The 144,179-nt window shown below is 46.5% G+C and overlaps 3 protein-coding genes and 1 long non-coding RNA gene across 7 annotated transcripts; 2 read left to right on the top strand and 2 right to left on the bottom strand.

Annotated features, from left to right (window-relative positions):
• Positions 1–23,674: 23,674 nt before the first annotated feature.
• PSMC1 (proteasome 26S subunit, ATPase 1) lies at positions 23,675–49,389 on the top strand. Of its 2 annotated transcripts, none has more exons than XM_073578185.1 (11): positions 23,675–23,786; positions 25,772–25,825; positions 26,528–26,624; positions 30,724–30,848; positions 30,940–31,125; positions 45,131–45,259; positions 45,957–46,053; positions 46,134–46,323; positions 46,631–46,782; positions 48,137–48,291; positions 48,999–49,389. In XM_073578185.1, exons 1-11 carry the CDS (start codon positions 23,784–23,786, stop codon positions 49,131–49,133), a joined length of 1,323 nt encoding a protein of 440 aa, XP_073434286.1. In that variant the 5' UTR covers positions 23,675–23,783; the 3' UTR covers positions 49,134–49,389. The 2 variants fall into 2 exon arrangements, with proteins under 2 accessions (XP_073434286.1, XP_073434287.1); XM_073578186.1 differs by lacking the exon at positions 23,675–23,786 and adding an exon at positions 23,897–23,918.
• On the bottom strand, positions 49,223–90,975 carry LOC141092186 (epithelial cell adhesion molecule-like). The gene is made up of 9 exons (XM_073578187.1): positions 89,899–90,975; positions 89,459–89,629; positions 82,016–82,262; positions 81,453–81,524; positions 65,302–65,362; positions 51,567–51,668; positions 50,815–50,997; positions 50,513–50,566; positions 49,223–49,835 (listed from the first exon to the last, which is right to left on the bottom strand). Exons 1-9 carry the CDS (start codon positions 89,975–89,977, stop codon positions 49,773–49,775), a joined length of 1,032 nt encoding a protein of 343 aa, XP_073434288.1. The 5' UTR covers positions 89,978–90,975; the 3' UTR covers positions 49,223–49,772.
• Positions 90,976–91,007: 32 nt separating this feature from the next.
• On the bottom strand, positions 91,008–106,608 carry NRDE2 (NRDE-2, necessary for RNA interference, domain containing). 2 transcript variants are annotated; one of them, XM_073578184.1, is made up of 14 exons: positions 106,473–106,608; positions 102,713–102,821; positions 100,901–101,089; positions 100,403–100,546; positions 99,752–100,184; positions 99,223–99,628; positions 98,082–98,215; positions 96,638–96,761; positions 94,685–94,854; positions 94,126–94,512; positions 92,953–93,815; positions 92,232–92,370; positions 91,420–91,491; positions 91,008–91,234 (listed from the first exon to the last, which is right to left on the bottom strand). In XM_073578184.1, exons 1-14 carry the CDS (start codon positions 106,501–106,503, stop codon positions 91,109–91,111), a joined length of 3,327 nt encoding a protein of 1,108 aa, XP_073434285.1. In that variant the 5' UTR covers positions 106,504–106,608; the 3' UTR covers positions 91,008–91,108. The 2 variants fall into 2 exon arrangements, with proteins under 2 accessions (XP_073434285.1, XP_073434284.1); XM_073578183.1 differs by lacking the exon at positions 106,473–106,608 and adding an exon at positions 106,046–106,192.
• Positions 106,609–123,928: 17,320 nt separating this feature from the next.
• Positions 123,929–140,892, top strand: LOC141092236 (uncharacterized). Of its 2 annotated transcripts, none has more exons than XR_012232723.1 (3): positions 123,929–124,146; positions 137,351–137,503; positions 139,673–140,892. It is a non-coding gene; the product is annotated as an uncharacterized lncRNA (long non-coding RNA). The 2 variants fall into 2 exon arrangements; XR_012232724.1 differs by lacking the exon at positions 123,929–124,146 and adding an exon at positions 124,255–124,394.
• The last annotated feature ends 3,287 nt before the right edge of the window (positions 140,893–144,179 follow it).

Below are 144,179 nucleotides of genomic sequence, written 5' to 3'. Positions count from 1 at the left end.
AGTATTTGGTCATGTAGTCTGTTTTTTATAAAAAAATGTTTTTGATACCCAATAAAATTGTATTTTATATATTTTGTTGGTTTGCTTCATTTGGGGTTAATTGGTGATTTCCTTTTACCCCAGAGTGTGTAAAACAGAGAGCAGCAAGGTCCTCAGTAACTTAGATTGTAGAGGAGCCATATTCATAAATGGTTGTAAAGAATAGGCGGTGAGCACAAACGCTGGGTACAGGGAGACGAGATGGTGTTCACGGGATCCATAACCAGCAACCACAAATTACATGACGGCTATGATGACCACTCCAACCTGACAGCAAATGTCATAGATGATATTCAGCAACATCTAGGTCTTGCTTTACTCTTCTAATATATAAAGCTCAATGTGTGTGTGTGTGTGTGTGTGTATGTCTGGGATTGGCATCTGCACCGTCGCAGCTACAGCCACAAAATTTTGCACAGTCACACGTTTGGACCCCGAGAGCGTCACAGGCTATGTTGTGAGGTGAAATTTTAACCCTGCGCTTTCCAATTCACCAAACAATTTTGCCCCTAGGTACATAATGGGGAAAAAGTGAAAGGAAAAGTGTTGGAGGCAAATTAACAGCTGCCAGGTGTGAACAAGGGGGACTTAAAGAATGAGAGCGATGGCGCCAAAGAGTATATACTGTACAGTTGCTAAGGTGGGGCCCTGACATGGGATACTCACCACACACGAGGATATGAACACACACACAAAATGCGCCACACACTACCACGTGCTTCAACACATATACCACCCTCAGCATACATTTCACCACACATACAGCAACCTCGCCACATAAAAGTCGAAACACAGAAGTCGCCACTCAAAACTCGCCACGCTGTCCCAGAGCTGTTTAAAAGATGAAAAATGAGCTGTGATTGGTTGCTGTCAGCAACAGTTTTCTCTGTAGACAGTTGTGGTAACTGAGGCCTATTATTCTTATCATTTCTATGGTGTTATCATCCTTCTGTAAAGCTGGAAATAACACAATTTATTACAGTGCCAACACAGACTACCCTCTGACACAGACTGCAGGGGGAGCCCAGTATCACACAGGATAGGATTAGATACACAGCTCAGCAGTCAGTATCACACAGGATAGGATTAGATACATGGCTCAGCAGTCAGTATCACACAGGATAGGATTAGATACACAGCTCAGCAGTCAGTATCACACAGGATAGGATTAGATACACGGCTCAGCAGTCAGTATCACACAGGATAGGATTAGATACACAGCTCAGCAGTCAGTATCACATAGGACAGGATTAGATACACAGCTCAGCAGTCAGTATCACACACGATAGGATTAGATACACGGCTCAGCAGCCAGTATCACACAGGATAGGGTTAGATACATGGCTCAGCAGACGGTATCAGACAGGATGGGATTAGATACACTGCTCAGCAGTCAGTATCACACAGGATAGGATTAGATACACGGCTGAGCAGTCAGTATCACACAGGATAGGATTAGATACACGGCTCAGCAGAAAGTATCACACAGGATAGGATAAGATACACGGCTCAGCAGACAGTATCACACAGAATAGTATTAGATACACGGCTCAGCAGACAGTATCACAGAATAGTATTAGATACACGGCTCAGCAGACAGTATCACACAGGATAGGGTTAGATACACGGCTCAGCAGATGCTATCAGACAGGATGGGATTAGATACACTGCTCAGCAGTCAGTATCACACAGGATAGGGTTAGATACACGGCTCAGCAGTCAGTAACACACGATAGGATTAGATACACAGCTCAGCAGAAAGTATCACACAGGATAAGATACATGGCTCAGCAGACAGTATCACACAGGATAGGATTAGATACACGGCTCAGCAGACAGTATCACACAGAATAGTATTAGATACACGGCTCAGCAGACAGTATCACACAGGATAGGGTTAGATACATGGCTCAGCAGACGGTATCAGACAGGATGGGATTAGATACACTGCTCAGCAGTCAGTATCACACAGGATAGGATTAGATACACGGCTGAGCAGTCAGTAACACACGATACAATTAGATACACGGCTCAGCAGAAAGTATCACACAGGATAGGATAAGATACATGGCTCAGCAGACAGTATCACACAGAATAGTATTAGATACACAGCTCAGCAGACAGTATCACACAGGATAGGGTTAGATACACTGCTCAGCAGACGGTATCAGACAGGATGGGATTAGATACACTGCTCAGCAGTCAGTATCACACAGGATAGGATTAGATACACGGCTGAGCAGTCAGTAACACATGATAGGATTAGATACACAGCTCAGCAGAAAGTATCACACAGGAGAGGATACTTGGGTAATCGTTTAGTTAATTTGTGTTGCCAATCTGTAGTGTTGAATATATGATGTGAAATGTTTTTATGTGCAATATAATCATTATAATTTGTTATAACTAACCACAGTTGGTTACTAGGCCCAGGCAATGCCGGGCTCTTCAGCTAGTCATGTAATAATTCTAAGTTACCGCTTGCAGCGTCAGACTGGAGCACCTTGGGCCCACCAGAGAAAATCATTCTTGGGGCCCTCTATGTAGCTACATAGAAATAAATACAAGACCACCAATTGTGCGGTAAAACGTGCTAATATCGGAGTATAATATAAGGTAGTACAAATCTTAATTATGTAACAGGAGTTGGGGTAGTCTCCCTCATAGAATATAAAGCAGCCCCCTCATAGAATATAATGTAGCCCCATCATAGAATATAATGCAGCCATCTCATAGAATATAGCCCCCTCATAGAATATAATGTAGCCCTCCATAGAATATAATGCTGCCCCCTTCATAGGGTATAATGCACCCCCTCATAGGGTATAATGCTGTCCCCCTCATAGGGTATAATGCAGCCTCCTCATAGGGTATAATGCACCCCCTCATAGGGTATAATGCTGCCCCCCTCATAGGGTATAATGGTGCCTCCTCATAGGGTATAATGCTGCCCCCTCATAGGGTATAATGCTGCCCCTCTCATAGGGTATAATGCTGCCTCCTCATAGGGTATAATGCTGCCCCCATCATAGGGTATAATGCTGCCCCCCTCATAGGGTATAATGCTGCCCCCCTCATAGGATATAATGGACACCATCATAGGGTTTAATGCTGCCCCCTCATAGGGTATAATGCTGCCCCCTCATAGGGTATAATGCTGCCCCCCCTCATAAGGTATAATTATAATGTTGCCCCCCCTTATAGGGTATAATGCTGCCTCCTCATAGGGTATAATGCTGCCCCCTCATAGGGTATAATGCTGCCCCTCTCATAGGGTATAATGCTGCCTCCTCATAGGGTATAATGCTGCCCCCATCATAGGGTATAATGCTGCCCCCCTCATAGGGTATAATGCTGCCCCCTCATAGGGTATAATGCTGCCCCCCCTCATAAGGTATAATTATAATGTTGCCCCCCCTTATAGGGTATAATGCTGCCTCCTCATAGGGTATAATGCTGCCCCCTCATAGGGTATAATGCTGCCCCTCTCATAGGGTATAATGCTGCCTCCTCATAGGGTATAATGCTGCCCCCATCATAGGGTATAATGCTGCCCCCATCATAGGGTATAATGCTGCCCCCCTCATAGGGTATAATGGACACCATCATAGGGTTTAATGCTGCCCCCTCATAGGGTATAATGCTGCCCCCTCATAGGGTATAATGCTGCCCCCCCTCATAAGGTATAATTATAATGTTGCCCCCCCTTATAGGGTATAATGCTGCCTCCTCATAGGGTATAATGCTGCCACCTCATAGGGTATAATGTACCCCCTTATAGAGTATAATGCTTTCCCCCCTCATAGGGTATAATGCTATATATATATATATATATATATATATATAGATAGATAGATAGATACTGTATAGAGATAGATATAGATAGATAATAGATAGAGATAGATAGCTATAGATAGATAGATAGATAGATATACAAAATAAGGTTGCACTCTATCATGCTAAAGCATGTCAATGTGGAATATATGTAATTTGAATAGTTTTTTGTCTTTTGTATGTTAGCTTACTGACCGAGCACTCCGCCCTCTACCAGGTGGTGATTTTAATTATAGCAGGTCCCTACTTACCCATAAATGCAGGTATTGCTGACAGAGGTGTCCACATTCACCCAGGAATTCAGACATCAGCCTTAGAGAGGTATTCACACAGTGTAGGTACCCATCAGATTTGAGACCGCCTTGATGTTGGCTGGTGGGCAGATAATATTTGGCCAAATTTTATGCTAAGCGTCTCATACATTTTTTCCTAATATTCCATAGCTGTATTGCTGTTCAAACTACATATATTCCACCAAAATAGCAAAAGGAAGCCAAATCCAAATAATGAATAAAATGTAAATTTTATTGAGATATGATTAAAATAATCACATAAAGATCAATAAAAATATTAAAATGAGGGTACTGCACAGAAAACACCACGACGAGAGGTAAGTATATAAAAAGTACTACTGGTGCAATCAACATGATACAATTAAATGCAAAAGAGAGTAAAGTACGAACTCATTGGAACCATTATTGTTGTATACTTAAATGGAGGTGATAGTAACCAAGTAAAGGAGCGTGAACAAAGGACATCAGTAAGCCGGTATAGGCCTGTGCAAAAAATGGCATATGACGTCTTTGAAAACGAAAATGTGGAAGGAGGAAATGAGCCGACTAGTATTACCTCAAGTGGCGGGCAGGAGGTCCCAATGAGTTCGTACTTTACTCTCTTTTGCATTTAACTGTATCATGTTGATTGCACCAGTAGTACTTTTTATATACTTACCTCTCGTCGTGGTGTTTTCTGTGCAGTACCCTCATTTTAATATTTTTATTGATCTTTATGTGATTATTTTAATCATATCTCAATAAAATTTACATTTTATTCATTATTTGGATTTGGCTTCCTTTTGCTATTTTGATGTATCACTTTTTGAAGCTTTCCTATATTTAGGCGTTCCTAATTTTGATTTACATATATTCCACATTGACATGCTTTAGCATGATAGAGTGCAACCTTATTTTGCATATTGTATATGGAGGTAGCTCCTCCTGGAGTGCACCTATTCACACTAGTCTGGATGTGCCAGTCGATAGATAGAAGATAGATGATGGATAAATAGATAGATAGATAATGGATAAATAGAGAGATACCGTAGATATAGAGACAGATAGATATACAGTAGATAGATAATCTATCTATATCTATCTATTATCTATCTGTCTATCTCTATCTCTCGCTATATCTATCTATATATCTATCTAAGATATAGATAGATATAGAGATAGATAGATAAAGAGATAGATAGATATAGAGATAGATAGATAATGGATAGATAGATAGATAATGGATAAATAGATAGATATAGAGATAGATAGCTATAGATAGATAGATAATAGATAGATACTGCAGATATAGAGATAGATATAGCTAGATATAGATAGCTATAGATAGACTATCTATATCTATCTATCTCTATATCTCTCTTTATATCTATCTACTGTATCTATTATCTATCTATATCTATCTATCTATCTATCTCTATATCTATCTATCTCTATATCTATCTCTAAGATATAGATAGATAGTAGATATAGGTAGATATAGAGATAGATAAAATATAGATAATGGATAAATAGATATAGAGATAGATTAGATAGAGAGATAGAAAGATACTGTAGATAGATATAGAGATAGATAGCGATATAGAGATAGATATAGATAGATAATAGATAGATAATAGAGAGATACAGAAGATATAGAGATAGATAGTCTATCTATCTCTATCTATCCTATATCTAGCTTGCACATGTTCACATTAGGAGGTGCTGGTCATTTTTGTTTTTTTTCTCTATTTAGTTGCTGAACACTAACTGCCTCCAGTCTGATCTTGCACCCCTACCATTGGCCTTGCAGGTGGCCGCAATCAGCTCTACCTGCCCATAAATTGTAGGCTTAGCCCGGTAGTGACATGTTTGTCCAAAATTGTAGGCTGGTGGCCCAGAAGTGGCTTATGTACGGTAGAGCAGGGACCCATCAGGGGGAGGTCACCTTGCCGTGGTTGATGGGCTTACATGAACTGGCCAATTTGTGCACTAAGAACCTTCATATTCATTTTACTGTAAGTTTAAAAAAAAAAAAAAAAACAATATTTTTGAGCATTATTATCCAAATTGAATGGTTTTAATGTGTTTCTGTGTTTTCACATGGCCTAGATTCATGCACATGTCTGCTATATTCTTTTTGTCTATATCTATCTATATCAATCTATCTCCCTATCTATCTCTATCTAAGATATAGATTGATAGATATAGAGATAGATAGAGAGAGATATAGAGATAGATAGGTATAGATCGATAGATATAGATAGAGGAGATATAGATATAGAGATATAAAAAAACAAACCACAATACTCACCTCTTCTCCTCGCTCCCACGCTGATTCAGGCGGCGGCTCTGTGTCAGGAGCTGTGCTGCCATCTGCCAGACACACAGCGGGTGCGCGTTGAAGTGACGTCATCGCGCACCGGCTGTGTGTGAGAAGCAGATGGGACTGATGGGAGAGATAGTGTCATCTGACGCTCTCTCTTCCATTACAATTGAGGGCGGCATCGGCCCTGACTTACTGCCACATAGCGGCTCCTTGGGCTGGGGGAGCTGGGGGCCCTGGTCCCCCGGCCCTAATAGTGGGCAATGTTAGCCGGCTGCTGCAGCTAACACTTTGTCACAGGCTGGAGATGCTGAAGTGAAATGACAGGGGCTCCTGCCTCCTGTCACCCGCTGCTGCTCCGCTGGCACGAGGCCCCCATAGCAGCTGCGTGGTGTGCCGTTATTAGAGACACGCCACTGGCTGGGGGCCCGTGGAGCAGCCGGGGCCCTAGGCAACTGTTGGCCCTGTTTGCCAGCATGTGCCGGGGCCCACCGGATGCCAGGGCCCACCGGAGAATCACCAAGGACACCAAATAGCCAAAATCAGGAATCAGGAAACATATGCCAATGTGTGGGCGTGAAGAGGTGTATGGGAATACACCTCCCAAAAAGACACTAGATTGGAGGTTATGTTTCGCTGTGATCATTTGGTGTTGTTGAGAAGTCTGGCCCAATCCATCCCTTGTTCATTTTTATAAGAGTCAGCCTGTCTTTATTTTGTGTTGACAGGCTAATGCGTTTATCTGTGATAATTCCACCAGCGGCACTAAACCCCGCACTGACAAAACGCTAGCGGCAGGGCAGGCCAGGCCAGGACCTCCAAGGCATAGAGAGCCAATAATTAAAAGGCACAGAGGAATCACGGAGGACGTTGGTGCGGTCAGCAAGGTACTCCCTCAGCATCTTAGAAAACATTCCAGTCCTTGTGACATTACCCCGCACCTCAGGGCCATGGCGAAGGGAGAGTCTGAGAAAACTGTCTCAGAACTTTGCCAGTGTTCCCCTGCCTCTGCTGGATTGGAGTTCTGTCTCTCTCGCCTGTAGTCTTTGGTTGTCCAACGAACTGTTATGTCTGCTGCCAGCGTTTTGAGATGTGAATTTTTTTTAATAATTCTGTAACAATGGCTCTCTGGTACTGCAGCATTTTAGTACACCTGTCTGCCATCCACGCTGAACTGACGTATGACAGTTGTGCTTGTAGTACCATTTATAGCGCATGAAAGTAGCTCATGTTCTTCCTCTTCCTCCTCTTCCTCATTGTCAACCAATCCACGTTGGGATGACATGAGGCTGGGCTGTGTTTAAGCACCCTGTTTGGTTCCTTGCTCCATGTCCTCGTGCTCCGCCTGTAATGCATCCTCTTTAATTGTGAGCAGAGAACTTTTCAGAATGCAGAGAAGCGGGATGGTGACTAATTATGACGTCATCCCTGCTCATCATCTTGGTGGACTCTTCAAAGTTTTTGAGGATGTTACATGTGTCTGACATCCATGTCCACTCCTGAGGTCTTATGTGTGGAGTCAAACCTGAATAACGACGGCCTTGTTGAATACCAGCATCAACAACTGCCCTCTTCTGCTCTTTATCCTTTCCAACATATGCAGTGTAGAGTTCCAATGCGTGGGGACATCACACACCAGTCGGTGAGCCGGAATCTGCAATCGCTGCTGAAGCACGGCAAGGGCGGCTGAAGCTGTAGTTGATTTTCTAAAATGAGCACACGCACACAGGCGGCGTACTTTCACCAGCAGATCCAGCAGCTTTTTAGAAAATGTTGAACAACGAGGTTAAGCACTTGGGCCAGACATGGTACGTGTGTCAGTTCGCCTCTCCTCAGAGCCGCCACCAGGTTCCTGCCATTGTCACACAACCATGCCTGGCTGGAGGTTCAGTGGTGTCAGCCACACATGTTAACTTAGTGTGCCGTCAGCGAGATGTACCGTCCCTGGCCACAAGCACTTGTCTACGTGTCCGTGGTTAGGTGTACTTTCCCAGTAACTGCATTGTTGAGGGCACGGGTAATGTTGTGGGACATGTGCTTGTGTAATGCCAGGACGGCACAGCAGTAGAAATAGTGGCGGCTGGGTACTGAGTACCTTGGGATGGCCGCCGCCATTAGGTTGTGGAAAGCTTCCATCTCCACGAGCCTAAAAGGCAACATTTCAAGCTCAAGCAGACGAGAAATGTGTGAATTTAGTACTGTGGCCTGTGGGGCTTTGGCTGCGTATTTCTGCTTACGTTCCAATGACTGGGGTATGGACAACTGAAGGCTGCGCTGGGACAAGGTAGTGGGCGTGATTGATGATGGTGCTATTTGACTGTGGGCAACGGCAGGTGCAGGCAGGAGGCATCTTTGCATGCACAGTGGACAGGGGATTGGCTTGCATGCACAACAGTGGAAGAAGCAGTGGTCTCACCCATAGACACTGTTCCTGGAACATGGGGTTGGGCCCACAAAAAGTCGTTGCAAATGGCCTGTTTGGGGTTAACGGCATAGTCTTTAACCCCTTTCTGCCATGAGACGTACTATCCCGTCCATGTGCCCTGGGACTTAATTCCCAGGGACGGGATAGTACGTCATAGCGATCAGCGGCACCCACGTGGTGAGCGCCGCTGTTCGCGACCGAGTGTCAGCTGATTATCACAGACCGCCCCCGACACGTTAACCCCTTGCACACCGCGATCAAACACGATCGCGGTGTACCGGGGGTTAAAAGGAAGCATTGGCAGGGAGGGGGCTCCCTCCGTGCTTCCCTGAGCCCCCCATGGCAGCGCAATGTGCAGCGCTGCTGCGGGGGGCTCCTTCCCTGCAGGCCCCTGAATCCAAAATGGCTACGGGGACCTTCGGGAGCCTGCAGGGAGCCGGCTTCCTCAGTGCCTGCAAAGCGCAGGCACGAGGAAGCCTGCTGCACTGCCTGTGACAGATCGCTGATCTGTCACAGTGATCTGTGATGTGACAGATCAGCGATCTGTCACAGGACAGTGATGTCCCACCTGGCACAATGTAATAAAGTTAAAAAAAAAAAAGTGTTAAAATAATTTTAAAAAAATTGCCAAATAAATTAGAAAAAAAAAATATTCCCCCAATAAATTCATTTTTTGGAAATAAAAAAAAAACAATAAAAGTACACATATTTGGTATCGCCGCGTCCGTAACAACCTGCCCTATAAAACTGTCCCATTAGTTAACCCCTTTAGCGAACCTCTTAAAAAATAAAAATAAAAAACGAAGCAAAAAATAATGATTTATTATCATACTGCTGAACAAAAAGTGTAATAGCGCACGATCAAAAAGACGGATATAAATATCCATGATACCGCTGAAAACGTAATCTTGTCCCGCAAAAAACGAGCCACCGTACAGCATCATAAGCAAAAAAATTAAAAAGTTAGAGCTCGCAGAATAAAGCGATGCAAAAATAATTATTTTTTATATAAAATAGTTTTCATTGCATAAAACCGACAAAACATAAAAAAAGACCTAAATGAGGTATCACTGTAACCGTACTGACCCAAAGAATAAAACCGCTTATCAATTTTATCGCACGCGGAACGGTGTAAACGCACCCCCCCAAAAGAAATTCATGAAACGCTGGTTTTTGTTCATTCTGCGTCCCAAAAATCGGAATAAAAAGCGATCAAAAAAGTCACGTTCCCGAAAATGGTACCAATAAAAACGTCAACTCGTCCCGCAAAGAATAAGACCTCACATGACTCGGTGGGTCAAAATACGGAAAAATTATAGCTTTCAATATGTGGTGATGCAAAAACTATTTGTACAATAAAAAGCGTCTTTTAGCGTGCGACAGCTGCCAAACATAAAAACCGCCATAAATAGTAAATCAAACCCCCCGTTATCACCCCCTGAGTTAGGGAAAAATAATAAAATTAAAAGAAAATGCATTTATTTCCATTTTCCCATTAGAGTTAGGGCTAGGGTTAGGGCTGAGATTAGGGTTAGTGGTGTGTTGGGGTTAGGGTTGGAGTTAGAATTGGGGGTTTCCACTGTTTGGGCACATCAGGTGCTCTCCAAATGCAACATGGCGTCTGATCTCAATTCCAGCCAATTCTGAGTTGAAAAAGTCAAATGGTGCTCCTTCCCTTCCAAGCTCTGCCATGCGCCCAAACAGTGTTTTACCCCCACATATGGGGTATCAGCCTACTCAGGATAAATTGCAAATCAACTTTTGGGGTCAAATTTCTCCTGTTACCCTTAGGAAAATAAAAAATTGGGGGCAAAAATATCAATTTTGTGGAAAAAAATGATCTTTTTATTTTCATGCCCGAGCGTTATAAACTTCTGTGAAGCACTTGGGGGTTCAAAGTGCTCACCACATATCTACATACATTCCGTGGGGGGTCTAGTTTCCAAAATGGGGTCACTTGTGGGGAGTTTCAATAGTTTAGGTACATCAGGGGCTCTCCAAACGCACATGACACCCGCAGACCATTCCATCAAAGTCTACATTCAAAACGTCACTACTTCCCTTCCGAGACCCGACGTGTGCCCATACAGCAGTTTTCTCCCACATATGGGGTAACAGCGTACTCAGGACAAATTGGACAACAACTTTTGGGGTCCAATTTCTCCTGTTACCCTTGGGAAAATAAAAAAATTGGACTAATTGATCATGTTTGTGGAAAAAATACGATTTTTTTATTTTCACGCCCGGGCGTTATAAACTTCTGTGAAGCACTGGAGGGGTCAAAGTGCTCACCACACATCTAGATAAGTTCCTTGGGGGGTCTAGTTTCCAAAATGGTGTCATTTGTGGGGGTTTTCCACTGTTTTGGTACATCAGGGGCTCTCCAAACGCGACATCGTGTCCGATCTCAATTCCAGTCAAAAACGTAAAATGGCGTTGCTTCCCTTCCGACCTCTGCCATGCGCCCAAATAGTGATTTACCCCCACATGTGGGGTATCAGCGTACTCAGGACAAATTGCACAATAACTTTTAGGGTCTGTTACCCTTGGGAAAATAAAAATTGGGGGTGAAAAGATCATTTTTGTGGAAAAAATATGATTTTTTAATTGTACCGCTGTACGTTATAAACTTCTGTGAAGCCCTTGTGGGTTCAAAGTTCTCACCACATATCTAGATAAGTTCCTTGGGGGGTCTAGTTTCCAAAATGGGGTCACTTGTGGGGGGTTTCCACTGTTTACATACATCAGGGGCTCTCCAAACGTGACATGGCGTCTGATCAGAATTCCAGCCAATTTTGCATTGAAAAAGTCAAACGGCGCTCCTTCCCTTCTGAGCTCAGCCATGCGCCGAAACAGTGGTTCCCCCCACATATCAGGTATCAGCGTACTCAGGACAAATTGCACAATAAATTTTGCAGTCCAATTTCTCCTGTTACCCTTAGTAAAATAAAAAAAATTGAACCTGAAGTATTTTTTTTGTGAAAAAAAGTAAAATGTTCATTTTTTTTTAAATATTCAAAAAATTCCTGGGACGCACCTAAAGGGTTAATAAACTTTTTGAATGTGGTTTTGAGCACCTTTAGGGGTGCAGTTTTTAGAATGGTGTCACTTTTGTGTATTTTCTATCATATAGACCCCTCAAAGTGGCTTCAAATGTGATGTGGTCCGTAAAAATAAAATGGTGTTGCAAAAATGAGAAATCGCTGGTCAATTTTTAACCCTTATAACTTCCTAACAAAAAAAAATGTTGGTTCCAAAATTGTGCTGATGTAAAGTAAACATGTGGGAAATGTTATTTATTAAGTTTTTTTGTGTGCCGTATCTCTGTGATTTAAGGGCATAAAAATTCAAAGTTGGAAAATTGCGAAATTTTCAAAATTTTCACCAAATTTCCGTTTTTCTCACAAATAAACACAAGTTATTTGAATGAAATTTTTCCACTAACATGAAGTACAATATGTCACGAGAAAACAATGTCAGAATCACCGGGATCCATGGAAGCGTTTCAGAGTTATTACCTCATATAGGGACAGTGGTCAGAATTGTAAAAAATGGCCCGGTCATGAACGTGCAAACCACCCTTGGGGCTTAAGGGGGTTAAAAAATAACCAGACTTGGGAAGAACTAACAGTGGGAAAGGCTACGCCTCCCTTCCCCTGTGTGCTGCTGTCCTCACTGTGCATGTCCTCCTGCCAGGTTGGGTCAGTTACTATATCATCCACCACCTCATATGACTTCCACTTCCGCACCTTGGTCCTTCTCCTGACTTTCTGGCAATTGTGTTTCATTATCGTCCACCTCTTGTAACCGTGGCTGCTCAAATATTTGTGCATCGCTACATGGAATCTCATCTCGCCCCGCTTCAAGTGGACCAGGCGAGAGGCACGAATCTATAAATGGAAAACTTAACAGCTCTTCAGAGTGTCCGAGTGTGGGATCAGTTGTCTCCGAGCACTCAGCATGCTGGGAGGAAGGAGGATTAGGGTGAGGAATATGTGGTCCAGATTCACGGCTACACAATCTTGACCGTGTGGAAGACAGGGGGCTTGTGGTGGTGGATAAGTAACTGGAAGTATTATCCGCTATCCAACCAACAACCTTTTCACACTGTTCTGTCTTCAATAGTGCTGTCTTGCTGAGGTCCCCTAGGACTTCGGACACTAAGGTCCAGCGAGAAGTTGTGGGTGTTTTTGGTGGTCCAATTTCAGCTTGCCCACGGCCTCAGCATGCACCATCAACATCACATCCACTTCCCCGTCCCTTGCCACGTGCCTTGCCCATTGTAAATGGACTAGAATATTATACACGTTCAATACAAATGACTGAATTGGGAGCGAACTTGTGTGTGATACGTGTGCGGGAAAACCACACTTTAACCCCTTCACCCCCAAGGGTGGTTTGCACGTTCATGACCGGGCCAATTTTTACAATTCTGACCACTGTACTTTTATGAGGTCATAACTCTGGAACGCTTCAATGGATCCCGGTGATTCTGACATTGTTTTCTCGTGATATATTGTACTTCATGTTAGTGGTAAAATTTCATTCAAATAACTTGCGTTTATTTGTGAGAAAAACGGAAATTTGGCGAAAATTTTGAAAATTTCGCAATTTTCCAACTTTGAATTTTTATGCCCTTAAATCACAGAGATATGGCACCCAAAAATCTTGATAACTAACATTTCCCACATGTTTACTTTACATCAGCACAATTTTGGAACCAAATTTTTTTTTTGTTAGGAAGTTATAAGGGTTAAAAGTTGACCAGCGATTTCTCATTTTTACAACACCATTTTATTTTTACGGACAACATCACATTTGAAGCCACTTTGAGGGGTCTATATGATAGAAAATACCCAAAAGTGACACCATTCTAAAAACTGCACCCCTTAAGGTGCTCAAAATCACATTCAAGAAGTTTATTAACCCTTTAGGTGCGTGACAGGAATTTTTTTGAACATTTAAAAAAAAATGAACATCTAACTTTTTTTCACAAAAAAAAATACTTCAGGTTCAATTTTTTTTATTTTACCAAGGGTAACAGGAGAAATTGGACTGCAAAAGTTATTGAGCAATTTGTCCTGAGTACGCTGATACCTGATATGTGGGGGGGACGACTGTTTCGGCGCATGGCAGAGCTCAGAATGGAAGGAGCGCCGTTTGACTTTTTCAATGCAAAATTGGCTGGAATTCAGATCGGACGCCATGTCACGTTTGGAAAGTCCCTGATGTACCTAAACAGTGGACACCCCCTACAAGTGACCCCATTTTGGAAACTAGACCCCCCAAAGAACTTATCTGGATATGTGGTGAGAACTTTAAGCCCACAAGGGCTTTACAGAAGTTTATAACGTACAGCGGTACAATTAAAAAATCATATTTTTTCCACAAAAATGATCTTTTCACCCCAATTTTTATTTTCCCAAGGGTAACAGGACCCTAACAGTTATTGTGCAATTTGTCCTGAGTATGCTGATACCCCACATGTGGGGGTAAACCACTATTTGGGCGCATGGCAGAGCTCGGAAGGGAAGCAGCGCCATTTGACGTTTTTGGCTGGAATTGAGATCGGACATCATGTCGCGATTGGAAAACCCCTGATGTACCAAAACAGTGGAAACCCCCCACAAATGACACCATTTTGGAAACTAGACCCCCTAAGGAACTTATCTAGATGTGTGGTGAGAACTTTGAACCCCCAAGGGATTCACAGAAGTCTATAACATAAAGTCGTACAATTAAAAAATCATATTTTTTCCACAAAAATTATCGTTTCACCCTCAATTCTTATTTTTCCAAGGGTAACAGGACACTAAAAGTTATTGTGCAATTTGTCCTGAGTACGCTGATACCCCACATGTGGGGGTAAACCACTATTTGGGCGCATGGCAGAGCTCGGAAGGGAAGCAGCGCCATTTGACGTTTATGGCTGGAATTGAGATCGGACACCATGTCGCGATTGGAAAACCCCTGATGTACCTAAACAGTGGAAACCCCCCACAAATGACACCATTTTGTAAACTAGACCCCCCAAGGAACTTACCTAGATGTGTGGTGAGCACTTTGAACCCCCCAGTGCTTCACAGAAGTTTATAACGCCCGGGCGTGAAAATAAAAAATTCGTATTTTTTCCACAAACATGATCTTTTAGTCACCATTTTTTTATTTTCCCAAGGGTACCAGGAGAAATTGGACCCCAAAGGTTGTTGTCTAATTTGTCCTGAGTATGCTGATACCCCATATGTGGGAGAAAACTACTGTATAGGCACACGTCGGGGCTCGGAAGGGAAGTAGTGACGTTTTGGAATGCAGACTTTGATGGAATGGTCTGCGGGTGTCATGTTGCCTTTGGAGAGCCCCTAATGTACCTAAACAGTGGAAACCCCCCACAAATGACCCCATTTTGAAAACTAGACCCCCTAAGGAACTTATCTAGATGTGAGGTGAGCACTTTGAACCCCCAAGGGCTTCACGGAAGTTTATAATGCCCGGGCATGAAAATAAAAAAATCGTATTTTTTCCACAAACATGATCAATTAGTCCCCAATTTTTTCATTTTCCCAAGGGTAACAGGAGAAATTGGACCCCAAAAGTTGTTGTCCAATTTGTCATGAGTACGCTGACACCCCATATGTGGGAGAAAACTACTGTATGGACACACGTCGGGGCTCGGAAGGGAAGCAGTGACGTTTTGGAATGCAGACTTTGATGGAATGGTCTGCGGGTGTCATGTGCGTTTGGAGAGCCCCTGATGTACCTAAACTATTGAAACTCCCCAGAAGTGACCCCATTTTGGACACTAGACCCCCCACGGAACTTATCTAGATGTGTGGTGAGCACTTTGAACCCCCAAGTGCTTCACAGAAGTTTATAACGCTCGGACGTGAAAATAAAAAAATCATTTTTTTCCACAAAAATGATATTTTTGCCCCCAATTTTTTATTTTCCTAAGTGTAACAGGAGAAAATGGACTCCAAAAATTGTTTTGCAATTTTTCCTGAGTAGGCTGATACCCTACATGTGGGGGTAAAACACTTTTTGGGCGCATGTCAGAGCTTGGAAGGGAAGGAGCACCATTTGACTTTTTCAACTCAGAATTGGCTGGAATTGAAATCAGACGCCATGTTGCATTTGGAGAGCCCCTGATGTGCCCAAACAGTGGAAACCCCCAATTCTAACTCCAACCCGAACCCCAACACACCCCTAACCCTAATCTCAGCCCTAACCCTAACCCTAGCCCTAGCCCTAACCCTAGCCCTAGCCCTAACCCTAGCCCTAACCCTAACCCTAGCCCTAACCCTAACCGTAATGGAAAAATGGAAATAAATACATTTTTTTTATTTTATTATTTTTCCCTAACTAAGGGGCTGATAATGGGGGGTTTGATTTACTATTTATGGCGGTTTTTATGTTTGGCGGCTGTCGCACGCTAAAAGACGCTTTTTATTGTAAAAATAGTTTTTGCATCACCACATATTGAGAGCTATAATTTTTCCGTATTTTGACCCACTGAGTCATGTGAGGTCTTATTTTTTGCGGGACGAGTTGGCGTTTTTATTGGTACCATTTTCGGGCACGTGACATTTTTTGATCGCTTTTTATTCCGATTTTTGGGACGCAGAATGAACAAAAACCAGCGTTTCATAGATTTCTTTTGGGGGGTGCGTTTACACCGTTCCGCGTGCGGTAAAATTGATAAAGCGGTTTTATTCTTCGGGTCAGTACGGTTACAGCGATACCTCATTTAGGTCATTTTTTTATGTTTTGGCGCTTTTATGCAATGAAAACTATTTTATATAAAAAAGAGTTATTTTTGCATCGCTTTATTCTGCGAGCTATAACTTTTTTATTTTTTCGCTGATGATGCTGTGTGGCGACTCGTTTCTTGCGGGACAAGATAACGTTTTCAGCGGTACCATGGATATTTATATGCGTCTTTTTGATCGCGCGTTGTTACACTTTTTGTTTGGCGGTATGATAATAAATCATTATTTTTTGCTTCGTTTTTTATTTTTATTTTTTAAGGGGTTCGCTAAAGGGGTTAACTAATGGGACAGTTTTATAGGGCAGGTCGTTACGGACGCGGCGATACCAAATATGTGTACTTTTATTGTTTTTTTTTTTTATTTTCAAAAAATGGATTTATTTGGGGGAATATTTTTTTTTTTTTGTAATTTATTTGGCGATTTTTTTTAAATTATTTTAACACTTTTTTTTAATTTTTTTTTTACTTTATTAAATAGTCCCAGGTGGGACATCACTGTTCTGTGACAGATCGCTGATCTGTCACATCACAGATCACTGTGACAGATCAGCGATCTGTCACAGGCAGTGCACAAGGCTTCCTCATGCCTGCGCTTTGCAGGCACTGAGGAAGCCAGCTTCCTGCAGGCCCCCGTCGCCATCTTGGATTCGGGGGCCTGCAGGAAAGGAGCCCCCGGCAGCAGCGCTGCACATTGCGCTGCCGTGGGGGGCTCAGGGAAGCATGGAGGGAGCCCCCTCCCTGCCGATGCTTCCCTTTAACCCCCGGTACACCGCGATCATGTTTGATCGCGGTGTGCAAGGGGTTAACGTCTGACACATTGTGCCGGGTGTCAGCTGTGATAATCAGCTGACACCCGGCCGCGATCAGCGGCGCTCACCACATGGGCGCCGCTGATCGCGGTAGACGTACTATCCCGTCTATGGGCATAGGGGCCCGGGTCCCATGGATGGGATAGTACGTCTGATGTCAGGAAGGGGTTATACTATCTGAACTGTAGTTAAAAATGTTGTTTTATGTTATCAAATTGGTGTCAATAAGTACGGTAACAGACTGCAAAAACACTAGAATATGTGGGCCTAAAATGGCCAAATTTGTTGCACAGATAGATGAGGCCTGGCACGGAGATACAACACTGCCAAATATGTGGCCTGTTTCATTTTTAAATGCAAAAAATTGCTGAATATAACTAGAGTGACAGACAGGAAAACACTGGCATATCGGCCTAAAATGCCCAAACTTGGAAAACGCAGATATAAGAGGCCTGGCACGGAGATACCACACTGCCAAATAGGTGGCCTGATTATTTAAAAAAAAAAGCAAAATAGTGCTGTATATAACTAGAGTGACAGACAGCAAAAAAAATGGAATTTAAGCCTAAAATGCCCAAATTTTTAGCACACGGATGTATGATGCGTGTCACAGATATACCACACTGTAAAATATGTGGTCTGTATGTATGTTTTGGGGCTTCAGCAAAATGGTGTCAAGAAATTGTGCAAGACACTAAAAAAAAATTCTACTCTACCATACCACATAAAAATTAAATATTTCTCTGCGCACTCAAAAGTGATTTTTGGGACCCCTTTAGGGTCTGTGCACACGGTGCGGTTTCTACTGAAAAAAAAAAAAGCAGCATGTCACTTCTTTTGTGCGGTTTTGCTGCAGTTTTCCACCTGCTCCATTCTACAAATCTGCAGGTGGAAAACCGCACAAAAACGGCAGTAAAACCACACAAAAAAAGGAAGAAATCCGCAGGAAAAATGCAGGTCATTTGACCTGCGGATTTAGTAAAATCCGTGCGGAAAAATCCGCGGGAAGATCTGCACCGTGTGCACATAGCCTTAAAATTGCTGGATTTTCATGCTGTGCTAGGAAAAGCATCTGGCTGTATTGTGCAGTGTCAAAAAGCAAATGGAGTAAAAAAAAAGGGCTCTGGATTGCTTTGCAATAAAATAATCTATTAACCTGACAAAAAAAAATGTCCTAGCCAATTATACCTGGGGCTAGGTATATACAGTCATTATGTGCTATAGATAGCAGCAGCAGACAGTAATGGAATGGACCCTCTTGATGTATGCAATGATACCTATGTACACACATACAGTGCCTGCAGGCCTTGCACTAATATTATTATTATTTATTGTTATAGCGCCATTTATTCCATGGCGCTTTACATGTAAGGAGGGGTATACATAATAAAAACAAGTACAATAATGTTAAACAATACGAGTCATGACTGGTACAGGATGAGAGAGGACCCTGCCCGCGAAGGCTCACAATCTACAAGGGATGGGTGAAAATACAGTAGGCGAGGGTAGAGCTGGTCATGCAGCGGTTTGGTCGATTGGTGGTTACTGCAAGTTATAGGCTAATATGTATAGAGCGACGTACTCTCCCCTGTCTACCTAACTTCAACCTACAGTGCTGTGCAAATTAATTAGGACAAAGCATTTTTTTAAGTTAAATCGTAAGTTGGTTACCAGTCAGTGATTCAAACCAGTTTTAACTGCTTTGAACAGGCGCTCACACCTGTTCAAAGCAGTTAAAACTGGTTTGAATCACTGATTGGTAACCAACTTATGATTTAACTTAAATAAATGCTGTCCCAATTAATGTGCACAGCACTGTATATACTGCGGAATTAGTCCTCAGAAGGACTGTTGGTTTAGCTGGATTTGAGTAGTTTAGGATGGTAGACCCCACACTGACGAAGAAATCCCCAAATCTGACCCTATCTCAGCAGCAGCTCTCCCTACACTATCTCAATCTGGAGCTGAATGCGCCAAGCAGGGCGGCGTCAGGACTCATACCCCTGATGATGCTGTGCGGCCAGCCAATCACTGCACGACCACAACAAAGATGGCTGCGGCGTTTCATTGCCTGACGGACAATCCCTGCATCGTGATTGGGTCTCTAAAGTCTGCCAAAAATGCTGGGTGGAGACCCAAGTTCCCACCAAGTAATCCCGGAAATGCTCGGTGCTCGCCGAGTACTCAGAGTACAGTGATACTTGGGCGAGTACCGAGTAGTGGTGAGCACGTTCGCTCATCAATATTGATAACCAGCCTTGCTGAAGCTGACAGCTGAGGGTTGCAGCCCCTAGCTGTGAGTTTTGCCTGGATGGTTGAAGAAAATAGGGGGGAACCCACGTCGGGATTTTCATTCATTTATTTCTTTAGATCGCAGGCGGCGGTTGAGGAAAACCCCAATCATCCGCTCTTGCTGTCACTGTTATTAGCGGCAGCAAATGTCGGATGATATCCCAAAAGCCCCCACCTGCTGTCATGATTGTGACTTTAATATAACTCTCATCATTCTCCCCTTCACCACCTGCCGCCGGGGAACAGCGCTTACTGTAGCGCTTCTTCCCCGGCGTCCGTCCGTGTGGTACTGATGCGGCACATGGTTGCCACAAATGTGCCGCACGTGTTACACACGGACACGGATATCTCCGGTGCCAATTTTTCCAGTACTGGAAATATTAGGACGTGTGAAAGAGGCCTTAGTCTGTGACCTCCCATAAGCTCAGAACACTTCTCTCCTGAAGTACTCTATGCTGCAGGCGACCTAGATCTGTCTAGTGTGTAACTTACAGTCAGCTACTTTGTAAAAGATCAGCGAACTCCACGTCTGAAATACTCTGTGCTGCTAAAATGTCTTTCTGCTTCCAAACTTTCAGTTTCTGCCCTCCCACAAGATCTGCACACATCATTTCTGAAATCCTCTGTGCTGCTGTGGACATTCTGCCCTTCTCTGAGACAACATTCTAAGGGGACAGTTACACTGCTGTATAACAATGCAATACTTGGACTGGCCGAGCTGCCACTTCTGGGTCAGGAGAGTCACTGGCCGGTCCGAGCATTGTGTAGGAGGGTGGATTGACCTATGGACCTGTCTGATGCAGAAAGAAAATGTAAAAGATGATGTGTACTATGCTTTATTCTGATTTGAATATATATGTGTGGGATAACAGCTGAAGTAAAGGACAATGTAGTACCGGATTTTGGCCACAAGATGGAGACAGAGAGTAGTGAGAAAAGGACTCAATGACAGCTTTAGGCAATGTGCACACGTTGCGGAATTGCAGCGGAAATTTCTGCGGGAATTCCGTAATTCCATTCCGCGGGAAATATGCAAGAAAACCACATTTTAATTCCCGCCTATTTCCCACGGAAAAACTAGCGATTTAAGATAAGATAATCCTTTAATCGTCCCACCATGGCGAAATTCAGAATTACTGCAAGCTAATCAGTAATTAGCTTGCAGAATGCTAGCGTTTTCCAAATGATCTGTAGCATCGCTTGGAGAACTGATTGACAGGTTGGTCACACTCGTCAAACATAGTGTTTGACGAGTGTGACCAACTTTTTACTATTGAGGCCGCATATAGCATCAGTAGTAAAAGATAGAATGTAAAAAATAATAAAACAAAATAAAAAATCGTGTTTTCTCACCTCCCGGCGTCCTGTGCAGCATTCCTGCTAATCGCGATGCTCCCAGCAGGTCCCGTTCCCAGTGATGCATTGCGACAATGACCTTTGATGATGTCGTGGTGGTAACGTCATCAAAGGTCATTGTCGCAATGCATCACTGGGAACGTTACCTGCCGGGAGCATCGCTGAGGCCTGGTGACGCTGCGAGGGACTTCAGGAGGTGAGAATATGACGATTTTTTTATTTTAATTCTATTTTTTACAGGGATATGGCACCCAGAGCCTGGAAGAGAATCTCCTCTCCTCCACACCGTGGGTACCATCCGCAAATGTTCCGCTTACCTTTCCGCATGTGGCTGTGCGGGAAAATCCGCACACATAGGAATGCATTGTTCTGCTTACTTTCCGCATGTGGCTGTGCCCATCAGTGCGGATTTTCCCGCGATTCCGCACAAAGAATGAGCATGCTGCGTATTTTTCCGCGATGCAATTCCGCCGCGGAAAAATCTGCAGCATTAGCACAGCATGTGCTTTTTTTTTTGCGTTTTCGCTGCAAAATCGCGCGTTTAAAATCGTCGCGAAAACGCAAAAAAAGCTACGTGTGAACACAGCCTTAGGCTAGGGTAACCGCAGAGTCATGGTGGGCGGAGTCACGGGACAGGGAAGGGGATTTCCAGAAGGAGGAAATAAAAGGAAGGAGAGTCCCAGGGGCAGGGCAGATACCCAGGAGGCGACAAAAGGGAGAAGACGGAGGGAAGACGAGCTCAGGAAAGAAAGAGAAGAGAGATGGAGACTCGGAGAGGGGTGGCCATGAGAGGACAGCTGCAGGTCAGGAAGACACTGACTAACGGAGGCCTGGGGTACCGGACGGCTGGACACTGAAGGAGCAGTAAGTGTTGCAGAGGGCAGAATAAGCCAGGGGGAAGCGCTGTGGCCGTGGGCCTAATGGCAGCCACGGTGAAGGAGCCCGTAGGGATTTTGCCAACAGGAGCAGGAGGGAGGTTGACGGGTACCCGGGCCTAGGGGCAGAAGCTGTCGTGTTTGCTGCGGATGTCAAGAGGACACCCAATAAAGTTTGGACCTGGTTGAAAGAGCTTCTGTGTCTGTCGTCAGTCCGTCTCGTGGCCGAAAGGGACCACCCCCCAGTCGGCACACATACTACAATTGCATCATGATCTTTGTCGGACTTTCCCTTAGGCTTCATTCACATGTCACTTTTGCATCAGTATTTGGATGTCAGAACCAGGATACCTCCAAAACGCAGACATGTGTCAATCTTTCAATTATAGTTTTCCTCTTAAAATTCCACTCCTGGCTCTGGCATACAAATACTGATGCAAAAATCTGATGTGTGAGGCCTCAGATGGATATACAGTATAGAAATGCATGAAATCAAAAGAACTGGAGCACAAATCCATATAAATGCCATTGTGAAGCGCCAACTACAGGTGGCATCTACAGCACATTCTACATACATCCAGTAAATAATATAAATCCCCGAGTTGTCTTCTTCTATTCGGACGATAGTTCCAGTGATATGATGGAGGGAGAAATTACTGGGGTGGTCCCAGAATAGAAAATGATCTACAGGTTACTCATCGCTGGGGTCCGATCGCTGAGAGCCCCCAACATCCATAGAGTGGGACTCAGTATCTCAAACACAACGGGAGCAAACAGACCCCTAGAAAATGAATGGAGTATGCAAATGTGACAACATATAATGGGATTAGATACACAGCTCAGCAGACAGTATCACACAGGATAGGATTAGATACACGGCTCAGCAGACTGTATCACACAGGATAGGATTAGATACACGGCTCATCAGACAGTATCACACAGGATAGGATTAGATACACAGCTCAGCAGACTGTATCACACAGGATAGGATTAGATACACGGCTCAGCAGACAGTATCACACAGGATAGGATTAGATACACGGCTCATCAGATAGTATCACACAGGATAGGATTAGATACACAGCTCAGCAGACTGTATCACACAGGATAGGATTAGATACACGGCTCAGCAGACTGTATCACACAGGATAGGATTAGATACACGGCTCATCAGACAGCTCAGCAGACAGTATCACACAGGATAGGATTAGATACACGGCTCATCAGACAGTATCACGCAGGATAGGATTAGATACACAGCTCAGCAGACTGTATCACACAGGATAGGATTAGATACACGGCTCAGCAGACTGTATCACACAGGATAGAATTAGATACATGGCTCATCAGATAGTATCACACAGGATAGGATTAGATACACAGCTCAGCAGTCAGTATCACACGATAGGATTAGATACACGGCTCAGCAGACTGTATCACACAGGATAGGATTAGATACACGGCTCAGCAGACTGTATCACACAGGATAGGATTAGATACACGGCTCAGCAGACTGTGTGAGACGGAGAAATGAAATTATTTCCAGAAAAATCTTCACGGAGATATCTGACTTCTTCGGTATTGTACATTTCTGGGTGACTTCATTAGTTTCTCATCACTTTACTAGTTCGCTTATCTCTGAGCCGGGAGTCGTTGTTGTCACTGTAGAGACTCCTCCCCCGTTGTTATGGTGACGGCTGCCATTTATCGCTTCGCCTTCTTTTCTCTGTGTCAGTATGATCCTTCGCGGCCGCTGTCTATGACGTATATCCGGTGATAGAGCAGCGGCAGACATGGTGAGTGAGCAGGTTTTACTCCGGGAACTGGGAGATTAACCGGCAATGACTTATGTTTACGTATACACCGTCCGTATCCCCTACAGTGTATACATACACTGATGTTACATTCACCCCCCGTATACACTAATGGTACGTACACCCCCCGTATACACTGATGGTATATACACCCCCCGTATACACTGATGGTATATACACCGATATATACACCCCCTGTACACACTGATGGTTTATACACCCCCCGTACACACTGATGGTTTATACACCCCCCGTACACACTGATGGTTTATACACCCCCCGTACACACTGATGGTATATATACCGATATATACACCCCCTGTATACACTGATGGTATATACACCCCCCGTACACACTGATGGTTTATACACCCCCCGTACACACTGATGGTTTATACACCCCCCGTACACACTGATGGTTTATACACCCCCCGTACACACTGATGGTTTATACACCCCCCGTACACACTGATGGTATATACACCGATATATACACCCCCTGTATACACTGATGGTTTATACACCCCCCGTACACACTGATGGTATATACACCGATATATACACCCCCTGTATACACTGATGGTATATACACCCCCCGTACACACTGATGGTTTATACACCCCCTGTACACACTGATGGTTTATACACCCCCCGTACACACTGATGGTTTATACACCCCCCGTACACACTGATGGTTTATACACCCCCCGTACACACTGATGGTTTATACACCCCCCGTACACACTGATGGTATATACACCGATATATACACCCCCCGTACACACTGATGGTATATACACCGATATATACACCCCCTGTATACACTGATGGTTTATGCACCCCCCGTACACACTGATGGTATATGCACCCCCCGTACACACTGATGGTATATGCACCCCCCGTACACACTGATGGTATATGCACCCCCTGTATACACTGATGGTATATGCACCCCCTGTATACACTGATGGTATATGCACCTCCTGTATACACTGATGGTATATGCACCCCCTGTATACACTGGTGATATGTGTACGCCTCCCCTCCCCCTTGTATACCCTGGTGATGCGTACTCCCCCTTGTACCTTTGTACACCCTGTTGATGCGTTCGGCCCGCCTTGTACACCCTGTTGATGCGTTTGCCCCGCCTTGTACACCCTGGTGTGTTTACACCCCCCCCATGTAATGCGTAATGCCCCCCCCTTGTACAGTACACTCTGGTGATGCGTGCGCCCCCTCCTTGTACACCCTAGTCATGCATACGCCCCCTCCTTGTACACTCTGGTGATGTGTACGCCCCCGTCGTATAAACTAATCAATAATCCATTATTTTAACTGTTCCTTTCTTATTGTTATCCTCTGTGACTGATTACAGAACATATATAAATGTGAATGGTTGTTTATTCCAAGCCCTTGTATGCAGCGTTTTTCTCTGGCAAGGATTTTTTCAAGTTTAAAAGGGCCCATTGCCAGAGCCTCAGTGACGTGTACTCGGGTTTGGAATAAATATAACTTTTCACATTTTTTAATTGGGAGTACTGCCATTATTCATTGTGTGGGTATGTATTAAGGGTCTGGCCCCCGTATCAGTAACCATTTCCCTTCCACATACGACCATTTGCCGTTCTCCATCCCTGTGCTCTAATTGTCGCTTCCCTTAATGATTCCCTCAATTGTCACCACTTCCATCACATATACAGTAGTGCCTGTCCCGATGCTGTCCCCCCTAACATTGTCAGCCACTGTGCCCATCTATAACAGCCTCTACCCATTACACTGCCCATCGCCCCGGCATCACTCGTTTTTCTGGAACTTGGAGTATTTCTCATCTTGGTGACGGAGGCTCATTGGACGTATTGGGCGTTATACAGGGCACGACCTATGAACTCTGCTGAGCTCTGTCCGTTACCACGGCATGCACCCTTATAATGTCTCTGAACCAAACTGTTCCCTTCTGTGATTTTCAGGGTCAAAGTCAGAGTGGAGGACATGGCCCTGGAGGAGGGAAGAAGGATGACAAGGTGAGTCGCAGACCCTCGCCCCACATTGCTCCTGGGTATAACTCCTGTCATTCTGCTGTAAGCTTCATCGTATCCTGTGATCTCGGCTACATGGCTGATCCCAGGGATCTCGGAGAAAGGGCCAACTCTGCTGTGTGGCTGTGAATAGAACATTAGTGACACAATGACTGCCATTTCCTATAGATATTAAAGGGCCGGTCCAGTCTTATTATAAAACAAGAAAGACTGATTTACGAAAGTTCTGGAAAACTTTTATAACTAGTCTGTTTCAGTTCCTCACAGTTTACAGGACCCCTGCTTGCTGTCAATGAGTGACACACTCCAAAGGGTTTGCTGCTGTTTCATTTTATTTAGGTCATGATACATTTTTGGTGCCGATTGGTCACAGATCATTGTCTCCACTGGATACATTGTAACGGGATTTCAGGCACAATAATTGACAGCAAGAAGAGATCTTGAACCTGGTGAAGAATGTCTTTTATAAAGCTGAAGAACTTACAAGTGATCGAGAATTAGACACGTTCATCGTCTATAGTAGTTTTATAGTCGTATAGCCACTGTTTCCAGGAGTAGGAAAGTACGTAGGTGAATGTATGCTGGATTACTGAAATCTCTCCATATTGATATAGACCCCACATGTGCCGCCTCTTACTATGTGTTGACAATTTTTTTTTTGTTTGTTTGTTTTTTCTAACATGAAAGGACAAGAAGAAGAAGTACGAGCCGCCCGTCCCCACCAGAGTCGGCAAGAAGAAAAAGAAGACGAAGGGTCCGGATGCCGCCAGTAAACTCCCATTAGGTGAGATCTGAACTTCTGTCACTGCATCTTCTTGTCCAGAGGAAAACTCCAGACAGCAGGCTTCCTTAAAGGGATCCTCCAGCACATCAGGAGTTGAAAAATGCTGCTAACAATGGGGCATGTGCAGTTATCGGCCCGGCAGGGATCCTGAAATTGTCATATCCATTAAAATAGAGCACATGCACGAGACTTGGCAAGTGGCCTTGGACTACGTGCCTACAGCGCCCCCCCCCCCCCACTGTCCATTGCAGAAGGGAGAGGCATATACTCCCTTTAATGACCTTCATATTTTTATTCCTTCAATGTCTGATCGGTAGAAGGTTCAACTTCTGGGACTCTACAATTCTAAAAACAGTGTTGCTCATCAGTGCCATTGGCACCATCGCTCCCCATCGTGCACACCTGGCTTGCCATTTCTATAGGTTTTAATCTCTTTGGAGGAAGGAGCTGGTACCCCCTCATCAGGAATCAGTAATCATAATTAAGTAAGATGTTATTTGTGAAAATCCCTTTAATGCTTGTAGTCATAAATGCCATAATGCAGCAAATATAAAGGTTTGGCCAGGATTAGAAAAAGGGCGCCTCACCTGTTCAAAGGTTGTGTTTGGTATTGCAGCAAAGCGCCATTCACTTTAACATGGAACCCATGAACAGCAGCCATGTGCAACCTCTTTAACATCTGTCCTCAGTTGTGTAATAAAGCCTTAACTCCTTCCTGACATGCGCAGCACATTTACTGCTCTGCAGGAGGTGCGTTCCCGCAAAGAGCAGTATATGTACGGCGTTGCCATTTCCAGGCATCACGCGGTGATACGATGGCTGCTATCCCTGACAGCAGACCATCCCTGCACTGCCCCCCTACAACGTCGATCGCTCTGATTGGCTGGTCACAGCAATGTGACAAAGTTAATAAAAAAAAAAAAGTGACATGCTGTGATCGGTGCTGTGTGACACAGCACCAATCACAGCCATCACAATGGGTGTGGTGAGTGCGATGTCAGCTCACCTGATTGGCTGAACAATAGTTTCTGGCTAATCAGCGCCAAAAGGACTAATCAAAATTAGCAATCACCGCTCTTTGTCTCAGATTTGGCGTGCAGAGCGGTTCTCCAGCCCCTCTGTGTCACCTGAGTAAAAGAATACATTGGTGGCCAGTGCTAATCCTCCCTGCGATCTGCCTCCAAGTGCTCCTTCTCCGGAGTGAGCCTCCTGGGATCTGATGTCTGTGCTGTGTGCTGCCTGCTGTGTGACACACTGTGATTATAGCAGTACCCCCTCCCATCCCCTTCCAATTGAATTTTTAGAGCACTTTTTTGCGCTTTGTTTTTCGTGTGCGTCTTGCGCAGAGCAAGGGAATCTGAAAGGACACAACGTACCATTGTGAAACCTGACCTTTGCATTAAGAATTGCTTAAAAACGTACCACTCATCCGCAAATTAATAAAAATTTGTTTTTACCCTGACAAAACACACTTTTATAATCTGATGTACCCCGCACAACACCACATTATAAATTCATACACCAGTAAAACCAAAAGAATTATAATCATTACTATAAAACTATGCCTCTAGATAAATTCCTTCAGGGGTGTAGTTTCCAAAATGGGGTCACTTGTGGCAGATTTCCACTGTTTAGGCACATCAGGGGCTCTGCAAACCCAACATGACGCCAGCAGACCATTCCTTGAAAGTCTGCAATCCAAAACGTCACTGCCTTCCTTCCGAGCTGTGCCATGCGCCCAAACAGTGGTTTTCCCCCACATATGGGTGTATTGTAATGAATAAGAAAATGCTCACACAAGAATTGAATTTACTTAAATTGATTTACTTCATATGAATCAGAAAACAAGCATTAACATACATTACAGTGTTAAGGGAGAAAATCCTTCAATCTGCGTCCATCGCTCTCTCATCTGTCTTGTCTCTGCCTGTCACATCTCCCCTCTGCTCAAATCACTGACACTTTTTGGTTTTCACCTATAAACTTTGTCCTTGAGTACTCCTCAAAAGAAAAAATCCATTGAGGTCAAGTCGGGTGAACGTGCCGGCCAATCAAATTGGCCTCTTCGGCCAATCAAATTGGCCTCTTCGGCCAATCCATTTATTAGGAAATGTTTCATCAAGATACTCGCGGACTACTCTGGAATGAAGTGGAGGGGCTGCATCTTATTGGAAATAAATGTCATTTGAATTAGGCTGTTGCTGCCCCGTCACACACAGCGAGTACGCTGATTTTGTGACATTACAGCGATCTCGCTAGCGACATTGCTGTGTGTGACACACATCAGCGACCGGCCCCGCCCCCCCCCGGCTGGGTATTGCTGATCGTGCAGGATCGTCCTGGGCCATTTTTAGATTGTTGGTCTCCCGCTGGCAAGCACGCATCGCTGCGTGTGGCAGCGGGAGACGAACGATCAGCGACGCCTCGCGCTGGTATCTAAGGTAAATGGCGGGTTTCTAAGAGCCGCACGGCTCTTAGAAACCCGCTGTTTACCTTAGATACCAGCGTGCTCACTGGTCCTGATCGCTGGTGAGTCTGTCTATCGATGTCCCAGCGATCCCATGCATGTCTGATCGCTGGGACATTGTTGTGTGTTAAGGTACCGTCACACTTAGCGATGCACCAGCGATATGACATGGTCAGGATCGCTGGTGCATCGGTAAGTGGTCGCTAGTGAGCTGCCACACAGAGAGATCTTACCAGCGACATAGCAGCGGTCGGGGGTCGCTATTTATCTGTCAGATGAGGCGATCCTGACGTCCTCTCGCCCGCGTCCACGCGTCGCTCGGCGCCACAGTAGGAAGCCCAGCAGGAAGCTGAGGACGAGAAACGGCCCAGGACGTTCTCGCGCGATCAGCGATAACCAGCGGGGGGAGCTGGTCGGAGGTTAAGTATCACACACAGCGATATCGCTAGAAATATCGCTATAACGTCACAAAACCAGTGACGTTATAGCGATATTGCTAGCGATATCGCTTAGTGTGACGGGGCCTTAACTGGGGAACAACTTGATTCATTAGAATTTCAAGGGCAACTGAGTCAGTTTCACTTTACACCATGTTTGATAAATTTCCCCCTTCAAAATCCTATTACACATACTGTCCACCTACTTTTGGACTGCCCTTTGTGTGTGTGTGTATGTGTGTGTGTGTATATGTATGTGTATATATATATATATATATATATATATATATATATATATATATATATAGTTATAGTATGTGTGTGTTAATAAACCATATCAATAATTAGTAAAATAATTAATTGGAGTCTTGAAACCATTAAAAATAACTCATAGTACACAATGGGGTATCAGTGTACTCAGGAGAAATTGTACAACTTTAGCGGACCATTTTCTCCTGTGACCCTTGTGAAAATTTACAAAAAAAAAGTTGCTAAAAGATCATTTTTGGGAACAAATGTTTTTTTTTTTTTTAATTTTCACGGCTCTACGTTATAAACTTCTGTGAAGCACCTGAATGGTTAATAAACCTCTTGAATGTGGTTTTGAGCACCTTCAGGGGTGCAGTTTTTAGAATGGTGTCACTTTTGGGTATTCTCTGACATATAGACCTTTCAAAGTGACTTCAAATATGATGTGATCCCTAAAAAAAAATGGTTTTGTAAATTTTGTTGGAAAAAATTAGAAATCGCTGTTCAACTTTTAACCCTTATAACTTCCTAACAAAAAAAAAAATTTGGTTTGAGAATTGTGCTGATGTAAAGTAAAAATGTGCGAAATGTCATTTATTAATTATTTTATGTGAAATTTCTCTCAGATTTAAGGGCATAAAATTTCAAAGTTCAAAAATTGCAACATTTTCGCCAAATTTTCAATTTTTTTTCACAAATAAACACAAGTCATATCCAAGAAATGTTACCACTATTGTGAAGTACAATACGTCACGAAAAAACAGTCTCAGAATCACTGGGATCCGTTGAAGCGTTCCAGAGTTTTAACCTCATAAATTGACAGGGGTCAGAATTGAAAAAAATTGACTGGTCAGTAAGCTTCGGGATGAAGGGATGACCATTTTCTGGGAAAGATAACGGGGCTCCTGTCACTGCTAACATTTCTCTGTAATGTTGTCTCCTTCAGTCACCCCCCATACTCAGTGCCGGCTGAAGCTACTGAAGCTGGAGAGGATCAAGGACTATCTCCTGATGGAGGAAGAGTTCATCAGAAACCAGGAGCAGATGAAGCCTCTGGAGGAGAAGCAGGAGGTAGACGGGACCACGTGGTGGGATAGATGTTCGTGGCAGGTGACGTGGCGGATCCAGGGTGACACTATTGTTTGTGATTTTCTGATGGTAGGAAGAGAGATCCAAGGTGGACGACCTGCGAGGAACGCCCATGTCGGTGGGAACCCTGGAAGAAATCATTGATGATAACCACGCCATCGTCTCCACGTCGGTGGGATCGGAGCATTACGTCAGCATCCTGTCCTTTGTGGACAAAGATCTCCTGGAGCCGGGGTGCTCCGTCCTCCTGAACCACAAAGTGAGTAGAAGGGGGAGCGGAGCAATATGTGACGTGTACAATGGCTTCCCAGTGTTACGTTCATGATGCTGGTGTTTTATTTCAACTCCTTTATTTACCATCTGCTCTTGCTGTCAGTGAAGAGAAACTGATTTGTACCATCGTCCTGAACCGGTCATGTTAGTGTTCACTACAGCTCACGAGTGTAGGAAATCCTTAGAGTGAAACAAATCAGCAAACATCTCTGCCGCGGGGTCAGCGGGGGCAAACGTCTCTGCCGCAGACAGTCTATCTGATTAGCTCATATCAATCCAGACTGGATACAGCTGTTAAAGGGGATTTCTTCTTTCTGCATTCTTTCTCGCCCTCCACATGTTCCGAACTTTGTCTCTGCTACCGCCCTGGTCTTTGTTGTTTGCCTGCAGCAGTGATGTCATGTGACAGCGCTGCAGCCAATCACTAAACTTAGCAGCTCATAAAGTGTACATCCCCTGAGATCAGTGATTGGCTGCAGCGCTGTCACCACTACAGCCTTATAACAGATCAGGTCAGGAGAGGAGACTGTGTGCTGGGCCCAGGGAGGTAAGTAAAATGCATTTATTTTATTTCTCCTATGCCTCATTGGGGGACACCGATACCGTGGGTGTTATGCTGCTGCCACTAGGAGAACACTAAGTAAGCCAGAAAAAAGTTAGCTCCTCCCCTGCAGTATACACCCTCTCGCTGGATGAGATTTCTCCAGTTCATGCTTAGTGTCGGTAGGAGGTACTTGGGTCTGGTTTCAGACCCCACCGTTTTTCTTTTATTTTTGAATTTTTCTGTAAATTTGTATTTTTTAATTAACGGAGTGAAGGAGGCGACGGTTCCTTTCTACGGCCCACTCTCCCCCGAACCAACAACAGGCAAGCACGTGGAGTAACCCTTCACGTACACTTTCCTGCGATGAACGGGGCTGATTTTCTTACCGATTTCACGGATTCGAGGGCAAGGGCAGGAGACCCGTTATGGAGAAGATCGAGCAGTGCTTTCTTCAGCCCTGAATCGGCCCCATAGCTCTCCATCCCCCTCCCCATAGGGAGAACCGATTGAGCATACCTCTTTAAGCTCTCTGTCCCCCTGCCCAGAGGGAGGACCGATCGAGCATCCCCATTCAAGAACTCCTCCAGCTCTGCTACATCAGCCCAGGATGAGAAGAATGGACTCGGCGCTGAGTTGAGCACTGGAGTAGAGGTACGGGGTCGGGTCCTGTCCCCGGGAGAAGCGCTGACTTAGTGTCAGCACCGGCGCTCTCTTGTGGCCCCCCCCACGCTCAACGTCCTCGGGTGCCCCGAGAAATTTAGTCCCCGGCTTTTTCCGGCCTGCTAGGCTGCAATTTCCATAGCGCCGCCCCCGGCGCCTACCGTGGTTAGGCTAAAAATTGAGCCCCTTGCTTTTCAGGTCTACTAGGCCGCAATTTGATTAGCGCCGCCCACGCTATTGTCGCCGCCCCCTCCTCTTGGTACCTCTCATTACTGACGAGACGCGCAATTTTAATCTCGGGGGCCATCTCCCTTTTTACCTCAGAGACGTGAGGCGACCTCTCTGTCGGATACCGGGTGACACCACAGAGCCACCGCTGTTCCTCCCGGGGGACACAGTACAGGACTGTGGGTAAGCTGCATCTGCCCTCATATTAAAGCTTAACCCCTTCCCGGCACATTCTCTGCTGCTGCAGTCAGATTCTGAGGTAACCCTTTCCAGAGCGCTATGTCTCAATCTATAGAAGCTAGACAGGCTGCTAAGAAGCACACTGCGTTTTATACCGTGTGTACCACTTTCAAATCTACTCTGCCCAGCGCCCAGACTAATCCGTTATGCACGGACTGCGACGCGGCGTGCGCTCAAACCAGGGCTGTGGAGTCGGAGTCGTGGAGTCGGAGTCGGTGCTCATTTTGGTGGAGTCGGAGTCGGAGTTGGAGTCGGTATAAAATGGACCGACTCCGACTCCTAAAATATATAATAAATTGGGTACAGTAATTCAATGCAGGATGTGCTGAATATTTTTTCATAGGAGTTTGGGAAAGTTATGAAATGTCCTATAAATGGCTGTTATATTCCTGATCTAAGGCTACATTCACACACAGCGTTTTTCCTGTGTTTTTTGAGGATACGTTTTTCAGCTGCAAAAGCTGATCATCTTTTTAAAAAACTGCATCACCTGAAAGGTTTTTGAGCTCATAGATAATGTTTTCAATAGCAAAAGCAGCTAAAAAAATCTGCTCTATCTATCCATTTATCCATATCTGTCTATCCATATCGTATCTGTACCAAAAAGAATGAAAACCGGGTAGTACACCAATATATATTCTGTTCTATATAAATATCTTGATTATTGGATCATAAAAATGATTAAATGTCTGAGGTTCACATTGTACTACAATAAATTTTTCACTTAAATATAAGCAATATGTGTCGGAGTCGGAGTCGTGGAGTCGGAGTCGTGGAGTCGGAGTCGTGGAGTCGGAGTCGTGGAGTCGGAGTTGGAGTCGTGGAGTCGGAGTCGGTGTAAGGGAAATTGAGGAGTCGGAGTCGCAGGTTTGGCTTACCGACTCCACAGCCCTGGCTCAAACGCCGCCGCGGATCTTCCTGAGTTTAGTCCCCCTGAGTGGGCTGCGTTCCTGTCACGGTCGGTGGAGTCACTGACCCAGGCTATAGACTCTCTCCAGGAAGCCTCTTTAAGTCAAAAGGCGGCTTCGCCGCCTGAGCAGGGCTCTGGCGACAGCGGGGAACCGTCCACCAGCAGGGGCCGTACTTGTTCAAGGGACAGTCAAGCTAGAAAGCGGACCCATGACGCGTCCCCCAGTCATGCTCGCGCTTCACCGACGAGTTCTGTTTCTCGCTCTCCTTCTCCTAATGGTCGCAGCGAGTACGACTCTGAATTCGAATCTGACGCGTCAGCCCCCCAGAATCCTCCAACTGACGAAGAGTTGCTTGATTCACTTATAGAATCCGTCAACAGGATTCTGGAGTTGAAGGAGGAAAATACTCCCCCTCCAGTACACGCTTTTTCGTTTAAAAGGACCAAACGTGTACACAAAGTATTTACCAGCCACCCGGATTTTAAGGACATTGTCCAGAAACAATGTGATCGACCACATAAGAGGTTCACAGGGCAAAAGTCTATTGAGGCTAAATAACCTTATGACCCAGACCTAATGAAAGATTGGTTGCAGTCCCCTTCTGTGGACCCTCCTGTATCGCGGCTGGCTTCTAAAACGCTCCTATCCGTTTCGGAAGGCTCCTCAGTCAGAAATCCCTCCGATCGTCAAATTGATTACCTCGCCCACTCAGTTTTTGAAGCTTCAGGAGCGGTGCTTTTTCCATCGCTTGCAGCGATCTGGGTCACTAAGGCTATGGCCGCTTGGACAGAAGTCTTAATCACTGCCTTTCAGGGTAGTAATCTCCCTCCGGAGGCTACCAACGTCGCCAGGCAGATAGTTCACGCAGGGGATTTTGTAGATGACGCCTGTTTTGATGCCGCCAACGGTGCTGCTCAAATTGCCGCTAATGCAATCTCCATTAGAAGAGCCCTATGGCTCCGCGACTGGCGAGCGGACGCCACGTCTAAAAGATCACAGAGTTCTCTACCCTATCAAACTGGTCGCCTTTTTGGGAGAAACTGGACCAGCTCATCACTGATACTACCGGTGGAAGAAGTAAATTCCTTCCTCAACAAAGGGCTGTTCGGCCGTTTCGGAACCAACAGCCGACGCGTTTTCGATCTTTTCGCAATAACTCCGGTTGGTCCTCTTCTATCTTCTCTTCCTACTCCGGTCGGCCCCCGCGCAGAGACAGAGGCCCCCAGGTCTCATACAGACCTAATCGCTCTTGGAAGCCCAGACCCAGGGCATCCAGATCTCGGGGATCCCGACCCCACAAATCTTCTACGCAATGACTTGTTGCAGTATCCGGCGGACGACGGCAAAGTAGGCGGTCGTCTACTTTCCTTCAGTCACACCTGGCTCGCGGTCGTCCACGACAAGTGGGTCAGGGAACTGGTGTCCTCCGGATACAAGATAGCATTTTCCTCTCCTCCGCCAACAAGTTTCTTCCCATCCTTACCCCCCAAGAAGAAAACAGCCTTCCTTCGGGCTGTTCAGACGCTGCAAAAGGACGGAGTCATCATTCCGGTCCCTCAGGACGAACGGTTCAGGGGTTTTTATTCAAACCTTTTTGTGGTTCCAAAGAAAGACGGGACGATGCAGCTCATACTGGATCTCAAACTGTTAAATCAGTTTGTCAAGGTACGGCGTTTCCGAATGGAATCTCTCTGATCAGTTGTCGCTTCCATGGAAAAAGGAGAGTTCCTAGCATCCATCGACATCAAGGACGCTTACCTTCACATTCTGATCTCCTCGTCCCACCAGCAGTTCCTACCTTTTGCAATTCACGAGGAACACTTCCAGTTCGTTGCCTTGCCCTTCGGACTCGCCACCTCCCCCATGGTATTTACCAAGGTCATGACGGCTGTCATGGCCATTCTTCACTCTCGGGGAGTGGTGGTGTTACCGTATCTGGACGACCTGCTCACCAAGGGTCCGTCCCTTCCAGCCTGCAAGGAATCCGCGGAAATAACAGTAAATACACTTTCTCGCCTGGGCTGGAAAATAAACTTCGAAAAGTCCTTCCCAAAGCCGGCTCAACAGATTTCCTTTTTAGGAATGATCTTGGACACTTCCCTCGGGTTGGTCATTCTCCATCCAGAGAAGACCCGAGCCTTACAACAAGCAGCGCGGTCTCTTTCTCGACCAGTTTCTAATTCGTTTCAGCATGAGAGTTCTCGGACAGATGGTAGCAGCGATGGAAGCTGTCCCGTTCGCTCAGTTCCATCTTCGTCCCTTGCAACATGCGCTTCTGTTAGCCTGGGACAAGAACCCGTTCTCCCTGGACCGTCGGTTCCTTCTGTCTCTGCGGGTCAGACAAGCCCTCAAGTGATGGACTCTGAAATCCTCCCTGAATCAAGGGAAGTCCTTTCTCCCAGTACAATGGTTGGTAGTAACCACCGACGCAAGTCTTCTGGGCTGGAGTGAGGTTTTTCGTCACCACAGGGTCAGTGGTCTCCTCGAGTGTCTCGTCTGCCCATCAACATCCTAGAGATTCGAGCGATCAGATTATCCCTACGGAGTTTTCACCATCTCCTTACAGGCCACTCCATCAGGATCCAATCCGACAACGCCACGGCTGTGGCGTGTATCAACCACTAGGGGGGTACTCGGAGCAGGATGGCCATGCACGAAGTGAGTCACATCCTTTGTTGGGCCAAGACCAATCATTCGCCCATCTCGGCAGTCCACATCCCGGGCGTAGAGAATTGGGCGGCAGATTTTCTCAGTCGCCAAGGCCTTGCCTCGGGAGAGTGGTCTCGTCATCCAGAGGTTTTCCAGCAGATTTGCCATCGTTGGGGGACTCCGGATGTGGATCTCATGGCTTCGAGACTAAACAACAAAGTTCCTCAATTCATCCCCCATCACGCGATCCATGCACCATCGGTGCGGACGCCCTAGTTCTGCCGTGGCACCGGTTTCAGCTCCCGTACATCTTTCTCCCTCTTCCCTTGATCCCGAGGTTCATCAAGAAAATCAGAACAGAAGGAGTAACGGTGATTTTTGTCGCGCCAGATTGGCAGTGCTGCGCTTGGTACGCAAAACTGATTCACCTTGTCGCCGACGTTCCCTGGCGACTTCTAGATTGCCCGGATCTTCTCTCTCAGGGTCCGATTTACCACCAGAACTCCGGGGCCCTGTCTTTGACGGCGTAGCCGTTGAATCCTGGATTTTAACAAAGGCTGGGTTCTCTCACGGCGTGATTTCCACAGTGGTGAGTGCTAGGAAGCCCGTGTCCATGCGCATCTATCACCGCACCTGGAAAACCTTTTTCTCGTGGTGCAAGGATCATGGCCGATCCCCTATGGCGTTTTCCATTCCTACTATATTGGAATTCCTTCAATCCGGACTAAAGTCGGGCCTCGCGCTTAGCTCGCTCAAATGCCAAATTTCAGCCTTGTCAGTGCTATTCCAACGCAGATTTGCCACCAAACCTCAAGTCAAGACTTTCTTTCAGGGAGTTGCCCATGTGGCGCCTCCTTATAGAAGGCCATTGGAACCATGGGACCTTAACCTGGTTCTTGGGGCCCTTCGAACCCCCTCCACGACGTACCACTGACTGTTCTCTCTTGGAAGGTGGTCTTTCTAGTGGCAATTACGTCAATCAGACGAGTTTCAGAATTGGCGACTCTGTCCTGCCGCCCCCCGTTCCTGAATTTTCATCAGGACAAGGCAGTTCTCAGGACGTCTCCGTCCTTCCTAGCCAAGGTCGTATCCTCTTTCCATCTCAATGAGGAAATTGTTTTGCCTTCCTTTTGTCCGGCACCAGTCCATCGTATTGAGAAAGCCCTCCACACTCTGGATGTGGTTAGGGCCCTGAGACAGTACATCTCGCGGACGGCTCCCTTCCGCAAGTCAGATGCCCTGTTCATACTTCCAGAAGGGCATAAGAAGGGTCTAGCCGCTTCAAAGGCAACGATAGCCAGATGGATCCGCTTGGCGATTCAAGAATTCTCCCGTGTCAGGAACGCGCCTGTCTCAACAGGGATTAAAGCGCACTCTACCCGCTCAGTGGGCGCCTCTTGGGCCATTCAGCACCAAGCCTTGGCAGTACCGGTCTGCAAGGCTGCGACTTGGTCCAGCCTGCATACTTTTACAAAGCATTACCAAATTCATTCTTAGGCCTTTGCAGATCCAGGTCTCGGCAGACGCATTCTGCAATCGGCAGTACCTCAGAGTTGACTCAGTGGTACATGGGGTATTAGCAGATATATGCTACCCACCCAGGGACTGCTTTAGGACGTCCCACGGTATCTGTGTCCCCCCAATGAGGCGTAGGAGAAATAGGGATTTTTGTGTACTCACCGTAAAATCCTTTTCTCCGAGCCATTCATTGAGGGACACAGCACCCACCCTTGTTTAGCCTACTGGCTCATTGTAGCATCTTTATGTTGTGACATAGTTATGGTTATTGTTGAACTGTTTAAGCTCCTACTGTTTTTTTCACCGAACTGGAGAAATCTCATCCAGCGAGGGTGTATACTGCAGGGGAGGAGCTAACTTTTTTCTGGTTTACTTAGTGTCCTCCTAGTGGCAGGCAGCATAACACCCACGGTATCTGTGTCACCCAATGAATGACTCGGAGAAAAGGATTTTACGGTGAGTACACAAGGGGAAAATTGCTGAAAGGAAAACTCCTTTTCAATGCTGAGTTCACTTGAGCTTACAGGCCGGTGCACATGGGCTGTTTTCCACATGGACTTCAAATCTAGTTCGTTTGATTTCTATATTGGACTAGTGCAGATACAGAAGGGTCATTCCATGGTAACTTGCGTTACATTTACAAGCCAAAAATAGGTATTTTTGTGTACTCACCGTAAAATCCTTTTCTCAGAGCCAGTCATTGGGGGGCACAGAGACAGTGGGTGTTATGCTGCTGGCCACTAGGAGGACACTAAGTAAACCAGAAAAAAAAGTAGCTCCTCCCCTGCAGTATACACCCTCTCGCTGGCTGAGATTTCTCCAGTTCGGTGAAAAAGCAGTAGGAGCATAAACAGTCAATAATAACCATAACTAAGTCAAAGCCTAAGAATGCTACAGTGAGCCAATAGGCTAAACGGGGTGGGTGCTGTGTTCCCCAATGATTGGCTCGGAGAAAAGGATTTTACGGTGAGTACACAAAAATCCCTATTTCTCCTACGCCTCACTGGGGGACACAGACAGTGGGACGTCCTAAAGCAGTCCCTGGGTGGGGAGCATACGTCTGCTAATACCCCATGTACCACTGAGTCAACAGTGAGGTACTGCCGATTGCAGGCTGCATCCGCAGAGGCCTGAGAATGAATTAGGCAATGTTTAAGGCATGCAGACTGGACAAGTCGCAGCCTTGCAGACCTGTTCTGCCGAGGCCTGGTGCCGAATGGCCGAAGAGGCACCCACTGACCAGGTAGAGTGCGCCTTAATCCCCAGTGGGACAGGCGCGTTCCTGATACAGTAGAACTACTGAATCGCCAGGGGAATCCACCTGGCTAGCGTTGCTTTGACACGGCTAGACCCTTCCTATGCCCCTCTGGAAGCATGAACAGGGCATCTGACTTGTGGAAGGGAGATGTCCGCGAGATGTACCGTCTCAGCGCCCTAACCACATCCAGGGAGTTGAGGGCCTTCTCAATGCGGTGGACTGGCGCCGGACAAAAGGAAAGGCAAAACAATTTCCTTGTTGAGATGGAAAGAGGAGACGAAATTGGGCAGGAAGGACTGGGACGTCCTGAGAACTACCTTTTCAGGAAATTCAGGAAAAGCGAACAGCAGGACAGAGCTGCCAATTCCAAAACTCTTCTGATTGACGTAATTGCAACTAGAAAAACCACCTTCCAAGAGAGGACGGACAGTGACACGTCCTGCGGCGGTTCGAAAGGAGCCTCCTGTAAGGCCCCGAGAACCAGGTTAAGGTCCCAAGATTCCAATGGCCTTCTATAAGGAGGCGCCACATGGAAAACTCTCTGAATGAACGTCTTGACCTGAAGTTTGGTGGCAATTCTGCGTCGGAAAAGCGCTGACAAAGACGAAATTTGGCCCTTGAGCGAGCTAAGCACGAGGCCTGATTTTAAACCAGATTGAAGGAATTCCAATATGCCCGGAATGGAAAAACACCAGAGGTGATCGACCATGATCCTTGCACCACGAAAAGCAGGTTGTCCAGGTGCGGTGATAGATGCACATGGACACAGGCTTCCTAGCACTAATCATGGTGGAAATCACGTTGTGAGAGAACCCAGCCTGTGCTAAAATCCAGGATTCAACGGCCACGCCGTCAAAGACAGGGCCCCGGAGTTCTGGTGGTAAATCGGGCCCTGCGAGTGTAGATCCATACAATCTGGAAGTTGCCAGGGGACGTCGGCAACTAGTTGTATTAGTTCTGCATACCATGCTCGGCGCGGCCAATCTGGCGCGACAAGGATCACTGGTACTGCCTCTGCTCTGATCTTCTTAATGACCCTCAGAAGCAAGGGAAGATGTACAGGAGCCGGAACCGGTGCCATGGCAGAACTAGGGCGTCCACTGCGATGGCACATGGATCAAGCGATCGGGAAATGAACCGAGGGACCTTGTTGTTTAGTCTTGAGGCCATGAGATGGACATCCGAAGTCCCCCAGCGATGACAAATCTGTTGAAAGACTTCCGGATGAAGAGACCACTTCCCCGAAGCAATGCCTTGGCGACTGAGAAAATCTGCCTCCAATTTTCTACGCTCGGCCCACTGGAGGATGTGACTCGCTTCGTGCACGGCCATCCTGCTCCGGGTACCTCCCTGGCGGTTGATATACGCTACAGCCGTGGCGTTGTCGGATTGGAACTTGATGAGACCTGCGAGGAGATGGTGGAAACTCCGTAGAGCTAAACTGATCGCTTGCATCTCCAAAATGTTGATGGGGAGGCTGACTCTCGGGTTGACCAATGACCCTGTTCCGTGTTGTGACGAAAGACCGCTCCGCAGCTGAGGAGACTTGTCGGTGGTTACTACAAACCATCTTACTGGGGGAAAAGACCTCCCTTGATTCAGGGAGGACCTCGGTGTCCACCACCTGAGGAATTGCCTGACCCGCAGGGACAGAGGGATCCAACAGTCCAGGGAGAACGGGTTCTTGTCCTAAGCTAACAGCAACGCGTGTTGTAAGGGACAGAGGTAGAACTGTGCAAATGGAACTGCTTCCATTGCTGACACCAACTTTCCTAGAACTCTCATGCCGAAATATATGGAGTGAGAAAACAGTCGCTCTGCCTGTTGTAAGGCTTGGGTCTCTCTTGGAGGGAGAATGACCAACCCCCGGAAAGTGTCCAAGATCATCCCAAAAATGGAAATCTGCTGAGCCGGTTTTGGGAAAGACTTTTCAAAGTTTATCTTCCACCCCAGGCGAGAAAGTGTATTTACTGTTATCCGTGGATTCCTCGCAGGCTGGAAGGCACGGACCCTTGATGAGCAGGTCGCCCGGATACGGTAACACCACCACTCCCCGAGAGTGGAGACTGGCCATGACAGCCACCATGACCTTGGTAAAGACCCTGGGGGCGGTGGCGAGTCCGAAGGGCAAGGCAACGAACTAGAAGTGTTCCTTGTGAATTGCAAAATGCAGAAACTGCTGGAGGGACGGTCAGATCAGAATGTGAAGGTAAGCGTCCTTGATGTCGATGGATGCTAGGAACTCTCCTTTTTCCATGGAAGCTACAACTGATCGGAGAAATTCCATTTGGAATCGCCGTACCCTGACAAACTGATTTAATAGTTTGAGATCCAGAATGGGTGACATCGTCCCGTCTTTTTTTGGAAACACAAAAAGGTTTGAATATAATCCTCTGTACCTTTCGTGATGAGGGACCGGAATGACGACTCCGACCCTTAACAGAGCCTGAACAGCCCGAAGGAAGGCTCTTCTCTTTTTCTTGGGGGGAGAGGAAAGGAAAAATAGAGTTGGAGGGGGAGAAGAAAATTCTATCTTGTATCCGGAGGACACCAGCTCCCTGACCTATTTGTCTTCATTGGGTAGATCTATGAGATCTGGCTCCCCTAGATCCAGAAGCCCTAGGCCTGGGTTTCCAAGAACGGTTAGGTCTGTATGCGATCTGGGAGCCTGTGTGTCCGCGCGGAGACCGACCTGATCCAAAGAGAAGGTAGAGGAGGACCACCCGGAATTGTTGCGAGAAGATCGAAAATGCGTCGACTGTTGGTTGCGAAACGGCTGAACAGCCCTTTGTTGAGGAAGGAATTTACTTTTTCCCCTCCGGTAGTATCAGAAATGAGCTGGTCCAGTCTCTCTCCAAAAAGACGACCCGCTTGATAAGGGGGGAGAAGGGGGGGAGCCCTGGAGCTCTTCTAATGGAGATCGCATGAGCGGCAGCTTGAGCCGCGCAATTGACGGCATCAAAAGAAGCGTCTACTACAAAGTTCACTGCGTGAAGCATCTGACTGGCGACAGTGGTTGTCTCCGGAGGAAGATTGGTGCCGAGGAAGGAAGTAATCAGGACTTCTGTCCAAGCGGCCATGCCTTAGTGACTTAAACTGCCGTGAAGGATGGGGAAAAAAAAACGCCGCTCCTGAAGCCTCCAAAAAATTGAAAAGGGCAGGGTAGCCAATTTGACGATCGGAGGGGTTTTTGACTGAGGAACCCTCAGAAACAGGAGCGTTGTAGAAGCAAGACGCGGTACAGGAGGGTCCACCGGAGGGAACTGTAATCGACCGTTCATTAGGTCTGAATCAAAGAGTTATTTAGCCAGAGTAAACTTTTGCCCAGTGAACCACTTATGTGGCCGATCCCTATCTTACTGGACGGCTGGTAAATATCCAGCGCACACGCTTGTTTCTTAAATGAGATAGGGAGTGCTGGAGCGGGAATATTTTCCTCATCTAACTTCAGAATCCTGTTGACTGATTCTATAAGAGAATCAAGCAACTTTTGATGAGATGGGGGATTCTGAGGGCTGACGTGACAGATACGAATTCAGAGTCATGCTTGCTGTGAACCTCAGGAGAGGGCGAGCGAGAGACAGGAGTCGCTGAGGCGAGAACGCGACTGGGGGATGCGCCATGGGTCCGCTTTTCCAGAGACAGTGCTCCCGGAGGGCGAATATAGCCTGGGTCAGAGACTTGACCGACCGTGATAGGGGCGCAGCCCACTCGGGGGTACCAGACGCAGGAGGCCCAACAGCAGCGGCTGCGAGGGGCGTTGGAGCGCAGGTCGGGGCGCAGTTCGGGTCGCGGACCGTGCATAACGGATTAGTTTGTGCACTGGGTAAGGCCTACGTGCAAGTGGTACACACGGTAGAAAAAACGCAGTGTGCTTCTTAGCAGCCCGTTTAGCCTCCTTAGAGTGAGGCATAGTGCTCCAGAAAGGGTTAACGGCAGAGTCTGACTGCAGCTGCAGGGAATGTGCCGGGAAGGGGTTAAGCTTTAATCTGAGGGCAGATGCAGCTTACCCACGGTCCTGTGTTATGTCCCCCGGGAGGAAAAAACGGTGGCCCTGTGGCGTCACCCGGTATTCGGCTGCTCCTGAAAGGGTTAGAATTGCGCGTCTCGTTGAGTATGAGAGGCGCCAAGAGGAGGGAGCGGTGACGTTAGCGTGGGCGGCGCTATTCAAATTGCGGCCTAGCAGGCCGGAAAAGCTGGGGACTAAATTTTTGGCCTACCCGCGGTAGGCGCTGGGGGCAGCGATATCGAGGGCGGCGCTATTTAAATTGCGGCCTAGCAGGCTGAAAAAGCCAGGGGCTAAATTTCTGGCCTCCCCGCGGTAAGCGCCAGTCTACCGCCGCTGACGCTAAGTCAGCGCTTCTCCCGGGGACAAGGACCCGACCCCATACCTCCACTCCTGTGCTCAGTCAGGTCGTCGCTGTTCGGGGTCTTTCTCATCCTCCAGGCGATGTAGCAGAGCTGGAGGAGGTTTTACAGGGGGGTATTGCTCAATCAATCCACCCTGTGGTAGGGGGACGGAGAGCTCTGGGGCTGATTCAGGGCATCCGAAAAAGCGCTGTTCAGGTCTTTCTCCATGCACTCCTGTTGCGCTTGCCCGTGTATCCGTGGAACCATCGTCAGAGGAATACAGCCCCGTTCGTCGCAGGAAAGTGTACATGAAGGGTTACTCCTCGTGCTTGCCTGTTGTTGGTTCGGGGGAGAGCGGGCCGTAGAAAGGAACCGTCGCCCCCTTCACTCCATTAATTAAAAAATTACAGAAAATTCAAAAATAAAATAAAAACAGTGGGGTCTGAAACCAGACCCAAGTGCCTCCTACAGACACCACTAAGCAAGAACTGGAGAAATCTCAGCCAGCGAGAGGGTGTATGCTGCAGGGGAGGAGCTAGCTTTTTTTCTGGTTTACTTAGTGTCCTCCTAGTGGCAACAGCATAACACCCACTGTCTGTGTCCCCCAATGAGGCGTAGGAGAAACTGAGATAATAATGGCTACAGACTGTTGTTTGAAGGCAGGCACAAAAATGAGTGAATGTATATTGTACATTAAATTATTCTCAATAGATTTCAACAGTTTGATTTTTCAAGAGTACAAATTAAATACAAGATAGTGTTATTACTTGGTAACTTACGTTACAACGCAATGTAGTAACTTACGTTACAAAGCTGATGGTAACTTACGTTACAATAAGTTTACTTCTCATATGACGTAATGGTATTGTAACGTAAGTTACCATGTAATGGCCCAGAGCTGCACACGTGACTGTTCACAAAGCTCAGCGCTTGTCTGAGTACCTTGCCCGCAGGATACGAGATAACTTACTGGGACCGCCAACAATCCAGAGAATGGGACTTTGCAGCGCCCGTCCTGACTGGAGAGGATCAATGATTGACCTCAGCTCCGTTCTTTCTGTCTAGGACTGCCGGAAATATTTGAGGACAGCACTTCGCTGCTTCTGCCAACCCCTTAGACAGTGAATGGAGGGGAGGTCAAGTATGTGCTCCTCTGCTCCATTTATGATCAGATCCACTGACTAATGTTCCCAAATTCCAGAGCTCCGGTCTCTGGGCATGAGGCGGACCCCAAGTGATCTATAAGCTTTATGATCGCCTTGCGCCCCGGGTGGAGCTTTATGATCGCCTTGCGCCCCGGGTGGAGCTTTATGATCGCCTTGCACCCCGGGTGGAGCTTTATGATCGCCTTGCGCCCCGGGTGGAGCTTTATGATCGCCTTGCGCCCCGGGTGGAGCTTTATGATCGCCTAGCGCCCCGGGTGGAGCTTTATGATCGCCTAGCGCCCCGGGTGGAGCTTTATGATCGCCTTGCGCCCCGGGTGGAGCTTTATGATCGCCTTGCGCCCCGGGTGGAGCTTTATGATCGCCTAGCGCCCCGGGTGGAGCTTTATGATCGCCTAGCGCCCCGGGTGGAGCTTTATGATCGCCTTGCTGCTCGTGCTCCATCACTTATCATCTTGGCTTATACCTAGGTTCACGCTGTGATTGGGGTGCTCATGGATGACACCGACCCCCTGGTGACTGTGATGAAAGTGGAGAAAGCTCCTCAGGAGACATACGCTGACATCGGAGGACTGGATAACCAGATCCAGGAAATCAAGGTGCGCCATAAATCTTCTTGTCAGCTACACTTTTGTGTTCCATTCTTTCCTCCCTTGTTGCACGAGCCATCGCTTTAGCTTTCTGTCAGCATATCTGTTTGAGGGCTGATTGTGTTTTTTTTTTTTTGCTGTTCTAGTTGTAGTTTTCAATGACAGCATTTTTATTATATAATGTAGTGAGAAACTGGAGGAAACGGTGAAATAAACAAGCCACAATAATACGATTTTTTTTTTTTTTGGCTTTCACTGTGCTGTTAAATTGACCTGAAAACCTGATTCTCTTGGTCACTACAATTATGGCGATAACAAATTTGTATTCATGTTTTTTTTTCTTTATTTTTGTGGTTGGAATGTGGGCCGATTCAGGCTTTTATTTTTCTTTATATTTTTAACTCTTCTTTCCCTTTGTCGTGCTCGGGGATCTAGTCTACACACTGCAATACTGTAGTAAAAAAAAATCACAATCTCCCATGACGCTTTCTGGGCGTAAAATATGCATCTACCCTTTCCTGCCATAGACTGTACCATTCTGGCCCATGTCGGGAAGAGGATAAAACATGTACATTTATATCTGTTGGCTGCATTTGGCTTTTTCATGTCACCCGGTTGCTATACATGCGCCGCTTATTTGGCGTTGCTGCTGCGCTCTGCAGGTTTGTCCAGCGCACGCTCAGTCTGTGTGATTTCTGCCATGTAGGAGTCTGTGGAGCTGCCCCTCACCCATCCCGAGTACTATGAAGAGATGGGCATCAAACCCCCCAAAGGCGTCATTCTCTATGGCCCGCCTGGCACAGGTACAGCACCCACACATCCTCATGATAATGTTGTACCTTGTATCCGGTAATGTATTATCTGACCTGACCGATCTCCACAGGTAAAACCCTTCTGGCCAAAGCTGTAGCCAACCAGACGTCGGCCACCTTTCTGAGGGTGGTGGGCTCGGAGCTCATCCAGAAATACCTGGGCGATGGGCCCAAGCTGGTCCGCGAACTGTTCAGGGTGGCTGAAGAGCATGCGCCATCCATAGTGTTTATCGATGAGATAGATGCCATCGGCACAAAGAGGTAAGTATGGGGAATCCTAATAGTTCTGGACATGCTGGTTGTTGTAGTTCTGCAGGTGTTTAATATGGAAGGAGAGGAAAAAGGATGTTCGTTTTCCATTAAATTTGGGTTTGATACCAGATGAAGTTAAAGGGTTTCTCCGTCATTTCACCCCACTGATGATGGCGCCAGGACTTTTGGGCAGCCGGCAACTGCCTGTCGCCTCCATCGTGCACATGAAACCTGTCATTACGTCATCTGCAGAAGTGAAAGTCGCCGGAGAACCCCTAGTACAACACGAGCCGCTGTCTAATGTTTGATCTTACAGGTACGACTCCAACTCCGGGGGCGAGCGAGAAATTCAGAGAACCATGTTGGAGCTGCTCAATCAGCTGGACGGATTTGATTCCCGGGGTGACGTGAAAGTCATTATGGCCACCAACAGGATAGAAACGCTGGATCCGGCCTTAATTAGACCAGGTATATATTCATATGTGGGAGTATAATCTTGATGGTGCCCAGGAGCCCACCGGTGATAGGTACTGGGGCAAAACAGCATTGTCATAGACTCCCGGACACACGGCAGCATCGGGAGGGCCCACAGGACTCTGCAGGGCTGCTGTGCGGTGGTTATTACTCTCTGGCTCTGCTGCTTGCATTTTAACCCCTTCACCCTTGGTCGATTTTCCGTTGTTGTTTTCTCCTCTTTCTTCCAAGACCACAACTTTTTTGTATTTTTCCAGGCATATGACTGCTTGTTTTTTGCAGGACGAGTTGTACTTCTGATTGACATCATTCATTCTGCCACAGAGTGTATTTGAAAACAGGAAACAAATTCCAAGTGTGGTGAAATGACAAAAAAAGGGCAATTCCAGGGTTTGTTTTTTTTTTACCATGTTCATTATTGAATAAAACTCACCTGGTAATATGATTCTCCAGGTCAGCACGAGTACGCAGATACCAAACATGTATAGTGTTTTTTTTTTTGTTTTTTTTTTAATGCTAAAAAATTTAAGAAATCTGTAAAGAAAAAAAAATAAATTTGCTTTTGTCGCCATTTTCTGAGACTCGTAACATTCTAATTTTTCGTGATCTGGGGCTGGATGAGGGCTTTTGTTTTTGCGCCCTGAGCTGATGGTTTTTTCTGATACCATTTTACCATTTTGGGGTAGATATGTTTTGATTGTCTTTTATTGCAATGTTTCAGCGACCATAAAACTGTGATTCTGGCATTGATTTTTTTCTCATTACTCCGTTTACCGATCAGATTAATTTATTTTCTATTTTGATAGATCAGACATTTCTGAACGCAGCAACACCAAATATGTTTTTTTTTTTAAATTGCTTTATTCTTAATGGCGCAAAAGGAGGGTGATTTGAACGTTTGTGTTTTTAATTATTTTTTTTTTAATTAAAACTTTCTTACATTTTACCATCTTCAATTATCCTCTTAGGAGACTTCAAGCTGCAATTGCCTGTGCTACACATAGCAGAAATCACGATGACAGGCACAGAGTTCTTCAGCAGACCCCGACTGTCACGACTACCCATCGGTGCCCCGCAATCATATGACAGGCATGCCAATGGGTGGGGTTAATTACGCACTTCCTGTCTTCGCGTGTTAAATGCCGCTATCAGTGATTGATAGAGGCCTTTAACTGGTTAATGGTTGCGGGTGGATCTCAGATTAAATCAGCCATCAAGTGCAGGGAGCAATGCTACTCAGCGCCAGTGCCCACATCACAGGCAGGGACACGACTGATGACGTAAACATATGTGACGGAAACAGTCTTGTCTGCGTCTAGTACATGTAACTTTCTTTTTACTTTCTAAGGTCGTATTGACAGAAAGATTGAATTCCCTCTACCTGATGAAAAGACCAAGAAGAGAATCTTTCAGATCCACACCAGTCGCATGACGCTGTCTGATGACGTCACGCTGGACGATCTCATCATGGCCAAAGACGACCTGTCCGGAGCAGATATAAAGGTGCGACCCTTCTCCAAAGAAGTTTGTGACTATTGGGGGCTGATTACTTGGATGGAATTATGCAAGTGTTTTAAGCAGGAATGGGGAAAAAAATGCAGAGTAAGAAGGTTCATAAGGGTTAATAGTTTATTTTTTATCAAATAACAAAATGCAAAGTGAATGGAAAAAAGAGAATTGTAAATCCCATCAGTATCTGGTGACTGCCTGTCTCTCCTCCGTATCTGACGACCGCTGGTCGCCTCCATCACTTTTTCTCATCAGTTGTACACAGTTTATGGAAGATCTCGGCAGGAGCTTGTACAAAACATCTTGGAGACCTGACCCCAGATCTCTTGTGTATGAGGCTTGTGCGGATCCCTCTGTCTCTTCATGTGATCCCAGACTGACTGGATGATGTGTGATGGATCATCACCCCCAGGATTTTGCCCCTTTTTCCTCCTATAGCCTCAGTATTGTACTGTCTTTTGTTGGCTGCAGAGTAAGTTAAAGGGGTTGTCCAGTCACCTATAACCTGCTGACCAGTGGAGGTCTCGTTGCCGGGGTGCACACCTGTACTCTGTGTGGTAGGAGATGCAGCGTTCAGGGTTTTGGGTTATTACCGGAGTGTCAGTCTGCAGGATTACAGCTCTGGATGTGGCAGATTAGGAGAACATTACTATTGCTTGTGGCCTCAGCAGCAGAACTCATGTGCCCGTCTCTCCCCGCAGGCTATATGTACGGAGGCCGGGCTGATGGCGCTTCGGGAGAGGAGGATGAAAGTCACCAATGAAGATTTTAAGAAATCAAAAGAGAACGTCCTGTACAAGAAGCAGGAAGGCACGCCGGAGGGGCTGTACCTGTAACCTTATGTATTGCAGATTTTTTATTTCTTCCCTCATCAGTGAGTGGCAGAAGTATCACTGTAAGTGTATGGTCTTCTGCAAACTTGGACTATTACTCCCATCAGAGTCTCATTGGAACATGGTGGGTACTGTTGTTATACACCTGCATTCTGTTACTGTACACTGTATGCAGCGTCTGCTCCCCCTGCACACAGACACGGGGCCCAGATCCGCTGCTGCGGGATGTGTGAAATAAAAAGAAGAAAAAACCCTGAAACTGTTGTAATGTGTCCTGTACATGAGAAGTGGGGGATTTCTAAGTCGCAGGGGGAAGGGTTGACCTCTTCTGGCGATGTGTTCATGTTCCAGCTTTCTTAGGAATAAATATAAATTTTTCCCAACTTAAATGTCCTGCAGATTGCTATGAAGCACTGAATGCTGCCCGAGCACGTGCACAGTGTGGGATACACACTCCTTACAAAGTGCTCTGTGCTTCAGCTCTTTTGTGCGATTGGTGAGATCTCCGGCTATAGACCCCCCATTGATCAACAGGGCATTTATAGGGAAAATGTCTCTTTATAGCAGACAGCTTTACACTACTTAAATCTTTTACACAGAACAGATTAAATGCAGAATTTACTAAAACACCTTCCTCTTTATTCAGGAGTAATAATATCTCAGCCCAACCCTCTGCGCCATCTGATAATCTTCCAGCTCGTGACTCTGCAGAATAAATACAAAAATCATCAGATCCCATTACTTAACGTTACAGATTCTGATAATGGGGACATAAAAAAAATGTTCAATGCTGAAATTCATTGCAAAACCTGCAAGTGTGACCTCCAGATATAGAGCGGATTTCATCTCTCATCATTGTAAACAGAAAGTGACATGCTGAGGATTACAGAAACTGTGCCGCAGGCCAATGTCAGCCTGGAAAAGTTCTGGGTTATGTGGATGAGATTTGTTCAGCTGTCACATGCATAGTTCTGCAATCAGGTGGGGATCTGACTGTGTGTGCGGGCGCGGATCTGCTGCATGTGGATCTGCTGGATCGCTGGTAGGTGAAGATGTTACTGGAAGGAAGGGGCTTAGCCTGGTTTAGTAGAACCTCAGGAGCACAGCTAGAATTACTGATAAACACCACACAGCCATCTGATGAGTAATGTACCGAGATCTCATAAAAGGTCGGTCTCGCCATTCCTGTGATCGTAACACCAAGCCCATCCAGTGGGTCTCCTGCCCTGAGCAATCTGCTGTCTTCAAGTACAGACCTGGATTCCCAGACCGGCCGTGGGTCTCGTACACACCTATGGGGTTGTCACATTTCTGGTCTGGAGACCTGCGGCCGGTCCAGGAATCCTGTATGTGTGAATACGGTGTTATCGGCCGCCTCTTACCTCAATGACTTCAAACTGAATGCGCTCCTGCTCTGCTCTCCGCTGCAGCACCACCTGCAACACATGCTGGAATCAAGGGATTTTTTTTTTTTTTTGCAAAAGTTGATTTTTGGCAAGTGCCTTTACGCAACTAATAAATCTATCACTTGGTGGGAGGTGAGATGCATTAGATGCCAGCCTTTACTGCTGTTAAAGGGGTGACTGCGCGAAAGGGAAGCTATCGCTTTTCTGCTACATTTGCATCGTGGGGGGGGTTATGTATTCATAAATGATGTGATTTATATATTACACAATGTACTTACAAACACTGCGATCCCAGTTAGAATAGCCAGAGCGATGATGATAATGATGGCGGCAAACCCGGGAGAGATGCTTTTCATGTTGATTCGAGGAGGTTCATTGTCAAAAAACAAAACCCGGATTGATTCCACATCGATCTCCAGGATCCATCCGTCCAGGGGAACGCTGAGTTTGCGTAGTTTTAGCTGAGGGACAATATATCATCCGGTTAAAAACAATGATCAATGTGGCTTTATTCTAGTACAATCATAGGGGTTCAGCGCAGTACCTAGTGTTGTCCTGCAGGTGGCACACTTAGTGTAGAAAACTTATAAATACAAAAAAAAAACACTCCTGAAAACTGATGAACATGGAGGTTGTGCAGGGTCTATTCACATTAGTGTTCATGGAGTTGGTCAGGCGCTCTTCCAGATTAGCTCATATACAAAATTAGTTTTTAAAAGCAAGAAAAACGTCTGATTTCACCAAATGGAGGAAGGCATCCAATGTAAGTCAATGTCTGGATTGTGCTACATGGTGGTCTCTGAAAGAAGTAACATGGCCCCGCTCATTAATAGCACGACTCACCGCAGTGAAATCCCCTTAATATTATCATCAGTTTACGGCGCTAGACCCCTAGAGATAATATAATTAAAGGGTTCTCCATGTTTATAACATAGGTCCTCAATATCTGACTGGGGTCCGACTCCCGTTCAGCAGACTGGAGGGGTCACAGCTATGATCTAAACAACCAGGACCACCAGAGATTTCTTACCTCCCGCTCGATGTAATACGCCACCGTCGCAATGTCCACAGGATCCTTCGTCCCATTGGTAGAAAACAATTTCATGGTGACTTCGTGGCTGAGCTCGTGGACCTGCAACAGCCGAGAATAATATATGGTCACTATTAGGCCTTGTTCACACGGTCAGTATTTTACTTCACTATTTATAAGCCAAAAGCAGGAGAGGAAAAATCAGAAGAAAAGTACCGTATAAGAGAAACATGTCACCACTTCTGTATTATCACCGACTCCTGGTTTTGACTTACAAATACAGAATGTGTGAACGTGACCTTACATGGGGCATCGCCCAGCTTTTCTTTTGTCCTGAAAAGCAAGTGTTCCTTTTCATGCTACAGTTTGTACAGAAGCAATCACTACTATCCCCCATTGTAAACTCCATTTATTAATACAATTTACAAACGTTCTGCTGTTTGCAACATACCAATGCAATAAGAAGGTATATTTGTGAACAATTAATATAAAAATTAGTTTCTCCAATTCACTACAAAATATGATCTTTACGGACTCCTGAAGTCTCAGAATTAGTTTCCTATTATGACCATTATCATTAGTATTAAGTTACGCCCCTCTGACTATTGGGACCTGTTGTTCGTCTGGCTGATGTGAGCTGCTGCCTTTCTAGGTGTTGGAACCTGCTGCCCTTCTGGCTGTTGTGACCTGCTGCCCCTCTGGCTGATGTGAGCTGCTGCCCTTCTAGCTGTTGGGACCTGCTACCTCTCTGCCTGTTGTGACCTGCTGCTCCTCTGACTGATGTGAGCTGCTGCCCCTGGGGCTGTTGCGAGCTGCTGCCCTTCTAGCTGTTGGGACCAGCTACCTCTCTGGCTCTTGTGACCTGTTGTTCGTCTGGCTGATGTGAGCTGCTGCCTTTCTAGCTGTTGGGACCTGCTGCCCCTCTGCCTGTTGGGATCTGCTGCCCTTCTGGCTGTTGGGACCTGCCGCATACGTGACATAGCAAGGCACCAGCTTATGACAAGGTTTTCAATTATTTTTTTCTCTTGGCATTTACCATACAGGTTCATTATTTTTATATTTTGATAGATCAGTCTTTTATGGATGCAGCGATAAATATGTTTTGAGGTTTTTTTTTGTTTTTTTTTTAATGTGGGAAACGAGCCGATTACAATTATTAATTTTTTTACTTGAATTTTTAGTCTATGTTGAGATTTTTGAACCTTCGATCTGCTGACTAATAAATCTATGTACTGCGATACCACAGTATCCACCGGCTGCACGGTGGCTCCCAACATCGGGGTCATAAGTACAAATTCCACCAAGGTCTGAATGGTTATTGTATGGACTTGTCTCTTCTTTCAACCTTGTACCTGTGTTTTTATTTGTCAAAAAGGAGGTCACTTAAATGATACTAAAGAAAATTTAAAAAAAACTACATTTCCTTTATTTTTAGATCCTCTGAGAGGACTTCATCCTGTGATGGTTTTCTTCCTTGTTCGGTGGCTCGGTGGTTAGCACATACGGTCTGCAGTGCTGAGGTACTGGATTCAGTTCCCACCACATAACAAGGAAGTTAGATAATTTATTTTACAAAAGGATGTTATTTACATCTATTCTTGGCAAAAAAAAAAAAAATAATTTACTTTTGAGTGTGCGATGGTTGTGATCAGTTGTTCTATATGGGATGCATGATGTAGACGGAATGACTATCCTTTATCTAAGGCGGAGCAATGACTCAGTGGTTAGCAATTAGAAGACTGAACAATGATTTCGATATAGAAGAAATGATACTGACATCTAGAGCAGCAGTGGCTCAGTAGTCAGTGTCAGGCCGGTTTCACATTGGCGTTTTGTTGCGCAGCGTTTGCGGCACATGTGCGCATGCGTCATGCGCCCCTATCCTTAACATGGGGAGCGCATGGTCTTGCGTTTGCACGCGTTCGTATGTGTTTTCGTTCGCATGCGTTTTTTCAAGGTGTGCGCCTTTGCGCTCCAGACGCAACCTGTTGCATTTTTGAGTGCGCTGAAAGGCGTCAAAAAACCCGCTTGCGCACGGAATGTAACAAAATAACGCATTACAGTCTATGGGAACGCAGGCGTGCGCATGGACATACGTTGATCTGCATTTTCGTGAGCATGTGTAGACACTGGTTTTAACCCCTAAAGAATGAATGCGCATCAAACGCATGCAAAAACGCATGATGCGTTTTTTGCATGCGTTTCTATTGCGCATGATGCGCTGCGCAACAATGCGCCAATGTGAAACCGGCCTCACAGTCGTGCAGCACTGTGGACCTGGGTTCAATCTCCACCACGGACACTATCTACACTACTGTTCAAAATATTGGGGTCACCCAGACAATTTTGTGTTTTCCATGAAAAGTCATACTTTTATTAATCAAATGAGTTTCCAAGTGAATTTAAAATCTAGTCCAGACATTGACAAGGTTAGAAAAAAAGATTATTTGAAATAATAATTTTCTCCTTCAAACTTTGCTTTTGTCAAAGAATGCTCCCTTTGGTCAAGCTGCTCCCACACCAGCTAAATGGGGTTGAGATGTGGTGACTGCGCTGGCCACTCCATTACAGATAGAATACCAGCTGCCTGCTTCTTCCCTAAATAATTCTTGCATAATTTGGAGGTGTGCTCTGGGTCATTGTCCTGTTGTAGGATGAAATTGGCTCCAATCAAGCGCTGTCCACAGAGTATGGCATGGCGTTGCAAAATGGAGTGATAGCCTTCCTAATTCAAAATCCTATTTACCTTGTACAAATCTCCCACTTTACTAGCACCAAAGCAACCCCAGACCATCACATCACCTCCACCATGCTTGACAGATGGCGTCAGGCACTCTTCCAGCATCTTTTCAGTTGTTCTGCGTCTCACAAATGTTCTTCTGTGTGATCCAAACACCTCAAACTTGGATTAGTCTGTCCATAACACTTTTTTCCAATCTTCCTCTGTCCAATGTCTGTGTTCTTTTGCCCATATTAATCTTTTCCTTTTAATAGCCAGTCTCAGATATGGCTTTTTCTTTGCCACTCTGCCCTGAAGGCCAGCATCCCGGAGTCGCCTCTTCACTGTAGACGTTGACACTGGTGTTTTGCATGTATTATTTAATGAAGCTGCCAGTTGAGGACCTGTGAGGCGTCGATTTCTCAAACTACAGACTGTAATGTACTTGTCTTGTTGCTCAGTTATGCAGCGGGGCCTCCTGCTTCTCTTTCTACTCTGGTTAGAGCCTGTTTGTCCTCTCTTCTGAAGGGAGTAGTACACGCCATTGTAGGAAATCTTCAGTTTCTTGGCAATTTCTCACATGGAATAGCCTTCATTTCTAAGAACAAGAATAGACTATCAAGTTTCACATGAAATTTCTTTTTTTCTGGCTATTTTGAGATGTTAATGGAACCAACAAATGTAATGCTCCAGATTCTCAACTAGCTCAAAGGAAGGTCAGGTTGATAGCTTCTCTAATCAGCCAAACTGTTTTCAGCTGTGCTAACATACTTGCACAAGGGTTTTCAAGGGTATTCTAACCATCCATTATCCATCTTACACAGTTAAACACAAAGTACCATAAGAACACTAGAGTGATGGTTGTTAGAAATGGGCCTCTATACACCTATGAAGATACTGAATTACAAACCAGACGTTTGCAGCTAGAATAGTCGTTTACCACATTTACAATGTATACAGTGTATTTCTGAATCATTTAATGTTAGCTTCATTCTTTCAAAAATAAGGACATTTCTAAGTTACCCTAAACTTTTGAATGGTAGTGTATATGGAGGCTGTATGTTACCTGTGGTTGGGGGTCTTCCTTCCCCTTTCACTCCAGAGACATACTGATCAGCCAGTTATACTATGACCCTGATAATATCTTGTATAAATGAGCTGGTAGAGATTTACCAGCTTGGACTTAATATAAAAGTACTTTCTCTTACGCCTCATTGGGGGACACAGAGACAGTGGGTGTTATGCTGCTTGCCACTAGGAGGACACTAAGTAAACCAGAAAAAAAGTTAACTCCTCCCCTGCAGTATACACCCTCTCGCTGGATGAGATATCTCCAGTTCATTGCTTAGTGTCTGTAGGAGGCACTTGGGTCTGGTTTCAGACCCCACCGTTTTTATGTTATTTTTGAATTTTTCTGTAAATTTTTATTTTTTAATTAACGGAGTGAAGGGGGCGACGGTTCCTTTCTACGGCCCACTCTCCTCCGAACCAACAACAGGCAAGCACGTGGCGTATACCTCCCCGTACACTTTCCTGCGACGTTTGGGGCTGATTCCTCTAGCAATTTTGGCGATGATCCTTACGACCGGAGTTCGGTATTCCATGGACAGCGCTTACAGATATGAGGGCAGGCGCAATGGAGAAGACTGGACAGCGCTTACGTAGGCCCTGAATCAGCCCCATAGCTCTCCATCCCCCTATCATAGGGAGGATCGATTGAGTATGGCCCCTTTAAGAACTCCTCCAGCTCTGCTACATCAGCCCAGGAGATGAGAACCTGCATGGATGGCCGGACAGCGCTGAGCACTGGAGTTGAGGTATGGGGTCGGGTCCTGGCCCCCTGTAGAAGCGCTGACGTAGCGTCAGCGGCGGTGCCCCGCCCCCCCCCCCCCCCCGTGCTACCGCGGGTAGCCCGAAAAATTTAGTCCCCAGCTTTCCGGCCTAGCGCCGCCCACTAGCGCTGCCCCGCCCACCGGCGCTTACTGCGGGTAGGCTCAGAAATTTGGCCCCCGGCTTTCCGGCCTACTAGGCCGCAATTTGAATAGCGCCGCCCGCGCTATTATCGCCGCACTGGCGCCTCTCATCCCTGACGAGACGTGCAATTATAATCTCGGGGGCCATGTCCTTTTACCTCAGCCTGCTCTGGAAGCTGTGAGGCGAGCATTCTGCCAGATACTGGGTGACACCGCAGGGCTTCCGCTATTCCTCCTGGGGGACACAGCATAGGACCGGGTAAGCTGCATCTGCCCTCAGATTAAAGCTTAACCCCTTCCCGGCACGTTCCCTGCAGCTACAGCAGACTCTGCCGTTAACCCTTTCAGGAGCGCTATGTCTCAATCTAAGGAGACTAAACGGGCGGCTAAAAAGCACACTGCATTATTTACCGTGTGTACCACTTGCAAGTCTGCCATACCCAGTGCACAGACTAATCCATTATGCACGGGCTGCGACCCGGCCTGCGCCCTGACCTGCGCTTAATCACCCCTCATCGCCGCTGCTGAAGGGCCTCCTGCATTTAGTACCCGAGTGGGCTGCGTCCCTGTCACGGTCGGTGGAGTCTCTGACCCAGGCTATATTCTCCCTCCGGGAGGACTCTTTAAGCCAGAAGGCGTCCTCCCCCCCGAGGAAGGCTCTGGCGTCGGCCGGGAACCGTCCACCAGCAGGGGCCGTACTCGGTCAAGAGATGGTCAGGTCTCTAGAAAGCGGACCCATGACGTGTCCCCTAGTCCCGTTCGCGCCTCTGCATCTGCGACTCCTGTCTCTCGCTCTCCCTCTCCTGGAGTTCTCAGCGAGCACGACTCTGAATTCGATTCTGACACGTCAGCCCCTCAGAATCCCCCAACTGATCAGGAGTCGCTTGATTCTTTTATAGAATCAGTCAACAGGATTCTGAAGTTGGATGAGGATAATGTTCCCGCTCCAGCACAACCTATCTCACTTAAGAAAACCAAGAGTGTGCGCAGGTTATTTACCAGCCATCCGGACTTTAAGGAAATTGTCCAGAAACATAGAGATCGTCCGCATAAGCGGTTCACATGGCAAAAGTCTATTCAGGCTAAATACCCTTTTGGTCCAGACCTAATGAAGGATTGGTTACAGTCCCCCCCCGGTGGACCCGCCTGTATCGCGTATTGCTTCAAAAACACTTCTATCCGTTTCTGAGGGTTCCTCAATCAGAAACCCCTCCGATTGTCAGATTGACTACCTTGCCCGTTCAGTTTTTGAAGCTTCAGGAGCAGCGATTTTTCCATCTTTCGCGGCAATTTGGGTCACTAAGGCAATGGCCGCTTGGGCAGAAGTCCTGATTACTTCCTTCCAGGGCACCAATCTTCCTCTGGAGACAACCACGGTCGCCAGGCACATAATTCACGCAGCAGACTTTGTAGTGGACGCCTCTTTTGATGTCGCCAATTGCGCAGCCCAAACTGCCGCTAATGCGATCTCCATTAGAAGCGCCCTATGGCTCCGCGACTGGTGGGCAGATGCCACATCTAAAAGATCGTTGACTTCTCTCCCTTTTCAAATGGGTTGTCTTTTTGGAGAGAAACTGGATCAGCTCATTTCTGATGCTACCAGAGGAAAAAGTAAATTCCTTCCTCAACAAAAGGCTGTTTGGCCGTTTCGCAACCAACAGCCGACGCGCTTTCGATCTTTTCGCAACAACTCTGGTTGGTCCTCCTCTACCTTCTCTTCCGGATCAGGTCCGTCTCCGCGCGGAGACAGAGGCTCCTAGGTCTCATACAGACCTAACCGCTTTTGGAAACCAAGCCTAGGGCCTCTGGATCCAGGGGAGCCAGATCTCATAGATCTACCCAATGACTTGTTGCGGTATCCAGCGGACGCCGACAGAGTAGGCGGTCGCCTACTTTCCTTCAGCCACACCTGGCTCGTGGTCGTCCACGACAAGTGGGTCAGGGAGCTGGTGTCCTCCGGATACAAGATAGAGTTTTCCTCTCCCCCTCCAACTCGCTTTTTCCTTTCCTCTCCCCCCAAGGGAAAGACAAGAGCCTTCCTTCGGGCTGTACAGGCTCTGTTAAGGGTCGGAGTCATCATTCCGGTCCCTCATTACGAAAGGTTCAGAGGATTTTATTCAAACCTTTTTGTGGCTCCAAAGAAGGACGGGACAATGCGACCCATTCTGGATCTCAAACTGTTAAATCAGTTTGTCACGGTTCGGCGATTCCGAATCTCTCCGATCAGTTGTCGCTTCCATGGAAAAAGGAAAGTTCCTAGCATCCATCAACATCAAGGACACTTACCTTCACATTCCGATCTGCCCGTCTCACCAGCAGTTCCTGCGTTTTGCAATTCACGAGGAACACTTCCAGTTCGTTGCCTTGCCCTTCGGACTCGCCACCGCCCCCAGGGTCTTTACTAAGGTCATGGCGGCTGTCATGGCCATTTTCCACTCTCGGGGAGTAGTGGTGTTACCGTATCTGGACGACCTGCTCATCAAGGGTCCGTCCCTTCCAGCCTGCAAGGAATCCGTGGAGATAACAGTAAATACACTTTCGCGCCTGGGGTGGAAGATAAACTTCGCAAAGTCTTCCCTGAAACCGGCTCAGCAGATTTCCTTTTTAGGAATGATCTTGGACACTTCCCGCGGGTTGGTCATTCTCCCTCCAGATAAGACGCAAGCCTTACAACAGGCAGTGCGGACTCTTTCCCGTCCAGCTTCTCACTCCATTCGTTTCAGCATGAGAGTTCTCGGAAAGATGGTAGCTGTGATGGAAGCAGTTCCATTTGCGCAGTTCCATCTCCGTCCCTTACAACATGCGTTGCTGTTAGCTCGGGACAAGAACCCATTCTCCCTGGACCGTCGGATCCTTCTGTCCCTGCGGGTCAGGTGGTGGACTCTGAGGTCCTCCCTGAATCAAGGGATGTCTTTTCTCCCAGTAAGATGGTTGTTTGTAACCACCGACGCAAGTCTTCTCGGCTGGGGTGCGGTCTTTCGTCACCACACGGCACAGGGTCATTGGTCGACCCTAGAGTCACGTCTCCCCATCAACATTTTGGAGATACGAGCGATCAGATTTGCTATATGGAGTTTCCACAATCTCCTCGCAGGTCACCCCATCAGTATCCAATCCGACAACGGCTCAGCTGTACCGTATATCAACCGCCAGGGAGGTACCCGGAGCAGGATGGCCATGCACGAAGTGAGTCACATCCTCCATTGGGCCGAGACCAACCATTCATCCATCTCAGCAATCTACATCCCGGGCGAAGAAAATTGGGCGGCAGATTTCCTCAGTCGCAAAGGCATTGCCTCGGGGAAGTGGTCTCTTCATCCGGAAGTCTTTCAACAGATTTGTCATCATTGGGGGACTCCGGATGTCCATCTCATGGTCTCAAGACTAAACAACAAGGTTCCTCGGTTAATTTCCCGATCGCGTGATCCATATGCCATCGCAGTGGATGCCCTAGTTCTGCCATGGCACCAGTTCCGGCTCACGTACATCTTTCCCCCTCTTCCCTTGCTTCCGAGGGTCATCAAGAAGATCAGAGCGGAGGGTGTACCAGTGATCCGAGTCGCGCCAGATTGGCCGCGCCGAGCTTGGTATGCAGAACTAATACAACTAGTCGCCGATGTCCCCTGGCGACATCCAGATCTCACGGATCTGCTTTCTCAGGGGCCGATTTACCACCAGAACTCCGGGGCCCTGTCTTTGACGGCGTGGCCGTTGAATTCTGGATTTTAGCACAGGCTGGGTTCTTTCACAATGTGATATCCACCATGATTAGTGCTAGGAAGCCTGTGTCTAGGCGTATCTATCACCACACCTGGAAAATCTTCTTTTCATGGTGCAAGGATCATGGTCGATCCCCTCTGGTGTCTCCATTCTGGCCATATTGGAGTTCCTTCAATCCGGATTAAACTCAGGTCTCGCGCTTACCTTGCTCAAGGGCCAAATTTCGGCTTTGTCAGTGCTTTTCCAACGCAAAATTGCCACCAAATTGTTTTGCCTTCCTTTTGTCCGGTGTCAATCCATCGCATTGAGAAGGCCCTCCACAACCTGGATATGGTTAGGGCGCTGAGACGGTACATCTCGCGGACGGCTCTCTTCCGCAGGTCAGATGCCCTCTTCATACTTCCAGAGGGGCATAGGAAGGGTCTAGCCGCTACAAAGGCAACGTTAGCCAGGTGGATTCGCTTAGCGATTCAGGAATCCTACCGTGTCAGGAACGCGCCTGTCCCAGCGGGGATTAAGGCGCACTCTACCCGGTCATTGGTTGCCTTTTGGGCCATTCGGCACCAGGTCTCGGCAGAACAGGTCTGCAAGGCTGCGACTTGGTCCAGTCTGCATACTTTTACAAAACTTTACCAAATTCATTCTCAGGCCTCTGCAGATGCAGCTCTCGGCAGACGCATCCTGCAATCGGCAGTAGCTCAGCGTTGACTCAGTGGTACATGGGGTATTAGCAGATGTATGCTCCCCACCCAGGGACTGCTTTTGGACATCCCACTGTCTCTGTGTCCCCCAAAGAGGCGTAGGAGAAATAGGGATTTTTGTGTACTCACGTAAAATCCTTTTCTCCGAGCCACTCATTGGGGGACACAGCACCCGCCCTGTTTAGCCTACTGGCTCATTTGTAGCATTCTTAGGTTTTGACATAGTTATGGTTATTGTTGACTGTTTAAGCTCCTACTCCTTTTTTCACTGAACTGGAGATATCTCATCCAGCGAGAGGGTGTATACTACAGGGGAGGAGTTAACTTTTTTCTGGTTTACTTAGTGTCCTACTAGTGGCAAGCAGCATAACACCCACTGTCTCTGTGTTCCCCAATGAATGGCTCGGAGAAAAGGATTTTACGGTGAGTACACAAAAATCCCTATATCTTCCAATAGGAAGATAAACCCCCCCCACCCCCAACTCCAAACTATTAGAGCTCCACCAACTTATACAGTCCAAGATATTGTGGGGTCACAGTATAAATGTCCTATATATGTTGAAACAGGGAACATGTAGACAGTGGGAATTGAACTCATATCCAGCGCTGTGACACTAACCACTGAGCCAACGTGCTGCCATACATAAATGATCATCATTTCTTCTCTTAATACATCCTAGAACTGTGTTTGCCTTTTTCTGCTGCATCACACTGGTGACTCATGTGCAGTCTGTGATCCATTAGTATATCCAAGTATTTCACACATGCTGTTGCTTAGTTCTATTCCTCCCATTCTATTGATGCAATTTTTGTTTTTCTTGCCCAGATGTAGAATCTTGCATTTTTCCCTGTTAAATACCATTCTTTTAGTCACTGCCCATTGTCCAAGCTTATCTAGATCCATCTGAATCCTTTCTCTGTCTTCTCTAGTGTTAGCTATTCCTCCTAACTTTGCATCATTTGTAAATTTGATCAATTAACTTTCAGTTCCCTTATCTAGATCATTCTACCTCCTGTCGCCTCCAGCTCAAAAATATTTCCAGAACCCGTCCTTTCCTCAACCCTCAATCTACTAAAATGCTTGTGCATGCCCTCATCATCTCCCGCCTCGACTACTGCAACATCCTTTTCTGTGGTCTCCCTGCTAACACCCTCGCACCTCTCCAGTCCATCCTTAACTCTGCTGCTCCACTAATTCATCTTTCTCCTAGCTACTCCTCCGCTTCTCCCCTCTGCAATTCTCTTCACTGGCTCCCATTCCCTCAGCGTATCCAGTTCAAATTACTAATACTGACCTACAAGGCCATCTATAACCTGTCTCCCCCATATGTCTCTGAACTAATCTCCTGCTACCTTCCCTCACGTAATCTCCGGTCCTCCCAAGACCTCCTTCTCTCCTCCACACTTATTCGCTCCTCACCCAACCGCCTCCAAGACTTCTCCCGAATTGCCCCATCCTCTGGCATTCTTTGCCCCAACATGTCCGACTATCAACCACATTTGGATCCTTTAGACGAAACCTGAAAACCCACCTCTTCAAGAAAGCCTACAGCCTGCAATGACCCCACTACCTCCTTCTCTCTCACCACTACCGATGATATCACCGCAACCAACACCGGAACTGCTGCAACCCACCAACCTACTGTTTCCTTCCCCACCATCCTGTAGCATGTAAGCCCGAAAGGGCAGGGTCCTCTCCCCTCTGTATCAGTCTGTCATTGTTAGTTTGTTTACTGTAAGTGATATCTGTAATTTGTATGTAACCCCTTCTCATGTACAGCACCATGGAATCAATGGTGCTATATAAATAATAATAATAATAATTTCTTCCATGTAAAGAACAACTGATCTAACCCATCGCAGGATCAAAAGTACTTTTTTTTGCCAAAAATAGATAATTTCTTTATCAAAAAAAGGTCAATTAAATCTAACTTCCTTTTCAATGTTGTCTGTGATGGAGATGAAGCCAGGACCTCAATGCTACAGCCCATCTGTGCTAACCACTGAGCCACCAGAATATATTATACTTGTACAACATAACATATTGTGGGGCTCACAGTATAAATGTTCTATCAGCATGTTTGCAAAACAAGAAAGCCACCCAAAAAAAGAACATATAAAGTACATGCAGGGATTTGAACCCTGGACACCAATGCCACAACATAACCACTGAGCCACCAACATACTGGAGCTCATATCTTGTACATAAACATATATCTCTGCTAGATCAATAGAAATCTGTTAAATAAATGACGCGAGCAGGACGGTGGCTACTCACAAGTTGACCTGTGGTATGGAAGTGTGGAGAATCACAGGATCGTCACAAACCCCCAAAAAACATCCCAGGTCTCAGATTTGATCCCTGAATCGTAAAGCTACAGCACTAACCACTGAGCCACCATGCTGCAATAATAACAGCTCTGGTTACAGACTACAGATAAAACCAACATCCACTGATCCTGCACCGCACCTACTGCAATAACATGGAGGGGGCAATGGGGGTCTTTCGTTCACTGGATGTGTGAAAATTGCTTTCTAAAACTAGAAGTGGGTTGAAACAGCAGAAAAAAAAGTCAATAAAGGGTTACTTCCAAAAACATAATATGATTTGATAATTTACAATTACATTAATTCATTTGTATCAATATAACTAATTTTAACCTGCCCTGTTTTTCAGCTATCACCCCCACAGGATGACCCTCCAGGCTCCATTCATTCAGTTGGCATTGTCATGGGTGATCATGTACAGTGCAGTCTCGCTCAGGTTCCTGCCAACGTAGCTCTACTCGGGAATGTGGGTAGAACGAGCTGTAACGGATGATGTCACTGAAAGTATTGGACACTTATTCATTACAATGCAGAGCTCATAAAGCAGGGGACAGGTGTGTTAGTAACTGAATGATGTACTGCAAGCTGAGTCTGGGTATGGAGGGGTGAGAGAAGCAATGTACTGCATAGAACTATAGAGGGGGTGGGAGGAGTGATGTACTTCAGGATGGGGATGTTCATAGAGAGGTTGAGAGGAACAATGTACTGCAGGATGGGGCTGCGGATAGAAGTTGAGAGGAGCAATGTACTGCAGGATGGGGCTGTGTATAGAGGGAGTGAGAGTAGCAATGTACTGCAGGATGGAGCTGTGTGTAGAGGGGGTTACGGGAGTGATGTATTGCAGGATGGGGCTTTGAACAGAAAGGAGCAATGTACTGCAGGATGGGGCTGTGTATAGAGGAAGTGAGGAGAGCGATGTACTGCAGGATGGGGCTGGGTATAGAGGGGGTGAGTATAGCAATGTTCTGCAGGATGGGGCTGTGTATAGAGGGGGTGACAGGAGCAATATACTGCAGGATGGGGCTGTACATAGAGAGTGAGAGAAGTGACGTACTGCAGGATTGGGCTGTGTGTAGAGAGGGTGAGAGGAGCGAAATACTGCAAGATGAGGCTGTGTATAGAGAGGGTGAGAGAAGTGACGTACTGCAGGATGGGGCTGTGTATAGAGGGGTTGAGAGGAGAGATGTGCTGCAGGATGTGGACATGTATCGTGGCACGGAGAGATGGTCTGCAGGATGGAGGTCAATTCTCAAAACGCAGGTGGACAAACAAAAACACAGAAATTGTTCTAAACGTCTAGAATTGATTGAACAAGATTGTGTGGCCATCAGTCAGGATGTGGCCCAGTAGCTGATATCCAGCTGCAGGGGGAAGAGCAGAAGTCTGGGGAATAAGGGGCAGCACTGGGAAGATTGAAGCTTTACAGAACCTTCATGGATTTGTCAACAAAAGTGTAAAAACTTATGAAATGGCTGTAGTGGCTTGTTCACACGCTGCAGTTCTGCTGTGGGGGAAGGACCCGGCCGTGTTTCACAGAGATTTCTAGAGTCTCCGGCGCACCTTGATTACTTTTTACGTGCAGCTTTGAACTTTCCAGCCAATGTTTCATTCCTGTAGTTCATTCTTTCAGAAACTCTGAATATTACTTACAGATGACGAGAATGTGAAGGGGGTCAGCTTCTCACACTCATTCATCCCAAGAGGTCGCAGTGGGATAATAATGACATACCACCCTGCAGCCGTCCACACGACACTACTTGCTGTCAACACTCGCGGTTTGGTTAGGCCAGCGAGACGCTTGCCTGGAGTTAGGGTTACACTTCTAGCACACAGATAGTGGAGGGTTAAACTGTGCATCCTCCATGGACACAACCACTCAGGCAGCCCCCCGCATTGTACACTGACGGGGGACAGTCCTCCTAATGAGCTTTCTCCATATTTACATGAGGGTCCTTCTGCTTCTTCCTTGCATGGTCCATAATTATCGGCGATGGTGGAGATGTTACATTGTGTTCAGCTTTTAATAAAGCGATGAATTATTTAATGAAACAAAAACATCCTGCAGAAATTTGTACAATTTGGTAATAAACTGGATTTACAATAGGGGGACATTTTTATTCCACCTGGATTTTGCCAATAGAAATGGAAGAACGTAAGAAGAGAGAAGCTCAAGAAGTGGGTGACAACCTGTGACAGCCATTGCGGGCATCACCAAGGATCAGAACTACAGGAGATCGGGCACTAAATATTGGTACTAAACTGGGCAAAATAAAGATCTGATGTTCTGTCCTCACCGTGACCTCCAAGATCGGCGGCGCCTTCAGCAGGTATCGTGACACTTTGGTGATCAGCTTCCTGTATAGATACAAGAATAATGGGGAAACGGCTTCAGATGATGGAATAAGGAATCCAACAATGTTCGGCTGAAATATTCACTGCTTAACCCCTTAAGCCCCAAGGGTGGTTTGCACGTTCATGACCGGGCCAATTTTTACAATTCTGACCACTGTCCCTTTATGAGGTTATAAACGCTTCCATGGATCCCGGTGATTCTACATTGTTTTCTCGTGACATATTGTACTTCATGTTAGTGGTAAAATTTCATTCATATAACTTGCGTTTGTGAGAAAAACGGAAATTTGGCGAAAATTTCGCAATTTTCCAAATTTGAATTTTTATGCCCTTGGTTCCCGACCTGTGACACAGCATATGCGTCATGAAAGTCGGTGCCAATCCGACCCATGACGCATACCCTGTGTCATGAATTCAAAGCCCCCCTGCGGGTTGGGTGACCGGGGTCAATAAAAGGTCACCAGACCCGCAGATACAGGGGGCTTTGTAATTCAGCCCCCACGTGGCTACGATCGCTCTGATTGGCTGTTAAAAGTGAAACAGCCAATCAGAGCGATAGTAATATTTCATCAATGAAAATTGATGAATTTTCACCCCCTCTCACCCCCCCGGCACCTTCTAAGTCCCTTTGTCGCTCCCGGTGTCTGGCGGGTCCGGTTCATGGGGGCCATCTTGGAAAATGGCGGGCGCATGCGCAGTGCGCCCGCCCGAATCTGCCGGCTGCAGATTCCATTATTTCATTTTGATCACTCCCACAGTGATCAAAATGAAATAAAAAGTAAATGAATCCCCCGATTATCACCCCCATAGGTAACTAATAACTAATAAAATAAAGAAAATATTTTTATTTGTATTTTTCCATTAGGGTTAGGGTTGGAAAGAGGGTTAGGGTTGGAAAGAGGGTTAGGGTTGGAATTAGGGTTAGGGTTGAAAATTAGGGTTAGGGTTGGAATTAGGGTTAGGGTTTGAACTAGGGTTAGGGTTGGAATTAGGGTTAGGCTTGTGGTTAGGGTTAGGGTTATGGTTAGGGATGTGTTGGGGTTAGGGCTGTGGTTAGGGGTGTGTTAGGGTTGAAGTTAGAATTGATGGGTTTCCACTGTTTAGGCACATCAGGGGTCTCCAAATGCGATATGATGCAACCATTGATTCCAGCCAATTTTGCGTTCAAAAAGTCAAACGGTGCTCCCTCCCTTCCAAGCCCTGACGTGTGCCCAAACAGTGGTTTACCCCCACATATGGGGTATCAGCAACTTTTGGGGACTAATTTCTCCTGTTACCCTTGGGAAAATAAAAAATTGGGGGATAAAAAATTATTTTTGTGGAAAAAAAATGTTTTTTTCATTTTCACGTCTCTGCATTATAAACTTCTGTGAAGCACTTGGGGGTTGAAAGTGCTCACAACACGTCTACATAAGTTCCTTGGAAGGTCTAGGTTCCAAAATGGGGTCACTTGTGGGGGGTTTCCACTGTTTAGGCACATCAGGGGCTCTGCAAACGTAATGACGGCCGCAGACTATTCCATCAAAGTCTGCATTTCAAAACGTCACTACTTCCATTCCGAGCCCTGACGTGTGCCCAAACAATGGTTTCCCCCACACATATGGGGTATCAGCGTACTCAGGACAAACTGGACAACAACTTTTGGGGTCCAATTTCTCCTGTTACCCTTGTGAAAATAAAAAATTGCGAGCTAAAAATTCATTTTTTGAGGAAAAAATTTTTTTTGTTATTTTCATGGCTCTGCGTTACAATCTTCTGTGAAGCACTTCGGGTTCAAGGTGCTCACCACACATCTAGGCAAGTTCCTTATGGGGTCTAGTTTCCAAAATGGGGTCACTTGTGGGGGGTTTCCACAGTTTAGGTACATCAAGGGCTCTGCAAATGTAACATGATGCCCGCAGACCATTCCATCAAAGTCTGCATACCAAAACGTCACTACTTCCTTTCCGAGCCCTGACGTGTGCCCATACAGTGGTCATCCCCCACATATGGGGTATCAGCGTACTCAGGACAAACTGGACAACAACTTTTGGGGTCCAATTTATCCTGTTACCCTTGTGAAAAAAAAAATTGCGGGCTAAAAATCATTTTTTTTTGAGGGAAAAAAAATGATTTTTTTATTTTCACACCTCTGCGTTATAAACTTCTGTGAAGCACTTGGGGGGTTCAAGGTGCTCACCACACATCTAGATAAGTTCCTTGGGGGGGTCTAATTTCCAAAATGAGGTCACATGTGGGGGGTTTCTACTGTTTAGGCACATAGGGGCTCTGCAAATGTAACATGACGCCCGCAGACCATGCCATCAAAGTCAGCATTTCAAAATGTCACTACTTCCCTTCCGAGCCCCGACGTGTGCCCAAACAGTGGTTCCCCCCACATATGGGGTACCAGCGTACTGAGGACAAACTGGACAACAACTTTTGGGGTCCAATTTATCCTGGTACCCTTGTGAAAATAAAAAATTGGCGACTAAAAAATTTTTTTTTAGGAAAAAAAAAGATTTTTTATTTTCACTGCTCTGCATTATAAACTTCTGTGAATCACCTGGGGGTTCAAAGTGCTCATTATGCATCTAGATAAGTTCCTTAGGGGGTCTAGTTTCCAAAATGGGGTCATTTGTGGGGAAGCTCCAAAGTTTAGGCACACAGGGGATCTCCAAACACGACATGGTGTCCGCTAACAATTGGAGCTAATTTTCATTTCAAAAAGTCAAATGGCGCTCATTCCCTTCTGCGCCCTGCCGTGCACCCAAACATTTCCCCCCCCTCCTCACATATGGGGTACCAGCGTACTCAGGACAATCTGGACAACAACTTTTGTGGTCTAATTTCTCCTGTTACCCTTGTGAAAATAAAAAATAGCGTGCTAAAAAATCATTTTTGAGGAAAAAAAAAAGATTTTTTATTTTCACTGCTCTACGTTATAAACTTTTGTGAAGCACTTTGGGGTTCAAAGTGCTCACTACACATCTAGATAAGTTCCTTAAGGGGTCTAGTTTCCAAAATGGTGTCACTTGTGGGGGAGCTCCAATGTTTAGGTACACAGAGGCTCTCCAAACGCGACATGGTGTCCGATAACGATTGGAGCTAATTTTCCATTCAAAAAGTCAAATGGTGCTCCTTCCCTTCCGGGCCCTGCCGTGCACCCAAACAGTGGTTTATGACCACATATGAGGTATTGGTGTGCTCAGGAGAAATTGCCCAACAAATTTTAGGATCCATTTTATCCTGTTGCCCATGTGAAAATGACAAAACTGAGGCTAAAAACAGGATTTTTTGTTGCTTACCGTAAAATCCGTTTCTCTGAGCCTTCATTGGGGGACACAGAAACCATGGGTGTATGCTGCTGCCACTAGGAGGCTGACACTATGCAAACAAAAAAGCTAGCTCCTCCTCCGCAGTGTACACCCCACCGACAGGAAGTAGGATGCTCAGTTAGTGAGAAAGCAGTAGGAGAAGCAATCTGTAACGAGATAAAAACAGAAAACACAAATCCATAATGTAACAATATCATACAGTAAACGGTGCTGTTCAACTTGGGAGGGTGCTGTGTCCCCCAATGAAGGCTCAGAGAAACGGATTTTACGGTAAGCAACAAAAAATCCTGTTTTCTCTATCGCCTTATTGGGGGACACAGAAACCATGGGACGTCCCAAAGCAGTCCTCAAGGGGAGGGAACAGCAAATAACCCCATCAGGACGAGGGAGTCACCCTCGTCACCTGCAAGGTCACCTGCGAGGTCTTCTTTACCCCGACCGGCACTTGCCGAAGCTAGGCATGGGTTGTGAGAAACCTTATGGACCTGTGGAGGACCAATGACCGTACTGCAGAGGAGCTAGACGAAGGCCCAAAAGGTACCGCCAGGAGGACACGCACTGCCCGGGCAGTGTGCGTTGTACTGAAAAGAACGCAGTCCCTCCTGGGCCGGCAACCCTACTAATGTCGACCAGAATCCGCGAGCAGACGCTGACCTGAAGGCCAGAGGACCTCTATACCTCAAGCCCGAGCTTGATAAGTACCGTTGCTGTGGCCAGATAGCCTGATGAGAGCACGGCATGAAGGGAAAATTCGAGGCGGATGAAAGAGAGAGAATTTAGGGAGATGTAGAGTGGACCCTTGACCTACAGGAAGTGTACCACAGCTGCTATAGAGTCTGAGGCGCCCTAGGAGTGGTGGAGAGCCTGAAAGGGAAGGCTACCAACTGAAAAGGAAAATGAACCCGTACGTTGCAAAAGCCGATATCTCCAAAGCCCTGAAGAAATCAGGACCTGGATAAGAGCTTCATGGAAAAATCATGCGATTCGTGGGAGGCAAATGCTGAACGAAGAAAAATTTCCACCTGAGAAAAAGGATGGTCTCCATCCTAGATCCCGGAAAGGCACGCTGAGGAAAAAGCGCTGAAGTACGACGAGGTTCAGCCTGAGGAAGGAAAGCGCTCGTCCTTCCGGTGACCTCCCCAATAAGTAAGCGATTGGAGCTACCCGGAAGAAACGGGAAGCTGGAGAGGGACTTGTTTGGAAATAATTTCGCTCGTGAGATCGAAAGCCAAATGAACCCCTAGAAGGGAACGATGAGGCGAAAACCCATGTTTCCATGCAAGTGGAAATTTTCTGGACAGTGAGGACGATCAAATCTTCTGAATGGTCCCCAGCAAGAATGCTCTGATGAGCAAGCTAGGCCACGTGTCTATAGAACTTTGCAACACGAGTGGAGACTAAGACAGGACACTATAAAGCGGCGGATGGTTTCAAGGTTGACCTTGCCAACTACTGTGTGAATTTGCCGTGGAATCTCTGAGGGATGCACTTCTGGGACAGGAAGGACCGTAGTAGTGGGAGACTTGGAACCGTAGGGTTCGTAGTCGCAGAAGTAGAGATATACTAAGGTGCCCTCTTGCTTGGAAACGGCTGAAGGCCGTTCTGTGAGAAAATGACGAGGCCTGAGAACAGGCCACTGAGAACCTGCGAAAGAGCCAAACACTGAAAACGTACTGAATAGAACCAGGGGATAATCTGGATCTCATCGCCGCGATGTAGGCTCAGGATGGCTATAAAGAGACAACTGATTGCTCCACTAAGGAGGTAGAACGGAGACTACTGGATGACTGAGATGCAAAGGGAGATAAATCCAGCACCCCGGGATGAGTGTGGATATGGACAAAAATAGTGTAGTTGGACTAGAAAAGTGATTAGTCGAGTAAGGAAAGTTCAAGCAAAACATGGAGTATGATAACTGTAAGAAAAGTTGGCTCTAGGTAGATCAAATAGACACCAGAAGACAACTAGGCTGACGAAAGGCAGGTCAATTTTGTATGACGATGTAAACGACCGAAACCATCCTGGACCCTCTGGAGCAGGGAGGGGATTACGGTGTGTAGACCTGCTAGCCTAAGTCTAAGACAAAACGCGCCTGAGGATAACAGAGAAAAGATACAATACTAGCCGAAGGAAGAAACGCGTTATCATCAGACTCATTCTTGGATCCAGGACTGGAACAGCTTTTTACCCCGGTCGATGCTTACGTGGAGTTAGATCCCACTCCTGTGAGGTGGGATACTTTTTCCCGGTCATGGTCAGAAGACCCATGTCTGAGCTGCTGAAGGCGTTACTCGGCGTCTGTAAGAAAGAATAGGTAAGTTTCGACAGATAAGGAGCGTATGGTAGTTTTGTTGCTCGAAGTCCCCTAAAGCAGGCTAGAACTATAAACTACTATTTGCCAAACATTAAAGATAGGCGGACTACACCGGCAGTAAAGATAGCTTCTGGCAAAAACTCCTGTGGTGCAACTCACACTTAGGGTACAGAACATGCCGCAGTAAAACCGCGACCATCAGTACCTGACCCGAGAGAGTCTGACCCACCTGAAGGTGGAGTATCCAGATATGTTGCTACCAAGATCCGAACTGTGGGACAGAGATCCGTTCTGTTTGGACATGGTAGTGGTTACGTTCAACTGTTAAACCACAGATGTTATTGACAATGAACTATGTAGCCGAGAGGTGTCTTTGACTCACCTGAAAACGACTTGTAACCGCGGCTGTAGCCTGCTATGAGCAATAAATGCCGGCACCTCACCTCAAGTGGCTTTTAGACGGGAGCTTAGGTAAAGGCTGCAAACGACCGTGAGGAACGTGAAAGAGGACGCTTCTGACTCACCAGAAAACGGGACAGTATAGCCGGATCGGTATAGTTGATGGCCTCGGGTACGTTTGAGTTACCAGAGAGACGGCGTGTATTGACAAAACAAGTCTGATAGAGGACTATTCAAGTGCTCAATAAGGGATAGAGTACTGCTGCAATAGAACACGAAGAACCTGAAGGCGAGAGTGTCTGACTCACCTGAATACGGTACAGAACACCAGTACCACTGAAGCAGTCAACCCCAGACGCGTCTCCACAGTAATACAACCGTTTGAACTACTGTACCTGGTAGGTGATGCCGCCGCGGATCTCGGCTCCTGCTTACTCACGCCCGCCGCGTCTGAAGCCTGGATAGCGGATATAGCCTAGCTGCCGGGACAGTCTAGGCCTAGATACCTGACGACATTAGGCAGAATAACCGCTTTTGTGTTGCGGTCTAGGTCTGAAAACCTGGCGGCATTAGGCAGAATAACGGCTTCTGTGATGCGGTCTAGGTCTGGGTACCTGACGGCATTAGGCAGAATAACGGCTTCTGTGATGCGGTCTAGGTCTGGGTACCTGACGGCATTAGGCAGAATAACGGCTTCTGTGATGCGGTCTAGGTCTGGGTACCTGACGGCATTAGGCAGAATAACGGCTTCTGTGATGCGGTCTAGGTCTGGGTACCTGACGGCATTAGGCAGAATAACGGCTTCTGTGAATCAGTCTAGGTCTGGGTACCTGACGGCATTAGGCAGAATAATGGCTTCTGTATTGCGGTATAGGACTGGGTACCTGACGACATTAGGCAGAATAACGGCTTCTGTGTTGCGGTCTAGGTCTGGATACATGACGACATTAGGCAGAATAATGGCTTCATGCGTAGTAAGCCGTGCCACGAAGTCTGTAGTAAAGTAGATTCTGACCAGTCAATTCTTATGACTGTAGAACAGTAGGCCTGGGATCAGAAAGAGACTAAAACACTACTCTCTGTTGTGCGCCACGGTTCCAACTTCTGGAACAGCGAGTTGTGGTCAGCTTCTCTATCCACTGAGCCACAGCAGACAATTGCCGGAAAACACGGACTTCTATTCAGCTAGAAGTCCGGCCCAAACACTGGAGACGTGAAGAGAAAGAAGCAGCACCCTGTTCTGCTTATAGCAGTATGAATCCAGCGTCCGAAGGGGGCTGCAGAAAATTGAAGGGAGAGTGCCTGTGAGCCGTAGATATGGAGTTGCTATGACAGGACCCCAACGTCTTTATGTGAAGCAATGGCTGAGACTTGCTCTGCTGAAAATCAGGGCACCAATCCGTAATGGCCGAAAAACACAACAACCGTGTGACAAAATCAGATCTCCGACATACTGATGCACTAGCAACTGCGCGGCAGAAGATTACAATTATGCCAGTAATTTGAGTACTATTACGTCAGTGACTGTACAGCTCTAGAGTACAGTTACTTCAGAGACCGTACGGCTCCAGAAAAACCTTCAAGTTAGTGACTGTACGGCTCCAGAGACTGTACGACCGGGTCAACTGGGGGCTGCTGGACGGTGGGAGAGGACCAGAGGAATAGGAGGAGAACGAAGTGGCCTAGAGTTAAACATGAGAACAATCCCACTAAGCGCTGCCAGGTTAGGGGACAGGAGAGCAGAGGAGGGGGGGGGGGATCAGTCTGCAGTGCAGCTACTTACAGCAGATGTCCTGTATGAGACTTCATGGCTGTAGAAAGAGACAGGCAGGTCCCATAGCTGGATGCGGCTCCACTGTACCACAGCCGGAAAATGGCGTCTGCCAGAATACGCAGGGCAGAACGTGCGCGCTGTGAGGGCGGCCAGAGACCGGGAAGCCCACTCACAGCTAAACGCGGGGCCCGGAGGAGCAATATGGCGGCGGCTCCCGTCCACAGTCTGAGGATAGCGGGCGGAGCCTGACGCCACACAGGAAGAGGCGAGAGGAGAAACGGGCGGGAAAAAGCCCGCCCGAAGCCGAGAGGAAGGGGGGCGGAGTCAGCGCTTCCACTAGGCCCAAAATGAAGCCGGGACCTAGATTACAGCCGGCGGCCGCCGGAGCGGGAGACCGCGGAGGACATACAATAGTGCCAAACGGGTCCCCACAGTGGCGCCAGGATGCTAAAAGTGGCGCAAACAAAGTGCCATGACGCCGCTTAGACAGGCTGTACGGGGGCCCAAGGAACAGGAAGCCTCTGTGTGCCTAAACCCCCTCTCCCTGAAACCAGTCGGAAGGGTATGAACTGCGTCAGCCGCCCAAACTACTATCTCTTTGAATAAAGGGTTGGTTTTTTTTTTTTTTGGTTTTTTTTCCTTCTTATCCCGTTTTCTTCACCTCTTCAGTGACTGGGGAGAAAAGAGGGAAAGTACCTCCTCAATCACGAAAATCGGACGTCCAGAATCCATGTTGCGGGACGTCCGTGTCTCCTCGACCGACAGGCTCTGGTGGGCGAGTGGGTGGGAGACGTAGGCAGGACCAGGTATTCTTTCTCTTGTGGGATCACCTAAACACGCGCCTGTGTTAGGGATTTTGGGGTCCTGCCGTCCAGACATATGAGGATACGGGGTGGCAGTACACGCCGTACTCATAGTCTCTGTGTGGGAGTACAGTAGTGACTGTTCACACTGTATCCCTCCGGGAACCTGAAAGAAAACGACGCACATTGAGGTAGATAAGGGTCTAGTAAAAGACCCGTGTCCACCTCCTACTGACACTAAGCTAAACTGAGCATCCTACTTCCTGTCGGTGGGGTGTACACTGCGGAGGAGGAGCTAGCTTTTTTGTTTGCATAGTGTCAGCCTCCTAGTGGCAGCAGCATACACCCATGGTTTCTGTGTCCCCCAATAAGGCGATAGAGAAAGATAATTTTTGTGAAAAAAAACTACTTTTTTTTTTTTACGGATCAATTTAAGAAGCACCTGGGGGTTCAAAGTGATCACTATGCATCTAGTTATGTTCCTTGAGGGGTCTAGTTTCCAAAATGGGGTCACTTGTGGGGGAGCTCCAGTGTTTAGGCACACAGGGACTCTCCAAACATGACATGGCAAGCGCTAAATATTCCAGCATATTTTCCATTCAAAAAGTCAACTGGCGCTCCTTCCCTTCTGAGCCCTTCCGTGCGCCCAAACAGTGGTTTATGACCACATATGAGGTATCGGTGTACTCAGGGGAAATTGCCCAACAAATTTTAGGATCCATTTTATCCTGTTGCCCATGTGAAAATGAAAAAAAATGATGCTGAAAGAAAATTTGTGCTGGAAAAATTAAAATGTCCATTTTTTCCTTCCACATTGCTTTAGCTGCTGTGAAACACCTGAAGGGTTAATAATCTTCTTGAATGTGGTTTTGAGTAGCTTGAGGGGTTCAGTTTTTAGAATGGTGTCACTTTTGGGTATTTTCTGCCATATAGACCCCTCAAAGTGACTTCAAATGTGAGGTGGTCCCTAAAAAAATGGTTTTGTAAATTTTGTTGTAAAAATGAGAAATCGCTGGTCAAATTTTAACCCTTATAACTTCCTAACAAAAAATATTTTGCTTCCAAAATTGTGCTGATGTAAAGTAGACATGTGGGAAATGTTATTTAGTAACTATTTTGTGTCCCATAACTCTCTAGTTTAACAGAATAAAAATTCAAAATTTGAAAATTGCGAAATTTTCAAAATTTTCGCCAAATTTCTGATTTTTTCACAAGTAAACGCAAAAATTATCGACCTAAATTTACCACTAACATGAAGCCCAATATGTCACAAAAAAACAACCTCAGAATCGCTAGGATGCGTTGAAGCGTTCCAGAGTTATTACCTCATAAAGGGACACTGGTCAGAATTGCAAAAAATGGCCAGGTCATTAAGGTCAAAATAGGCTGGGTCATGAAGGGGTTAAATCACAGAGATACAGCACACAAAAAACTTAATAAATAACATTTCCCACATGTTTACTTTATATCGGCACAATTTTGGAACCAAAATTTTTTTTTGTTAGGAAGTTATAAGGGTTAAAAATTGCCCAGCAATTTCTCATTTTTGCAACACCATTTTATTTTTACGGACCACATCACATATGAAGCCACTTTGAGGGGTCTATATGATAGAAAATACCCAAAAGTGACACCATTCTAAAAACTGCACCCCTTAAGGTGCTCAAAACCACATTCAAGAAGTTTATTAACCCTTTAGGTGCGTCACAGCAATTTTTTGAATATTTAAAAAAAAATGAACATTTAACTTTTTTTCACAGAAAAAATACTTCAGGTTCAATTTTTTTTTATTTTACCAAGGGTAACAGGAGAAATTGGACTGCAAAAGTTATTGTGCAATTTGTCCTGAGTACGCTGATACCTGATATGTGGGGGGGAACCACTGTTTCGGCGCATGGCAGACCTCAGAAGGGAAGGAGCACCGTTTGACTTTTTCAATGCAAAATAGGCTGGAATTCAGACCGGACGCCATGTCGCGTTTGGAGAGCCCCTGAAGTACCTAAACAGTGGAAACCCCCCACAAGTGACCCCATTTTGGAAACTAGACCCCCCAAGGAACTTATCTAGATATGTGGTGAGAACTTTGAACCCACAAGGGCTTCACAGAAGTTTATAACGTACAGCGGTACAATTATAAAAATCATATTTTTTCCACAAAAATGATCTTTTCACCCTCAATTCTTATTTTTCCAAGGGTAACAGGACCCTAAAAGATATTGTGCAATTTGTCCTGAGTGCGCTGATACCCCACATGTGGGGGTAAACCACTATTTGGGCGCATGGCAGAGCTCGGAAGGGAAGCAGCGCCATTTGACTTTTTGGCTGGAATTGAGATCGGACACCATGTCGCGATTGGAAAACCCCTGATGTACCAAAACAGTAGAAACCCCCCACAAATAACACCATTTTGGAAACTAGACCCCCTAAGGAACTCATATAGATGTGTGGTGAGCACTTTGAACCCCCCCAGTGCTTCACAGAAGTTTTTAACGACCGGGCGTGAAAATAAAAATATCGTATTTTTTCAACAAACATCATTTTTTAGTCCCCATTTTTTTTATTTTCCCAAGGGTAACAGGAGAAATTGGACCCCAAAAGCTGTTGTCCAATTTGTCCTGAGTACGCTGATACCTCATATGTGGGAGAAAACTACTGTATGCGCACACGTCGGGGCTCGGAAGAGAAGTAGTGACGTTTTGGAATGCAGACTTTGATGAATGGTCTGCAGGTGTCATGTTGCCTTTGGAGAGCCCCTAATGTACCTAAACAGTGGAAACCCCCCACAAATGACCCCATTTTGGAAACTAGACCCCCTAAGGAACTTATCTAGATGTGTGGTGAGCACTTTGAACCCCCAAGTGCTTCACAGAAGTTTATAACGCCTTGGCGTGAAAATAAAAAAATCATTTTTTTCCACAAAAATGATATTTTTGCCCCCAATTTTTTATTTTCCTAAGGGTAACAGGAGAAATTGGACCCCAAAAGTTGTTTTGCAATTTGTCCTGAGTATGCTGATACCCCATATGTGGGGGTAAAACACTGTTTGGGCGCATGGCAGAGCTTGGAAGGGAAGGAGCACCATTTGACTTTTTTCAACGCAGAATTGGCTGGAATTGAGATCAGACGCCATGTTGCATTTGGAGAGCACCTGATGTGCCCAAACAGTGGAAACCCCCCAATTATAACTCCAACTCTGACCCCAACACACCCCTAACCCTAATCTCAGTCCTAACCCTAGCCCTAATGGGAAAATGGAAATAAATACATTTTTTTTATTTTATTAGTTTTCCCTAACTAAGGGGGTGATAACGGGGGGTTTGATTTACTATTTATGGCGGTTTTTATGTTTGGCAGCTGTCGCACGCTAAGGCTATGTGCCCACGTAGCGTTTTATTCCGGACACTAAAAACCGGACTCCTTCCCAGAAATCGCACGTTTTTTTCCGCGCGATTTCACCGCGATTATGATCGCGATTTTGCCGCGATTTTCGCGTGCGATATTCAAGCACTTTCCAAGCGATTTGAAGCATCGCTTGGAAAGTGATTGACAGGTTGGTCACACTCGTCAAACAGTGTTTGACAAGTGTGAGCAGCTTTTTACTATTGAGGCTGCCTATGCGGCATCAATAGTAAAAGATAGAATGTTAAAATGCTAAAAAAAAATAAAAAAAATCGGGGTATATTTACCTTCCGACGTCCCGCGCTGCCATCCCGGGCCTCAGCGTTCCCAGTAATGCCTTGCGCGACCTTTGATAACGTTGGTCTCGCGTTGCTATAGCGATCTCGCGAGACCGCTAGTCACGCGAGACTACGTCATCACAGGACCGTGCCGCAAGGCATTACTGGGAACGCTTTGGCCGGGAATGCAGCGCCGGACGCCGGAAGGTAAATATACCCCGATTTTTTATTTTTTATTCATTTTTTTTACAGGGGTGTGGTACCCAGGGCCTGGAGGACAGTCTCCTCTCCTCCACACCGTGGGTACCAACCGCACATGAGACGCTTAACTTCCCGCATGGTGGGCATAGCCACATGCGGGAAGTAAACGGTTCTCATGCATTCCTATGGGTGCGGAATCGCGGCAATTCTTTGCGATTCTGCACAAAAGAATGAGCATGCTGCGATTTTTTCCGCGATGCGATTCCGCCGCGGAAAAAAGCGCAACATTAGCACAGCATGTGCGGAATGCCATAGGAATGCATGGGGGGCATTCTGTACACGATTTTAAAACGTTTTTGCGCCGAAAATCGCGGCAAAAACGCTTAAAAATCGCTACGTGGGCACACAGCCTTAAAGACGCTTTTTATTGTAAAAATAGTTTTTGCATCACCACATATTGAGAGCTATAATTTTTCCGTATTTTGACCCGAGTCATGTGAGGTCTTATTTTTTGCGGGATGAGTTGGCGTTTTTATTAGTACCATTTTCGGGCACGTGACATTTTTTGATCGCTTTTTATTCCGATTTTTGAGACGCAGAATGAACTAAAAGCAGCGTTTCATGAATTTCTTTTGGGGGGGTGCGTTTACACCGTTCCGCGTGCGGTAAAATTGATAAAGCGGTTTTATTCTTCGGGTCAGTACGGTTACAGCGATACCTCATTTAGGTCGTTTTTTTAGGTTTTGTCAGTTTTATGCAATGAAAACTATTTTATATAAAAAATAATTATTTTTGCATCGCTTTATTCTGCGAGCTATAACTTTTTTATTTTTTTGCGGATGATGCTGTATGGCGGCTTGATTTTTGCGGGACAAGCTGACGTTTTCAGCAGTACCATGGATATTTATATGCGTCTTTTTGATCGCGCGTTATTGCACTTTTGTTCGGTGGTATGATAATAAATCATTATCTTTTGCTTCGTTTTTTATTTTTATTTTTTAAGGGGTTCGTTAAAGGGGTTAACTAATGGGACAATTTTATAGGGCGGGTCGTTACGGACGCGGCGATACCAAATGTGTGTACTTTTATTGTTTTTTTTTATTTTCAAAAAAAGAATTTATTGGGGAATATATATTTTTTTTTTACTAATTTATTTAGCGATTTTTTTAAAATTATTTTTCCACTTTTTTTTTTAACTTTATTACATTGTCGCAGGTTGGACATCACTGTCCTGTGACAGATCGCTGATCTGTCACATCACAGATCATTGTGACAGATCAGCGATCTGTCACAGGCACTGCTGCAGACTTCCTCATGCCTGCGCTTTGCAGGCAGTGAGGAAGTCAGCTCCCTACAGGCCCCTGAAGGTCCCCGTCGCCATCTTGGATCCGGGGGCCTGTAGGGAAAGAGCCCCCCGCAGCAGCGCTGCACATTGCGCTGCCGTGGGGGGCTCAGGGAAGCACGGAGGGAGCCCCCTCCCTGCCGATGCTTCCCTTTAACCCCCGGTACACCGCGATCGTGTTTGATCGCGGTGTACAAGGGGCTAACGTGACACATTGTACCGGGTGTCAGCTGATAATCAGCTGACACCCGGCCGCGATCAGCGGCGCTCACCACGTGGGCGCCGCTGATCGCTATGACGTACTATCCCGTCCCTGGGAATTAAGTCCCAGGGCACATGGACGGGATAGTATGTCTGATGGCAGTAAGGGGTTAAATTACACAAACGCAGCGGGAAGTAAATCACCGACAGAGCCGCAAGGCAGATGACGCATCAGGCCAAGAGATCTACTGTGAAAACGGGAAAAAAATGAAATATTCCGTCTATGCTTGTGGAGCGCCCCACAGGGCCGTGGGACTCGGTCCGGGCCTTAGTCAGTTCTTCAGGGGCTTTGTCATGGCAGCGGTGACCCTGGGCGTCTAATCAAATAAAGATTGGGAAGTTAGTTGAAATAAAGTGGTGACGCCACCCGTGGTATTCAGCGATAATGAGATAGCCGATGCTGCTTAAGGAGGCCGCTGGGGCTGTTGGTGATGTAGCAGGGTTGATACAGCTCTCCACGGGTAGAGCTATGCCCCAGGGCAATTATAGTGTTAAAGATGTTGGTAATGGTTGCAGTGCAGTAAATATCTGAGCACACAGCGGGGTGCAGTCTTCACACTTTACTCACAGTTCTTCCACTTACAATCCCCAGCCGGGGTGCTATGTCCTCCGGGTTGGTGGTCCAACCAGCTCTCAGGTAGTTTGGGGTCCACTGTACCAGAACCCCCTTATGTTCCTTTCCTGGCAGTCTCTCTGCACTGGCTCCCGCTTCTTCTGCCCTGCGCCTTCACACACAGTGTCCCAAGCAAGCAGCCTAGGATCCTGTTGGGTGACATTCTCTTAGTCCCCTTGATCCTATCTGGCTGCTTTTTGAGCGAATGTGTATGGAGTTGGCTGTAGCACATACAGTCCCTACAGCCTCCGGTTTTCTAGCTGAGTCCTTAGTTTCTCCACTAGTCTGGGGCTGGTCCCTTACTGCGACCTGTTCCCTCCAGCCAACTACAGTCGGTGTGCATTCGGGCGCCAAGGGTGGATTCCTCACTTCCTGTGCCCCTAGGACCCCTTCTTTCTCTCTTTTCTCTCACGCTGCGCTAGTCTAGGGACATGCTCCTCTCTCCTTCAGTCCCCAGCATCAACTGTCTATCTCCCTCCAACTGACTCCTGTTTCCATGACAACTGCCTCTGACTACTCCCCAGCTCTACTTCCTCCACCCACACCCTCTACCTAGTTCCCCCTTGGCCTAGAGGAATATGGTGTTGGATGCTAGAGTGTGGGTACTGGGTAGTGACTCCTCCGTACCTGAGAGCGGAGTATCACACCTCTTGCTGAGGTGCAGTACCTCTGTGGCGACTGGACCCTCAGGGGCACCACACTTGTAATAATTGTTGGTGAATGTTTTTCCCAGCAATATGCGCTCCTGAAGGATGATGATGGAACTTGATATTTAGATTCAAGGATGATTTTTATTTTTAATTCAAAATAGAATACAACCGGTTGTATTCTATTTTGAATTAAAAATAAAAATCATCCTTGAATCTAAATATCAAGTTCCATCATCATCCTTCAGGAGCGCATATTGCTGGGAAAAACATTCACCAAGTGTTATAGTCTATGAAAGCGCTGTCCAGTGCTCTCACTAGTTCCCAGATCTTTGCAGCAAACTGAATGGAAAGAGGAATGGAGTGATCCAGGGATTGGATCTACATGCAGTATCTCAAGACACCAAATAGGTGAGTGTATTTACACTAAGTATATACCTTTGATAATTAACTACTACACTTAGAAGCTTGCGCTTCCCATTTTTTCTCCCTATAATCCCCTCTTGTTTCATACACTTGTAATAATAGTCACATTCAGCTCTCTAATACCAAAGAGGATGGGGGTGATGGTGGCTGATGCAGCCTGAAGTGTAAAGAATGGAGGATCCATCCTGGTAGTTATAGTAACTTGTGCCGGTGCCTTTTGGCAGAGGGTCTTTCAGACTCAGCCCATGTACCCTGCTGTGTGCATATGGCCAAGACGGGCGAGGACGATGACCCTGACGGGCGAGGACACAGCACTGACCTGCGGAGTTCCTCCTCTTTCCCTTTCAGCAGGGCCACATCCGCTTTGAAAGTGAAGTGAATCTGTATGAGGCTGAAAAACAAGAAAAGCTGCATTCAGACGGACACATCAGATGCTGCCGTGCCGGAGACAAAAAAAAGTTTGCAAAAGTTTCCATCGTTTCATTGCATGTAGATTAAAAAAAGAAGACTTCATGTGAGCAAACACTATATGAAAAGTTGTTGCAAAAAAAATGAAAACTAAATTTACTTTAAAAATGTCAGCAGCTGCGCAGATCAGCTTACTAGTTTAAGGGATTGTCCTGCAATAGAAAAACATGGCTACCCTTTCTCCAAACAACGCCACCCGGTCCTCAGGTCATATGTAGCATTGCAGCTCAGTCATATTCATAATAATAGTCTTTATTTTTATATAGCGCTAACATATTCCGCAGCGCTTTACAGTTTTGCACACATTATCATCACTGTCCCCGATGTGGCTCACAATTTTGTAGAATTTCCAGCAAAAGATACAAAAATCTGCAATATCACCAATCATACAATGTGTAAGAGTTGTTTACATACTGCACGCTCACGAGCTTCTCGCACTTGGGGTCATCGCCGGTCTTGTCCGTAACCCGGACCCCCGCGCTGTCCACGCACCAGCACAAGTTGGAATCTTCGTCGCATTGTTTCGCTTTGAAGGCTCCGCTCTCTTCGCACTCCGGATCATACACGTTATCAATTTCCACCTTATTGCGACCGGGGCGACTCCGCCAACTGCGGCTCCTGTGCAGCATCTCAAGATGCATCAGACGACACTTCGGAGTCACTGAAAAAGAGTGATTTTGGGTTCTTACCGTAAAATCTCTTTCTTGGAGCCTTCATTGGGGGACACATAATACCATGGGTGTATGCTGCTGCTGCTAGGAGGCTGACACTATGCAAAACAGGAAAATTAGCTCCTCCCCGGCAGTATACACCCACCGACAGGCACCAAGCACCTCAGTTGGTGAAAAAGCAGTAGGAGAAGCAACCAAAAACCCATGAACATATGTACCAACCCAACAAGGGACTCGAAGACCCAACACGGTACAACTTAAATAGGGAGGGTGCTGTGTCCCCCAATGAAGGCTCCAAGAAAGAGATTTTATGGTAAGAACCCAAAATCCCTCTTTCTTTATCGCCTTATTGGGGGACACAGAATACCATGGGACGTTCCAAAGCAGTCCCGAGGGTGGGAACAGCAAAAAAGGAACGACAGAAGGAAGGGCTTAGGTCGGCCGGTGCGCGACCGCCGCCTGCAGAACCTTCCTACCAAGAGCTGCATCAGACGAGGCCTGGGTATGAACCCTGCAGAACCTCGCAAAGGTGTGCAAAGATGACCAGGTCGCGGCCCTGCAAAGTTGTAAGGCCGAAGCCTGGTGTTGCACAGCCCAAGAAGCACCTACAGCCCGGGTGGAGTGGGCTTTCACTCCCGGAGGTGGCCGTTTCTCCTCAAGTCGGTAGGCTTCCAGGATGGTAGACCGAATCCAGCGAGCAATCGTCGATTTGGAGGCCAGAAGACCTTTCCGGCGACCCTCAGAAATGACCAGCAGGGAATCAAGACTGGCGAAAAGAAGCAGTCCTGGCAAGGTAAACATGCAAGGCTCTCACTACATCCAGTTTGTGGAGCGACTTTTCCAGAGGATGAGCAGGCGCAGGACAAAACGATGGAAGGACGATATCTTCGTTAATGTGAAAGGGAGATACCACTTTTGGAAGGAAGGAAGGAAGGAACTGGCCTGAGAACAACCTTATCTTGGTGGAGGATAAGGTACGGAGAACGACAGGATAAGGCCGCCAGCTCAGAAACTCTCCTGATGGATGTAATGGCGATTAGAAAAGCCACCTTCCATGAAAGCAAAGACAGAGGGATGTCCTGGATCGGTTCGAACGGCGCCTTCTGGAGAGCGCCAAGAACAAGATTGAGATCCCATGGATCTATCGGAGAATGATGAGGAGGAGCCACATGGGCAACTCCTTGGAGAAAAGTCTTCACCTGCGGTAAGGAAGCTAGATCCTTCTGGAAGAGGATTGCTAGGGCAGACACCTGGCATATTGAGAGTACTGAGGGAGAGGCCCGCATCCAAACCAGATTGGAGGAAAGTAAGAATGGATGGAATGGAGAATGATAGTGGAAAAACATCGTTATCCTCGCACCAACGGAAAAAAGCCTTCCAGTACCTATGGTAAATGCGGGAGGAAGCTGGCTTCCGAGCCTTGATCATGGTCTGAATGACTCGGCTGGAAAACCCTGATTTCTTCAGAATTGCGGCCTCAACGGCCATGCCGTTAAACTCAGAGACTGAGAATTCTGGTGGTAAAGAGGGCCTTGTGAGAGAAGATCTGTACGGTCTGGAAGCCTCCTGGGGACGTCCGCGAGCATGTTCACCAACTCCGCGTACCAAGGGCGTCTCGGCCTGTCTGGAGCCACTAGGATGACTGGGATGCCCTCTGACTTTATCTTTTTGACCACTCTTGGGATGAGGGCAAGGGGAGGAAACAGGTAAGGCAGTTGGAACTGGGACCACGGAATTACTAGGGCGTCGCAACCGACGGCTAGAGGATCCCTGGACCTGGCTACAAAGTGAGGAACTTTGTTGTTCATCCGAGATGCCATGAGATCGACGTCCGGGGTGCCCCAACGCTGGCATATCTGACTGAAGACTGTGGGATGAAGGGACCATTCGCCTGACGCTAGATCTTGGCGACTCAAGAAGTCGGCTGCCCAATTTTCCACCCCTGGAATGTGAACAGCGGAGATCGCCGGAACGTGACGCTCTGCCCAGTGCAGTATCCATGCCACTTCTGACATTACCTGCCTGCTGTGAGTACCGCCCTGGTGGTTTATGTACGCCACAGCCGTGGCGTTGTCTGACTGAATGCGGACTGGTTTGCCTACGAGGAGATGCTGCCAACGAAGGAGAGCAAGGAGGATTGCCCTGATCTCCAGAAGGTTGATGGGCAGAAGAGTCTCCTGGGCGTTCCAGCGCCCTTGGGCCGTTTTCTGATGGTAAACCGCCCCCCATCCTAGGAGACTGGCATCGGTGGTGATGACATGCCACCGAGGCGGAAGAAAAGATCTTCCGCGGAGAACTGACGCCGGCAATGCCCACCAAGTCAGCGATTGTCTGACTCTGAGCGGAAGAAGAATGGGGCGGTCCAGAGAAAACGAGGTCTTGTCCCAGACTGACAGGAGGAACAGTTGGAGAGGGCGAGAGTGGAATTGTGCGAAGGGCACTGCTTCCATGGAAGCTATCATCTTCCCCAGGACCCTCATGCAGGACCGAAGGGACATGATCCTCGAGCGTTGTAGGGACTGGATCCCCTTGCAAAGGGCTGAAAACTTGTCCCTCGGTAGAAACACCCGGGCTAGATTCGTGTCGAACTCCATGCCCAAAAAGGTCAGACGCTGGGTAGGGCGCAGGATGGACTTCTCCTTGTTGACTATCCATCCGAGGCGGCTGAGGGCATCCAAGGTTATCTGAAGACTGTGAAGACAGTCTTGGCGGGACGAGCCCTTGATCAGGAGATCGTCCAGGTAAGGAATGATAAGAATCACTCTGGATCAAAGGATGGCCATGACTGTTTCCATCACCTTCGTAAAGACATGGGGAGCGGAGGCTAGTCCGAAGGGGAGGGCCGTGAACTGATAGTGATTGTCCTGAATCGCAAAGCGGAGGTATTTCTGATGCCGCAGAGAAATGGGGATGTGGAGGTAGGCATCCTGTATGTCCACAGTGCAGAGAAACTCTCCGGGTTCCATGGAGGCTATAACCGAACGCAGAGACTCCATCTTGAAGTGGCGGATCTTCATGTGGCGATTGAGCAACTTGAGGTCTAAATTTGGACGAAGAGAGCCGTCCTTTTTCGGGACTACGAAGAGATTCGAGTAGAACCCTAAAAACCGTTCGTTTGTAGGAACGGGAACGATGACCCCGGCGGAAAGGAGGGAGGAGACGGCCTGAAGGAACCCTGGGATCTGTGATCGCTGTCTTGGGGATCGAGACAGAAAGAAGCGACTGTTTGGGGGGGGAAGAAAACTCGATTTTGTATCCGGATGTGATGATTTCCCTGACCCAAGCGTCGTCGACAACGGATAGCCATGCGTCCTTGAAAGAGGAAAGTCTGCCTGCCACCCTGGAAAGATTTCCAGGTGGGGGTGACCCGTCACTTAGATGAAAACCTGCCGGATCGGGAGCCTGAGGACCTGGGGGGCTGACCTCTGGATCTCCAGCGGGGAGCCGGCTTATAAGAAGGCTTTCTCGGGTCTCTGGAAGCCGGATGCCGGTCCTGCTGGGATGAACTTTCTGCGGGAGAGAAGGGGCGAAAGGACCTAAATGGCCGAGAAGCCTTCTTGTTAAAGAACCTCCTAGGGCGGGACTGGGGAAGGGAAGTGCTCTTTCCACCAGTGGCATCCGAGATTATTTGATCCAGCTTGGCGCCAAAGAGCCTAGTGCCGTGAAATGCCAGGTTGGTGAGCGACTTCTTTGAGGTGGTGTCCGCATTCCAAGACTTCAACCAAAGAATGCGGCGTATGGCCACTATGTTGCTGTTAGCTCTAGCTACGCACCCAGCCACGTCCAAGGAGGCGGCCAAAAGGTATTTGCCCGCATGATTAATTTGGTCTGCTAAATCTGCCAGCTAGTCCCGAGGAGCTGCCGCTGAAATGCCCCTGCGCAGAATTTTTGCCCAAGCCGAAATGACCTTCGCCACCCAAGCGGAGGCGAAGATAGGACAGAGGGAGGCGCCGGATGCCTCAAAAATTGACTTAGCCAACGACTCTATTTGCCTGTCTGTTGGGTCTTTAAGAGAAGCTCCGTCCGGAAGGGAAAGAACTGTCTTAGAGGAAATACGAGAAACTGGTGGATCTACCTCGGGAGCTTTGGTCCATTTCGTGACTAGATCCGCATCGAAGGGATATAGTACATCTAAGTACTTGCGGCCTGAAAAACGTTTCTCAGGATGTTGCCAGTGATTGGCTAAGGAAGTGTTGAACTCTTTGTTATTAGGAAAGGTTCGAGATGGAGGCCTCGCTTTCTGAAAGGAAACAGAGCATTCCTGCGGGGGTGCCTTATCCTCCTTTATCTTGAATGTTTGGTATATAGCCGATATGAGACTATCTACCATATCCCGAGTTCTAGCTATGTTGTCCGCATCTGAGTCAGATCCAGATTGGGAATCATCGTCTGACCTAGAATCGTCTGTTGAGGATGGAGACGAAGAGCGTAGCCTGAGACGCGGAGGGACCCTGCGAACTGGAAAAAGAGCCAGACAGGACCCGCTTCCTAGAGCCCCTACCCGGCTTGTCCGTCTGAGGGTCGCGGTCAGGTGCTGGCGACTCACCGTGAGAGGCGGTTGGTGCACAGGTGGCTGCAGATAACTGAGGTAACCGCTCTAAGACCTGGACCAGCGATTGAGACACTTTCGTCAGATCAGAAACCGACTGAGACATCACCACGGCCCACTCAGGGGGTGGGGTGGTCTCCACCCGGGGCTCAGAGTGCTCCTGAGGGGCAGAAATGGAGGAAGGGCTGCAGGATGGGCAGAGGGGAGACGACTGACCTGATGCCCACTTCTTTCTACAGCGCGCGCAGGCGTAGTGAATAGCGGTGGGTCTAGCACTGAAGGCCCTTGCAGGGTTGGGCATAAGTCTCTGTGGTAGAAATACTACCTGAATGAAACTGCGGGGGAGAAGCTAAGTCAAACGTCAGGGAGAGTCAGCGTCGAGCCTACCGAGGTTCAGAAGCAGACAGAACAGTGTTGTGTCCCCCAGGAAAAAATCCGGAGAAGAGGGAGGAAGAAGCTCAGCAAGACAGGAAAGGGACGCTGGCGGTGGGCGGGGCTTAGCCGCTGCACCGCGCGATTGGCTGAGACCCGAGGAGGGGAGCGCGGTTAATGTCATGCTGACAGGGCTGCAGTGAAAGCAGCCCTGAGATAGGCTGGAGAAGCGCGCGAAGAAAGCGCACGCAGGGAGAGGGAGGACCGCTTTTGAAAATGAAAGTGAAAGCGCTCCCTGTGCTTTCACTAGCAACGGCGCTCCCGGGTCCAAGAAACAGTGTATACCCCCGTAGATTAAAAGATGGGCTGGAGAGGGGGCACCGGGAATGCTGACCGAGGAAGCCCCCGCCGGACCCCCCCCGTGACAGGAGCGTGCGCCTGCCAGAGCTCTGGGCCAAAAGAGCGGGGAATTCAAACAGGAGGAGAGAGGTACCGACACTGACAGCGTGTGAGGGGGTTGCAGGGCGCGTGTTAGGAACGGCGCTGTACTGGCTGTGATAGCTGCAGACAGGGTTGAATGGGTCCTTGGTAGATGTATGAGAGCGGGGCTGAAGGGAACATTCAGATAAGCTTACCTGATGTCCCTGAAGAGGATGACCACAGGGGCCCACGATAGAGCGCAGGCCGCTGGGAGAGACGATCCTCAGTACCCGCACCAAGTCCGTATGGTGCAGAAGACGGCTCCAATCCCAGTGTCAGGGGAAACGTCACCGCTGGCGACTGCCGTCTTCCTCTCAGCCCTGTCCTGGGAGAGGGATGAGGAGGGGAATCGGCTAGGACCGGGCACCCATCCATGGCCCATAGCACCCGAGGGTGATAGGGGAAGGTCCTGCCTGCAGGCCTGAGAGTTGCGATGTGGGCAATACCACATTGCTCGCTCAGCCGCATTAATTGGAAAAGCAGGATGAACTCACATCCCGTTTCCTGATGCTGTATCTGGAAAATAAAGGGAAAACATTAATAAACACAACTAAAGAACCTGAAAAGAAAAAGATTAAATGCGGATCTGGGGAGATCACGGTCCGCCTCCTACAGACACTAAGCACAAACTGAGGTGCTTGGTGCCTGTCAGTGAGTGTATACTGCCGGGGAGGAGCTAATTTTCCTGTTTTGCATAGTGTCAGCCTCCTAGCAGCAGCAGCATACACCCATGGTAATCTGTGTCCCCCAATAAGGCGATAAAGAAAAGGAAGAAATGGAAATTATCACTGAGGTAATCATAAGACTACAGCAGAGAACTACTGCACCCATCATATAGCAAAACCAAGGGTCAGGAGTAACTGGGAATCACTGAGAATGCCATCACTAGAGATCAGCGGTGACATCACTGAGAATGCCTCCTATCCATCACTAGAGATCAGTAGTGACATCACTGAGAATGCCATCACTAGAGACCAGTGACGACATCACTGAGAATGCCTCCTATCCATCACTAGAGATCAGCAGTGACATCACTGAGAATGCCACCTATCCATCACTAGATATCAGAGGTGACATCACTGAGAATGCCTCCTATCCATCACTAGAGATCAGCGGTGACATCACTGAGAATGCCTCCTATCCATCACTAGAGATCAGCAGTGACATCACTGAGAATGCCACCTATCCATCACTAGATATCAGCAGTGACACAACTGAGAATGTCTCCCATCCATCACTAGAGATCAGCGGTGACATCACTGAGAATGGCTCCTATCCATCACTAGATATCAGCAGTGACATCACTGAGAATACCTCCTATCCAACACTAGAGATCAGCGGTGACATCACTGAGAATGTCTCCTATCCATCACTGGAGATCAGCAGTGACATCACTGAGAATGCCTCCTATCCATCACTAGAGATCAGCGATGACATCACTGAGAATGCCACCTATCACTGGAGATCAGCAGTGACATCACTGAGAATGCCTCCTATCCATCACTAGAGATCAGAGGTGACATCACTGAGAATGCCGCCTATCCATCACTAGAGATCAGCGGTGACATCACTGAGAATGCCCCCTATCCATCACGAGATCAGCGGTGACATCACTGAGAATGCCTCCTATCCATCACTAGAGATCAGCAGTGACATCACTGAGAATGCCTCCTATCCATCACAAGAGATCAGCAGTGACATCACTGAGAATGTCTCCTATCCATCACGAGAGATCAGCAGTGACATCACTGAGAATGTCTCCTATCCATCACACTCAGGACTCACGTTGGTTGCAGTTGACGGTCAGGTTGTCGTATCCGCTGAACACTGCCTCGCACGTTCCGCATCGGTTCAGGTGACAGGTGACATATTCGTTGTACGGACATGAAGAATCCTCGCAGACCTCGTCATAGTCGCAGTTCTCATGGGCAGGAAGAGCGTCTGGACACTCATCATCTGCGAGCGAGAACACAGGGGGAATTGTAGTCAGATGTATACTATCAGAAGTGAATACTCGTAGTCTTTTAAATGATGCCACAATGTAATAACATCAGATGTCAGGATCAGTATTAATACAATATGGAATGACATCGCATTATAGAACAGATATTAACTGCTTATAATTAGAGGGGGACACAGCAAGGGGCAATCACCGGGCAGCCAATGTGACCCAGTGTCAGGTGCAGAAGACTACAGAAACTGGAACCAGTGTAGAAATCACATACCCGGTACTGGGGAGATGCCAGACAGAGACCCCAGCAGCAGGAGACAAAGCCCAAAGCGGCAGGACCTTCCCGAGTCCATGTGAAATCTTGAGTAGCACCAACCCTGTCCACCTCTGCCACGAGCGCTTCAACTACAGCGGGTTCCACTCGGCTGGAGACAAGTTTTAGCTTTACCCCCTCCCCCAGGAAAGGTGTGAGGACACATATATTAAACTGTGGAAATAATGGCGGCCAATGACACTGAGAACACAGAAGCGACAACTATCCAAACAAGAACTGTCCAATCAACGCACACATAGCATAAGTTACATCCTGTATTATTCTCCAGAGCTGCACTCACTACAAGTAGGGAATACTGTGATACAGAAACTCTGCAGCCTGAGAGTGCAGCTCTGGAGTATAATCCAGTTCATGCAGGTGGCGTTCACAGGACATTATGGCGACTGATGCATTCACTTCCATTGAAACTTACATTCTAATCCATCTCCCCACACACCAGCCCCCCACGATTCCACGCCTCGTCACCGGACATCACTCAGGATTTGCTCTGCTATGGTCGTCATATATATTGATACTATATATACACGCTGATACACTGTAACACACCCTCAGTGGTGTGAACTAGAGTTGAGCGAAACAGGTCGGTCAGATTCAAAAGTCACCAACTTTCGCCAAAGTCGGGTTTCATGAAACGAAACCCGACCACAGTGTGAAGTTGGCCATGCGGTCGGCGACCCAAGCATCAAAGTCGGGTTTCGCCGAATGCTTGCACGTGACTTTTTTCAGCCAATGAGAGAAGCGGAGTGTAGCGTAGCTGGAGTGGGAGAGGGAGAAGAGAGATTTTGCCGCCTCTGGGGTTAAAATTCATGTCAGGTGTGTTTACAGTCCTCCACTCACTGCCGACTTTTCTCCCCATTGACTTGCATTGGGTTTCGTGTTTCCCGACTTTTCCCTATAGTCGGCCGATTTCGTTCGACCCGACTTTTGAGAAAGTCGGGAAATGAAACCCGACTCGACCCTAAAAAAGGCAAAGTCGCTCATCTCTAGTGTGAACATTTTTACCCAAGACCCACAGTGCAGAAATAGAAAAAAACAGGACAAAATGGAAATTTCTTTTTATATAAACTGGAGCGCTGCAGACCTGCAGCCTCTCACAAGGGTTTATTATACACACAGGGGGGAGTACAGGGGGCAAGACAGGGGTCAGTGACTAGTCCTCCAGTAACAGATCCAGCTCCTCCAGGGGCAGCCGAACCCTCAGCTCCTTCTCGGTCATCAGATCGATGATTTCTTGCAGTCGATCCGGGAAATATTCCACCGCGTCCAAATACAAGACCTGCAAACAGAAGAGGAGAGCGTCAGCAGAGAAACACCGCAGAGAGCGAATGCCCTGCAGAAACCCCAAAAATAAAGGACCCCAAAAACACTGCATTCATCAACAAGACAGCGGACAATCTGTCCTCATCCGCGGCATTGTGAGGGATCAGAACTCAGGGCTCATGGGGTTGAAGAACTACTCACCTTCCCCCAGGGACAGCTCTGTATGGCCTTATAGAACAGCCCCTGACCCCTGTCCCGCTGCCCCTGAGACACCTGCAAAAGAATACGAGGTCAGCAAGAAATGTCCACCAGCAGAACAGTAAGTGCTGCTCTGGAGCAGATTGTGAGCCCCATCGGGGACAGTGCCAATAATGTATGTAAAGCGCTGTGGAATTAATGGAACTATATAAATGAGTAAAATAAAATTAATAAATAAACACAGGATATAACTCAGGAACAGTAATGTAATGTATGTACACAGTGACTGCACCAGCAGAATAGTGAGTGCAGCTCTGGAGTATAATTCAGGATGTAACTCAGGATCACTAATGTAATGTATGTACACAGTGACTGCACCAGCAGAATAGTGAGTGCAGCTCTGGAGTATAATTCAGGATATAACTCAGGATCAGTACAGGATCAGTAATGTAATATATGTACACAGTGACTGCACCAGCAGAATAGTGAGTGCAGCTCTGGAGTATAATACAGGATGTAACTCAGAATCAGTAATGTAATGTATGTACACAGTGACTGCACCAGCAGAATAGTGAGTGCAGCTCTGGAGTATAATACAGGATGTAACTCAGGATCAGTACAGGATCAGTAATGTATGTACACAGTGACTGCACCAGCAGAATAGTGAGGGCAGCTCTGGAGTATAATACAGGATGTAACTCAGGATCAGTAATGTAATGTATGTACACAGTGACTGCACCAGCAGAACAGAGAGTTATGCTCTTGGGTACACCACTTATTATAAGAGTGTATGAATACATAGATGACTTCCTCACTGTGAAGTGCAGATACATCCTCCAGAGCAGCAGACATCGGGACCCCGACTCCGTACTCAGTCCGCGCTCAAACAATGCTTGGATACGATTGGACAGGCCAGTTTCTGGCAGGACGGTGAATACGTCTCCTGTTTCTCCCCTGTAAAACACATCACATTGCAGCGATCAGTAACAGACTTTCATTTCAGCTACCAAATTACTGAGTGGAAGCTGGAGAATATCATGGTATTTTTATCTTGTTAACTTTTTCAAAAGAAAGTATCATTAAATGCAGAAAACTTCTGCAACTTCTGAATGGCCGTTATATTTCAACTCCATAATTAATAGATCTCCGCTCGCTGTCAGTGAAATCCTTCCACTTCAAAGCCAAAGGAGAAAACAAACCCAGTGCAGACGATCCACAGGGAGATAAACCCATCAGTAGCACAGATCTATACGACGTCCTGGCAGTACGTTACAATGTATCAGCGCAGGTAAAATAGTTCCATCCTGCTTCCTCAGCTCACAGATGATTGTGCAGACATGAAACGACTGTAACAAAACCTCAGCTATAAGAACTAATGGGTCTGAAAACCGTGATAGTGAATTCTCACATTCACTGACAGCAATCTGAGATCTTGAAAACGAAAGAGTTGAGACACAAAGTATATTAGGAAGTTGCAGGATTTTTCCTTCTTCATCCCCTCAGTAGGGGCAGGATGAATCTACATAGCGGCGATACCTCTGCACAGATTCCACCAGCTTCTTCCTTATCTCTTCCGCTCGGATCGCGAACAGATATGGCTCAAGGGCGTGCGTCGCCCTCCTGACACCGTCTATGAACCTCCGAGACTTGCTGCAGTCAAGAGATCGGCTCTCCGTCTGGATGTAGGATGCCCACAGGGTGACATTATGAGGGTACAAGCGCAGAGCGCACATTAGAGCCTCCCTGAGAGGGGCACGTGGGTAGACGCAGACCCTCATGTGGTACTTCAGTAAGTTAGTGTGCATTATGGTGACCGCCTGCAGGGGGCTCCAGGAGCCTTGTGCTTCATTGCTTTCTCCAGCAGGGGGGGCCAGAGAGTCAGAGACCTGACAAAACACTGCGACAGCAGAGTCTATTCCTACAGTGAGATATTGAAAGAGAGCGAAGCAGCCGGTGACGGCGACCATCGCAGAGTCCATCGAGTCTTCCAACGCTCGCTCGTATGCTTTCCTTGCCTTTAATATGCTGACAGCAGGAACCGGCCCTTTATATGGCCCATAGGGGGAGCCGTCAGCAAGGCTGGTAAGGATGTGTACGGCCCGTGATCCTGCCTCGTGCCTAGATGTCATCTCCGCTTCCAGCTCAGCATACAGTAAGCAGAGGCCTCGTAACGCCTGGTCCTTTAACCCTCGGCTGCCTGCAAGTCCAATCGCGGCATCAAACACCTTCCTGGCCTCTTCTGTGTTCCCCAGCAGCCATTCCAGCAGAGCGTATTCCCTCCACAGTGCCAGGCTGTTCCGGTTCGCTGTCTCCTTCAGGAGCCCTTTTGCCAGACGTTTGCTTCTTTTTCCTTGGTTTTTCAGTTTTTTCTTATTTTTCACCTGCAGGCAGCAAACAACCTGAAAACGAGAAAGCAAAGACGCTGCTGGGTAAAAAATGGCGCAAACAGAAGGCGCTAGACCTACGATTATATCAGGATAGGTGTGGCCAAATCTGCGCTCACTGCGACGGCCGACTGCAACACAGTTCTGTGTTACGATCGCACCGCTCTCAACCTTACTGTTTACTTTCTGGTCCTGTCCTGTTACACAGCCTCAGGGCTTGTAACAATGTATCAGAGCTCTTTCCTGCAGCTGCAGCAGAGCAACATGACCAGGAAAAATGTTTTCTTTCACTGACAGTAAGCACGGAGCCTGCAGATAACAATACCTTGGATATTTCATACTGCAGCCAATAGACGGAAAGCTTCATCTTCTCATCCACAGTAAAGCAGGACATGGCGGACTGAAAGACGTCTTGTATGAAGCGCTCGCCTTCCTTACACTGACCGATCAGCGACCTGTCTCGGTTCATTGTATCAAGATGGCCGACAGCACCAATTCCAGACAGTGGGAGCTCTTGGGATGTCAACATCCGCTCGTAATAAGACGAGTGGTCAAAGATGGAGGCATTGTCCAGGGAGAGGTACAACGAGGCAGGAGGCGGTCTGGAGTCACAGGGAACCCCCATGAACTGAAGAAAGGACACTACGATCTGCAACGTCAGGTCTGCACTGGAAATCTTAATCATGGAAGGTCCGATGTCATCAAAGAAGACCTAAAATAAGACAAATACAATAGAGGACGTGAAAAACATTCTGTTAATCCAGAACATAAAATGTGCCGAATTATCAAACATACTACTAGTACTATTTCTACACCCTTCTCCATGAATGAGAAGAATTATGAGTGCAGCTCTGGATGTGACGGTTAGGTCTTGGTGCGCTCACCTGTCTCTCGGGGTCCTCGCAGTCGTCCTCGGTTTGTTTTTTGGTTGCGTCTGGTCTCCATGGTATCCAGTGTTTGGCCTCCCGAGCGCACTCCATACTGAGCCAGATTTCAGACCTGGGTCGGCTTTTATTGCCAACGTCCTCCTCCGCATCCTCATCTTCATCTTCACCTGGAGATAATAAAGTAAGAAATCAATTAAACTGCAGGCGCTAATAAAATCGGGACAAGCTTAATTTCCTCACTACTTCAAGATCTCTGCTTCTTTCAGTGACTGGAAGCTTTATTTTTGCCATCTATTGTATCCAGTCTAAGAAACGTCAATGAAACCAAACCTACACATTAAGCATTGCAACACGGACGGAGCAAAAACTCGAATCTCCCATCGCATACACATATACATACATATACACACACACACACACACACACACACACACACACACACACACACACATACATAGGTGCTTCTCACTAAATTATTTTATCAAAAAGTAAATTTATTTCAGTTTGTCAATACAAGAAGTGAAACTCATTATATAGAGTCATTACAGACAGAGTGATCTATTTCATGTGTTTATTTCTGTTATTGTTGATAATTTTGGCTTAAAGCCAATGAAAACCCAAAAGTCATTAGCTCGGTAATTTAGAACACTTTATAACACCAGCTTGAAAAATGATTTTAAAATCTGAAATGTTGGCATATTGAAATGTATGTTCAGTAAATGCACTCAATACTTGGTCGGGGCTCCTTTGGCATCAATTACTGCATCAATGCGGCGTGGCATGGAGGCAATCAGCCTGTGGCACTGCTGAAGTGTTATGGAAGCCCAGGTTGCTTTGATAGCAGCCTTCAGCTCGTCTGCATTGTTGGGTCTGGTGTCTCTCATCTTCCTCTTGTCAGCACCCCATAGATTCTCTATGGGATTAAGGTCAGGCGAGTTTTCTGACCAATCAAGCACAGTGATACTGTTGTTTGTAAACCAGGTATTGGTACTTTTGTCAGTGTGGACAGGTGCCAAGTCCTACTTGTCAGCAGAGGGAAGCATGTAGTGCTCTAAAATTTCTTGGTAGATGGCTGCGCTGACTCTGGTCTTGATAGAACACAGTGGACCTACACCAGCAGATGACATGGCTCCCCAAACCATCACTGATTGTGGAAACTTCACACTAGACATCCAGCAGTTTGGATTGTGGCCTTTCCACTCTTCCTCCAGACTCTGGGACCTTGATTTCCAAATGAAATGAAAAATTTACTTTCATCTAACAGTCCAGTTCTTTTTCTCCTTGGCCCAGGTAAGAGGCTTCTGGCGTTGTCTATTGGTCATGAGTGGCTTGACACAAGGAATGTGACACTTGTAGCCCATGTCCTGGATACGTCTGTGTGTGGTGGCTCATGAAGCAATGACTCCAGCAGCAGTCCACTCCCCCAAATTTTTGAATGGCTTTTTCTTAACAATCCTTTCAAGACTGCGGCTATCCCGGTTGCTTTTGCACCTTTTTCTACCACCCTTTTTCCTTCCTCTCAACTTTCCATTAATATGCTTGGATACAGCACTCTGTGAACAGCCAGCTTCTTTAGCAATGACCTTTTGTGGCTTACCCTCCTTGTGGAGTGTGTCAGTGACTGCCTTCTAGACATCTGTCAGGTCAGCAGTCTTCCCCATGATTGTGGAGCCTACTGCAACAGACTAAGGGACCTTTTTAAACGCTTAGGAAGCCTTTGCAGGTGTTTTTTGTTAATTATTCTAATTTACTGAGATAATGACTTTTGGGTTTTCATTTGCTGTAAGCAATAAACATCAACATTAACAGAAATAAACACATGAAATATTGCTGTTTGTAATGACTCAATATAATACATGCGTTTCACTTTTTGTATTGAAGAACTCAAATTAACTTTTTGATGATATTTTAATTTAGTAAGAAGCACTTGTAGATCCATATGAGGATTACCAAGATCACTAATGACGATCCAGCCTCCCCGCTCCTGCTGCCTCATCCACGAACTCCATCCTTTTGCTCCTTTTTCTCCAAACCGAGGTTCCCCACTGTCCCAGAAAGGTTCAAAAAATGCCACCTAAAAATAGAAAAATATCGAAACGTTATCTTACTATTAAGATTAATAATGAATTACATCCAGCATTATACTCCAGAGCTGCACTCACTATTCTGCTGGTGCAAACAAAATTGTAGAGGGAACAGCATCCAGTCCGGGTGAAAAATTCAATTCCTTTATTCTGCCATCAATACATCAGTACAACGTTTCGACCATGCAAGGTCTTTTTCAAGTTTGACTTGAAAAAGACCTTGCATGGCCGAAACATTGTATTGATGGCAGAATAAAGGATTTGAATTTTTCACCCGGACTGGATGCTGTTCCCTCTACAATTTTGTTGGTACTATTGTTCCTCATGGGTCCTGGGACTTTGGAGCGTGCATCCAACTGAATAATCTGTGTGCTGTCAGCTGAACTTTTGTGCTATTCTGCTGGTGCAGTCACTGTGTACATACATTACATTACTGATCCTGAGTTACGTCCTGTATTATACTCCAGAGCTGCACTCACTATTCTCCTGGTGCAGTCACTGTGTACATACTGTACATTACTGATCCTGAGTTACGTCCTGTATTATACTCCAGAGCTGCACTCACTATTCTGCTGGTGCAGTCACTGTGTACATACATTACATTACTGATCCTGAGTTACGTCCTGTATTATACTCCAGAGCTGCACTCACTATTCTGCTGGTGCAGTCACTGTGTACATACATTACATTACTGATCCTGAGTTACGTCCTGTATTATACTCCAGAGCTGCACTCACTATTCTGCTGGTGCAGTCACTGTGTACATACATTACTGATCCTGAATTACATCCTGTATTATACTCCAGAGCTGCGCTCACTATTCTGCTTTTGCAGTCACTGTGTATATACATTACATTACTGATCCTGAGTTACGTCCTGTATTATACCCCAGAGCTGCACTCCCTATTCTGCTGGTGCAGTCACTGTGTACATACATTACATTACTGATCCTGAGTTACGTCCTGTATTATACTCCAGAGCTGCACTCACTATTCTGCCGGTGCAGTCACTGTGTACATACATTACATTACTGATCCTGAGTTACATCCTGTATTATACTCCAGAGCTGCACTCACTGTTCTGCTGGTGCAGTCACTGTGTATTTATATTATTGCCCACTCCTCAATCCAGAATGACAAATGTCCAATGGCAGCATGCAGAATTGCAAATGCAGCTCTGGATGTGACTGGAGCATGATGCCACTCAGGATTTGCTACGCTATTGATGGTCTCCTCTTCTCTGTGACACTGTGTAATGAGGCCTGGGTGGTGCTTGCCTTGGAGGACTCGGTGCTCATCGGGGGGACTTACCTGCTCCTTCGTGCTCATGCTCTTCACGCTTTCTGGTTTATAGAAGGTGAAGTCCATAAGAGCTTGGAACAAGGACAAGGCTTTCTCGCAGTGCCCAGCCTGGCGCAGGAAGTGACACTGCTGAAGGAAGATATCTGGAAGAAGAGTGACATTGATAACCATCAGATTTCACATTTCAATGTGTCACCATTTTTAAGACCTCTGCTTGCTGTTAGAAGCTGGAAAACCTTTTTGTGATTCTCACATATTTACTTACAACTGGAACCAGTCTGGTCTTTCCAGTGAGAACTAATCCTAAGCAGAAAGCTGACTGGGGTCTTGGGAGTTTGTTACAATGCATCAGCGCACCTAAGATGTATCAGTCTGGAGTCCAGGCTCTCGCGGGATTGTCCAGACCGGATGCAACACTGACAATTCCTGCGCTTTTTTAGAAGAACTGAGCTTAGATCTAATTTCTGCATGAAAAAATAACGAATCTATTCATTGACAGCAAGCAGAGAAGCAGCATAGGCCAGACTATATTCTGCCAGTCTGTGCCCGCTGACCCACAGGGCCAGGCCCACTGCTGGCTGCAGACTCATAATATGAAGGCACTTTGTAGTGTTTTCTGATCTCACATTTTTGGTTCTTGTCTAAACGTATTACTGTTTGGGGTCTAGAAGCAAATGGTCACGGAAAACCCCCATCTCCAGGCTGTAGCAAAGGGGGGCTGCATGGTTCAAAACAACAAGTCGTCCCGCAAAAAAAAAAAAATCCCTTATAGGCATATAATAAAAAAAGTTATGGCTCCAAGAACAAGAGGAAAAAACAGAAGAACAAAAATGAAAATTTGGTGCAGTGGAAAGAGCGGATTTGAAAGTGAGAAGGTGGCAATACTTCATTCTGACAGCAAGTGGCAGCATTTCACCACCTGACTAAAAGAAATGCAGAATAGAGAAAGAAGTTTCCACTTGCCACACAAGCTGCATCACAAAGGGATTACAGAGAAATCTCCACTCATGACAAAAGCTGCATCACAAAGGAATTACACAGTGACATCTCCACTCACCACACAAGCTGCATCACAAAGGGATTACAGAGAAATCTCCACTCACCACACAAGCTGCTGTCACACACGGATTACAGTGACGTCTCCACTCACCACACAAGCTGCGCTCGGTGTCGGGCAGGGCTGGATGAGACCGCATGGTCCCATCATGCACTGCGGACAGGGTGCTCAGACACTTCCCATAGACGGCGTTCACTTTGGACACCGAGAAGCTGCTGAATTGCCCCCGAGAAAACTGCAGGTACTTCCTCCAAAGCTGCGGATCGTTGGGGTGCAGGAAGATCAGTTTTTGCCACTCCTTTAGCAGCGCGGCGGCCTCCCAGAACTCTGCACAAAGCCGCAGCCGTGCCAGCTTCAGCTCGGTGCTGCCCGGGTTGCTCTCGATGGCTCTCTCCAGGATAGAGAGCTTCTTCTCCAGCACCATCTTTACTGACATGCGGTGGCCGTCTGCCTCGCTCTCGCTAGTGGAGTACATGCTGGGATGATGGATCAGCTCGTCCTGCAGACCGAGATGGAAAGGAGAGGTCAGTCCGCCGCTCTGGACTCAGGAAAGCTGGGTGACGGCATCACACTTGTTGTCACCCAGCAGATAATACCGCCTGCTCATACATTATTGCCGCACCTGAAATGACACAAACTCCATCCATGCCGCAACGTCTCCAGGATCTTCTCGGACTCTCCGGTTGTAATCCTCCACCTTCTCCAGGACACCGGTGTCTCTGGGCTCCGCTGCTGGGGTCTTGCTCTCCGGTCCCCCTTTACCTTGCAGCCACATGGTGGTGGAGCTATCATACACTCCTAGTGGATTCACCAAGCTGGCGGGACCAGTGGGGTCTGGTGCACAGTCCTTCACCATAATAAAGGCGCAGGAGGAGTCTGCAGCGTCCGCACCGCAGCACACCATCTCCGCCTTTGCCCGCAACGTCTGCACCGATGTCCTGCTGTAGTAGCGTTCTGCTTTTTTCCGAGTCGTCTTCTTGGGGTTCGTGTTCTCCCAGACGATCTGCTGCTTCTTGGGATTAAGCCCCAGACAGGAATGACCTCTCCTCCTGTATCTGAGCATGGGAATCAAGGGCAGACATTACTACTACCCCCATCATAGGGTGAGTAGGACACACGGCAGGGCGTTTCTGCAAATCGTGGTGCTTAAATGGATAGTTCACCAGTAATCTGCAGGTGACATCGCTGCACTGCCCCCTGAGCAATTTTGTAGCACAATATTGCTTGCTGCGGCCGCTGTCACCCATGAGCAGTGCTCCACACTCATCCTCACCGTGCAATGTCCTCTCGGTACAGCGACTTGTACTCCCAGTTTGCCCGATCGGCTTTCCTATCAATCCTGAACGTCTCCTTAAGAGCAGACGGAGCTTCATCAAGCCAGATAGGTGCCAGCCTCTGGTCGCTCTGAGAGTCCTCCCTGCAGACGACAAGTCACATGCAGCAGCATGAACACACGCAGGATGGATTAACCATTTATAGAGCAACATTATGTGGATTCGGAATTTGTATCAGGCGCTTTCCATGACTGCTCATTCCATAACTACAGGTGACAAAAAAATGGGATGCTGTTGCAAAAAACTCTCAGTATCCTAACTTGTTTTCCCACAGTAAGAAACTCCAAAGGGTTCATAAAGCCACTTAAAGCCCCCATAAAACTAATGCACAGTGGGCCGAATATTCAGGTTAATGGACGGCAGGGGTCGCTGTATTGACGTGACCAGGACAATAATCACGATCTATGGTCAACAGCAGAAAATGAGCCTTTACCCACCTGGCAGCTGACAACAGCTGAGGGTCCTTTAAATCTCGGACGTTACTCTCATCATCATCCTCATCGCTGCTCCTTTTCAGCTTCTTATTCTTTTTGTGTTTTTTTTTCTTCTTTTTCCTTTTTTTTCTCTTTCTTTCAGCCTCAGAATTCAACGACTCGCTCGCAGACGTCTGGATTTTGGAGTTGTGACTGTGAATGACACACGGAAGCACTCGGTGACAACTGCTCTTAGCAAGGTGACACTAAAAATTTTTTTTTTTTTTCAACAATTGAAAAAAAAAAAAGAGTAAAGTATTAATTACATTTTGTTTATGGTATACATCTGGATGAGGCTTTAGGGCTCACATAGCAGAACTGAGCGTAGTTCAGAGTACAGGAACATGATGATGTCTGTGCTGCGCTCTGATCATTGCACTGCTAACAGCAGTGGTGAGTGCAGGTCGGGCAGCCTGATATCGTACTACTAATCCCAGGTTGCTGACCTGTCCTCACCAGTGGATAAGTCACTGCCGCAGACCTGCACTCACCCCTCAGAGCAGGACTGTTCAACTAACTTCTTGCAGCGGTGAGAACAGCTCTGAAGCCTGTGACTTGTAGTACAATGTAAGGCTGTGGACCTGCACTCACCGCCGCTGCCCAAGACCATTGTGTGACTGGTGACAGAGAAATTGTAGCTGAGCTCGTAGACCCGGTGGGCTGAGTGGCTCTCCCACAGCTGAGAACTGGGCAGCCCAGGGAGTGCGCACAGTTCACACCTGACACAGACACAGTGTACAAGATGAGATTGGACTCCGAACAAAAGTTCCTATGTCCAGAGGCTGCCATATTTACAGTGTGTAAGCCTCATGCTCAGAAACAAATAATAAAAATAGCACTCCCAGTAGCAGTCCCAAGCAGCTGCAGAGAACGTTTATAAAATGTTTAAGAAGTAAAATTCATTTTATATGACTAATAACTGATTATATAATCAATAATTAATGCAAAATAATTAATACAAAAATTGTGACACATTCCCTTTAAGTCCAGCCTTATCGATTATAAAAAAAAACTAAGAAAATTTGTTATATACATTGTGCTCCTAATTTCCTCATGATCAATAGATTCACTTCACACATTTTTTTTTAATTAAAAAAAATACAATAATTATATAATATGAAATGTACTTCCTCTAAAAACCACTAGGTGGCGCCAATGACACACAGATTTATATGATGGGTTTTCACATCTGAATATAGAGCAGGACTCTGACAGCAATCAGAGATGTGGAAAATGTGAAGCGGTGAAATACGTGCCGGGAACTGCAGAATTTGTAATTTAAGACTATTTCAAGTGCAAGGTTGGGACACAAATTGGAAGACAAACTACAAGATGCCAACTGTGCGGCTACAAACTGGATCCCCCGCACCCAGTGTTGGATGTCATTACAAATGGCAACACTCTGCACATGAGATTATCAAGACGGACAAGCTTCGTAAACCTTTGAGCTTCAATGACTCTTCTTTCTGTCAGTGAATATGACAGTGAATTGTTTATCCAGGAGCTGGAAACCAGTTTTGCACTAATATTACTCACAGCTGTAGGTTTGTTGCAATTGTATCCAATCTACATAATCATCTGTAAGGTAAGCTTCCTGGACTCCAGACTGATACATTGCAACAAAGAAATCAGGACAAAAGATTTATAAAAAAAAGGATTGTTTAAAGTAGATGCAATTGTAACTGACCCTCAGATGTGCGAGTCATACTAAGGGGTCAGGACTCATTTTCAGAATACAACTCCCATCAGATTATGTGCTGAATGTGATCAGACTACCTGGACAGCGGTGATTCGGGGCGAGAAGGCGGTGGGGCGAGCTGCGTGCGCTGGTGCAGGGACAGAGCGTCCTCTGTACAAAAGCTCCGATTGCTCAGCCAGTCCAGCCCTGCAGAGGAGACATGAAGAAATGAGATGACACTGCAGCTCTGCGAACACCCCTCCCCCATAGTGACCCCAGACATAGATGCACCAGACGATTTATTCATATCACATATCTTGAGGAACGTGGAAGTTCTTGTGTGAATAGAGCAGTACGGGGGTCTCCGGAGTGAATAAGGAGTTACAATTGGTCTTTGAGGTAAATAGAGGAGAACCGGGGTCTCTGAGGTAAACAAAGGAGTACAGGGGGTCTCTGGGGTGAATATGAGAATGGAGAGGTACAGGAGATAATGGCAGGGGAGGAGGAGTACAGGGATCTCTGGATTTAAAAAAGATGTACAACGGGTTTTTGAGGTAAACAGAGGAGTACAAAGGGTGTTTGGGTGAATATAGCAGTGTAGAGGGTTATGCTAGGGGTGGGGGGTACAGGGGTCTATGGCAGGGTTGAAGGGATACAGGGGTCTATGGCAAAGGTGGAGGGCTACAGAGATCTATGGCAAAGGTGGAGAAATACAGTGGGTACGGAAAGTATTCACACCCCTTTAAAATTTTCACTCTGTTTCATTGCAGCCATTTGGTAAATTCAAAAAAGATCATTTTTTTCTCATTAATGTACACTCTGCACCCCATCTTGGCTGAAAAAAAAAAAACAAATGTAGAAATTTTTGCAAATTTATTAAAAAGGAAAAACTGAAATATCACATGGTCATAAGTATTCAGACCCTTTTTTGCTCAGCACTCTTATTTAAAGGGAATCTGTCACCCTTTTTTTCCCCTATTGGCTGCCGGCATAGACATCGGGGGCTTATCTACAGCATTCTGCAATGCTGTAGATAAGCCCCTGATGTAACCTGAAAGAGAAGAAAAACACGTTATATTATACTCACCGAGGTGGGCGGTCCGGTCCGATGGGTGTCACCGTCCTGTCCAGCGCCTCCCTTCTTCATGCGATGACGTCTTCTCCCGTCCTGTAATGGCTCCGGCACATTGCTCTGCCCTGTTGAGGGCAGAGCAGAATTCTGCAGTGCGCAGGCACTAGACCTCTCCCGACACCTGCGCACTGCAGAATTCTGCTCTGCCCTCAACAGGGCAGAGCAATGTGCCGGAGCCATTACAGGACGGGAGAAGACGTCATCGCATGAAGGGGGGCGCTGGACGGGACGCCGACACCCATCGGACCGGGCCGCCCACCTCGGTGAGTATAATATAACGTGTTTTTCTTCTCTTTCAGGTTACATCGGGGGCTTATCTACAGCATTACAGAATGCTGTAGATAAGCCCCCGATGTCTATGCAGACAGCTGAAAGGCCGAAAAAAGGGTGACAGATTCCCTTTAAGTCACATGCTGTCCATTTCCTTGTGATCCTCCTTGAGATGGTTCTACTCCTTCATTGAGTCCAGCTGTGTTTAATTAAACTGATAGGACTTGATTTGGAAAGGCACACACCTGTCTATATAAGACCTCACAGCTCACAGTGCATGTCAGACCAAATGAGAATCATGAGGACAAAGGAACTGGCCAAGGAGCTCAGACAGAATTGTAGCAAGGCGCAAATCTGGCCAAGGTTACAAAAGAATTTCTGAAGTACTCAAGGTTCCTAAGGGCACAGTGACCTCCATAATCCTTAAATGGAAGAAGTTTGAGACCACAGAAGTCTTCCTAGACCTGTCCGTCCAGCCAAACTGAGCAATCGTGGGAGAAGAGCCTTGGTAAGAGAGGTAAACAAGCACCCCAAGATCACTGTGGCTGGGCTCCGGAGATGGGAGAAGGTTCCACAAAGTCAACTATCACTGCAGCCCTCCACCAGTCGGGCCTTTATGGCAGAGTGGCCTGACGGAAGCCTCTCCTCAGTGCAAGGCATATGAAAGCCCTCATAGTTTGCTAAAAATCACAAGAAGGACTCCCAGACTATGAGAAATAAGATTCTCTGGTCTGATGAGACAAAGAACCTTTTTGGTGATTATTCTAAAGTTCTAAGTGGTATATGTGGAGAAAACCAGGCACTACTCATCACCTGCCTAATACCATTCCAACAGTGAAACATGGTGGTGGTAGCATCGTGGTATGGGCGTGTTTTTCATCTGCAGGGACAGGACGACTCGTAGCAATTAAAGGAAAAATCAATGCGGCCAAGTACAGAGATATCCTGGATGAAAACCTCTTCCAGAGTGCTCTGGACCTCAGACTTGGCCGAAAGATCACCTTCCAACAAGACAATGACCCCAAGCACACAGCTAAAATAACAAAGGAGTGGCTTCAGAACAACTCTGTGACCATTCTTGACTGGCCCAGCCAGAGCCCTGACCTAAACCCAATTGAGCATCTCTGGAGAGACCTGAAAATGGCTGTCCACCAACATTCACCATCCAACTTGATGGAACTGGAGAGGATCTGCGAGGAAGAATGGCAGAGGAGCCACAAATCCAGGTGTGAAAAACTTGTTGCATCATTCCCAAGACTCATGGCTGTACTAGCTCAAAAGGGTGCTTCTACTCAATACTGAGCAAAGGGGCTGAATATTTATGACCATGTGATATTTTCTTTTAATAAAATTGCAAAATTTCTACGTTTTTGTTTTTTTTGTTCAGGCAAGATGGGGTGCAAAGTCTACAATAATGAGAAGAAAATGAACTTTTTTGAATTTACCAGATGGCTGCAATTAAACACAGAGTGAATAATTAAAGGGGTCTGAATACTGTCGGTACCCACTGTATAGGGCTCTAGGGGAGAGGTACAGGGGTCTATGGCTGGGGTGGAGGTACTGGGTTTTATGGCAGAGGTGGAGGTACAGAGGTTTATGGCAGCGGAGGAGGGGTACTGGGGTCTATAGCAGGGAATGGGGGTACAGGGGGTCGATGGCAGCAGAGGAGGTGTACTGGGGTCTATAGCAGGGAATGGGGGTACAGGGGTCTATGGAAGCGGAGGAGGGGTACAGGGGTCGATGGCAGCGGAGGAGGGGTACAGGGGTCTATAGCAGGGAATGGGGGTACAGGGGTCTATGGCAGCGGAGGAGGGGTACAGGGGTCTATGGCAACGGAGGAGGGCAACTGGGGTCTATAGCAGGAAATGGGGGGGTACTGGGGTCTATAGCAGCGGAGGAGGGGGTACTGGCGTCTATAGCAGGGAATGGGGGGTACAGGGGTCTATGGCAGGAGTATATGGGTCTTTGGGTAGTGGTATAGAGAGATCTTTATCACGTGCGGACATAGTGGGGTTTCTCTGGGAATTACCCGTCTGTTCAGGAGCAGCTCCCGCACTAGAACACCCGGCAAAGGCTGGAAATAGAGCCATGTCTGCGTCTCTGTCAACAATCCTGTTCTTGTCGCATACAATCTACGTCACACACTTCTACTTTCGGACTACTTCTCCCAGAAGGCCCTGCGGTAGAAAGTGACGCTTCACAGCGGGAGATGGGCCGCACTGGCTGTCGGGAGATGTAGTCCGAGCTCGTATGGAAACGCAACGAGTGTAAACCTCTTCACGAACGGAGACCCGCAAACGTGAAGCAGTGACAGTCCGACCGAGGAGGATGGCGGCGTCCGAGCTCCGGTAACAGGAGATCACGGATGAAAAGACCCCGGAAACCTGGAGAATCGGACCTGCGGGATAATCGTCTGCGCGTTTCGAGCTCACATTCGTCTTCATTTATGATCTGACCTTTCTGTTGCTTTCTATTCCATTCCTTCATAGAGTTAGGAGACCCTACACCTCGGGGATCCAATCTCAGGGGGCTTCCAGTGTCGGGGGGCTTCCACTGTCAGGGGGATCCAGTGTCGGGGGCTTCCAGTATCAGGAGGATCCATTGTCAGGGGGATCCAGTGTCGGGAGGCTTCCAGTATCAGGAGGATCCATTGTCAGGGGGATCCAGTGTCCGGGGCTTCCAGTATCAGGAGGATCCATTGTCAGGGGGATCCAGTGTCGGGAGGCTTCCACTGTCATGGTGATCCAGTGTCGGGGGCTTCCAATATCAAGGGGATCCAGTCTCAGGGGGGGCTTCCACTGTCAGGGTGATCCTGTGTCGGGGGCTTCCAGTATCAGGAGGATCCATTGTCAGGGTGATCCTGTGTCGTGGGCTTCCAGTATCAGGAGGATCCATTGTCAGGGTGATCCTGTGTCGGGGGCTTCCAGTATCAGGAGGATCCATTGTCAGGGGGATCCAGTGTCGGGAGGCTTCCACTGTCATGGTGATCCAGTGTCGGGGGCTTCCAATGTCATGGGACTTCCAGTGTCGTGGGGCTTCCAATATCAAGGGGATCCAGTCTCAGGGGGCTTCCAGTGTCAGGGTGATCCAGTGTCGGGGGCTTCCAGTTTCAGGAGGATCCATTGTCAGGGGGATCGTGTCGGGAGGCTTCCACTGTCATGGTGATCTAGTGTCGGGGGCTTCCAATGTCAGGGGACTTCCTGTGTCCGGGGGGGCTTCCAATATCAAGGGGATCCAGTCTCGGGTCTTCCAGTGTCAGGAGGATCCAGTGTTGGGGGGCTTCCAATGTCAGGGGGATCCAGTGTCGGGGGGGGCTTCCAGTGTCAGGAGGATCCAGTGTCAGGGGGCTTCCAATGTCAGGGGGATCCAGTGTCGGGGGGCTTCCAATATCAGGGGATCCAGTGACAGGGGCTTCTAATGTCAGGGGTCTTCCAATGTCGGGGTGATCCAGTGTCGGGGGGGCTTACATTGTCAGGGGGATCCCGTGTCGGGAGGCTTCCAGTGACGGGGGGCTTCCAATGTAAGAAGGATCCAGTGACGGGGGTTTCCATTGTCAGGGGGCTTCCAATGTCGGGGGGATCCAGTTACGGGGGCTTTCAATGTCGGGGATCCAGTGTCGAGGGGGCTTCCAATGTCAGGGGGATCCAGTGACGTGGGTTTCCAGTGTCGGAGGGGCTTCTTGTGTCAGGGGGATCCAGGGTTGGGAGGGGGCTTCCAATGTCAGGGGGATCCAGTGACAGGGGCTTCCAATGACAGGGGGATCCAGTGTCGGGAGGGCTTCCAATGTCATGGAGATCCAGTGACAGGGGCTTCCAATGTCAGGGGGATCCAGTGTCGAAGGGCTTCCAATTTCAGGGGGATCCAGTGTCGGGCGAGCTTCCAATGTCAGGGGGATCCAGTGTCGGGGGGGGGGCTTCCAATGTCAGGGGGATCCAGTGTTAGGGGGGCTTCCAGTTTCAGGGAGATCCAGTGTCAGGGGCTTCCAATGTCAGGGAGAACCAGTGTCGGGGGGCTTCCAATGTCAGGGAGATCCAGTATCGGGGGCTTCCAGTCATTGTTTCCTGATTTACTATTATATTTTAATTGTTTTTTTTCATGGACGCAGCAACAACAAATTTACTTATTTTGTAATGTTTTTATGTTTTAAGATTAAAAAGGAAAGGTTTTGGGGGGATTTTTTTTTGTTTTTATCACTGTGTTGTACATAGCAAAAGTCTCAGTTCCCTTCACAGGAGAGCCAACATGGCAGCAATGGCAACACATGACTACATTGCAGGGGTAAAACCGTAGAGATCAGAGCTCACACCTGAGCCACGCCGTACACCAGCACCAAAAATCACATGCTGTGAAAGGATTAATAATAAACTGAATCCTCATTGACTAAGAGGATGTTGCAAGTGGACTAATCATTCTTAGGCTATGTGCACATGTTGTGGATCCGCAGCGTTTCTGGCCCTGCGGGTCCGCAGCAGTTTCTGCTGCGTTGTACAGTACCATTCTTTGCCATGGTAAAACCAAAAACGCTGTGCACATGCTGCGGATTTGCTGCGGGTTACAATCCGCAGCATGTCAATTCTTTGTGCGGATTCCGCTGCAGTTTCACACCTTCTCCATTGTGAGGTGTGAAACCGCAGGGCTAATCCGCAGGTAAACCGCAGGTATTTTGACCTTTGGATTTACCTGCGGATTTTCCCAAATCTGCGGGGACAAATCCGCAGCACCTAAAACTACGTGTGCACATAGCCTTAAGGTGTCCATGACTTTTATATGGATGGGGTCTTAGGACAGGTCATCAATATCTGATTGGTGGCTGTGCAGCATCAATGGCATCAGCTACATAGTGGCCGCAGCGTGGTACTGCACATCCGCCTCCCATTGATTCAAATAGTGCTGTACCCAACTGCTGACACTATTCTGTTGATGGAGCTGTGTGGTGTCAGATGTTGCACCCCTACCAATCAGAGATGATCTATCCCAAAGATAGGCCATCAATATAAAAATCCCAAATAACCCCTTTAATTATAATTACAGCTTGCAACCACCATTAGGGGGAGCGTCCTGATTCATTAAATTTTTACTTCTATGGGCACTTCATAAATCTGTATACAGGGAGCTCCCTCTAGTGGTGGCTGCAGACAGGATCTTATCATGTATCTCTGTATACAGGGAGCTCCCCTAGTGGTGGCTGCAGACAGAATCTTATCACGTATCTCTGTATACATGGAGCTCCCCCTAGTGGTGGCTGCAGACAGAATTTTATGGGTCTCTGTATACAGGGAGCTCCCTCTAGTGGTGACTGCAGACTGAATCTTATCATGTATCTCTGTATACAGCGAGCTCGGACTAGTAGTGACTGCAGACAGAATCTTATCCTGTATCTCTGTAAACAGGGAGCTCCCCCTAGTGGTGGCTGCAGACAGAATCTTATGTATAGGCTCATTCACATGTCAGTATTTTGCATCAGTGTTTGTTTGCCAAAGTCAGGAATGAAACTTACCGAGAAAAAAATATAATTGAAAGACTGACTCCTGTTCCTTATTTTGGAGACATTCCTGGTTTTGGGATACAAATACTGATGAAGTACTGATCAAAAATACTGATGTGTGAAAGAGGCCTATCTCTGTATAGCGGGAGCTCCCCCTAGTGGTGGCTGCAGACAGGATCTTACCATGCATCTCTATACAGGGAGCTCCTCCTAGTGGTGAATGCAGACAGGATCTTATGTATCTCTGTATACAGGGAGCTCCCCCTAGTGGTGACTGCAGACAGGATCTTATCATGTATCTGTGTATACAGGGAGCATCCCTAATGGGGTGGCTGCTGACAGTATCTTATCATGTATCTCTGTATACAGGGTGCTCCCCCTAGTGGTGGCTGCAGACAGAATCTTATCATGTATCTCTGTATACATGGAGCTCCCCCTAGTGGTGGCTGCAGACAGGATCTTATCATGCATCTCTGTATACAGCGAGCTCGGCCTAGTAGTGACTACAGACAGAATCTTATCCTGTATTTCTGTAAACAGGGAGCTCCCCCTAGTGGTGAATGCAGACAGGATCTTATGTATCTCTGTATACAGGGAGCTCCCCCTACTGGTCGCTGCAGACAGGATTGTATCATGTATCTCTGTATACAGGGAGCTCTGTTGTGAGTTCATTTTCCCCTTCACCATTGAGGTCTGATGAACTCCCTCCTCTGGTCAAGAAAGGTAGTGAGGCTGATTACAAAGCACCTGAGCAGAATGATGATGACAGGGTGACTGGAATTGCTGACTGGATATAAGGCAGCCGACGCACTTCTGCCTTGTAGGTGATTTCTCTGAGGGATTCTTGGAGACCAGTCTGATTCCTGCTCCTCAAAAGCTAAGTTTTCTGAGCTGCTTTTTGCATTTGTGTTTTGGTTTTGTTTTGCCTTGTTTTTCTGGATTTCTGCCTTTCCCTGCTGGGTGAGCTGAATTCCTTTTTGCTCTGTCTTCAGAAAATACCTGAGTACTGATATAGTCTTTTGAAGCCTAGCGTCTTCAGGGCTTTTTTCCCTATCAGTCTGTTGGCTCTTGTTTTTGAGATCGTTTTGGCGGATTGCAGACAGCAGCTTTCCTATCCTGTCCTATTTAGTTAGCTTGGGCCCCATCATTTGCTCAGCCTATCTTTCTATCTGTGTGTTTTTTCAACTTGCTTCACCGTCATTATATGTTGGGGGCTGCCTATTGCTTTGGGGTCTGCTCTGGGGCAGTTTAGATTTCCCTTTCTGTCTTTAGGCTATGTAGTTCTCCGGCTGTGATCGAGGGGTCTAGGGCACCGTAGGAACCCCCCACGGCTACTGCTAGTTGTTGTTAGGTTCAGGGGTCTGCAATCCGATAGCTGCCAACTTCTCTGGTTTTCTGGACTTAGCTAGTATTTCTGTTTTTGCCTCCTACGGTGACTCATTCATAACAGAATCACCTGCCATACCGCAGATACTAGGGTACTCAACAGCAGGAAAGAATTGTAAAAAAAAAAAAAAAGTGTGTATATTTTTTCCTCTATATCTCTGAGGCTGTAGGGGGAATTTTTTTTCTCTCTCAATGGAGATAAAGCAATTGTCTGATCGTGTGGAGCAGCTCGCTGCGGAAATGCGGGGATTTCCACCTACCTTGCTCATTCACATGCTGCTGAACCAAAGATCCCTACTCCTGATGTGTTTTTTGGGGATCGGTCTAAATTTTTGAATTTCAAAAATAATTGTAAATTATTTTTTGCCTTGAAGCCTTACTCGTCAGGGAGCTCTGCGCAGCAGGTTAAAATTGTCATCTCTTTGCTGCGTGGCGATCCCCAGGATTGGGCGTTTTCTTTGAAACCAGATGATCCTATTCTGACTAATGTGAACCCATTTTTTCAAGCATTGGGGTTGTTGTATGACGAACCTAATGCTATTGATCAGGCTGAAAAGACCCTGTTGGCATTGAGCCAGAGTCGAGATTCTGCAGAATTGTACTGTCAAAAATTCCGAAAGTGGGCGGTCCTTACTACCTGGAATGATAATGCCTTGGCAGCTCTCTTTCAGAAGGGTTTGTCAGAAGCCGTAAAAGATACTATGGTGGGATTTCCTGTTCCCTCTGGTCTTGACGATTCTATGTCATTAGCCATTCAGGTTGATCGGCGTTTACGTGAACGCAGGACTGCAGGAGAGGTGTTGCCACCTGTCGAACAAGTGTCTGAACCTATGCAATGTGATAGAGTTTTGTCCAGGGAGCAACGTCAGGAGTTCAGAAGGCGTAATAAGCTGTGGTTTTTTTGTGGAGATGCCTCGCATATTATTTCTGTCTGTCCTAAACGAGAGAAACGTTTTGCACACACGTTTTCTGTGGGTGGTGTTCAACCTAAGTTTCTTCTGGCAATTACTCTGATCTGCTCCCTGTCCACATTTTCCGCCAAGGCTTTTGTGGATTCGGGAGCAGCCCTGAACCTAATGGACTTGGATTTTGCTAAATGTTGTGGATTTCCGATGACACTTCTGCGGACGCCTATCCCTTTGAGGGGGATTGATGCTACTCCTTTGGCGAAAAATAAACCTCAGTTTTGGTCCCAGGTGGTAATGCGGGTCGGCCCAGACCATCAAGAAAATTGCAGATTTTTGGTCTTGCATAATTTGCATGATACCATTGTTCTGGGGTTTCCCTGGTTGCAAAGTCATAATCCAGTTTTGGATTGGAAATCTGTGTCTGTGGTGAGTTGGGGTTGTCGGTGTGCCCTTAGTGAGGCTCCGTTTTTTCCCACCTCTCCTCAGTCGCATGATGTTCCTGACTATTTGGCGGACTTTTGTGATGTATTTAGTGAGAATGAGTGCATCTTTGCCTCTTCATAGGAGTTATGACTGTGCAATTGAACTGAGCCCGGGGTGTAAATTTCCCAAGGGTCGGCGCTTCAATTTATCTGTACCCGAGCACGAGGCTATGCGATCTTATATTAAGGAGGCGTTGGAGAAGGGTCATATTAGACCATCCTCTTCACCCTTAGGTGCCGGGTTTTTTTTCGTGGCCAAAAAGGATGGTTCATTAAGGCCTTGTATTGATTATCGTGCCCTCAACAAAATTACTATTAAATATCAGTATCCGTTACCCCTGATTTCAGATCTATTCTAGTTAAAGGTGCTTGCTGGTTTACCAAGCTTGACCTCAGGGGGGCGTATAATCTTATCCGCATTAAGCATGGGGATGAATGGAAGACGGCGTTTAATACTCCGGAGGGACATTTTGAGTACCTGGCGATGCCTTTTTGGCTCACTAATGCCCCTTCTGTCTTCCAGTGCTTCATGAACGACATTTTCTGAGAATTTGTGGATAAATTTTTGATTATCTATCTGGATGATATTTTGATCTTCTCCAAGGATTGGGATTCTCATGTAGAACATGTTCGGACTGTGTTCCGGATCTTGAGGGAGAATTCCCTGTATGTCAAAGGATCGAAATGCCTTTTTAGGGTACAGAGGATTTCATTTTTGGGATTTATTTTGTCTCCGTCAACTATTGAAATGGACCCGGCCAAGGTACAGGCCATTTATGATTGGGTTCAGGCCACTTCTTTGAAGGCCCTCCAGAAGTTTTTGGGTTTTGCTAATTTTTATCGGAAATTTATAGCAAAATTTTCTAGTATTGCCAAGCCATTGACTGTTCCGACTAAGAAGGGTGCTGATGTGTTGAATTGGTCTCCGGAGGCTGTTTCTTCCTTTCAGGAGCTGAAGCGAAGATTCACTTCTGCCCCGGTTTTGCGGCAACCTGATGTCTCACTCCCGTTCCAGGTAGAGGTGGACGCTTCTGAGATTGGTGCAGGAGCTGTTTTGTCCCAAAAGGATCCTGTAACATCTAAAATGAATCCCTGTGCTTTCTTTTCCCGAAAGTTCTCTCCATCTGAACGTAATTATGATGTGGGGAATCGGGAACTGTTAGCCATGAAATGGGCATTTGAGGAGTGGAGACATTGGTTGGAGGGAGCTAAACACCAAGTCGTGGTCCTCACTGACCACAAGAATTTGATTTACCTGGAGTCGGCCAAACGCTTGAACCCTAGACAGGCTAGGTGGGCCTTGTTTTTTACACGTTTTGATTTTGTGGTCTCTTTTCTTCCTGGCACTAAGAATGTCAAGGCAGACGCCCTCTCTTGGAGCTTCTTTGCTGATTCTCCTGTGGTGACCAAGCCTGCTACCATCTTAGGCGAAGGGGTAGTTCTTTCTGCCATCTCGCCCGATTTGAGACGTGCTCTGGAAGAGTTCCAGGACAAACCTGAGCGTTGTCCCAGTGGAAAGTTGTATGTTCCTGACCAGTGGAAGAAGAGAGTGATGTCTGAAGTTCATTGCTCTGCATTGGCTGGTCATCCAGGTATTTTTGGTACTAGAGATCTGGTGAGTCGGTCTTTTTGGTGGCCCGCCTTGTCTCGTGATGTCAGGAATTTTGTGCAGTCCTGTGGGACGTGTTCCCGGTCTAAACCTTGTTCTCGCTCTAGTGGGTTGTTGATGCCTTTGCCGGTCCCCAGGAGGCCATGGACCCATATTTCAATGGATTTCATCTCTGATATGCCTGTCTCTCAGAGGATGACTGTTATTTGGGTGATTTGTGATAGGTTCTCTAAGATGGTTCATCTTATATCACTCCCTAAGTTGCCATCTTCCTCTGAGTTGGTGCCTCTGTTTTTGCAACAGGTGGTTCGCTTGCACGGGATTCCTGAGAACATTGTATCTGACAGAGGAGTTCAGTTTGTGTCTAGATTTTGGAGGACTTTCTGTTCCAAGCTGGGAATTCAGTTGTCCTTCTCCTCTGCTTTTCACCCTCAGACCAATGGACAGACGGAGAGAACAAACCAGACCTTGGAGTCGTATTTGAGATGTTTTATTTCAGCTGATCAGGATGATTGCGTTTCATCTTATCATGTGTCTCTGTATACAGGAAGCTCCCACTAGTGGTGGCTGCAGACAGAATCTTATCATGTATCTCTGTATACAGGGAGCTCCCCCAGTGGTGGCTGCAGACATGATCATATCTAGTATCTCTGTATACAGAGAGCTCCCCTAATGGTAGTTGTATGCAGAGATACATAAAATTCTGTCTGCAGGTAGTTCCCCCTAGTGGTTGCTGCAATGCTCACTGTTCTCAGTTTACAATCATCCCCCATCATGCCCTTACAATCTGCTGGTAGTTGTAGTTTTGCATCTGCTGGAATGTTTCAAGTTGGAGCCTGTACAATAAGGAGATGATCCAGATTGGGGCCTGCGCTTTGTACCATGGTTTATAGCAGCTTTTAACACAGCAGATCAAAAGGATAGAGGTGTCGATATATATATAAAAAGGCAAAAGCTACAATATAAATAATTCATGTCGCTGCAGAGTAAAGCATCTTGTTAATTATTAATACCCTCATACTCTCTTTTTATGTCACAGGCTGCTCTTGCCCGTGCCAGGGCGGGGAGGAGAGTAAGACAACTTTGCAGGGAGGTCTCTCATGTAAAGGAACAGATAAACCTACAGTTAGGTCCAGAAATATTTCCACAATGACAAATTCACATATTCCAGATCCAGTTCTATAACCAATATGAGTTTAAAGTGCTGACTATCAGCTTTGAGGGGATTCACATCCTAATTGAAAGAAGGGTTTAGGAATTACAGCTCTTTAATATATGGTTGCCTCTTTTTATAGGCACCAAAAGTATTTGGACAATTATCTCAGCAGCTCCTTACTGGGATGCATTGGCTCTTCCCTCATTAATCCATCATCAATGAAGCTTGTAAACGTCTAGAGCTGATTCCAGGTGCGGCATTTGCATTTGGAAGCTGTTGCTGTGAATGCATAACACGCGATCAAAGGAGCTCTCAATAAAAGAGAAACAGACCATCATTAGGCCAAAAAAAAGAAGAAATACATCAGAGAGAGCATAAATGTTAGGAGTGGCCAAATCAACAACTTGGTATATTCTGCAAAAGAAAGAGCTCTGGTCAGCTTGGGAACTCAAAAAGGCCTAGACGTCCACAGAAGACAACAGTGGTGGATGATCCCAGAATCCATCTCAGGGTGAAGAAAAACCCCTTCACAACATCCCTCCCAAGTTAAGTCTCTCCAGGAAATCAGTGTCTCAGTATCTAAGTCCACCATAAAGAGAAGAGTTATGAGCGCAAATACAGGGGGGGGTCACCACAAGGTGCAAACCATTAATCAGAACGAAAATAGAAAGGCCAGATTAGACTTTGCCAGAAACATCTAAAGAAGCCGTGCTGTTCTGGAAAAGCAAAACTAAGATCAACTTGTCCCAGACGGATGGGAAAAAGAAAGTCAGGAGAAGGCTTGGAACGGCTCCTGATCCTCGGCACATCCTGTGTAACTGCCACAGGTTTACCGCAACAGAGAGGAGCCAGAAGACTGCAGCGGCTGATTTCTCCTACTTCTGCACTGATTAGAAGCACTTCACCTTCCTATTAAACATGTAAATTTCTTTTAGCAGTGCAGGGGTTAATCTGCCCAGTTGAGAGCTCCTGGAAGCTTTACTGCATTAAGGTTTTCAGCTGTTTACTGTTAGCCACTCCCATCTACATATTCTGGGCCCTGGCTAGCACTCATTGTCTGAACGAGCCTATTTTGTATGGCTGCAGGTTGTTGGAGAAAGTGTTTAGTGGATTTACCTGTGATTGCTGCTAGGTTTTAAGTGTGTGATAATTCCATTTCTACTCTACTTTGGGTTTTCCCCATCTCCAGTCCCCGGTGCATTCCTCTGTTTGTGTTAAGTATATTTGTATGATTGGTATTTTTCTATGTCCCTGTTTGTACTACTTTGTTAGTATGGTTGATGTATTTCGGTACACTACTACTCCCCTCTCCTCTGGCTGGGGGAAGGGTACAGACTGAGGGCAGATTCAGGATCTAAGGGAAGGTAAGTGGCCCTGGCATCTTCACCATCAGGAGTAATCAGAGGAACAGGGCAATCTAGGGTGCCACTAGCGTTTGGGACAGGGAAGGAGCTCCTGCTCCTGGGACACCCGACAAGAGTCATGACAGTAACACTTGGCAGAGGCTGTGTGATGGTCCGGGCATGCATAGCTTCTTCCAATGACACTGGGTCACTAGTGGTTACTGATGTGACTGAAGACAGAAGCAGCTGGCTGAATCTGTGTACAGGGCGAGACTTTCTGCTCAGATTCACCCAAATGCAGCAAGGTTGATGGACGGCGCTTCACAGGACAGATGGACAATGATCCAAAACATCCTGCAAAAGCAAAGAGAATATTCTGCAATGGCCGAATCCTCACCAGGTCTCAGCTCATCGAACCTCTTTTCACCGGTTGAAGACAAAACGGAAGACAGAAAGAGCCACAAACAAGCGAAAACTGAAGTCACTGCAGTAAAGGCGGCCAAGCCTCAGACCGGAGGAGACCAGCGATGGGGACAGAATAGGAGGAATAGGCCTAAGGAACAGCACATGTGAAAAAGACTTGGGTATACTAATAGATCACAGACTGAATATGAGTCAACAGTGTGATGCAGCAGCAAAAAAGGCAAATGCAATTCTAGGATGTATTAACAGAAGCATACAGTCTAGATCACGTGAAGTCATTATTTCCCTCTACTCCTCTTTGGTCAGACCTCATCTGGAATATTGTGTCCAGTTTTGGGCGCCACATTTTAAAAAAGACATCAACAAACTGGAGCAAGTTCAGAAAAGAGCAACCAGAATGGTGACCGGTCTGCAAACCCTGCCTTATGAGGAAAGGTTGCAGGATTTGGGATTGTTTAGTTTGCAAAAGAGAAGACTGAGAGGAGACTTAATAGCTGTCTACAAATATCTAAAGGGCTGTCACATTGTAGAAGGATCAACTTTATTCTCATTTGCACAAGGAAAGACTAGAAGCAATGGGATGAAACTGAAAGGGAGGAGACACAGATTAGATATTAGAAAAAACTTTTTGACAGTTAGAGTGACCAATGAGTGGAACAGGCTGCCACGAGAAGTGTTGAGTTCTCCTCCAATGGAAGTCTTCAAACAGAGGCTGGACAAACATCTGACTGGGATGATTTAGTGAATCCTGCTTTGAGCAGGGGGTTGGACCAGATGGCCCAGGAGGTCCCTTCCAACTCTACGATTCTATGACAGCCATTTACTTCAGGCCGTCATTGTTGCAAAGGATTCTCTATAAAGGGTTAAAATTTTATTTAAAGGAAAGTGAATTTGTTCAATTGCTATTGAGCCCCTGAAAAGAGGAGGCTTTGTAGAAAAATGTCTGCAATTCCTAAACATTTCACAGGAGATTTCAATTCAACCCGTTTAAACCTGAAAGTCTCCACTTCAATTGCAAAAATAGCAGCCTGCAGACCTGAAATCCCACTACTGAATACTGAAAGATGTCTGATTTTGGCATGGGATTAGCTGGGATGGCATGTGCCCTAGGATTGCAGTAGTGGAGGAGCCGGAGATGTCGTTACATAACCAGGCACATTCAGGGGCCTGGGAAAGCTGGGTGACAAGTCCATAGAAACTATTAGGAGCCATGATTGTTGTCACCCAACTTTCTTAGAAAGAGGTGAAATCGATTGTAGGATTCTAGCAGTTAAAGGTTAATTATGTGATTGCGCGCTGGAATCGGTCCACTCCCCCTCATCCCGACGCTCTGCAGTAACTATACTGATTGCTTAGTGCCGAGGCCGGGCCCCTTTTATAAGCTTTTCAGTGGAAATGGACCATTATTAGCAATGGGGGCCGGCACCCTTATCCAATGATGGCGACAGGGAAACATTCTGAGGTTGGGTAAACTTTGACCAGCTGAGATACAGCAGGATTTATATGGTCCCCGCTGTATAGGACTGACATGACGGTCTATTTATCTATGAATCTGATCAGTTTTGTTCATCCAGGGCTTCCTGGTTCATTTCAAAATCACTTGGTTTCAATCAGTAACAACTTCACAACACCTAATAATTGTATCCGGTCTTCACCTGCTTTGATCACATTGTAACAAATGATTAGGACAATAGGTGGAGTATCCAGCTCACAGAATATTGTCTAAACTGGAAACAATTGTAACACACCTACAGCTGTGTCACTGGATAAAATGCCCCATTCACTAACAGCAAACACAAAAGTAGAAGTGAAAGTTGCAGATGTGAGACGTGTAGCATATCCCACCCGCTGTGACCCCGTAGTATCGGTCCATGGTTCTCTTTTATCTCGTTACATTGGACTTTGGCGTTACCGGCATGCTGGGGGTTAATCATTACATGAATGTACACGTGACTGGTTACCGCCAAACTCCACAAATGGTTTGATCAGGGGGGTCTCTTTCTATATTGCTGTATAATCATAGACTTCATTACAAAGGTTATTTCAGTGGTGATTACCGAAAACTAAGCCACAGGGAACAGAGCGCGTATTGTGCAGCGCGGGACAATGCTGTCATTCTTCCCAGGAGCGCTTACCCCAAATTCTTCAGGAACAGAAAGTCCCATCAGCTACAGTTCACAATCCGACACTTGTGTCTTCACTTCCCCTCCTGATGCGGAAAATATATAACTGCTGAAATCATATCATTGCTGATAACATTATATTATTACAGTGTAACATCCACAGCCAGCATCGAGGATGGACAGCGGGACCCAGAGATCACACAGGACGCCCGGGCTTACAGATCTGTAGTGCCAGCTGCTATACCACTAGATGGCGGCCTGGTACAGTGTGACATGTCTGCTCCGGAGTATACAGATTAAGTAATGTCTCTACACAGTGACTGTGATTGCACCAGCAGAATAGTGAGCGCAGCTCTGGAGTATAATACAGGATGTAACTCAGGATCAGTACAGGATCAGTAATGTAATGTATGTACACAGTGATTGCACCAGCAGAATAGTGAGTGCAGCTCTGGAGTATAATACAGGATGTAACTCAGGATCAGTAATGTAATGTATGTACACAGCGACTGCACCAGCAGAATAGTGAGCACAGCTCTGGAGTATAATACAGGATGTAACTCAGGATCAGTAATGTAATGTATGTACACAGTGACTGCACCAGCAGAATAGTGAGTGCAGTTCTGGGGTATAATACAGGATGTAACTCAGGATCAGTAATGTAATGTATGTACACAGTGACTGCACCAGCAGAATAGTGAGCACAGCTCTGGAGTATAATACAGGATGTAACTCAGGATCAGTAATGTAATGTATGTACACAGTGACTGCACCAGCAGAATAGTGAGTGCAGCTCTGGAGTATAATACAGGATGTAACTCAGGATCAGTAATGTAATGTATGTACACAGCGACTGCACCAGCAGAATAGTGAGCACAGCTCTGGAGTATAATACAGGATGTAACTCAGGATCAGTAATGTAATGTATGTACACAGTGACTGCACCAGCAGAATAGTGAGTGCAGTTCTGGGGTATAATACAGGATGTAACTCAGGATCAGTAATGTAATGTATGTACACAGTGACTGCACCAGCAGAATAGTGAGTGCAGCTCTGGGGTATAATACAGGATGTAACTCAGGATCAGTAATGTAATGTATGTACACAGTGACTGCACCAGCAGAATAGTGAGCACAGCTCTGGAGTATAATACAGGATGTAACTCAGGATCAGTAATGTAATGTATGTACACAGTGACTGCACCAGCAGAATAGTGAGTGCAGTTCTGGGGTATAATACAGGATGTAACTCCGGATCAGTACAGGCTCAGTAATGTAATGTATGTACTCAGTGACTGCACCAGCAGAATAGTGAGTGCAGTTCTGGGGTATAACACAGGAGGTAAATCACGATCAGTAATGTAATGTATGTACACAGTGACTGCACCAGCAGAATAGAGAGTGCAGCTCTGGAGTATAATACAGGATCAGTAATGTAATTTATGTACACAGTGACTGCACCAGCAGAATAGTGAGTGCAGCTCTGGGGTATAATACAGGATGTAACTCAGGATCTGTACAGGATCAGTAATGTATGTACACAGTGACTGCACCAGCAGAATAGTGAGTGCAGCTCTGGAGTATAATACAGGATGTAACTCAGGATCAGTAATGTAATGTGTGTACACAGTGACTACTGTTATGAATGGGTCACCGAGGAGGAAAAAAACACAAAAAGCTAAGTCTCAGAAAACCAGAGAAGTTGGTAACTATGCAGATTGCAGATCCCTGATCCTAACCGCACAACTAGCAGCAGTCGTGGAGCGTTCCCACGATGGTCCCAGACGCCTCGTCACAACCGGAGAACTACATAAGCCTAAAGCAGGAAAAGAGGAAAACTAACTGCCCCAGAGCAGACCCCAAAGGAAAGACAGCCCCCCACATGTATTGACGGTGAAACAAGATGAAAATACAAACAAAGGCAGTAAAATAGGCTGAGCAAACGATGGGGCCCGACTAACTAAAAAGGACAGGAAAGGAAAGACACTGTCTGCAATCTGCCAAAAAAACCTACAAAAATATTGTCCAACACTTCTGATAGCAAAATTAACCCTGAAGTCACTAGACTTCTAAACCTATATCAGCACTCTGAAATATTCTGAGACAGAGCAAAAAAGAGGCCAATCTAATAAGGGACAAAAAGCAGATTGGCAAATACTGATTAATAGGAGTGGAATTTCAGCATAGCCCCAGCAGGGGCAGGCTGATTACACAAAAAACTGAACTGACTAACAAGCGCAAGTGTAAACATTAGCAAAAAACAAACTTAACTTGAGAAGACTGGAAGAGAGCTGAAGTCCAGGACCTGAGAAGCAGACTGAATCACCAGCACCAAGATAGGGCGTCGGCTGTCTTATATCCAGTCTGATACTCCAGAGATCCAATCGTTATCTTCCTCATCAGGTGGCAGATCACTACCACTTAAACCAACCGCACTACCTCCTGTCACCACCAGGGGGAGAACGGAAGGGGAACTCTCAACTGGTGGAGCAGAAAATGAGTTCATGACAGATTACACCAGCAGAATAACGAGTGCAGCTCTGGGGTATAATACAGGATGTAACTCAGGATCAGTAATGTAATGTGTGTATACAGTGACTGCACCAGCAGAATAGTGAGTGCAGCTCTGGAGTATAATACAGGATGTAACTCAGGATCAGTAATGTAATGTATGTACACAGTGACTGCACCAGCAGAATAGTGAGTGCAGCTCTGGGGTATAATACAGGATGTAACTCAGGATCAGTAATGTAATGTATGTACACAGCGACTGCACCAGCAGAATAGTGAGTGCAGCTCTGGAGTATAATACAGGATGTAACTCAGGATCAGTAATGTAATGTATGTACACAGCGACTGCACCAGCAGAATAGTGAGTGCAGCTCTGGAGTATAATACAGGATGTAACTCAGGATCAGTAATGTAATGTATGTACACAGTGACCGCACCAGCAGAATAGTGAGTGCAGCTCTGGGGTATAATACAGGATGTAACTCAGGATCAGTAATGTAATGTATGTACACAGTGACCGCACCAGCAGAATAGTGAGTGCAGCTCTGGAGTATAATACAGGATGTAACTCAGGATCAGTAATGTAATGTATGTACACAGTGACTGCACCAGCAGAATAGTGAGTGCAGCTCTGGAGTATAATACAGGATGTAACTCAGGATCAGTAATGTAATGTATGTACACAGTGACTGCACCAGCAGAATAGTGAGTGCAGCTCTGGAGTATAATACAGGATCAGTAATGTAATGTATGTACACAGCGACTGCACCAGCAGAATAGTGAGTGCAGCTCTGGAGTATAATACAGGATGTAACTCAGGATCAGTAATGTAATGTATGTACACAGTGACTGCACCAGCAGAATAGTGAGGGCAGCTCTGGGGTATAATACAGGATGTAACTCAGGATCAGTACAGGATCAGTAATGTAATGTATGTACACAGCGACTGCACCAGCAGAATAGTGAGTGCAGCTCTGGAGTATAATACAGGATGTAACTCAGGATCAGTAATGTAATGTATGTACACAGTGACTGCACCAGCAGAATAGTGAGTGCAGCTCTGGAGTATAATACAGGATGTAACTCAGGATCAGTAATGTATGTACAGTGACCGCACCAGCAGAATAGTGAGTGCAGCTCTGGAGTATAATACAGGATGTAACTCAGGATCAGTAATGTAATGTATGTACACAGTGACTGCACCAGCAGAATAGTGAGTGCAGCTCTGGAGTATAATACAGGATCAGTACAGGATCAGTAATGTAATGTATGTACACAGTGACTGCACCAGCAGAATAGTGAGTGCAGCTCTGGAGTATAATACAGGATGTAACTCAGGATCAGTAATGTAATGTATGTACACAGTGACTGCACCAGCAGAATAGTGAGGGCAGCTCTGGGGTATAATACAGGATGTAACTCAGGATCAGTACAGGATCAGTAATGTAATGTATGTACACAGCGACTGCACCAGCAGAATAGTGAGTGCAGCTCTGGAGTATAATACAGGATGTAACTCAGGATCAGTAATGTAATGTATGTACACAGTGACTGCACCAGCAGAATAGTGAGTGCAGCTCTGGAGTATAATACAGGATGTAACTCAGGATCAGTAATGTAATGTATGTACACAGTGACCGCACCAGCAGAATAGTGAGTGCAGCTCTGGAGTATAATACAGGATGTAACTCAGGATCAGTAATGTAATGTATGTACACAGTGACTGCACCAGCAGAATAGTGAGGGCAGCTCTGGGGTATAATACAGGATGTAACTCAGGATCAGTAATGTAATGTATGTACACAGTGACCGCACCAGCAGACTAGTGAGGGCAGCTCTGGGGTATAATACAGGATGTAACTCAGGATCAGTAATGTAATGTACACAGTGACTGCACCAGCAGAATAGAGAGTGCAGCTCTGGGGTATAATACAGGATGTAACTCAGGATCAGTAATGTAATGTATGTACACAGTGACTGCACCAACAGAATAGTGAGTGCAGCTCTGGGGTATATCCATTGTTGTGAGGGCAGTGGGAGATTCCTGTTTCTACTAAATGAATACAGATCATTACTACAGGCAGATTTTATTGCAAATTATCCTTCTAATGTCAGGAGTGATTTCTTTCAATGTGTTAGCACAGGTGAGTAATGACACAAGTCCAGAACTAGGTTCTCTCTTAAAGGAACATTTTGACCATAATAGTTGTGGGGTGAGAGGGGGAGTCGCTCAGTGATTGTAAACCTTCCCTGTAAAATCACATGCAGTGTCAATCACAGGGCAACTCCGCCCTCCACATCCTGGTTCTGTCAATACTTTTGCCACAACTATCAAGATAAAGTGCGGCCTCAATGTTACAAAAAGGAAACCCCGCCAGGATGTCATCAGTGTCACTCTGCCCCACGTTGTTACATTCTAGCCCTTTCCTCCACTGTCGGTCACTATTCGGCGATCGCCCTGCTTGTCGGTTACTAGTCTGCGATCGCACCGGTTATTGGTCACTAGTCGGCGCTCTTCCTGTTCGTGCACGTGTATCAGGAGCAGGCGCTACCACTGTGTGTCGGCTCCGCGCTCCTCCTGTCCCAGCAGCGCGTCGCTCACATCACGGGAGCGCAGGCAGCCCGGGCCTGCTACCTCCACTCTCCAGCAAACACAACCGTACTAAGAGGAACTGCCGCCACCACCAACACTTGACGCATTGCAGGTACAGCGCAACCAATCACAACTCTCGTCTCTGCTGAGTAACCACTGCAGGGTTCCGGCGACCAATCAAAGAGTACGTTACACATCGCGACCCGGTGACTGTACCTCCCAATTCGGTTGTGCCATCGTACTCTTCCGCGTGGAGATATAGTCCCTGGTACTGAGCCGCCTCGTGACCGCGCATCAGTGCCGGCCACTCCACAGCCGGGAGCGTACACTGTACAGTGAGTGACACATACACACCGGAATGTGAGTGTAATCTGTAATACTCTGTATTGATGGCTCTGACGAGACATGCAGTCCCTATGTAACACCTCACATAACTGTGAGTAGAAATGTGGTAGATGTCACCTGCAGTCCTATGTAACACCACAGATAACAAAGTGATAACTCTGAATACAGAAAATGTAGTAGATGTCACCCACAGTCCTATGTATCACAACAGATAATGTAGAAGCTACTTGCAGTCCTATGTAACACCACAGATAACACAGTGATAACCCTCTGAGTACAGATAATGTAGTAGATGTTACCTGCTGTCCTAAGTAACACCACAGATAACAGTGATAACTCTGAGGACAGACCTGCAGACCTATGTAACACCACAGAGATAACTAAGAACAGATAATGTAGTAGATGTCACCTGTAGTCCTATGTAACAACACAGATAACAGTTATAACTCTGAGGTGATAAGTCTGAGTAGAGATGTGGTAGATGCCACCTGCAGTCCTATGTAACATCACAGTTAACAGTAATCACTCTCTGAGTACAGATAATGTAGATGTCACCTGCAGTCCTATGTAACACCACAGATAATGTAATGCTAGGAGGGCACTTGGGGGCGAAAAAGATGCAGGAGCGCATTCTGCAGTATTTTTTTGGCCTGGGGTCTATGCAGAGGTACTGTGAAATGTGTCCGGAGTGTCAACTTTCCTCACCCAACGTGAACTACCGGAGTCCATTGGTGCCTCTGCCCATCATACAGGTACCATTTGAGCAGATAGCAATGGATCTGGTAGGCCCAATAGTGAAATCCTCCTGTGGCCATCAACATATTTTGGTCATAATGGACTACGCCACGCGGTCCCCAGAGGTGATACCTCTCTGCCACACATCGGCCAAGCTAATAGCCCACAAGCTATCAACCATGTTTTGTCGCCTTGGGTTACCAATGGAGATCCTCACAGATCGGGGGACTCATTTTATGTCCAAGATGGACAGGGATCTGTGTAAGCTGCTCCGGATTAAATAGCTACGTGCTTTGGTGTACCAACCACAATCTGACGGGTTGATGGAGAGGTTTAACGAGACCCTCAAATCTATGCTAAAAAAGGTGGTCGCTAAGGGCGGGATTGGGAGATGTTACTGCCCTATCTATTGTTGGCTATCCGCGAGGTACCGCAGGTGTCCACAAGGTTCTCCCCATTTGAGCTGTTATTTGGCAGGCACCCGAGGGGACTGCTGGTTGTAGCCAAGGAAACGTGAGAACAGGAGCCCACTCCGCATAACAGTGTCATCGAGCATGTGGCAAGCATGCAGGACCAGATTGTGACAGTACTGCCCATAGTAAAGGAGCATCTGATGAATGCCCAGGCCCCACAGAGGCGCGGGTATAATAAAAGTTCCATGGTCAAGACCTTTAGGCTGTGTGCCCACGTAGCGATTTTTAAGCATTTTTGCCGCGATTTTCGGCGTGAAAACGCTGCGAAAACGTTTAAAAATCGTGTACAGAACGCCCCCCATGCATTCCTATGGCATTCCGCACATGCTGTGCTAATGCTGCGCTTTTTTCCGTGGCGGAATCGCATCGCGGAAAAAATCGCAGCATGCTCATTCTTTTGTGTGGAATCGCAAAGAATTGCCGCGATTCCGCACCCATAGGAATGCATGAGAATCGCTTACTTCCCGCATGTGGCTATGCCCACCATGCGGGAAGTTAAGCGTCTCATGTGCGGTTGGTACCCACGGTGTGGAGGAGAGGAGACTGTCCTCCAGGCCCTGGGTACCATACCCCTGTAAAAAAAAGAATAAAAAATCGGGGTATATTTACCTTCCGACGTCCCGCGCTGCATTCCCGGCCTAAGTGTTCCCAGTAATGCCTTGCGGCAAGGCCCTGTAATGACGTAGTCTCGCGTGACTCTAGCGGTCTCGCGAGATCGCTATAGCAACTCGAGACTACGTCATCACAGGTCTCGCAAGGCATTACTGGGAACGCTGAGGCCTGGGATAGCAGCGCGGGACGCCAGAAGGTAAATATACCCCGATTTTTTTATTTTTTTATCATTTTTAACATTCTATCTTTTACTATTGAGGCCGCATAGGCGGCCTCAATAGTAAAAAGCTGCTCACACTTGTCAAACACTATGTTTGACGAGTGTGACCAACCTGTCAATCACTTTCCAAGCGATGCTTCAAATCGCTTGGAAAGTGCTTGAATATCGCACGCAAAAATCGCGATCATAATCGTGGTGAAATCGCGCGGAAAAAAACGCGCGATTTCTGGGAAGGAGTCCGGTTTTTAGTGAGCGTTTTAAAACGCTACGTGGGCACATAGCCTTAAAGAAGGGGACCGGGTATTGAATACTAGAGCCCACCAAAGAGAGTAAGCTCAAGGCCAAGTTGCAAGGGTCATATGATATACAGGGGTAGGTGGGAGAACTATATTAAAGAGTTTACCAGCCTGGGAAAAAAAACCCGAACAGCTGTATCACATCAACCTGTTAAGCGTGGAAGGACCGGGAATGTTTGACCGTAGAGGCAAGCACGATGGTATCCACAGGGAACCCTCTGTCACTGGCCAATGACAAGGCCTAGAGAGAGGTAAAAATAGGAGACACCCTCTCTAAACAGCAGCGTTGAGAAATTCGGAAATTAGTCCAAGAGAATGCAGATGTATTCTCGGAATTACCCGGTCGTACCTCAGTCATCCAGCATGACATTTTATCAAGTGCTTGATAAAGATCATTGGGATCGAAGCGTCACAACAGAAGGCAGAATGAATGTGATTTATATTCACCAACGCATGAGGCGCTGTCCTTTCTTTCTATGATAAGTGGACACTTTTCCAAGAAGGACTCCTTGGATATGACATGCGCTTCTTCTATGGGTAAAGTTAACCCTATATTTCCATGAGGTGCTGTGTACCATCATCGAATTTATCCAGCATGACATTGTCACTGATCCTCATTTAAGGGTACAAATAAAACTATACCGGGTTCCTGAGGCCTGGAGACAAGACATCACGAGCGAGGTAAGACAAATGCTCCAACTGGGAGTAATTGAGAAATCCCGGAATGGCTAGGCTAGCCCGATTGTGCTAATCCCGAAGCCAGACGAATCATTACGGTTCTGTTATGACTTCCTTAAATTAAATGAGGTGTCGACCTGTATCCAGTGTCTCGGGTGGACTAGCTGATCGAGCGCCTGGGTCAAGCCCAGAAGTTCGCCACTCTCAATCTGACCAAGGGTTATTGGCAGGTGTCTTTTACGGAGTCGGCAAAGGAAAAGACCGCCTTCATAACATCGGGGTGTCTGTACCACTGTAGTCTTGCCCTTAGAACTACATGGAGACCCTGCCTCATTCCAGAGGTTGATGGACATAGTGCTGGACCCCCATCGGAAGAATGCATCAGCGTACTTAGATGACATCATCATCTTCAGTACTTAAAGGCATACCCACTTGCCCCAGGTACAAGTGATAGTAGATTCACTCAGAGCCGCGGGCTTGACGGCGAATCCCAAGAAATGTGCGATAGGGCTCGAGGAAGCCCGGTACTTGGGTTACGTGATTGGCTGTGGAGTTATCAAACCTCAAATCAATAAATTCGAGGTCATTCAGAACTGTCCCAGACTGTTTACCACCAAACAGGGGAGACATTTCTCGGAATCGTTGGGTATTACTGGAGGTTTATACCTAACTTTTTGGAAAGAAGTCGGTCATGGTTCGGTGGAACCCCTAGGCAGAGGAAGTGTACCAGTCCATGAAGGTGGTGCTGTGCGGACAACCTGTCCTCATTAGCCCCACTTTCAGAAATGCTTCATTGTGCAGACATGCATCTAACGTGGGCCTAGGAGCGGTCCTGTCACAGGAGGTGAACAGAGAGAAGCATCCGGTCACCTACCTAACTAGGAAACTCACCCCGTACGAGAAAAATTATAGTGTAGTGGAGGAGTGCCTGGCCATTAAGGAGTGCCAGTGCAGGCGCTGGACCTCTCTGACCTTTCCCAGCACCTTCGCACTGCAGTACTTTACTCTGCCCTCAACAGGGCAGATAAAGTACACCTGCGCAGGAGCCGAGGGAGAAGCAAGGAGGAGGACGTCATTGTATGAAGATGGGAGGCGCCGGACCGCGACACCCACCACACCTGACTCCGCCCCCGGTGAGTATAATCTAACGTGTTTTTCTTCTCTTTCAGGTTTCATCGGGGGCTTATCTACAGCATTACAGAATGCTGTAGATAAGCCCCTGATGGCAGTGGCTGCAGCTTATAGGCCGAAAATAGGGAGACAGATTCCCTTTAATGACCAAGTCAATTTTTACAATTCTGACCACTGTCACTTTATGTGGTTATAACTCTGAAACACTTTAACGGATCCTGCTGATTCTGAGATTGTTTTTTCGTGACATATTGTGCTTCATGTTAGTGGTAAAATTTCGTCAATATGACTTGCATTTATTTATGAAAGAAACAGAAATATGGCGAAAATTTTGCAATTTTCAAACTTTGCCTTTTTTGCCCTTAAATCAGAGAGATATGTCACAGAAAATACTTAATCACTAACATTTCCCACATGTCTACTTTACATCAGCACAATTTTGGAAACAAAACTTTTTTTTGTTTGGAAGTTATAAGGGTTAAATTTGACCAGCGATTTCTCATTTTTACAACAAAATTTACAAAACCATTTTTTTTTAGGGACCACATCACATTTGAAGTCACCTTGGGGGGTGTACATGATAGAATATACCCAAAAGTGACACCATTCTAAAAACTACACCCCTTAAGGTGCTCAAAACCACATTCAAAAGTTAATTAACCCTTTACATGCTTCACAGGAACTGTGAAAGTTTTTTTCACAAACATTTTACTTCAGTACCATTTTTTTTATTTTCACAAGTGTAAAAAGAGAAAATGAACCACAAAATTTGTTGTGCAAGTTCTCCTGAATACGCCGATACCCCATATATGGGGGTAAACCATTGTTTGGGCGCACGGCAGAGCTCGGAAGGGAAGGAGCGTCGTTTGACTTTTTAAACACAGAATTGGCTGGAATTTAGATCGAACACCATGTTGCTTTTGGAGAGCCCCTAATGTGCCTAAACAGTGGATACCCCCCATAAGTGACACCATCTTGGAAACTAGACCCCCCCAAGGAACTTATCTAGATGTGTGGTGAGCACTTTGAACCCCCAAGAGCTTCACGGAAGTTTATAATGTAGAGCGGTGAAAATATAAAGTCATATTTTTTCCATAAAAAAGATTTTTTCACCCCAAATTTTTATTTTCCCAAGGGTAACAGGAGAAAGTAGACCCCCAAAGTTGTTGTGCAATTTGTCCTAAGTATGCTGATACCCCATATGTGGGGGTAAACCACTGTTTGGGTGCATGGCAGAGCTCGGAAGGGAAGGAACGCTGTTTGACTTTTTAATCTTAAAATTGTGAGAGCGGATGCCAAGTCGGGTTTGAAGATGTGCCTAAACAGTAGAAACTGACCCCATTTTGGAAAGTACACCCCTCAAATATTTTATCCAGGGTTATATTGAGCAATTTGAACCCACAGACACAGAATCTGATAACATTAGGTCGTCATATTGAAAAAGTTAATTTTTTCACAGAAATTTTGTTTTAGACCTGAATTTCTCACTTTTTTCAGAGATTACCCCAAAAAGTGGACCCCACAATTTGTTACCCACTTTCTTATGAGCGCGGTGATATCCCATATGTAGTCAAAAAGTTCTGTTTGGACAAACGGCATGACTCGGACAGGAAGGGGCACAATGTGACAAATTTGGCTTTATTTGAAATAGATTGTCATATTTGCAGAGCCTTGTGTGGTTCAAGAGCAACAGAAATTCCCCATAAATGTATTTTTTATAAATTGTGCTCTCTAATCTATTTATTTAGGGAGGTAGTGAGTAGTTTGATGCAACCATTTTTTATGCAGTTGATGCAAAACAAGTTTGAAAATTTACACTTTTTTCACTGTCTCTTTTACGATTCTTTTCTGTATGTTCTGAGGAATGCACCTCAAATTTTATTGCACTAGTTTTTATGTGTTCAGCAATATATCCAATGTGGCACCAATGCGAGTACTGGACATACGGCTTTGTCTATAATAATGGATGACACACCATTTGGTCTTTAGGGTAAACTTGAAGTTCCAGGACCCATCCAAAGCTTCTAGAGACATTGAGCAAACAAGAAAATCCTTCCAGGAATTATTACTCACTGAGGGAGGCATGCTCCTAAAAACACATTGACTGATTATAAAATTTGGTCTTGCTAACAAAACAGTTGTCCCGCATTTGCGTATATTGTAGCAGAAACAATAAACTGTACTGGAATGAAGGGCAAAATGTGGAGGAAAATGCAGCCAACTATGTGGTAAAGCTGAGTTTGTTCCAACGATGAAAGAACACCAGCAGGGCTAGAATGGCAGACACTTTCAGAGACTGGTTGTACAACGTCCGTTTAGGTCCGCCAATCCCTATATGAGAGACGAATGTGCCAATAGACAAGGTACACCATAGCAAGCTCCCACCCGATAAGGTAGGAACCGCTCGTATATGCGCAAAACAACCAATTCTCTACAGAAACTGTAAAGTATTGTCTGGTACAGGAGGTTCAGCAAGAACCATAAAGTAAAGCCTATAGTGTATAAGTACGGAACTTCCTCATTGTTAGAGACCCTTCAATAAAATGATCATGCCCATGTCACCAACATAAATATAAGTAATATAAATGGACGCCAAAGTTTTGTGTAGCAAGACAGTCGTAAAAACAGTCAAAGTTAGGCCAGGGTCACACTTGCGAGTGTCATGCGAGAAACCCGTGCATCCTTACCCGGCGCTGCCGTCGGCACTCGGGATCGGGGTGTGTATCTGCATAGAAATACATGCAGCCACACACTCAGGTCCCGAGTGCGGAGGCAGCGCCGGGTATTGATGCGAGACTCACGCGAGTTTCTCTCATATGGTCGAATGCTACAATGCTTCTGAAAGCCTACTCCAAGGGACGTTAGCACCCCACTGGCTCCCCAAGAAATCGCTGGAGAGTCCTGCGAAACCTACTTCATCTTCAAAAGAAGAGAACGTCATAATGAAGGGTAGCAGACCTACAAAGGACTATGGAGGTGGTACGGGCTCACATCAAGCCAGCAGACCTCGTCTGGGATCTCCATCGAGGAGACAAGGGCCTATACAATGTTGGCGATGTCGCGGGCTTGGCCATGTAGCAGCTAACTGCCCAATGACTACAGAGCCAATGGACTGTAAGGCTATGAGGCGTCTTTCGTTATATGTGCAGTCAGTCTGTGTGGCGGAGACCCTCACGGGAAATGAACAACACGTGTGCCACGTCGAGGTTGACGGTTATAGTGTGAATGCCGTCTTGGATTCCGCCAGTCAAGTAACTTTGGTACATGCCAGTTTGGTGGACTCTAGCGCCCTAACGAACTTAACCGTGGGCATTAGTTGCATCCATGGGGATACTAAGAACTACCCCACTGCCTGGGTTACTCTTGCCACGCCAGTAGGGACCAAAAGACATCAGGCGGCAATCATAAAGTCTATGGGACACAGGGTAATCCTGGGGAGAGACTTTCCCTTATTTTGGGACTTGTGGAACTTCAAAAGTGGCATGAACCCTCTAGTTGAAGACGGTATTCCGGAGCTAGCCCCTGAACCATTGCAGCAAGACGACGGAGAACCCATCTCAGAGGAAGTACTAGAATCTGCGGACTCTCCTCTGGCTGTGTATGCAGGCGAGGCAGACCAGCTAGAGGATGTTTTAAAAATGCCTGATCTTGAGGTGGCCCGTGGTAAGTTCGGGACCGCTCAGCAGCAGGATCCTACTCTAGCTACTCTAGCAAGGGCGTGGGAAAACATAAAGGTCTCCGAGGGAAGACCATTGTACCCAGGGGCTCAAAACGAGTTCCCACACGTGGCGGAGCAGCAGGATATGTTGTATCACATAGACAAGGTGCGAAGGGTGGTGGTAGAACAACTAGTGGTACCTAAGTCCTTTCGCCAGGTAGTTTTGGAGTTGGCACATAAACATCCCTTGGGAGGACACCTGGTGGTAGAAAAGACAAAACACCGTATTCTGCAACGTTTCTTTTGGCCGGGTCTAGTGGGAGACGTGACCCAGTACTGTCAGTCATGTCCTACGTGTCAAATGACCGCACCTATGTCACATTTTAGAAGCCCCTTAGTGCCCTTACCAATAATAGAGGTGCCCTTCGAGAGGATAGCAATGGATATAGTCGGTCCATTAGTTAAATCTGCCAGGGGTCATCAGTACATTTTGGTAGTATTGGATTACGCCACGCGTTATCCCGAAGCAGTGCCCTTGCGGAATGCCAATGCGAAATCAATTTCAAAGGAGCTGGTTAATATGTTTTCCCGCACCGCATTCCGAAAGAGATACTTACGGATCAAGGGACCCCCTTTATGTCTCGTATACTTAAGGATTTATGTAAACTACTAAAAATCTCCCTTTTGCGTACCTCAGTATATCACCCTCAGACTGACGGTTTGGTGGAGCGCTTTAACAAAACCTTAAAGAGAATGTTGAAAAGGGTGGTGGATAAGGACGGGAGAGATTGGGATGCCCTACTACCATACCTCCTGTTCGCTATACGTGAGGTACCCCAATCCTCCACAGGCTTTTCACCTTTTGAGTTGGTTTATGGGCGGTGTCCTAGAGGCCTGTTAGATATTGCCAAGGAGACTTGAGAACAAGAGGTGACTCCTTATCGCAGTGTAATTGAACACATAACACTTATGCAGGACCGAATTGCAGCAGTTATGCCAATAGTTAAAGAGTGTTTAGAGCGCGCACAACATGCCCAAAGCACGGTATACAACCGAGCGGCAAAAACACGAGTCTTTCAACCCGGAGACAGGGTGTTGGTATTGGTGCCTACCATAGAGAATAAATTTCTTGCGAAATGGCAGGGACCATACGAAGTGCTGGAACGAATAGGTGAAGTAAATTATAAGATACACCAGACAAGAGAAAGCCCGAACAAATATACCACATAAACTTGCTTAAGGCCTGGCGGGACAGGGAGAGTCTGGTGGCAGGAGCTGCCCTTGAGGATGGGCCTCGAGGGGCACCACCTTCTACGGTAAAGGACCCCCAGGTAGCTCCGCCAAAAGTGGGTATTGCAGACACGCTATCCGAAAGCCAAAAACGAGAGACCAGGGAGTTCATACAGAGGAACGCAGATATTTTCTCGGAACTTCCTGGCCAGACTCACCTAATTAAACATGACATTGTTACTGATCCACAGGCGCGGGTACGGCTAAAACCATATCGAATTCCGGAGGCTCGGAGACAAGCCATTGCCCAGGAAGTGAAGAAGATGTTAGAGCTCGGGGTCATTGAGGAGTCCCGGAGTGATTGGGCTAGCCCTATCGTACTGGTGCCCAAACCCGATGGGACTATCCGATTTTGTAACGATTTTCGGAAAGTAAATGAAGTATCGAAATTCGATGCCTACCCGATGACAAGAGTCGATGAACTGATAGAGAGACTGGGTTCGGCCAGGTATATATCCACTATTGACTTAACAAAAGGTTATTGGCAGATTACCCTCACGGAATCAGCCAAAGAGAAAACTGCCTTTGTTACGCCCCAGGGATTATTCCAGTACCGAGATATGCCATTTGGGTTGCATGGTGCCGCAGCCACCTTCCAACGTCTAATGGATATTGTCCTAAAACCCCATGGCCAGTATGCATCCGCGTACTTGGACGACATCATTATCTTTAGTGATGACTGGGACACGCATTTGTCAAAAGTACAAGCCGTCTTAGACTCCCTAAAAACAGCTGGGTTGACTACCAATCCCAAGAGATGTACATTGGGATTGGAAGAGGCTCGCTATCTGGGATATAGCATAGGGAGAGGCATCGTGAAGCCTCAAGCCAATAAAGTGGACGCTATTCACAATTGGCCACGACCGGTAACCAAAAAACAGGTTGGAGCTTTTTTAGGGATCGTTTGTTATTATAGGCGGTTCATCAAACATTTTGCGACCATCGCAGCTCCTCTCACAGATCTTACTAAGGGGTCGAAATCTGTCACAATAAAGTGGAACGCAGAAGCAGAGGAGGCCTTTCAGAGATTGAAAACAGTCCTCTGTGACCAACCAGTGTTGGTTGCACCAGACTTTAAACGGGAGTTTATTGTCCAAACGGACGCCTCTGGGGTGGGCCTCGGCGCGGTTTTGTCTCAATAAGTAAATGGCGAGGAACACCCAGTGGCCTATCTAAGCAGAAAGCTTACGAGAGCAGAAAAGAACTACAGTGTAGTTGAGCGGGAAGCCCTGGCTGTGAAATGGGCCCTGTGCACCTTGCGCTATTATTTACTAGGTCGCCAGTTTAGACTAGTGACGGACCATTCGCCCCTAACGGGGATGTCCCGGGCAAAAGAGGGCAATGCGCGGGTGACACGCTGGTTCTTAGCATTACAAGGGTTTAAATTTTCCGTTGAGCACAGGGCGGGCACAGCGCACAGAAATGCAGATGCGTTGTCTAGAACGCACTGCTTGGTGACTCGTCATGTCCGACCCCACGGGCTCGAACAGAGGAGGGGGGTGTGTGAGGTGCCAAGGGGAGAGGTACTAGAAAACAGGTATATTTCTCCCCGTTTCATTTCATATGTCTCCCTGTACTGATGATGAAGCCAGTTTATTTCACTGTAATCCAGTCCTGGTTTCCTTAGTGATCAGCATGGAAAGGACTGGTAGTTCCCCCTCCACTTATTCAATCCAGGTTTTGGTTTCCTGACTGGTCCAGCTGATATAATCAGGAGGAGCTGGGATCTCTCAGTCTATCTTGTCTGCTGAGCTGGGAGCTGACACAGTAAGACTACATGGACTTGTTTGCTGTTATATAGGTTTATTTTGTAGTTATAGACCTACATAGAAGACGGAGTATGACGCCATGAAGTCAATAAAATAGGTTATAATGTCAAAAAATATTCGCTCTTTATTGATACAGGTGCATAAAAAGTGTACATTACAAAATATAATCATATGATCAGATGTCGGATATGACACTACAAAGATAAAGGGGATGGATACACCGCACATGCATGGTAAATGCAATGATACCAACAAGTCAAATTACAGCGCCCCAAAGGAATGCATGAAAATAGGTACCCATGCTAAAGAGTCTCCCATTTAACCGTCAAGTATTACTAGCAAAGTGAAGTGCATAGCACACAGCATGGGGAGTTCATACAACAACTTTCCAATAAAGTGCTATGTGCAAGAAAAATTGGGGAATTTTGTAGAAAGGTGATCATGCTTACCCATTACAAAAGTGCATGTGCGTAGCGTCCAGCCCCAAAACCCCTACGCACGTTTCGCGCTAGGCTTCATCGGGGGGCATGTGTGGTACTGCTAGAGCTGCGGGGTATAAATGATTGAAAACCAGGTGTCCAAAATTAACATCGCTGCGGGGGGAAGTGAGCGCATGAGAGGCGGGCCCCGATCGCGGCGCGTCACATCCGGCCGTCATTGCCTGTGGGAGGGACAAGGAGAGATACAACTCTCCTGACGTCATTGTCCCGCCCCAGGCAGAGCTGACGCCTTCAGAGACGCCCACTGACCACGGGACCAGCCGCGCATGCGCAGCCGCGCATGCGCAACCACGCAGCGGCCATTTTAAGTACTGGCCAGAGGAAAGGGCAGGTGGAGGAAGAAGGGCAGAGGGACGCCCAAAGCTCAATGTAGTAAAATGAGATCAAAGATGTGTCTAAGCAAATTACTTGTATAGATAATATCTGGTAATGATTAAAGCACCCTTTTGTTCTTTCAGTATAATGTCATCATCATTAAATTGGGACACAGCCCACTTGAGATTAATCATAATAATCAATCTATGGTAGATCATAATGTCTAAAGGGTGCGATATATCATACCATCTTAACAAGATGTCAAAATCGCGTTTAGTTATTATAAAATTAAACAGAAAAATGAAATAATTTGTAAAATCCAAAAAATTACAAATATAAAAATATAATTCCAAAGTCTACATAGAGAGCAAAGAATGACAATAGCATATCCTGTGCGCAAGGAAGGTAGAGTTCCACATGATAAGTTATCCACCATTTTCTCCAAAATCCCAGATGAACTTGATGAGGACACACGGTCAAAAGTAACCCCGCATAAAGCATCCAATAACTCATACTGACTGTACACTGAGTAACGGATGAATCAGTATCTAGACTCAAATACCTATGTAATAAGAAAATACGTTTGTTGTGGAATAAGGCATTCCTAGAAAGATACTTACATAAGGGCCTAATTCCAAGAGGCCTCCGTGTACAAGTTTTTCCTTCTTTTACTATTGAAGATGAAGCTTTAAAAAAACAGTGGGAGGAATTGTCTTCGGGCTGTTCACAGGGATATATGAGGTTACTCATAAAATCCAACACAACCTCCCTTCAAGAAATTGAATCGGAGATTAATAATCTGCAGGAATCTCTTAATAGCACACTTTCCACAGAAGAATCCTCACAATTATTAAAACAGCTTGAAAACGATTTTTCAAAGTGGGAGAAGGAGATTGTGGTTTCAAAAACCAAAAAGTATCAGCGGGATCAGTTATATTATAAGAACAATCAGGTTTATCGTTGGAGAAAGAAACAAATGCCAGTTCAATCTATGCCCAGAACTCATCATAATTCATTCTCGTCAGCTTCATCTATGGACGAGGAGCCACAAAGCAGTGGCCATCGCGTTAATATTCATCATGAGAGATTTGCTATGGGAAGACAAGGGCATTTCAGGGGTAAATCCTCTAATAAACGTAAAATGACTCCACCTCAATCACTGGAGAAAAAACTAAATCTGGGAATGCCTTAGAGGTAATTAACCTCTCCACCCATTCTTTAACTAAAAATCAACTCGAGGTTTTGAGTCTGGGTCTGAATTTTGTTCCTACTAATGATTTTAACTTTTTTTCAGCTATGAAGGACATACAACTATTCCTAAGAAAAGTCTTACTACGCAAACTTCACACGAAATCGGTTGATAGTACCACCTTATGTTCATCGGCGGAACAGGAAGCTTTGGGCATATTGGAGGAATTAGAACAGGAGGGATCACTCAACCCCTCAGGTATTTTTCCTACTTCTGTTGTGCCAAAATCCACCACATTCCCCCCTTTTTCCCTCTGTCCATCGATTGAGATCTTCAATAAATTGGTAGTTGAAGATATAAAAGCTTTGACAAGGACACATAAGGGGGATAATTTGACAAGGGCCCATAGAGTTGCCATAAAAGAGCTTAAATCCTTAAAGGATATTGTCATAAAATCAGCGGATAAAGGGGGGAATGTGGTCATTTGGCCAACATTAAAGTACGAAAAAGAAGCCTTTCGGCAGCTGAGAGACCGTGAGTCGTATGCTATCCTTCCATCTAATCCCACTAGTTCTTTCAGTGCAGCCATTTACGACATTTTGGATTTTGCCTTCAACCAGGGTATTATTCCTAAAAAGATTTTTGACGGATTATTAGTCAAGAATCCGGTTGTTCCCACCTTCTATTTTCTGCCGAAGATACATAAGGATCCAGTGGATCCCCCTGGACGTCCGATTGTCTCTGGCATGGGAGGGCTCTGCGATCCCATTTGTAAGTTTGAGTATTACCTTCATCCTTTAGTGGAGACGCTGCCCTCCTATGTCAGGGACACTACGGACGTCCTGAAGAAATTAGATGGTCTCCATCTTGAATCAGATATGCTGTTTGCTACGATTGACATAGAATCTCTGTATACATGTATTGGACATAGAGATGGATTGGAAGCTGTGGGGTTCTTCCTTGGCATGAGTAATTTAGACCCGGCTCTACGATCACTGATCCTAGAACTGCTTGAGTTTATTTTAACTCACAATTATTTCACCTTTAAGGACAAATTCTATCTTCAGCGACGCGGCACTGCAATGGGCGCGGCCTGTGCGCCATCTTACGCTAACCTCTTCCTGGGACACTGGGAGCGGGAGGTTTTCGGGGATGGTGCATGTGCCGCGTCCCATGTGCAGTGCTGGTATCGCTACATCGATGACGTCTTTATAATTTGGCAGGGGACCGAGTCTGGCCTCCTCGATTTCATCTGTGGTTTAAATCAAAACTGTCGTAACATTAAACTGACCCACAGGGTGGCAACGGGTGAGATTGATTTTTTAGACATTAAGATCAAATTATGTGGGGATGGTGCAATTCAAACTGATGTATTTCGGAAGGACACGTCTGTCAACTCCTTACTACATGCATCATCTGCCCACAATGTTTCAACCATTCGAGCCATCCCTGTGGGTCAGTTTTTGAGAATGAAGCGAATATGCTCCACTGATGGGATCTTTGAGGATCGGGCTCGGGACCTTGCCCAGCGGTTCAGAGATCGTGGATATAGTATGAGAAACATTAAGTCGGGCTATTCTCGTGCCAGGAGGACCCCCCGCCAACAACTCCTTGACTCTAAACAACATGCCAATACATTTAGAGAACAACCACTGAGATGCATCATGACTTACAATAATCAGTGGCACAAGATTAGAGAGATCATGGGAAAACACTGGTCTGTCTTACAAACAGACATGACATTAAAGGGAATTTTACCTGATAGACCCCTCTTGACTGCCAGAAGGGGAAGGAATTTGAAAGACTTTCTTGTGAGAAGTCACTATGTGGCTAAACCTACTAACCCTTTCGGTGCTAGGCCCCAGAGGTGGGGGTGTTACCCATGTGGCTCATGTGTGGCCTGTCAGAATATCGTTAGGGCAACCACCTTTAAGGCGGCTGATGGTAGTATGGAATACCATATTACAAATTACATTTCCTGCAGCACCACATATGTGGTTTACTATGCTGTATGTGGATGCAACCTGATCTTCGTGGGCCTCACCTCTAGGGAGCTCCGCACCAGAGTTAGGGAACATGTTAGGGACATAAGGGCGGCTAAGGAGACTTTGGATGTTACAACATTAAAGACTATCCCTCGGCACTTTAAGCAAGCCCATAATTGTGATCCACGGACATTTAAAGTCAAGGGGATTGATCGAGTACATTTGGGGACTAGGGGTGGAGACTATAAGAAGGTCCTAGCCCAGCTTGAGTGCCGATGGATAGTCACTTTGGGTTCCATGACACCTCACGGACTCAATGAAAAGTTATCCTTTGCCCCCTTTCTTTAGTATCAATATGTCCTTCTGGCTAGTATATACACTTGTGTGTATAAATTGTTTTTGTTCTTGTTTTTAATTTTTGTTTTTATTCATCCTCTCTCAGTGTACAGTCAGTATGAGCTATTGGATGCTTTATGCGGGGTTACTTTTGACCGTGTGTCCTCATCAAGTTCATCTGGGATTTTGGAGAAAATGGTGGATAACTTATCATGTGGAACTCTACCTTCCTTGCGCACAGGATATGCTATTGTCATTCTTTGCTCTCTATGTAGACTTTGGAATTATATTTTTATATTTGTAATTTTTTGGATTTTACAAATTATTTCATTTTTCTGTTTAATTTTATAATAACTAAACGCGATTTTGACATCTTGTTAAGATGGTATGATATATCGCACCCTTTAGACATTATGATCTACCATAGATTGATTATTATGATTAATCTCAAGTGGGCTGTGTCCCAATTTAATGATGATGACATTATACTGAAAGAACAAAAGGGTGCTTTAATCATTACCAGATATTATCTATACAAGTAATTTGCTTAGACACATCTTTGATCTCATTTTTCTACATTGAGCTTTGGGCGCCCCTCTGCGCTTCTTCCTCCACCTGCCCTTTCCTCTGGCCAGTACTTAAAATGGCCGCTGCGTGGTTGCGCATGCGCGGCTGGTCCCGTGGTCAGTGGGCGTCTCTGAAGGCGTCAGCTCTGCCTGGGGCGGGACAATGACGTCAGGAGAGTTGTATCTCTCCTTGTCCCTCCCACAGGCAATGACGGCCGGATGTGACGCGCCGCGATCGGGGCCCGCCTCTCATGCGCTCACTTCCCCCCGCAGCGATGCTAATTTTGGACACCTGGTTTTCAATCATTTATACCCCGCAGCTCTAGCAGTACCACACATGCCCCCCGATGAAGCCTAGCGCAAAACGTGCATAGGGGTTTTGGGACTGGACGCTACGCACATGCACTTTTGTAATGGGTAAGCATGATCACCTTTCAACAAAATTCCCCAATTTTTCTTGCACATAGCACTTTATTGGAAAGTTGTTGTATGAACTCCCCATGCTGTGTGCTATGCACTTCACTTTGCTAGTAATACTTGACGGTTAAATGGGAGACTCTTTAGCATGGGTACCTATTTTCATGCATTCCTTTGGGGCGCTGTAATTTGACTTGTTGGTATCATTGCATTTACCATGCATGTGCGGTGTATCCATCCCCTTTATCTTTGTAGTGTCATATCCGACATCTGATCATATGATTATATTTTGTAATGTACACTTTTTATGCACCTGTATCAATAAAGAGCGAATATTTTTTGACATTATAACCTATTTTATTGACTTCATGGCGTCATACTCCGTCTTCTATGTAGGTCTATATATTTCCAAGGGAGTTGCCCTCTTGTTTATGCCATTATGAACTTTCTTTTTCCTAGTTAGGAAAAAGTATTATGTTCATTATTATGTTGGATTATGTTAAATTGTTTATTTTGTAGTTAGCCTGCTATTGTTAGTTAGTGGCCATTCGGCCTTAGATGTTTTATTTCATGTTTGGCATGTGTAACATTGAATAACAAGTGTGCACAATAAATATGCCGAGTCCATATTTATGTGGAACTTGCTAGTCTGCTGAAGTGACTTCATAGCCACACGCTTGTGCCAAAGCAAAGATCCCAGCTGAGCTATCTATTCCCACTATATATATATATATATATATATATATATGCATTCTATGTGTCTATATCTAATCTTTGGTTTCTGTTAGAAAACCTGTCATAGGGCTCCATTATATGTCCATTTTGCAAGCCTGCGAGAAAATCTCGCCATACGGATGGCATACGGATTACATACGGATGCTCACATGCGCAAAATACGCGACCACACCTTGCTTACGGATGACCTACGGAGCACTATTTAGGGGTCATTCATCTGTATTTCGCCTGTAAACTACGGGCCGTATTTTGCGCCGGTTAGTGTGACCACGGCCAAATTGTAAGATACAAATGCCTGGTTGAGATGCGCACGTGGGACAATAGTACCGGGAATCACTCCATCTTTCCATGCTTTCTACAAACCCGGCATCTTTTTTGACGATACCTTTGGGTGGGAGTGACAGAGACAGGGCGAGGAAAATGGCCTTCTGCAAGTCTCCGGGCATCTGCAGACTTGAAGGCTTCCCCCTGTGCCGTTGACTCAAGCATGAGGCCCTCAACAACTTTTTCCTGAAACTGGAGGAATGTACGCAGTTCTTTGGACTTTTTGTAGAGAACATAACTGTTGTATGTGGCAGGTATGGTTGGAGAACCTGGTCTGTCAGGTCAACACCACTCATAAATTTGCTATAATCTGTGACACAAATTGGTTTTTGTTTGTCCCTGGTGACGCCCGTCTCTGACCGTCACAGTGGTGTCCGCATGCAGTGTGGTCAGCATGTACACGTTCTTCCTGTCATTCCACTTCACTGCAAGAAGTTGATCACAGGCCCCTGTATTTGCAGTGTTGACGAATTTATATAGGGGGATGCTCTTGTAGGAGCTGTCCATATACATGTGGTACTCTTGATAAAAGGGCGTCATTAGCTCCCAGACAATTTTGCCTGGGAGGCCAATTGTCTGGGGGCAGTTTGGGGAGTTGATTTGGCGGTCCCTACCTTCATAAATTAGGAAGGTGGAAGTGTACCCTGATGAGCTCTCAGATGTTTTGTACAGTTTGATTCCGTAATTTGGCTCGCTTGAAGGACATAAATTGGCGGAATAACAGACGGCCCTTGCAGCTCATCATCAACTCCCACATTTTGCTCTGGGGTAGGAATTTAGAAATAAATTTTGTAGGAGGGAAATTAGGGGTCTCAATTTATGTAGCCGATCATAGTTGGAGTCAGTTCATGGGGGGGCTTGGGAATTGTCACTGAAGTGGAGGAATCGCATTAGGGCTTCATAACGGACTCAGGACATGATGGCTACAAATACAGGGGTGCTGTGGACAGCTTTTATTGCCCAGTAGGAGCGGAGTGTGGATTTTTTTTTTTACTAACCCCATATTCAGGATAAGGCCCAAATTTTTTTTTTATTTCGAGGACATTTGTGGGGATCCAGGAATGTTAATCAGGGCTGTGGAGTCGGTAAGCCAAACCTGCGACTCCGACTCCTCAATTTCCCTTACACCGACTCCGACTCCAACTCCGACTCCACGACTCCGACTCCGACTCCCACACATATTGCTTATATTTAAGTGAAAAATTTATTGTAGTACAATGTGAACCTCAGACATTTAATCATTTTTATGATCCAATAATCAAGATATTTAGATAGAACAGAATATATATTGGTGTACTACCCGGTTTTCATTCTTTTTGGTACAGATATGGATAAATGGATAGATAGAGCAGATTTCTAATCTGCTTTTGCTATTGAAAACATTATCTATGAGCTCAAAAACCTTTCAGGTGCTTTTGCAGCTGAAAAACGTATCCTCAAAAAACACAGGAAAAACGCTGTGTGTGAATGTAGCCTTAGATCAGGAATATAACAGCCATTTATAGGACATTTCATAACTTTCCCAAACTCCTATGAAAAAATATTCAGCACATCCTGCATTGAATTACTGTACCCAATTTATTATATATTTTAGGAGTCGGAGTCAGTCCATTTTATACCGACTCCAACTCCACCAAAATGAGCACCGACTCCACGACTCCGACTCCACAGCCCTGATGTTAATGAAAGACAGTGGTTTTTTGGGAGATGTATTGTCGGGCATATAAGTTTGTTTGGTGGGGGATCAATTGTAGGAGTTATGGGTTAATGAAAATTTGGAAAAAATCAATGGGAGTTAAATTGATGACATCTACTCTTATTCTAGGGGCTGCAGAAAAAGGGGGAATTTGAGAGGAAAATGAAGTGTCCATTATACCACAGCAGTGGGGGGACTGCAGTACTTGGTCCTGCCTATGACGCTTCAGCAGTGACGACCGACTCCTCTACCATCGGGCTGTGGGAACCCCAGGAGGAAGAGTCGCCACTGCCTGAAAACTGCTCTACTTCAGAGGCAGATTCTGTTTCACTGCCGGAGCTGCTGGAGCAAAGCAGACTGTACGCTTGCTCCGTGCTAAATGTTCTGCAGGCCACTTATTTATTTGCATGCCTAATGAAAAACTAAAGGGCCTGTTACACATAGCGATATCGCTAGCAATATCGCTGTAACGTTACCGATTTTGTGACGCAGCAGCGAAATTGCTAGCGATATCGCTATGTCTGATACTTACCTCCGACCGGCTCCCCCGCTGATTATCGCTGATCGCGCGAGAAAGTCCTGGACCATTTCTCGTTGGGCGCTTCCTGTGGCGCCGACGAGCGACGCGTGGACGCGGGCGGGAGGACGTCAGGATCGCCGCGTCTGACAGGTAAGTAGCGACCCCTGACCGCTGCTACATCGCTGTGAGATCTGCCTGTGTGGCAGCTCACTAGCGACCACTTAGCGATGCACCAGTGATCCTGACCGGGTCGTATCGTTGTCAGGATCGCTGGTGCATCGCTTAGTGTAACGGTACCCTAACTCTAATCTAACACTAGTATTTTTTTACTGCCTAACCCTAATAAGTGTAGCCC

Source organism: Dendrobates tinctorius, unplaced genomic scaffold, assembly GCF_039654945.1.
Source record: "Dendrobates tinctorius isolate UK_male_01 unplaced genomic scaffold, ASM3965494v1 ptg000058l, whole genome shotgun sequence".
Classification (NCBI taxonomy): Eukaryota; Metazoa; Chordata; class Amphibia; order Anura; family Dendrobatidae; genus Dendrobates; species Dendrobates tinctorius.
This window is presented reverse-complemented; position numbering and strand designations above follow the sequence as displayed.

Bases quoted from the DNA above. Each gene is read 5' to 3' on its own strand.
- PSMC1 (XM_073578185.1), top strand. The intron at 46,054-46,133 runs GTACAGCACCCA...CGATCTCCACAG, and splicing joins CTATGGCCCGCCTGGCACAG to GTAAAACCCTTCTGGCCAAA. The intron at 46,783-48,136 runs GTATATATTCAT...TTACTTTCTAAG, and splicing joins TCCGGCCTTAATTAGACCAG to GTCGTATTGACAGAAAGATT.
- LOC141092186 (XM_073578187.1), bottom strand. From the start codon at position 89,977: ATGGACTCGGGAAGGTCCTGCCGCTTTGGGCTTTGTCTCCTGCTGCTG. The intron at 82,263-89,458 runs GTGAGTCCTGAG...ACTCTTTTTCAG, and splicing joins GACCGTCAACTGCAACCAAC to TGACTCCGAAGTGTCGTCTG. The intron at 51,669-65,301 runs GTGAGGACAGAA...CGGCTGTTGCAG, and splicing joins CGCCGATCTTGGAGGTCACG to GTCCACGAGCTCAGCCACGA.
- NRDE2 (XM_073578183.1), bottom strand. From the start codon at position 106,106: ATGGCTCTATTTCCAGCCTTTGCCGGGTGTTCTAGTGCGGGAGCTGCT. The intron at 101,090-102,712 runs GTAGTCTGATCA...TGTCATTCACAG, and splicing joins CCCGAATCACCGCTGTCCAG to TCACAACTCCAAAATCCAGA. The intron at 100,185-100,402 runs GTGAGGATGAGT...TCCCATGCTCAG, and splicing joins TACCGAGAGGACATTGCACG to ATACAGGAGGAGAGGTCATT.